This window comes from Macaca nemestrina, chromosome 8 (assembly GCF_043159975.1).
Source record: "Macaca nemestrina isolate mMacNem1 chromosome 8, mMacNem.hap1, whole genome shotgun sequence".
Classification (NCBI taxonomy): domain Eukaryota; kingdom Metazoa; phylum Chordata; class Mammalia; order Primates; family Cercopithecidae; genus Macaca; species Macaca nemestrina.
In genome coordinates this window covers 88,766,484-88,910,662 of record NC_092132.1, presented here as the reverse complement: position 1 = coordinate 88,910,662, position 144,179 = coordinate 88,766,484, and the positions used below count along the sequence as shown (strand labels likewise).

Below are 144,179 nucleotides of genomic sequence, written 5' to 3'. Positions count from 1 at the left end.
GCTGACAAATTCCAGGAGACTGTGTGAACAAATCTGAGATAAAAATTCCAGGGGAACCCAGTCCATGGAGGCCTCCACACTTTCATGAGTTTTACCTACAGGTGTTCAACAAGGTTCTCACAATGAATAATGGAAAAAATTTCCCTTGTGCTTCCAGCAGTGAGAGGGAAAAAAGAGCCATTTTGATATACACTGGAACATCGTGTTCTTAACAAGGTTTGCCCACAGGAGAACCTAGTTAACCAGAGTCTAATCTGCTCAAGTTTCATCAGAAAATAGTTGACCTGAGGGACTGGGAATACCCAACTCCAGCCCCCTCCAGCCATTGTGTTCCACTGAAGGGGAGGCTGGGGACTAAGAACATATGTAAAGTTCACAGAGGTACAGGCTCACTAAAGACTGAGACCTACTCATAGGACTGCAGAACATTCTCTTCCTGCCTTATCAACACATTACTAAAGGCATATTTATAACATTTCCGTTTACCCAGTACATCAAGTCTGGCTGTCAAGAAAAAATTACAAGACATACTAAAAAGCAAAAAAATAAATAAAGAAAAATCAATCAATCAATCAATCAATCCCCACAGTTTGAAGAGACAGAGCAAGCATCAGAACCAGGCTCAGATATGTCAGAGATGTTAGAATTACCAGATGGGGAATTTAAAACAACTGTGATTAAAACACTAAAGGATGAGGTAGACAGCATGCAAGAACAGATGGGCAATGTAAGCAAAGAAACAGAAATTCTAAGATCCTGGAAGAAATGCTAGAGATCAAAAACACTGTCACAGAAATGAGAAATGCCTCTGATGGGTTTATTGTTAGACTGGACATGGCTGAGGAAAGAATCTCTGGGCTTGGGGATATGTCAGTAGAAACTGCCAAAACTGAAAAGCAAAGATAAAAAAGACTGAAAAAACAAAAACCAGAATATCCAAGAACTGCAGGACAATTATAAAAGCAATAACACATATGTAATGAGAATTCCAAAAGGAGAAGAGAGAAACAGAAGAAATGTTTGAAACAATAGTAACTGAGAAATCCCCCAAATTTTGTCAGACGCTAACTCCTATCTATCAGGATATGTTGTCAGGAAGCCCAGACAACACAGCAGGATAAATGCCAAAAATCCTGTACCTGTGCATACCATTTTCAAACTACAGAAAATAAAACATAAGGAAAACATCCTGAAGGAAGTCAGAGAGGGGAAGAACACCTTACCGGTAGTGGAGTAAAAATAAGAACTACGGCCGGGCGCGGTGGCTCACGCCTGTAATCCCAGCACTTTGGGAGGCAGAGGCGGGCGGATCACGAGGTCAGGAGATCAAGACCATCTGGCTAACACGGTGAAACCTCGTCTCTACTTAAAAAATACAAAAAATTAGCCGAGCGTGGTGGCGGGCGCCTGTAGTCCCTGCTACTCGGGAGGCTGAGGCAGGAGAATCGCTTCAACCTGGCAGGCCGAGGTTGCCATGAGCTGAGATCATGCCACTGCACTCAAGCCTGGCGACAGAGCAAGGAGCAAGACTCCATCTCAAAAAAAAAAAAAAAAAAAAAAAAAAAGATAATAAGTACATCTGATTTCTCAGAAATTAAGCAAGAAGAGACAGGAGTAAAATATTGAAAGTATGAAGAGAAAAAAAAACCCCATCAAGCTAGAATTCTTTATTTTGTGAAATTGTCCTTCAAAAGTGAAAGAGAAATAATTTCTTAGACAAATAATTGAGAAATTGATTGCCAGTAAACCTGCCTTGCAAGAAATGTTAAATTCTTTAGAGAGAAGGAAAATAATAAAGGTCAAAAACTTTGATCTACATTAAAAATGGAAGCGTATCAGAGAAAGAACAAGTGAAGGTAAAATAAAAACTTGTATTTTGTTATTCTTGATTGATCTAATAGATAACACTTTGTTTAAAATAATAAAAGCAACAGTGTATTTGATTATGTATGCTTATGTGCAGATATATGTTTAGGTATGCTTATATGTAAGTGAAATAAATGGGAGCAATGATACAAGAAACAAGAGGAAGGAATTATAATTATTTTGTTATTGTAAGGTACTCATATTACCTGTGAAGTGGCATAATGTTACTTGAAATTGGACTTGGATTCCTTGTAAATGTATATTGTAAAATCTAGGGTAAACACTTTAAAAAGTTTAAAAAAAGGATAACTGATATACTACTAAGGGAGAGAAAATAGAATAATATAAAATACTCAAAACCACAAAAGTCAGAAAAAGAGTAGAAGACAAAAATAACAAAGGCAACAAATAGAAAATGATAACACATATGGTAGATAGGAATCCAACTGTATCAATAACTAGTTTAGATTTCAATGATCTAAATACACTAATTAAAAGATATTGTCAGAGTGGAACAAGAAACAAGTTTCAACCATGTGTTGTTCACAAAAAGTCTGTGTAAATATAAGGCACATATAGATTAACAGCAAACAACTGGTGAGAGCTGTGCTAAAACTAATCAAAAGAAAGCAAAAGTAGCTATATTAATTGCAACCAGAGAAGACTTCAGACCAGAAAAAGTTATCAGGGGTGAAGAGGACCATTACATAATGATAAAGGGATTACTTCTTCAAGAAGACATAAAAATACTTAATGTGTATGCACCTAACAACAGAGCATCAAAATACATAGGCAAAAATGGGTAGGACTGCAGGGAGAAATAGATGAATTCACTATTATATTTGGAGGCTTCAACACCCCTCTGTCAGCAATGGACAGATCCAGCAGGCGCAAAATTGGTAAGGACGAAGTTGAACCCAACAACACCATCAGACAATTGAATATAATAGATACCTACAGACTGTTTCATCCAACAACAGCAGAATATCCATCCTTTTCAAGCTAACACAAAACATTCACCAAGATAGACTGCATTCTGGGCCATAAAACACACCACAGCAAATTTACAAGAATATGAATCATACAATGCCTGCTCTTAAACCACAATGGAATTAAACAAGAAATCCATAATAGAAAGATAAATGAAAAACTCCAAAATACTTGGAGATGAAAAAACGCTTCTAAATAACATGTAGGTCAAGGAAGAAATCTCAAGAGAAATTTAAAAGTAACTTAAAATGAAAACACAACTTATCAAAATTTGTGGGATGAAGTAAAAGCAGTGCATAGAGGGAAATTTGTAGTATTGAATGCATGTGTTTGAAAAGAAGAAAAATCTAAAACCAATCACCTAAGCTTCCACCTTAGGAAACTGGAGGAAGAAGATCAAATTAAAGTAAGTAGAAGAAAAGAAATGATGAAAATTAAGATAGATTAGATTTGTTAGATTTCTCTGTCTTATTATCCTGTCTTCATGTTTTTAAGTCATTTTGGGTAGTCCTCCCTTATCCATGGTTTTTCTTTGTTTGGTTTTAGTTACTTGCAGTCAACTACAGTCTGAAATTATTAAATGGAAAATTCCAGAAATGAATAGTTCATAAGCTTTAAGTTGTGCACCATTCTGAGTAGTGTGATGAAATCTCATGCCACCTTCCTCTGTCCCATTGGGATGCCTATCATCCTTTTGTTCAGCATATTCACATTGTATAGTAAGTCCTCACTTAACAGTTGATAGTTTCTTAGAAACTGTGACTTTACACAAAACAACGTGTAATGAAATCAATTTTCTCATAGGCTAATTGACATAAACAAGAGCTAAGTTCCTAAGGTATATTCCTGGTCATAAAAACATCACCAAACTTCTAAATGAAACCCTAAACATTTCTAATATTGAAGATTAAAATAAATAAGAGCTATATATGCATTTTAGAATGATTAATTAAAAATGCCATTGAAATTTTTATAGGGATTGCATTGAATCTTTAGATCCTTTTGGGTGGTAGGGATATGTTAAAAATATTAATTATTGCAATTCATAAACATGGGATATCTTTCCATGTGTTTATGTTTTCCTCAATTTATTTCATCAAGGATTCATAGTTTTCAATGTACAGATCTCTTACCTCCTTGGTTAAATTTGTTTCTACGTAATTTTTATTCTATTGTTAAAACCAGTAAAAAAAGTATTTATCCAATTTTTGATGAATCAGTGAGTGACAACAGTCATAGTAGTGGGTTAAATCCAGGATGTTTGCAAGGTAAAAATTGTAAGGAACCCCTCCTACCATCATTCAGTTCAAAAACAAACAATAACAAATATGGTAGGTTTGATGAGCAAATTTGTACTTCATTGTTCCTTGTTGTGCATTTATATAATTGTCCTATATTTTATGAATTGTTATTTTATGATAATTTATATTCATTCATTCATTGTTCATTTCCAATCTGCTTTATTCCAATTTGGGGTTGTACATGGTTGGAGCTTGTTCCAGGAGCTCAAAACACAAGGCAGGAACCAACCCTGGACAGGATGTCATTTCATCGCAGGGCACACTCACACGCACCACCACCCTCACTCAGACTGAGACAATGTGGTCATGCCAGTTCACCTAATATGCACATCTTTGGAATGTAGGAGGAAGCTAGAGTACCCAGAGAAAACCTATACAGACATGGGAAGAATGTGCAGACTCCACACACAACAGTGACCCTGGCTAGGAATTGACTTCTTTTCTCATCAACATTACAACAAAATATTTGAGGGCCTGCTGGAAGTCCTAGCTAATGCAACAAGATAAGAAAATAGAAAGGCATATAGATTTGGAAGGAGTAAATAAAGCTATCTTTATTTCTATACAGATGACATCACCTGTATAGAAAATCTGAAATAATTAAAAAAAAAAAAAAACCTCCTAGAACTAATAAGCAATTATAGCTGGGTTGCAGGATGTTAGGTTAGTACACAAAAGTCAGTCACTTTTCCATATACCAACAATGGCAAGTGGAATTTGAAATTTAAAAACACCATACAATTTATACTGGGACCCCCCAGATTTATCAACATAGGTACAAAATCCATAGGAAAACTACAAAACTCTGATGAAAGAGATCAAAGAAAAACCTAAATAAATGGAGAGATATTCCATATTGATGGACAGGTAGACTCAATATTTTCAAGATGTCATTTCTTCCCAGTGTTCTATAGATTCAATGCAATCTAGTAAAAATCCCAACAAGTTATTTTATGTTTATTGACAAACTGAGTCTAAAATTTATGTGAATGGCAAAAAAGCCAGAATAGTCAGCACTTACTGAAGGAGAATAACAAACTTGGAGGATTGACACTACTTGACTTCAAGTCTTACTACAAAGCTTACTTATAAAAGTAGTGATCAAGACAGTATGGTATTAGCAAAAGAACAGACAAATAGGTTAATGGAACAGAATAGACAGCCAAGAAATATACCCACATAAATATAGCCCACTGAGTTTTGACAAAGAAGCAGAAGCACTACAACAGAGAAAGTCTTTTCAACAAATGGTGCTTGAACAACAGCACATCCATAAGCAAATAAATGAAACTAGACACAGATCTTACACCTTAAAAAAATTAACTCAAAATGGGTCACAGGTAGACCTGCATATAAAATGTACAAGGAGGACACACCAAAAACCCTGTTGGAACTAATGAATAAATTGAGTGAAATTACAAGATACAAAATCAACATGTAAAAATCAGCTGTGTTTCTATAAACTAATGATGGCTATCTGAAAAAGAAATCAAGCAACCAATTGCATTTATAATAGAATAAAAATTACTTAGGAATAAATTTAACCAAGGAGGTAAGAGATCTGTACATTGAAAACTATGAATCATTGATGAAATAAATTGAGAAAGTCATAAACACATGGAAAGATATCTCATGTTTATGAATTGGAATAATTAATGTTGTTAACATATCCCTACTACCCAAGAGGATCTAAAGATTCAGTGCAATCCCTATAAAAATTTCAATGGCATTTGTTTCCACAGAAATAGAAGACATAATCCTAAAATTTGTATGGAACCACAAAACATCCAAATAGCCAAAGTAATCTTGAGGAAAAAGAAGAAAGCTGAAGGGCTCACCTGATACCAAATATACTGCAAAGCTATCGTAATCAAAAGAGCATGAGATCAGCATAAAAATAAACATATAGACCAATGGTAAAGCAGAAGAGAATAGAGAGCCCAGAAATAAATCCATGGATTTATGGTCAATTGATCTCTGACAAAAATGCCAAAAACACACAATGGGGAAGACGCTCTCTTTAATCAATGGTGTTGAGAAAACTGGATATCCACAAGCAAATGGATGAAATTGGATCCCATCTCACACTGTGTAGAATGCTTCAGTGATCATGGGAGTGCTAATATCTCTTTGAGATCCTGATTTCAATTATTTGGATAAATACACAGACGTAGGATTGCTGGATCATATGGCAATTCTATTTTTAATTTTTTGAGTAACCTTCATACCCATCTTCATAGCGGCTGCACCATTTTACATTTCCACCAACAGTCACAAGGGTTCTAATTTTTCCACGTCCTTGCTAAAACTTAATTTCTTTTTTTTTTTTTAAACATAATGGCTATTTTAGCAGATGTGAGATAATATTTCATTGTAGTTATGATTGGCATTTCTCTGATGATTAATGATCATGAAAAGATATGAGAATCTTTTCATATACTTATTGACCATTTTTATGTATTCTCTGGAGAAAAGTCTATTCTAAACTTCTGACCATTTTAAAATAAGGTGTTTTAATCTATTGTTTAGATATATTTTGGATATTAACCTCTTATGAAATATATGACTTACAAATATTTTCTCTCATTTCATAGGTTACCTTGTCACTCTGTTGATTGTTTCCTTGGCTGTGCAGAAGCTTTTTAGATTGATGTGGTTCCACTCATTTATTTTTGCATTTGCTGCCTGTTTTTTGGTGTCATATCCAAGAAATTCTCACTAAAGTAATGAAGCATTTCCCCAATGCTTTCCTTCTAGTAGTGTTGTGGTTTCAGATCTTGTGGATAAATCTTTACCCCATTTTGAGTTGATTTTTGTGTAAGATAATGGTCCAATTTTCTTCTTTTTAATGTGTATATCCAGTTTTCCCAACACCATCTGTTGGAGAGACTATTTGTTCCCCATTGTGTCTTCTCTGCTCCTTTGTTAAAAATCAACTTACCATAGATGCATGGATTTCTTTGCTCTCTATTCTATTCCATTGACTAATGTATCTGTATTTATGTCAGTATTATACTGTGTTCTTTTTTTTTTTTTTTTTTTTGCCATTGTAGCTTTGTAATATATTTTGAAATCAGGAAATGTGAGACCTCAAGCTTTGTTCTTTTTTTCTTAAGATAGTTTTGGCTATGCAGGGTCCTTTGTGGTTCCATCTGAATTTTAGGATAATTTTTTTCTAATTTTAGTAAAAAGTGCCATTGGGATTTTGATAGAGATTGCATCAGGTCTGTAGATCACTTTGAGTAGTACAGACATTGTAACAATATTAAATCTTCCAATCCATTAACATAGAATGTCTTTCTATTTCTTTCTTCTTTAATTCCTTTCAACAATGTTTTGTAGTTTTCAGTGTGTTTTTTATTTCCTCGGTTAAGCTTATGCTTAAGCTTATTCTTTAATGATGCCATTCTAAATTGGATTATTTTATTAATTTCCTTTTCAGATGATTTATTAGTGTATAAAAACACACCTGATGTTTGTATGTTACTTTTATTCTGCAGTGTCACTAAATTTATTTATTAGTTCTAATAGTTTATTGGTGGAGCTTTTACAGTTTTCTCTATATAAGATCATGTCATCCACAAACTGCAATAATTTTACTTCTTTCTTTGAGATTTGAATGCCATTTATTTATTTTTCTTACTAAATTGTTCTGGCTAGGACTTTCATTACTACGTTAAATGGAGTGGCAAGAGTAGGCATCCTTTTCTTCTTCTTGATGTTACAGGAAAAGTTTTAGTTTCTCACCATCGAGTATAATGTTAGCTGTGGACTTTTCATATATGGCCTTTATTATGTTGACATAATTTCCTTCTCTTCCTTGTGTATTGATTTTTAATGGAAGGGTGTTGAATTTTGTCAAATGCTTTCTCTGCATCTACTGAGATCATTATTTGTGATATTTATTCTTTGCTCTGTTAATGTGGTGTATCACATTGATTGATTTTCATGTGATAAACCATCTTTATATCCCAGGAGTAACTCCCACTTGAGTCATGGTTAAGATCCTTTTAATGGTCTACTTGCTCATATATTGTTGAGAATATTTACATGTATATTTATTAGGGATATTGACCTGTAGTTTTCTCATAGTGTCTTTCTCTGGCATTTGTATCAGGGTAATGCTGGCCTCATATAATGAGTTTGGAAGTGTTCCTCACTTTAAAAATTTTTATGAGTGTTTGAGAAAGATTCACATTAATTCTTCTTTAAAGGTTTAGTAGAATTCACCAGTGAAATCATGTGGTCCTGGGATTTTTCTTTTTTGGGGGGTTTTTGGCTACTGATTCAATGACTTTGTTAATTATAAGTCTGTTTAGATTTTCTATTTTTTCATGGTTCAGTCTTGGTAGGTTGAATGTTTCCAGGAATTTATTCATTTCTTCTAGGTTATCCAATTTGTTGGTACATCATTGTTAATAGTAGTCTATTATGATCCTTTGTATTTGTCAGTTGTAATGGCTTCTCTTTTTTTCTGGTTTTCTTTGAATCTTTTCTCTTTTTTCTTAGTCTAGCTAAATGTTTGTCAATTTTGTTGATATTCTCAAAAAACCAATCCTTAGTTTTAATGATTTTTTTCTATTCTCTATTTAATTTATTTCTGCTGTAATCTACATTATTTCCTTCCTTCTGCTAAATTTGCACATGGTTGCTTTTTTTCTAATTTCTTTAGGTGTAGAGTTAGGTCTTTTATTTAAGATTTTTTTCTTTTTAAGTGTAGGAGTTTAACACTATAAACTTTCCTCTTAGTACTGCCTTTGCTACATCCCATAAGATTTGGTATGGTATGCCATATTTTGTTTTTGTCTCAAGATATTTTTAAATTTTCTTTTTAATTTTTTTCTTTGTCCTATTTGTTATGCAAAAGTATATTGTTTCATTTCTACGTTTTTGAATTTTCAAGTTTTCCTTCTGCTGTTGAGTTCTATTTTTATTCCATTGTGATCAGTAAAGATATTTGCTATAATTTCAATTTTCTTAAATTCATTCAGACATGTTTTGTGATCTAAAATGTGATCTATTGTGGATAATATTCTGTACATTCTTGAGAAGAATGTGTATTCTGCTGCTGTTGAGTGGAGTGTTCTGTATATGCCTGTTAGGTCCATTTGGTCTATAGTGTTGTTCACATTCTGTTTTCTTATCGATTTTCTTTCTAGATGTTCCATCCATTATTGAAAGTGAGCTATTGAAATTTCCTACTATTATTGTATTGCTACCTATTTATATTTCTTCTTTCTGTCTATTTCTTTCTTGAGTTTGATGAATGTTTCTCTTGTATCTTTAGATGCTCTGTTAATATTTGCATATATGTACGTGTGTATATCCATATGTATATGTATGCATAATTGTTATGTCTTCCTGGTGAATTGATTCTTTTATCATTATATAATGTCCTTCTTTTTTGTTAGTGACAATTTTTGACTTAAAGTCACTTTGTCTGATGTAAGTATGGCCATCCCTTCCCTCTTTTGGAAGTTGCCATTTGCATATCTTTTTCCATTCTTTCACTTTCAATCTATGTGTGTCCTTAAATCTAAAATAAGTCTTTTCTGGAAAGCATATAGTTGGATTGTCCCAGTAATTCTCTGCCTTTTGACTAGGGAGTTTGGTCCATTTGGCTTTAAAGAAATTATTAATAAGGATAGACTTACTATTGCCATTTTGTTAATAGTTTCCTGTCTGTCTTTGGCACTTTTGTCTCTCTTTTCCTCTCTTGCTGTCTTTATTTATTTATTTATTTTCGTTGACATTTTGTAGTGACATATTTTTAGTTTTTCTCATTTTCTTTTTTATATCTTCATAGGTATTTTCTTTGTGTTTATTATAGGTCCTACATAAAACATCTTATTAAGATGTTTTAAGCTGATAATAAATTCAATGATGTACAAAAACTCTACCCTTTTATTCTCTCCATCTTTGTTATTGGTGTCACAGATTATATATTTTTATATTGTGTGCCAAAATTAAAAAGTCATTTATATTCCACTGTTATAGTATTACAGTATTCCATATTTGTTTATATATTTACCTTTACCAGCAAGCTTTATATTTTCCTATGCTTTCATGTTTAGTATCTTTTATTTTCAACTTAAAGGACTAATTTTAGCATTTCTTATAAGGCCTGTCTAGTGATGAACTCTCTCAGTGATTGTTTATCTGGGAAAACCTTTATCTCTCCTTCATTTTTTTTTTCTTTATTTTAATAGAGACTGGGCCTCACTATGTTGCCCCAGCTGATCTTGAACTCCTGAGCTCAACCAATCTTCCTGCCTCGGCCTCCCAGAGTGCTAGGATTACAGGTGTGAACCACCGTGCCTGGACCCCTTTCCTTCATGTTTGAGAAACAGTTTACTAGATATAATATTTTTGGTTGACAGTTAAAAATATATATATATATATTGAGATGGAGTCTCCCTCTGTTGCCCAGGCTGGAGTGCAGTGGCGCGATCTCAGCTTACTGCAAGCTCTGCCTCTGGGGTTCACGCCATTCTCCTGCCTCAGCCTCCCGAGTAGCTGGGACTACAGGCGCCTGCCACCGTGCCACACTAATTTTTTTTTTGTATTTTTAGTAGAGACAGGGTTTCACCATGTTGGACAGGATGGTCTCGATCTCCTGACCTCATGATCTGCCCTCCTTGACCTCCCAAAGTGCTGGGATTACAGGCGTGAGCCACCGTGCCCAGCCGACAGTTAAAAAATATTTTAGCACTTTGAATACATCATCCCACTTCCTTCTAGTTTCACAGTTCTGCTGAGAAATCCACTGATAGTCTGTAGAGATTCCCTTAGTGAGTTGCTTTTCTCATGGTATTTTCAAAAAATCTCTCTCTCTTTTATTTATTTATTTTTTCAATTTCCTTATAATTTGTCTTGGTGTGGACTTCTTTATTAATGACGCTTTTTATGGTGCTGTGTTAAGCTGAAATTTCTGAGGCAAAATGACCTTTTTAAAAATTCCTGGATTATCATATTCTTGGCCTCTTTTCTTAAGCTATAATTAGGTTGCCTTAGTAGAGTGCTCAAATCATGAAAGAAAGGGAATATTCTTGTAATGATTGAAGGAAACAGGCTATTTATCTACGTGGATCCAGTGCTCCATATGAAAAGTTGCAATAATAGAATACTTTATAAGTATAGGTAGAAAGCTGCTTCATAAAACTGTGATAAGATATTCCTAGAAAAAATGACTTCTGGATAGCACACAAAAATCTAATGAATAGTTACTTCATTTAGGATATATTATGTAGTATTAATCTCCAATATGTCAGTAGGTATAGAGCAAATTAGGAGATGTAAGATGTATTTGGATCAGAACTCAGGGGCTCCATGGACGGGAGGATTTGAATAAGTGAGAAAGGCACAAGAGAGGATCCCAGGACAAGGCAGAGTGACATGAAGGAATCTGTTAGTGATGGGAGTTGTTGAGATGCAAGGGAGTGTGAAGGGGCATTGGCTTGATGTAGGAAGACTTTAGTGGGATGGCGTAGGAGGTAGTGTGGGTAAAATAGGAAGAAAGGAGATTACTCAGCCACTCTTAGTGAGAACATGCAGTGGGGAGGGAGGATGCTCTCTCAGGCCTGCAGGTATACAGATGTCTGGAAAATGTGCCAGAGGATTCTGAAAATGAAGCCTCCCTGGGATCTTTGGTCTTTGCTGGGAGAGAGTAGCTAATTACTTACTCTTTTCTCTCTTGACTTGCCAGTTTTTGTCTCTCTGTTGCTTCTTACTCCATAGATATCCTTACAAACATACAAACTTGCTTATTTTTCTTCTGATTTTTTACAAAAGCGCTTTTCAAATCTATAATGATTCCCCTAAAAACTTCTGTCTCAACTTCTATCCTAACTCTACACATCACAGTTAAGATGGTTGAAGAATGGTCTAAGTTTTTTGGTAGCTTTCCTTTATCTTCTATGATTTCCTTATTCCACTGAAAATTTGCTTTTATTCGTATCACTCCAGTGAAATTGTACTTGTTACAGTCAGCAATAACTTTCTAGATGAAAATCCAACAAACCTATTTCATTTATTATACCACTTATATCTTCAGTATTGGACACCAGTGTCCCCTCACTCTTTCCAGGTATTCTCCCTGACACTGTTCACTGTTACCTTTTTGGTTGTTCTTTTTATTCTTTCCTAGATTTTTCTTCCTATGTCTGTCCCTTAAATGGTTATATTCCATCTGGTTTTGTCCTGTGGTTCATCTCATCTCAAATTACACATTCTTTTGCGGAAAATTTATCCTCTCCAGGACTTTACCTTTGATGTAGTTTAGATATTTGTCTCCTCAAATCTCATGTTGAAATGTGATCCCTGATGTTGGAGATGGGGCTTAGTGGGAGATGTTTGGGTCATGAGGATTGATCCTTCAGTGAATGACCTCGTGCCTTTCTTGTAATCAGTGAGTTCTTCCTCTATAATTTCATATGAGAACTAATTGTTAAAAAAGAGCCTGGCATCACTTCCTCTCTGCCTCTTCCTCTCTCACCATGTGACACCATGATTCCCATTGCCTTTCACCATGAATAAAATCTTCCTGGGGCCTCACCAGAAGCCAAGAAGATGTTGGCAGCATGCGTCGTCTACAGCTTGCAGAACCATGTGCCAAATAAATCTTTTCTTTGTTAATAACCCAATCAAGTGTATTCCTTTATAAAAGCACAAAACAGATTAATACAGAATATTAGTACTGGGGAGGTGGGCATTGCTATAAAGATACCTAAAAATGTGAAAGCAACTTTGGAACTGGGTAATGGGGAGAGGTTGGGAGAGTTTGGAGAACTTGGAAGACAGGATGATGGGGGAAATTTTGGAACTTATTAGAGACTGGTTAAGTGGCTGTGAGCAAAATGCTGATAGAAATGTGGACAGTGAAGTCCAGGCTGACTAAGTCTCAGATGGAGGTGAAGAACTTGGGAAACTAGAGCAAAGGTGACCTAGAAAAGAACTTGGCTGCATTGTGTCCAGGTTGCTGGGCTTTGTTGAAGGCTTTGTGGAAGTTCATCATTCTGAGGCTGAACGTAAGAATGATGATCCAGGGTCTCTGGTGGAAGCAAAGCATTCAAGAAGTGTCATGACTGCTTCCAACAGCCTATGATCAGATGTGGGAGCAAAGGAAGGACCCATGGTTGGAAATTAAAATTAAAAGGGAAGCAGAGCATAAAAATTTGGAAAATTCACAACCTGGCCATCGGTAGAGAAGGAAAGAATGCTTTCACTATAGGAATCCAAAGGAGTGGAATCCAAAAGAGAGAAATCCAAGAAGGCTATGGAGCAACCACTTGCTAGAGAGAGTAACATGACTAAAAGGGAGCTAGGTACTGATATTCAAGATGATTGAATAAAAGCTAGAGGTCTAGGAGGACAGAATGGTTTCAGAGGCCAAGTCCAGGGTAATACTGCCCTGTGATGACTTGGGATGCTGCTCCAGCTATGGCCATAACTCAAAGGGCCCAGGTGCTGCTTGGGATGCCACTCAGCATAGTGCAAGCTATAAGCCTTGGCAGCCTCTGTGTGGTGCTAAGTCTGCAGGCACACAGAATGCAAGAGTGGCATCCCAAGATTTTCTGATTTGCAATTGCTAAAAGAAGAGGAGCTTTGTTTAAAAATGTGGGGTCATCAGAAAAGAATGTTAGCTCTGGCCCATGAATATGACTCCTTTCAGGCCCCTCAGGAACAAATTTAGAATAAAGAATGGTGGTCAGATTTCAGTCTTCAGTTCCCTCTTATCTGAGATCTATATGCCAGTACATCTGTTGGTGTGGATCTGGGTTTTTGAAAAACAACTGAGGGCCATATGTTTATGTGTTATCTTTAGTTTGTATAGGGGAACCAAATCTAGAATCCTGTGATTCTAGATTTCTTGGCTATTGTTTGAAGCTATTATTACCCTCTTGCTTATCAAGCTGCTTCTTTACTTCTCATGGCTAGCCAGGTGTCTGGAATTTCCCTTGTACTAATTAAAGATTTTCCTTTACTTCCATGCTTGGGAGGCCCCCAGACCCCCAAGGTGGCAGGAGAGTGGGGGTTGGGTTGCTGTTCTATCTCAGTTTTTGATCTCAGAGGCTCATAGGTGGGAGGATCTGCCCTTGAGTTTCAGATGAGACTTTGTACTTCGGACTTTTGAGTTGCTGCTAGAATGAGTTAAAATTTGGGGGTACTCTTGGTAAGGGATGATTATATTTTGTAATGTGAGAAGGACATGAGATTAGGAGGGCCAGGGACAGAATGATATAGTTTGGGTATTTCCCCCCTCCAAATTTCATGTTGAAATGTGGTCCCCCAGTATTGGAGGTGGGGCCTAGTGGGAGGTGTTTGGGTCATGAGGGGCAGATTCTTCATAAATGACTTGATGCTTTCCTTATGGTAATGAATGAGTTCTCACTCTATTAGTTCATGTGAAAATTGATTGTTAAAAAGAGCCTGGCATCCCCTCCTCTCTGCCTCTTCCTCTCTCTCCATATGACACGCTGGCTCCTTTTGCCTTCCATCATGAGTAAAAGCTTCCTGAGGCCTCAGCAGAAGGCAAGCTGATGCTGGTGCCATGCTTCTTGTACAGCTTGCAGAACCATGAGCCAAATAAATCTTTTTTCTTTAAATTACCCAGTCAGGGGTATTCCTTTATAGCAGTGCAAAACAGACTATTACAATCTCTCATCTATATGTCACTTGTTCATAAATCTCTACCTCTAGCTCAGGTTTCTCCATCTACATGGACATATCTCAGTGTATATGTGCTCCAGGTAATCCAAGCTTATCATATGTTAAACTACTTTAATCTTCTGTTTTTCAAATCTGTCCTCCTGTATATTCACTCTCAGTGAATGGGAGACATCTGGATTTTTTTTTAATTTTTAACTTTTGTCAGTCCAATCGGTGTGTAGTGACATCAATTGATTTTAATTTGCATTTTCCTGATGGCTAATCATGTTGAGCTTTTTTTTTCATGTGTTTTTTGGTTATTCATGTATTTTGTGATGCTTCTATTAACATATTTTACTTATTTTAAGCTGGACTCGGTGGCTCACACCTGTAATCCCAGCACTCTGGGAGGCCTAGGTGAGCGGATCACCTGAGGTCAGGAGTTCGAGACCAGCCTGGTCAACATGGTGATACTCCATCTCTATTAAAAATACAAAAATTAGCTGGCCATGGTGGCAGATGCCTGTAGTCTCAGCTACTAGGGAGGCTGAGGCAGGAAAATTGTTTGAACTCAGGAGGCGGAGGTTCCAGTGAACTGAGATCATGCCACTGCACTCCAGCCTGGGCAACAGAGCTAGACTCCGTCTCAAAAAAACAAAAACAAAAGCATATTTTACCTACTTTATTGGGTTGTTTATCTATGACTGAGTTGTAAGTGCTCTTTATATGTTCTGGCTGCAAGTTCTTTGTTATAAATACATACTGTGAATATTTTTTTCCACTGTCAGGCTTGCCTTTTTATTTTCTTAGCTATTTCTTTTGAAGAGCAGAATATTTTTATTTTGATGAAGTCCACAATTTATCATTTTTTTCTTTTATAGCTCATGCCTTTTGTGTCCCATCTAAGAAATCTTTGCCAACCCCATTGTTGCAAAAACAATGGTCTATAAGTTTTGGTCTATAAGTTTTATAGCTTTAGTTGTCATGTTTAAGTCTTTGATACATGTCTAGTTAATACTTGTGTCTGCTGTGAGATAAAGGTTAAAGTTCATTTTTCCCCCAAAATGAATACCCAGTGTTCTAGCACCACTTATTGAAAATAACATTGTTTTCCCATTTAATTACTTTGGCAACTTGGTAAAAATTCAACTGACCACATATGTGTGGATCTATGTCTAAATTCTTTGTGATTCTTTATTCCACTGATCAGTGTATCTATCTTTTTTCCAACAATCCATACTGTCTTCATTACTACATTATATTAAATCTTGAAATTAAATGGTGTAAATCCTCTAACTTTGTTCTTTTTTTAATAATTGCTTTGTCTATTATAGATTCTTTACATTTCTATTAATAACTAGAATTAGTGTGTCAATTTCTGGGGAAAAAAAAAGGCCTGCTGGGATTTTAATTGGACCTAATTTAAATTTAATGTAATTTTAATTTGATTTAAATCTGTGTATTAATTTCAGGATAATTGACATCTTCATTGCTGTATCTTCCAATTCATGAGCATGGTACATGTCTTCATTTGTTCAGGTCTTTTAAAAATTCTTTCAGCAATGTTTTGTAGTTTTAAGTATGTAGACATTGTGCAAAGTTTGTAAAGTTCAACCCTAAGTATTTTACACATTTTGCTCTTTTTCAAATAGTCTATTTTAGGAGTTTGTTTTTCAATAGTTTGTTGCTAGTTCTGTCGTGTTATTACTAAGAAGGGACAAACTCTCGTAGTACTAATGTTGTTCTACCTTGGATTAAAATTAATAGTGAATTTCTTCTGTGCTATCCCCTATATGTGATTTCCCATAGTCTCCTTTTTATTCTCCACATGCAGGCATAGGTACTGATATACAATAGGTGCTCAATAAATTTTTTTTGAATGAAAGTATCACTTTCAAAATCAAACTGATTTTGTTTTAGGTTTCAAAAGACCATTAAAAAGCACTCAGAATGTAAAAATCAGAGGATTCTCATAGCTTGAGCTACATCTGTAAAGCAGAGTGAAGTGATGTGACAATTATTTGACTGATTTTTAAAATATGGACATTTTTCTACACTTGATTGACAGTCAAATTATCCAGTGTTCATCTTAACAAAGTAAGTGTCAAATCACATCCTCATATATGTTATCTCAGCAGATAAGCCTAAGAACAGAGAAAAAAGATAGGTAACTCCTAATTTCAAAGCAACAGTGTTGTGCTCAGACGTACAGTGTAGGCAGCTGATGCAGCTCAGGGCCATGAGAGCATTCACAGAGTAGTGGAATCTCAGGGTCACAGCTAAAGGCAAACAGAAAAAGAGAGAATCCAAGAATCAGAGGGATAGTTGAATCAGATGAAAGCAGGTTCCTCTCTGATCTTGAGTTTCCATGGTAGTTGGACCAGATTATAGATTTATCTTACCTTATTTTATTTTTTTAAAACCACATTATCTAGAGAGAGAAGGAATTTATTACCTTGGTGTCTTAGTCTGTTTATGCTGTTATAACAAAATGCCTGACACTGGTAATTTATAAAGAACAGAAATTTACTTCTCACATTTCTGAAGGCTGGAAAGTTCAAGATCAAGACACTGACAGGTTTGGTGTCTGGTGAGGAACTGGACTCTCTGATTCCAAGATGCAGCATCCTCTGGAGGGTATAAATGCTGTGTCCTCACATGGCAGAGGGCTGGAAAGGGCAAAAGGAGCTAAAATCTGTGTAAAGAATCCCATTCATGAGAGAGGAATCCCCATGACCTAACCACCCCTTAAAGGCCACAACTCTTAATATTATTGCATTAGAGATTACCTTTTTTTTTTTTTTTTTTGAGATGGAGTTTCGCTCTTGTTGCGCAGGCTGGAGTGCAATGGCGCGATCTTGACTCACTGCAACCTCTGCCTCCCAGGTTCAAGTGATTGTCCTGCCTCAGCCTCCAGAGTAGCTGGGATTACAGGCATGTTGCCACCACATTTAAACACGAATTTTGGAGAGGACACAAACTTCAAACCATATCACTTGGCGAATATCATCATCTATTTTTGAGGCTTGAAACTGGAAGTCCCAAGCTACGTCCAGCCCCTACCTTCCCCCACAATGTATTCTATTTGGTCTATACAGTGTTTTAAAATTTTTTTTAAATCTATATTTTATGATACGAACTCACGAACACAAAGAAGGAAACAACAGATACTGAGGTCTACTTGAGGTGGGGAAGGTGGGAGGAGGGAGAGGAACAGAAAAGATAACTATTGGGTACTGAGCTTAATAAGTGGGTGACGTGATAATATATGTGCAGTAAACCCCAGTAACACGTGTTTATCTATGTAACAAGTCTTCACATGTACCCCCAAACCTAAAATAAAAATTTAAAAAATCTATAAACATTAATACTTAAACATTAATTACACTAATTTTAAAACCAGACTTTTTGTAGGAAAACCAAGATTTCTGGGTTGTCTTAGAAACAAGAAGTTGTGTAAGCCCTTGGCCTTGGTTCTGAGATGGCAGCAACTGGCTGGGACCGAGGAGTGGCTTCTCTTTTGCCTGTTTTCTCTAGTTTCTCATAGTCTCCACTGTCCTTACCCAGGCTGTCTTTACTAGTGTATTTTAGTCACTTGGCTCCTGGAGGCATATGACTTTGCAAGCTCTGATGTTTGGGGATGCAAACCAAGAACTTGCCTGTTATCCACGGCCTCTCCCTTTCCTTGATTCTTTGCCTCCCATCCCTCCTTCCCAGCACCACAATGATTCTACCTCTTTAATGTCTCCTGAACCTGTCTCACCTCCTCTCAGTCGTCATCCTCACTGCCTTGATGCAGGCCTTCAATCCTTCTCAGATGAATTACTGCAACAGGCTCACTATGTTCCATGCTGTGGTAACGTTTATGAGAAGAGAGAAGCAAGGAAGGACAGAAGACATAGGAAGGAAGAAGTTTTTCAGTCCAAAAGGCAATGGCAATATTTCTGGAGTAACACGGGACAAGAGTGCATTTCACTTAGAACCATCCTTTCATTCCTAGCACTTGGACCTAGGCTTGGAGAGTGGGTCATTACTGGATGGAAAATCAAAGGAAGGTTCTAAATGAGGCTTATACTTTATTTTTATCCTCTTTCTGGATTTCAGTGTTGGTTCTATTTTACCTGTTTATTCTTATCATGTTGTTTGTCACAGGAAAGTTTATAATTTAGGTAATAAAACCTTTCAAATCATTTAAATCAATGTGTGTGAAAAATGAGGGTCAGACCCATTAGCCCAAGACCTCTAATGACCGCCAGCTGGAGGTGCTGCCTGGTCAAAAGCATTTGCACTTGGAAAGTCTTCATTTGTAACGTCAGTGATAATTGTCTGTAGAATGTCTGAGCCAAGATGACCTATGAAGCCAGAAAGAGATCTCAAACGTATTAACTGGTTCACACGCTTGAAAACCGACAATTTGTCTTTGCCTTGTGAGAAGAAAACCCCCAGCTATTACTGTGCCCATCAACTTATGTAGAATGGGAAGGTCTAGCGCTACCTCCTTATAAACCCCAGCCAAAGAATTGAGGCCTCCGTCTGGTAAGGCTTCATGTGCTTGTCAAATAAAAATGAATTCAGGCCGAGCGTCGTGGCTCATGCCTGTAGTCCCAACATTGTGGGAGGCTGAGGCAGGAGGACTGCTTGAGCCCAGGAGTTCAGGCTGCAGTGAGCTGTGTTTGTACCGCTGAGCTCCAGGCTTGGTGAGAGAGTGAGACCCTGTCTCAGTTAAAAAATAAAAAAAAAAAAATTTAGAAGCTGAGAACATAAATGGGCTTGCCGTTCTGTGCATATGTGCAAATGTTTGTGTGTATCTGTGTGTGTGTGTGTCTGTGTGTGTGATGAGAACGCGGGATAAGATTATTTTCCTCCTATTTAGTTAATACTAGAAAAGTAAGAGAAAAATTGACTATGCCCCAATTCTTTTTCACCTTTTATCTGGAGTGTCTGCAATTGAAATACCTGAATAGGACATGCATGTATATAACCACAGCTTATAGCAGTGGCTTTCCCACAGGAGTGCATTGATGTTGACTGGGACACCTGTTAGATAATTGGGCAGCTTCTTCAGCCATGCCCAGGGGTTCTGATGCTGGAGACCTGGAGGGGGTCCAGGGTTATGCACTGTGACAGGTCCCCCATTTGGTTCTCATGCAGTTGAACCATCAGATAGTACTTAGGAAAGGATTGTCTGCAGGAAGAAAACACACAAATGCATGTGGCCTCAACTAATGGCTTAATCTCAGGACCTTAGATCATGTGGCTAAATTGATTGCCCTGAGTGTCACTTTAAAAGTCACACATACAGGCCGCACGCGGTGGCTCACACCTGTAATCCCAGCACTTTGGGAGGCCGAGGTGGGCGGATCACCTGAGGTCGGGAGTTTGAGACCAGCCTGACCAACATAAAGAAACCCTGTCTCCACTAAAAATACAGCGTTAGCCAGGCGTGGTGGTACATGCCTGTAATCCCAGCTACTCGGGAGGCTGAGGCAGGACAATTGCTTGAACCTGGGAGGCAGAGGTAGCAGTGAGCCGAGATCGCACCATTGCACTTCAGCCTGGGCAACAAGAGCGAAACTCCGTCACACACACACACACAAAAGTCACATATACAGATACACACACATCATACATGTACATTCCCCTAAATATACACACACCACTCACACATCTCATACCATACCCTCTACACCTCACATACCACACCCCAAATACACACCACACACCACACATGTACACACACATGCTAAACCACACACATATCACACCATACATAAAGGGACACACACCATATACCACACATGTACACACACATGCTAAACCACACACATATCACACCATACATAAAGGGACACACACCATACAAACACACCACACATACTCACCACATACACATGCCCCACACATGCACGTACCACACATGCACACACACCACACTCATGCACACACACCACACTCATGCACACACACGACACTCATGCACATCCTTCCCCCACTACACCACACATGTACCATTCCACACACACACCACACTACACATATACACATGTACGTGAGCATTCTTTTTCATTTAAAATACAGAGGAAACACTGCTCTCTATCAAGCAGTGGTATTTTAGAGAGCAGAGGTCTTTTCCTCCAAGTCTGCTCTTGAAGTTCTTTTTTTTTTTTTTTTTTTTTTTTGAGACGGAGTCTTGCTCTGTCGCCCAGGGTGGAATGCAGTGGCCGGATCTCAGCTCACTGCAAGCTCCGCCTCCCAGGTTTACGCCATTCTCCTGCCTCAGCCTCCTGAGTAGCTGGGACTACAGACGCCCGCCACTACGCCCGGCTAGTTTTTTGTATTTTTAGTAGAGACGGGGTTTCACCGTGTTAGCCAGGATGGTCTCGATCTCCTGACCTCGTGATCCGCCCGTCTCGGCCTCCCAAAGTGCTGGGATTACAGGCTTGAGCCACCGCGCCCGGCCTTAAAAAGAAAGTGCAAGTCCCAGGAATGAGCTCATCTCTCTGTCCTTCCCAGAAACCACTTACTCATTGCTGCAGACTTTACTGTTATTATAATGAAAAGACAAGACAGACTCTAAATATCAGCTTAAAAATGTTCTTTTTAAAAAAAAATTCCTTCATGTACACAATCTTTTACTTGTTTCATGTTTACTCTGTTTTGGGTTGAGAAATCTGAATGATGTGATATGTCGTGAGAATAGAAGTGAACAGGATGAAATCACGTGAACAGGACAATGAGGGGTGGTGGTGGAGCCCTCCGCTTTGGGGCTCTGAGGCTTTGGGTTGGAACCATCTGGTGCCTGGTCCTAGCTGTGCTACTTGTGGCCTTGGCTAAGGTAGTAACCTCTTCAAGCCTCCTCTACAAAGGGAGCATCATCGTAGTACCTCACTCAGGGAATTCTAAGGATTAAAATAGAAAGTGCTTACAATAGGGTGAGAAACAACTAAAGACTCTGCAAATGTTTGTTTCTATTAATAAGCAGAATTATGCCTGGACCTGCTTAAGCTCCCAGACTTTTTCTACACTGCCCTCAGTTATCAGTCTCCATTCTGACTACTTCTCAGTGACCAAGAGAGGAGAGAGCTGGGAGAATAAGGCTGTGGGGAGGATGAGGCAGAGGGGATATGGGAAGATGAAGAAGCATCATGGTGCAAGAGCATTGGGATCACTGAGTGTGGCCTGATCCTCTCTCCTTCCTACCACAGCACCTGATGATAGATCCCTGACAATTATGGTCTTTCTGGATGGGCCGGGTGGCCAATTTTATTCTTTGTAATCTTCAAAGGTGCAAACGAATTCAAGGGTATGACTTCTGCTTTACATCAAAATAAATTTCAGATGTCTCAAACATTGAGCATCTTCAAACAAAACTTGTTTTCTTTTCCTGCATTCAGGAGCCATAAAATCTAGCCAGGATAAGGCCTCACATCCAGTTCTTTATAGCAGATATTGTGAAATAGTGACCAGTGCTTGGAACTCGGCCCACACATGGCTCATATGGTATGCTTTAAAGTTTTGAATTGGCTTCCAGCATTTAACAATAAGAGATCTTACATAAAAATTGAGATTTTCGGCCAGGCGCAGTGGCTCATGCCTGTCATCCCAGCACTTTGGGAGGCCAAGGTGGGCAGATCACCTGAGGTCAGGAGTTCAAGACCAGCCTGACCAATATGGCAAAACCCCATCTCTACTAAAGATACAAAAAATTAGCTGGGCATGGCGATGCACACCTGTAATCCCAGCTACTCGGAATGCTGGGGCAGGAGAATCACTTGAACTGGGGAGGCAGAGGTTGCAGTGAGCCGAAATGATGCCACTGCACTCCAGCCTGGGTGACAGGTTGAGACTTGATCTCAAAAAAATAAAATAAAATAAAAAATAAAAAATTGGGATTTCAAGCTTATTTTGGGAATCAGAACTGGCTTCTGCCTGGGCGTCTGGATGCACAGATGGAGGCTGGATTGCAGGGGCCTTGGCTCCAGCAGCTCCTGCCCTCTGGCCCATGTGGCTTGCTGGACACATGCTAATCTACTTGGAGCCTTGCAGTCTATTGCTGGCTCTAAAAGCTATGAAGTGACTGATCTAGAAAGACCAGAAAATCTAGAGAAAGGACTCAATCTCTTTAGTCTCAGTTTACTCATTTATAAAATGAGCAAGGACCCTCGCAGTTCTAAAAATCTGCGTTTAGCTATGAACACTGCATTTAGCATGGGGCTGACATGTCAATGTCTAGTTTCACTATTAACCCTCATTTCCCTTCTGCTTCCCTGCTTTTGTCTGCGTGGACCAGACTACTACTCATAGCCCTGAGAGGTCCAGAGCCAGCAAGGAGAGGAGAAGCCACTGTTGAACCCCAATGGTAGTCTCCACTTCATGCTCACTTCATAGTATTTTGGTTGTAGTATTTGATACTAAGCTTCTTTTTTGTGCCTGGGAAAGAGAGGGCTCTCAGTAAATATCTATTGAGTCAGGAGATGAATTGGTAGCCAGGTTGGCTTTCCTACTTGCTGGGGCAAATCAGGGAATGAAGGGCTACTGTTGTCAAGGTTAGATTTTCTTCACACACCAAAAGCCCCCACAATTATTGCATAGCAGATACTTAACAAAGTGTAATGAACAAGCACAGATAAGATTGTTTCCCAGTAAGCTGAATTGTCAAATGAGTGAGAAAATGTAGTTTAAGACTGGGATTCTCTGAAAAAAAATACCTCTGCCCTCTCTAAAAGTTAAACTATAGTTTTGGTAGTTTGTGTGGTGCAAATGAAACTTTTTATATATGTAAGAAGCAATGGAGCCAGCTAGGATAGGAGAAGCCCCTGTGGAGAGACAGCTGTGGTGGAAGACTGACTCGAATTTTTAAGTATTATAAAGACAGCTGTGGTAGAAAATTGACATGAATTTGTAAGTATTATAAAGACTGCTGTGGTAGAACAGTGACATGAATTTTTAATTATTATAGCTTGTTCCTCTGTGAAATAAATGATGGACTCTAAGTGCATGGAAATGAGATACAAACCTGACCCTTAGACATCAGCCAATGGAATAGTGATAAATTTAAATGCCTCTTTTGCCCACTCATATTCATTGTCTTATGCAAATAATACTCATAGAAAACAGAATAATAAAACAAACACATACCCACTACCTAGATGCATATCCATAATGAATATTGGCATATTTTCCATATTCAAGGGAACAGATTGTTCAGATTGTAAAGCCTGTTTTGCTCTCTTCGTCCGTGTTACTTCCCCATCTCTGCCTTCAGAGTGAGCCAGCTTTTAGAACCGTGTAGGTCTTCTCATTCATATTTTTACATTTTGCTCCGTCCATTTGAGTTCATAAAATATACAGGATTGTGTTATGTGTTTTTAAAATCACATTTAATGATATCAGATTGTAAGTGTTCTAGGACATTATTATGTTTTTGAGATTTATCCACGTTAATACAATTATTTCTATTTGAGTCATTTAAATTGCTTTCTGGAATGATTAAGCCACAATTTGTGATTTATTACCTTATTATGAGCATTTAGGCAATTTTGTTTTATAAACAATGCTGTAGTAAATATCCCTAAAGAGTTGCTCAGGAAATACACCTACCTTGGGTGACCAGGGTGTTGATGTATGGGCACTTTCTGTCATCTAGGCTGGAAGTGCAGTGGTGAGATCATGGCTAACTGCGGGCTCAAATGCCTGGCCTCAAGTGATCCTCCTGCCCCAGCCTCCGGAGTAGTTGGGACTTCAGGTGTGAGCCATCATGCCCAAACACTTTATAATTGTATTTGTTATACAAATTGCTCTGTGAAGCACCTGTACCAACTTATGCTCTCAGCAGCAGTATTGAAAGTTCCATTTTTCACATCTTCTCCAAAACTTGCCAGAAATTAAAATTGTCACCCATATGATGGGTATGAAATGACACCTCATTGTTATTTTGCTTTGCACTAACCTTATAGCAAGCGAGATGAACTTTTTTTATGTATTTATTGATCATTTGGGCTTCTGTTTCTCTGAAGTATGCATATTCTCTGGCCATTTTCTATCCTAATCCTTTTAAAATTAAATATGTTGCAAATAAGTGCTCTTAGTCTGTTTGAGATTTTTATTAAATTAATTTTCAAATCATGAAATAAGTAAAATTTATTAATCCTTTTCTTATGGTTTTGGATTTTTGTGTCTGAAGAAATCCTGCCCACACCTTACACTGGTTAAGATGGCTACTATCAAAAAAACCTTCAAATAACGAGTGTTGGCAAGGATGTGGAGAAATTGGAATCCTGGTGCACTCTTGATGAGAATGCAGAATGGTGCAGCTGCTGTGGAAAATAGTATGGAGACTCATCAAAAATTCAACATAGGATTACCACATAATCCAGCAATTCACTTCCAAGTATATATCCAAAAGAATTGAAAACAAGATCTCAAGGAGAAATTTGCACACTTATGTTCATAACAGACATATCACGATTGTCAAGAGGTAGAAGCAACCCAAATGTCCTTCAGTGAATGACTAGATAAACAAAATGTGGCAGGTATATAAAATGAAATAATTTTCAGCCTTAAAAAGGAGGGACGCCTTTCACATGTTACAAGATGGATGAACTTTGAGAACATTACACTAAGTGAAATAAGACAATGACAAAAAGACAAATTCTGTATGATTCCACTTATATGAAGCATGTAAAGTAATCAGATTCATAGTGACAGAAATAAAATTGTGGTTGTCAGCAACTGGGGGGAGACAGAAATGGGGAGTTGTTATTTAATGGGTATAGGATTGCAGTTTTGCAAGATAAAAAGTTCTGGAGAGCTGCTGCACAACAATCTCGATATACTATATACAGTAGGACTCTACACTTAAAAATGGTTAAGATGGGCTGGGTGCTGAGGCTCATGCCTGTAATCCCAGCACTTTGCGAGGCTGAAATGGGAGGATCACTTGAGGCCAGGAGTTTGAGACCAGCTTGGGCTATATAGGGAGACCCGGTCTCTAAAAAAATAAAAATAAAAATAATTAGCTTGGCATAGTGGCCCATGCCTTTAATCCCAGCTATTCAGGAGCCTGAGGTAGGAGGATTGTTTGAGCCCAGGTGATAAGGTTTGGCTCTGTGTCCCCACCCAAATCTCATGTCGAATTGTAATTCCCAGTGTTGGTAGGTGATTGAATCATGGGAGTGGACTTCCCCCTTGCTGTTCTTGTGATAGAGTTCTCACTAGATCTGGTTGTTTGAAAGTATGTAGCACCTCCCCCTGCTCTCTCTCTCCTGCTGGCCATGTGAAGACTATGTCTGCTTCCCCTTTGCCTCCCACCGTGATTGTAAGTTTCCTGAGGTCTCCCCAGAAGCAGAAGCCTGTACAGCCTGCAGAACTGTGAAGTGATTAAACTTATTTTCTTTATAAATTACCCAGTCTCAGGTAAGTCTTTATAGCAGTGAGAACAGACTAATACACCAGGAATTAGAGGTGGCAGTGGGCTATGATCACACCACTGCACTCCAGCCTGGGCAACAGAGACCCTGTCTCTAAAAAAAGTAAATGAATAAATAAAAACAAAAAATAAAATAAATTGGTTTGGATGATGAATTTTATATATATTTTTTGCCACCACTACAAATTTTAAAAAAGAAATCGTGTTCAAATTGGAGATCATAAAGATGTTTATCTCTATTTTCTTATGGTAGTTTTAATTTTTGACTTGTGTACTTAGGGCTTTAATCTACCTAGAGTTCACTTTTGAATATGGTGTGTTTGTTACAATCCCATTTATTGCATAGTCCATCTTCCTTCAGTTACTTGTGGATCTGGTTTTGGTCTCTTTACTTCCTCATTAGTCTGTTATGTAGCTCTGGGCTGGAGTCATACCTCCTTAATTACTATAGCCTTATAACAAAGTCTTGTTATTTGATAGGGGAAGTCTGTCCTCATTGTTCTTCTCTTTCAAAAAAATTATCTTGACTATGTCTTCTATGAGAGTTTTAATAAGGGCTTATCAAGTTTAACATAAAAATCTTATTTGGATTTTGATTGTTATTCCATTTAACTGGGGTGCAGTGCAAAATTTGTGGTATTGAGTTTCTTATCCACGGGCATAATATATCTCTCAATTTATTTAAAATTTCTTTAATGTCTTTCCATAAAGTTTTGTAAATTTTTAAATATAGACCTTGGAACTCTTTTTTATATTGATTTCTATCTTTAATTGTTTTGCTGCTATTGTGAATGAAAGCCTTATTTATTATAATGATTTTACTGGTTGATTCAAATTTTTAAGAAAGCTATTGATTTTGGTATGCTGATTTTGTATAGAACAATATTTTTGGACTCTTCTGTTAGTGGTCATATTTGACGTATAAATTCTATTAAAAATTCCATATACTACGTGAGAACAATGAGAATTTGTTTTTATTTTCTAATCCTTATAACTTTATTTTCTTGTCTTGTACAATGTCAGTATATCCAATACATAGAAGTGGTGCATGTAAGTGGTGATAATAGCCCAATAAGTCTTATTCTTTCAAGGGAGACTTTTAACACTCCATGGCTTATTATCATGTTTACTGTAGGTTTTGGTGCTCTTTTTCAGGTTAAAGGAGTTCCCTTCCATTTCCTCATTAACCCACTTATGTCCAGTGTTCCATTATTGGAACACTAAGCATGTGGGAGTTATTTATATCCTACTACTCAAGGTCATCGCCAAGGTCTGATTTTTTCACTCATGCAAAAATTCAAAAAATTGCAACCTCCAGCATAAATGGGTTAATATTATTTTTCTAGTCATGATGGGGGTTTACGTATTCATAGGCTTTTTCTGAATTCCAAGTTCGATTGTATTGTTTTTATTTTTTAGTTTATTAATGAGAGGAATTTTACTACTAGGTCTTTTTAATATAAAGACCATTCAGTGTCACACACATATACACATACATACACACATATGTATCACACACAGTGCTAGGTTCAGTTTATTATTTTTCATAATTTTCATATCTATGTTTATAAGTAATATTAGTCCATTTTTCATTTCTATTTTTAATAAACAAATTGGCAGCTTTCTTTGAAACAACTTTTACAAGGTAGTGATTATTTGTTCTTTGTACATTTGGTAAAATTCTCATGTAAAACCTACTGGGCTTGGAATTTTGAGGGATACATTTGGCTACTGTTTAATTTTATTTAATAATTTAAAAGGTAACACAGAGATAGCAATTCACTTTTGTTTGTGAAAGGAAGAGCTTTTAGCCTTTTATCAGTGACAAAGGAAAAAACCAGGATGTCTAAAGAGAAAAAAAGAAGAAAAAGAAAGGAAAGGAGAGAAAGAAAAGAAGAAGAAGAAAGAAGAGAAAAAACTAGGCAGTTTGGGAACAGTGAATCTTGTTTTGTTATTTTTGGGATAAACACACTGAATAACTTGTAGCTAACACCACAAAACAAGGCCAAAACTTTGGGAGTTTAGTTGTCGAATATACTTGACAGGCTATCTCTGAATAAAGTCTGCATAATATCCTTCTGTTGGCACCTTCGCTTTAGTTAGGCAAGATCTGCACTGTTTTACTCAAAAAATTTTTCTTAGTTTCTACTTTTTCAGTCAAAAGAATTTCCCAAAGGAGCAAATTTGACTTTAAGAATGTTTAGTCCTGTGATGCAGAATCATCAGTTAGAAGTTTACTGGACATTAGACATGAGAGGAAGGAAAACACATAGAAGAAAAATCATAAAAGTTATGAAAAATATTTTGCAGGTATTTTTTATTCATTGTTTTTTTCTGAGACAGGGTCTGCTCTGTCACCTAGGCTGAAGGTGCAGTGGCGCCATCACAGCTCATTGCAGCCTTGTCCTCCTGGGTTCCAACAATCCTCCTACCTCTACCTCCCAACTAGTTGGGACTACAGGAGCATAGCACTACATCCAGCTAATTTTTAAATTTTTTGTAGAGATGTGGTCTTGCTATGTTACCCAGGCTGGTCTCAAACTCCTGGGCTCAAGCAACCCTCCCACGTTGGCCACCCAAAGTATTGGAATTACAGGCAAGAGCCACTGCACCTGGCCTGTATTCATTTTAAAAGCTACTTTCTGCCTAATAAGCAGAGTAAGTCTCAAGAATTAGTCTGATCAACTTCAGTTAACAAAGTGACCTTTTCATCTCTAATTGATTGTTTTTGTTTACCCATCTATTTAAAAAATCAATTATTACACACATTCCAGAGTGGCTGCTTAACAATCAAGGATAACTGTATTACCTATGGCTATTTTAGTTAACAATTCCATGATAATCTTTAAAATTTTGGTTATTTAAACAATTAAATTTTGTTATTTAAGCCATAAGCAAATTAGAAATTACACAGTCTACTTTAGTAACTAGTTTAACTAGAGTAGAAATTCTTTTACAAACAAGTAAAATCCAATGTCAATGTCTTAGGTCCCTCCCTAAAATTATCATGTCTGATTTCTCATAAGATCTAATTAGGAGGCTTCTTTAGAATATTTGGAAAGGTCAAATGAATGTATGCAAAATACATGTCTAAATTTAGTTTGTCTGATTTTGGAGGGAGACAATCATAGCTAGAATTAAAATATTATATAGTGATTATTGTATTGCTTTAGAAGAAAATAATTAAACTGAAGTTTCTCTCAGTATGCCCATGTCCCTTTCTTTTGTGGTATTCCTTGGATTCCTGTAAAGCTTTAAAAGTATTAGTGGCAGCAAGTAATCATTAGGCATGGTGCCATGCGCCTGTAGTCCCAACTACTTGGGAGTTGGAGGTGGGTGGATCATTTGAATCCAGGAGGTCAAGGCTGCAGTGAGCTGTGACAGTGCCACTGCACCTCCAGCCTGGGTGACAGAGCTGGACCCTGTCTCATACATGTATAAGGGTTAATACTTTGTAGGGTACTTTGAGGCCAGTTATCAAATTTAAAATTTAACACTTGACAGGTGTAGTGGTGGAGAAAAGATTTAAAGAGGACTATTATGAAAGAAAAGAAGAGAATGAGGAGATGCATAATATGATAAAAATACAAAGGTAAGTCTGATGGTCCATCAAAGATTTCAATCTGAAGGTTCCGGAAAGAAGCTCTCTACTCATGAAGACACCTTCTTAATCCATAGAATCTTGAAAGGAATCTGTCTACTTTAACATATGTCCTGCTTCTAGGGATCTTTTCGTGAGCCTCAGGGTCAGATCTTCATTTGTACTTGATGCCCAGGCTATGAAATTCAAAGAATATTTGCATTAGGACACATGTATCTAGAGATGTGTGTCCTGAAGCTTAAGGACAACATTTGTAATTAGGAGAACCTGAAGTAGTTCTTTCCAATGCGGCTTCAAGGCTCACTTTTGATACTCTTTTAACGTACTCAATCTTCCAGATGTACATCTTTCATGAGATATAGATCTGGTGGCTGTTATCATTAGTGGTATCATTAGTGCAGGAGGTGAAACTTGAGGACCTTAATATTTTTACTTTAAAATATCATAATCTTGGTTTGTTTTCCGAGGGCCTTAAGGAAGTTTCTGTTTATGGCTGAGTAGTATTCCATGGTGTATATTTTTAATCATTGGAGAGTATTGAATATATTCTGCACTTGGAAAGACAATGTTAACTTATTCATATTGTCTTTAACATATGTTAATGTTTTCTTTCCAAGTGGGGAACGTGTTAACATATTTTGTGTGTGTAAATGAGCTTTAGTGTTTTGGTAAGAAAAGAGTTTGAATTAAACCAGGACATTTATACATTATTGTTAATGCATATTTAAACTTTGAAGCAACTGAATGAAATTCACTTGTAAATGCACAAATGATTAATGGAGTAGGGTCCTAAGTCTTGCCCTACCTTTGTCACTTTTCCTTAAATATGGAAGTATTTGGTTACTCATTGCGTTTTTCGGGGAACATTTTTCACCCCAATGTTTTTGAAAAGTTTGATCCAATTTTCTCTGTCACATAGATTAGTTTTTGTTAGATAACAATGAGAGGTCAGAGTTTGGCTCTGGGTGACTTCATATGGTACATTTTTTGAGATAGTATTTTTTTTTTTTTTTTGAGATGGAATTTCTTTCATTCTTATCATCCAGGCTAGAGTGCAATGGTGCAATCTCAGCTCACTGCAACCTCCACCTCCCAGGTTCAAGCGATTCTTCTGCCTCAGCCTCCCAAGTAGCTGGGATTACAGGTGTGTGCCACTATGCCTGGCTAATATTTGTATTATTAGTAGAGATGGGGTTTCACCATGTTATCCACACTGGTCTCGAACTCCTGACCTCAGGTGATCCACCCACCTCAGTCTCTCAAAGTGCTGGGTTTGCAGGCATGAGTCACCACGCCCAGCCATATCTTTTCTTTTTTATATAAACAGCCAGTTATGTTTAAATATCTTTTTATTATTTAGAAATCAGAGCAAACAATGAATGGTTTTATAGTATTAATTTTGATTAAAACAGTAAAGACAGTTTAGCAAATAGGTGGAAAATGTTCTTTAGTTTTAAGAGTACATTTTTAGATATCCACTTCCCAGAAGATAAAGTAGATGTACTTTTTCCTATTCTTTCTGCTAAATACACCTAAAGACTCCAGACTATAAATAAAACAATATAAAAGAAGGATTCTTAGAGGTAGAGAGAAGAATGTAGGTTAGTTAGGGACCTTCAGATCTGAGAATAATGTGATGATGAGTTCCCTGGATTTTCTTTTTATTTCATAGATCTCAGACTTGGTGCCAAATAACTCAGCAACCCAGAAACACCAAATCACTCAGAGCCCCCCCACCACCCAAATCCCCAAGAAAAACTTCAACAAAATAATCTTGTTCTTTGTAGCCAAAAGACCAAGAAAGGGGTAGCTTTGGAAGAAGACTTTTTGACAATTATTATTCTACTCTATCCAAAAAACCACAGAAAAACTAGTCCTCACTCCACCCCAACACAAGCAAAGGCTGAGTGGAGAGCTTAGACTTCAACCTTCCTGAAGTTGCAATAAGGTACCCTTAAAAGCTGACACTGGTTTCACAGAAAGTTAAGTGGGGAGCCAAGACTTTCATCTTGTTGGCAGGTATCAAGAGTTCCCCACACCAAAGTGTCAGTAGAGATATTCTGTAGAAAGCCTAGACTTTCACCTCCATCCAGCAGTAAAGAGGCATTGCACTTTCTCACCGCTGTGGTAGTATCACAGGAAGCTGAGTAGAAAGTCAGTACTTTCAACATTGCCTAACAGTATTGGGGCCACCTCTAACATGTGTCAGTGAAGACCCTGTGGGGACCATGAACTCCTATGCCTGCCCAGCACTTATGAGGAGCTCCTCCCCTTAGGTGTCAGCTGAGACCAAATGGAGAATCTGGACTTCTTACTCCATCTAGCAGTAGCAAGGCAGTTCCTCCCCTTGCCCTGTTGGAGTAGTGTCAGAGAAAGTCAGCTAAAACAGAATTTAAGATCTGTCATCTCAAAACATAATATAAAAATGTCAGGTTTCAACAGAAAGTTACTTGTTTTCCCAAGAACCAGGAACATCTGAAACTAAATGAAAAAAAAAAATCAACAGATGCCAACATCAAGATGACAGATATTTTTAAATAATGTAAAAAATATTCTAAATAGCAATGATAAAAATAGCTTAATGAGAATTTACAGAAACAATGGAAACAAATAAGAAAAACAGAAAGCCTTCGCAAGTATGCTAGTTTGCTAGGGCTACCTACCATAGCAAAGTACCACAAATCAAGTGGCAATAGGTTTTAGAGTTCCAGAAGCTAGAGATCCAAGATCAAGGTATTATCATGGTTGATTTCTTCTGAGGGCTTTGAGGGAGGGTCTCTCTCTCCTAGCTTGGGGTGGCTTGCTGGCAGTCTTTGGTGTTCCTTGATTTGTAGGCAAATCACCGTGATATCTGCTTTCATGTTCACATGGTTTTCTCCCAATGTGCATGTCTGTGTCTATATTTTATCTTTTTATAAGAACACTGGCTATATTGGATTAGGGACCCAACCTACTCTAGTATGACCTTATCTTAATTAATTATATTTGCAACAACCCTGTTTCTAACTAAAGCATGTTCTGAGAGACTGGTGGTTAGGACTTTAACCTATGAATTTCTGAGAGACACAATTGTAACCCGTAACAGCAAGAAAACAGAAAGCTTCATCAAAGAAATAGAATATATAAAGAATAAACAAATATGAATGTTAGAACTGAAAAATATAATCATTAAAATAAAAGCTAAGTGGATAGACTCAACAGCAGGATGGAGGAACAGAGAAAAGAATCACTGAACTGGAAGATAAAATAATATAAACCACTCAATTTAAATAACAGAAAAATAGACTAAAAAGAAATGAACAGAGCCTCAGAGGGCTCTGTTTTGGGACTATAACAAAATACCTAACTGTCTGTCATTGGAGTCCCCGAAGGAGAGGTCAAAGAAGGTGGGGGCTGAACATTTTCTAAATTTGGCGTCAGATGTAATCCTAGATTCAAGAAGCTGAGTGAATCCAAAAGGAAGAGCTTTTAGCCTTTTATCAGTGACAAAGGAAAAAACCCAGGATAAATACATCAGTACCAAGACACATCATAATTAAACTTACAAAAACTAAAGACAAAGGTCTTAAAAGCAGAAACAGAGAAATGATACCTAACCATAAGAGAAAACAACAATACAATTACAGAGGATTTCTCATCAGAAATCATGAAGGCCAGAAGGAAGTGTCACAATATTTTCCAAAGGTTAAAAAAGATACCTGTCAGCCTAGAGTCCTATAGCTGGTGAATATATCATGAAATAAACGGGAAATTAGGACATTCTCAGATAAAGGAAAAGACAATTTGTTGCCAGAAGATCTATCCTGAAGAATGCTGAAGGAATTTCTTTAAATAAAAAGGAAATGATAAAAGAAGGAACTTTGGAACATCAGGAAGGAAGAAAGAATAATACAGGCAAAAATATAAATAAATACAATAGTAGGCTTTCTTTCTCTACTGGACTTCTAAATTATGTCTGACAGTTGAAGCAAAAGTTATAACATTGCCTGATGTGTTTCTAAATACATGTAGAGAAAATATTTAAGAAATATATTATAAATGGGGGATGATAAAGGAACACAAAAGGAGATAAGATTTTGATATTTCATTTAATAAAACCACATTATATCACATTTTTGTACACACACATATGTATGAATACACACATATATAAATATATATGTAAATACCTAAAACAGCTATTGAAAAAAGATATACAGAGATAGACTCCAAAAACACTGTAGATAAAATGGAATTCTAAAATATGTCTAAGTAGCCCACAGAAAAGCATTAAAAAATAAGAAAATAGAGAAAAATAGAAAACAAAATAAAACAGCACACATAAGCCCTAAAATATTTGAATAGCCCTATAACTGTTAAGGAAGTTTCACTCATAATTTTAAAACTCTCCCGCAAAAGAAAGCCCCAGACCCAGAAAGGCCTACTGGGAAATTTTCTAAGATGTTCAAAGAATTAACACCAGCTCCGTATGATCTCTTAACTACATTAAATGTAAATGATCTAAATATACCAACTAAAGGATAGAGATGGATAAAATGAATTAAAATCACAGTCCTTCTATATGCTATCTGCAAGAAGCTCAATTAAGATTCAATGATATAATCAAGTTGAAAGTAAAAGGAAGGAAATGGTTATATCATGCAAAAATTTTTAAAGGAAATCAAGATTAGCTCTGTTGATATCAGATGAAGTAGACTTTAGGGCAAAGAATGTTATCAAAGACATAGAGAGATGTTATATAATGAAAAAGAATCAACTGACCCAGCAGGTATAGCAATACTAAATGTATATACACCAAAAATCAGAGTTGCAAAATGTGTGAAGCAAAAACTGAAGGATCTAAAAGGAGAATTAGACAAATCCACAACTATAGTTGGAGACTATTGTTACAGTTGGAAATATCACTACAGACATTAAAATATCCAAAAATAATGAGATATTACTAGAGACTCTACACATAAATGTAACAACTTAGATGAAATGGACCTTTGAAAAACACAAATTACTAGAACTCATCCAATGTAAAACAAAATTTGAATAACCCTATAAGTGTTAAGGAAATTACCTCTATAATTGAAAAACTCCCCCAAAAAGAAATTTCCAGACCCAGATAAGTTCACTAGAAAATTCTCCAAAATGTTTAAGGAAGAATTAACACCAGGTTTATACAATCTCTCCCAGAAAATGAAAGAGAGAATACTGCTTAACTCATTTTATGAAGTTAGTGTTACACAAAAAACAGAAATAGACAGTACACACACACATAGACACACACCCACCCCAGAACCTACAGAGCCACAAATAAAAAGGCAAAAATCTTAAACTAACATTAACAAATAGAAGTCAACAATATATAAAAAGATCGTACACTGATAAGGGTTAGATATTTGTTCCCTCCAAACCTTATGTTGAACTATGAACTCCAATGCTGGAGATAGGGCCTAGTGGGAATTGTTTGGGCCATAGTGGGAGATTCCTCATAATGGCTTTGTGCCATGCCCTTGGTGATGAGTGAGTTCTCACTCTATCCATGCAAGAGTCAGTTGTTTACAAAAGCCTGGCACCTCTCTCTTGCTCTTCCTGTTGCCATGTGACACCTCCCCTTCACCTTCCTGGGGCCTTACCAGAAATCAAGCAGATGCTGGCACTATGCTTGTAGAGCCTGCAAAACCGTGAGCCAAATAAACCTGTTTTCCTTATAAGTTATGCAGTTGCAGGATTGATTGATTGATTGATTGATGTTGTTGGTGTTGCTGTTTTTGAGCCAGGGTCTCATTCTGTCACCATGGCTGGAGTACAGGGGCACGATCATGGCTCACTGCAGACTTGAACTCCTGGGCTCAAGTAATCCTCTCACCTCAGCCACAGAGTAGCTGGGACCACAGGGTGTAAGCCACAATACCTGGTCAGTTTTTTAATTTTTTGTAGAGATGGGGTCTCCTTATGTTGCCCAGGCCAGTCTTGAACTCCTGGGCCCAAGTGATCTGCCCATCACAACTTGCCGAAGTGCTGGGACTAAAGGCATGCGCCATCGCCCCTGGCCTCAGGTATCACTTTACAGCAATGCAAAACAGACACCATCACCAAGTGGTGTTTATTCCAGAGATGCAAATCTGGTTAATTATTCAAAAATCAATTAATATCACTGGACATGGTGGCACATGAATGTATTTCCAGCTACTTGGGAGACTGAGGCAAAAGGGTCACTTGAGCCTGGCAGTTTGAGGCCAGCCTTGGCAACACAGTGAGACCCTGTCTCTAAAAATAAATTTTAAAAAGTCAATCAACGTAATTCACCACATTAACAGACTGAAGATGAACAATCTCACCATCATATCAATTGACTCAGAAAAGTATCTGACAATATTCAACATCCATTAATGATAAAAATTTTCTGAAAACTAGGAGTAGAGAGGGACTTCCTCAATTTCATAGAGAGCATCTGCAGAAAATCTATATCTAACATTATACTTTCCCTTTAAGATTGGGCAAAGGCGAAGATGTCTACTTTTTTTTTTAATGTAGGTTTTTATTAAATGGTAAGCATCTGCGATAAGATCCCTGAGCAAAAGGCCAATGTATGTTTAAAATACCTTCTTTTTAAGATTTTCCAGGCTCTGAAATGCAGCATTTTTTAAAGTGCAGGTCACTGGTAGTACAACCGAAGATACCCACTCTTAGCACTCTTACTCAACATAATGTTGGAAGGTCTAGCAAATGCAATAAGGCAATACAAATTAGAAAGAAGGAAAATGATCCCTATTTGCAGATGACATGGAAAATCCCAAAGAATATACAAGAAACCCCCATGGTTATGGAAATATTTTGTATCTTGACTGCATGCTAATATCCTGATTGTGACATTGTACTATAGATTTGCAAAATGTTACCATTGGAGGAAACTGGATGAAGGTTACATGGACTCTTTCTTATTATTTCTTAGAAATGCACGTGAATCTATAATTGTCTGAAAATAAAAAGTTAATTTAAAAATATATCTTTAAAATAGGTGTTAAGGCTGGGTGCGGTAGCTCACACCTATGACCCTAGCACTTTGAGAGGCCAAGGAGGGCAGATTGCTCGAGCTCAGGAGTTTGAGACCAGCCTAGGCAATAAGGTGAAACCCCATCTCTAGAAAAAATACAAAAATTAGTTGGGCATGGTGGCGCATGCCTGTAATCCCAGCTACCTGGGAGGCTGAGGCAGGAGGATCACTTGAACCTGGGAGGCAAAGGTTGCAATGAGCAGAGATCACGCCACTGCACTGCAGCCTGGGTGACACAGGGAGACCCTGTCTCAGAAAAAAAAAAAAAAAAAGCCTTTAAATGACTGAGTTTGGTTTTCTTTGGATGTTAGATTGTCTGCAATAAGTAGCTCTTAATTTGTTTTAGAATTTTCAGTGGAGAGGCACATGAATAAGTTAGAAAACTCCTTTGTTTCCATAGCATGCTGAAATCATGGATAATTCCAAAAGCAAAATATATTAGCGGTATATTTACTTTTAAATATCTGTGGAGGTGCTATGTTCATATTGAGTTATCTCAGTAGAATTAGAGCAGAATATTTTACATGAAAATACTTATAAATTATATAAGCACAAAGAATATCTTATTCTCAAGCTCTGAATCATCTCTAAATATTATATTAGGATTTTCATCAGATTGAACATCAGTCAAAAGAGAAAGAAATACCTGAGTGTGAATAACTCTTAGATTGCAGCAAAGAGATTTTCTCTTATTAGCAAGAGAGAAAAAAGGAGCCTGACTTATGTTAGCAGAGTATTTAACAGGTATATAGGAAGAAGACAATAAAACAGGAGACACAGGCTGGGCGCGGTGGCTCATGCCTGTAATCCCAGCACTTTGGGAGGCTAAGGCAGGCGGATTATGAGGTCAAGAGATCGAGACCATCCTGACCAACATGGTGAAACCCTGTCTCTACGAAAAATACAAAAATTAGCTGGGCATGGTGGCACACTCCTATCGTCCCAGCTACTCGGGAGGGTGAGACAGGAGAATCGCTTGGAGGAGGCTGCAGTGAACTGAGATCGTGCCACTGCACTCCAGCCTGGTGACAGAGCCAGCGAGACTCCATCTCAAAAAACAAAACAAGGCCGGGCGCGGAGGCTCAGGCCTGTAATCCCAGCACTTTGGAAGGCCGAGGCGGGTGGATCATGAGTTCAGGAGATTGAGACCATCCTGGCTGACACGGTGAAACCCCGTCTCTACTAAAAATACAAAAAATTAGCCGGCGGCGGTGGCGGGCGCCTGTAGTCCCAGCTACTCGGGAGGCTGAGGCAGGAGAATGGCGTGAACCCGGGAGGTGGAGCTTGCAGTGAGCTGAGATGGCCCCACTGCACTCCATCCTGGGCGACGGAGCGAGACTCCGTCTCAAAAAACAAAACAAAACAAAAAACAGGAGACTCAGATAGCCTGTATCCATTGAGAAAATTATCATTACTGTGAATCTTTTTTCTCTAGTGGCTATTGGACTTTTCTGTAACTTGGTATTCTGCAGTTTGTTTTATTTGCTTGCTCAGGACTTAAGGTGCTTCTTTAATATGAAGAAATATATTTCTTTAATTTTGTGAAATTTTCCGTTATTATACTTTTGAATACTGCCACTTCCCACCCACCTTGTTCTTTACTTCTGGAACTTCGATTTACGTGTGTTGAGCCTCTAATTCCAGAGTATTTACACAGTCAGAAATATGACATATACTCATTTAACATGATTTCAGGTTCATCAAGGAATAATTTATACATAGTAAAGTGGCCTCTTTAGGTGCTCTGTTTGATGAGTTTTGACAAATGTATACACTCATGTGAGTGCTAAAGCAATGTAGGATATTCCTATACTCAAATAATTTCGCTAATGCACCTTTGTATTTAATCTCCTTCCCCCACTTCCAGTCCCTGGAAATCACTGATCTGATTTCTGTCCCTATAGTTTTACCTGTTCCAGAAGGTCATATAAATAAAATCCTAGAGGGTATAGCTGTTTATATTTGGCTTCTTTCACTCAGCATAATGCTTTTGAAATTCACCTAGATCATGGCATGTGTCTGTAGTTCATTCTTTTTATTGCTGAGTAGTGTTCCATAGCATGAGTGTATCACAGTTTGTTGATCCATACTAGTGGTGGACATTTCAGTTATTTCTGTTTTTGGCAATTTTGAATAAAGCTGCTATGAACATTTACCTATGGGTGCTTTTATATCTCCTGGGTAAGCACCTAGGAGTAGAGTTGCTGGGCTGATATGGTAACATCTTTGGTGTGGGATTGCTTATCGGTATTATAAGAAACAAACAGCTTTCCAGTCATTGTACCATTCCATTCTTACCAGCAACGTATGAGAGTTCTAGCTGCTGTGCATTCTTGCTAGCACTTCATACTGTTAGTTTTACATTTTAAAAAAGTTCTTTGGTAAAGTGTCTGTTCAAATCTCTTGTCAATTTCAAAATTGAGTTTTGTGCCTTTTTATTATTAAATTGAGTTCTTTGTAATTTAAATGCATGTCCTTTACTAGGTATATGTTTTGCAAATATTTTCTCCCCATTTGTGACTTCTCTTTTCATTTTCTTTATGGTATTTTCAAGAGCCTACTTTTTTATTTTAAATAAGTCTAATTTAGCAATTTTTTATTTTTTATTTTATATTTTAATTTTATTGTTTAATTTATATTTATATTTAATTTTAATTTTAATTAAAATATTTTAAATAGGTCTAATTTAGCAATTTTATTTTAGCAAATAAATTTAATTTAGCAAATAAATTTTATTTAATTTATATTTATATTTTATATTTTAGTTTTAATTAAAATATTTCAAATAAGTCTAATTTAGCAATTTTTTTCTTTTATGTTTTGTGCTTTTTGTTTCCTAAGACATCTTTGCCTAACCCAAACTGATGTTTAAACAGGCCAGGGGAGAGGTGTCAGTGTTCCTGGAACAACGATTATATTCATTCATTGGCCTGAGGCTTTCACGTAAGGAAGATAGTGTAATTTCAAAACTGCACTTGGTGCAGACCTACAGATGCCTTTGTCTCAACATCAAGGACTGGATATGTAACATTTCTTGCTGCTTCCCAAGGCTGGTGGTGGGCAGCCTCTGTGTATGTGTGTGTGTATGTGTGTGTGCGTGTGTGTGTGTATATGTGTGTGTGTGTGTATGTGTGTGTGTGTGTATGTCTGTGAAGGCATAGAGCTCCTTCTCCTTAGTGCAGGTTTGTAGCAACATTTTCTCTCTCTGCGTGGGTGTCAGAATCTTCATATCCGACCCTAAAGTCCCCACCCCCACTGCCCTGGTAGGATTAGCTTCCCTCTATTGTACAGACTTTTCTTTTCTTTCATTCTTAATACTTGACAACTGGACATTTTTCCGTATTTTAAGCTTGAAGATATACTTGGAAATACTTTTTATACTTATGTCATCCAGTATTTTATGTTTATAGCAGGTACGGGCCCTCTTTACAATAGGTGATCACCACATTGCCAGAAATTCTCTTCTTGAAGACTGTGTTTTCTGATTAAACCTGCCCTTACAATTTAGAATTTAGTGTCTGTGTGTGTGTGTGTGTGTGTGTTTACATTTATTTAGTTATGCTTCAAATGTTTTAAATCAAGTGCTGAATTGTTTTCCAAAAAAAATGGGAGATGGATCCTCCTTCTTGAAGCTCATAACTTTTATAAAATCCAAAGAAGTTCCTTTAAAAATTCCCCTCCCAGACAATTGCATCCCCCACCATCTATGTCTCTGTTATTCAATTTTCAGTTTCTCTTCCTGGTTACATAGTTTGTGCACTTTGGTTTTACTCATTAATTATACCTTTTTCTCCTTGACTTACCAGAATCGTTAAATGACCACAGGATTTTCCCTATTACTGCATATTCTAAAATCTTTTCCATCAAATAATAGTGTAAAATATCAGAATAACCTGCATAGTTGCTGCATTATGCATTTGGAGATTTGTAGAGAACAGGAAAATAATTTTTATTTGAGAACAGAAAAATAATTTTTTATTTCATGGATTTCTGGTTCTATTTTAAGTCTGGAGTGATATGTGGGAAGTATGAAACATGCCTCAACTCACAATGGTCTTACTACCTGATTGAAGAGGATAGGCTTTTAAAAGAAAAACTCTTACAATGCTGTAATATGAACAGCATGTAATGAAGTGCTGCAACATTGACTCATCAATGCACAGAGGTGGGGACAGCCATGGAAGGATGAGAGGTTGGGTGAGGCTCTCCGGGGCCCTCAGAGTCCTGAAGACACTGAAAGATTTGGAATGACAAAAAAAAGGAGATGCTGTTCTGACCAGGAAACAGCCTTATTAAGATACAGAGTCCACATGGAATATGAGGGCTCAGTAAAGGTACCCTCACGTTCCCCACTTCAGCCACAGAAAGTAAACAACTCCCAAGGAAACATTTTCTGCAAACAACCAGTACTTCTCTTGAGGGGGTCCACGAGGAGCACTTTTTACAGATGGGTGAATTAGCAACTATGTTTTGTTTGGTAAAACAGAAACTAACAGGCAAACATCCTGATATTAACTCAGGAACATCTGCAGCCACAACATTTTCATTTGTTCTTACATATTCTTAGACCAGATGAAGTCGATTTTTCCCTTACAAAGGAATTCAGAATGTATACTAAGGAAACTGTTCCCTTCTGGGATCCAATCTAGTCCTTGTTTGGGAAATAAAACGTGGAACATATCCAGGTGGCTGAAAGAGAAGAGACATCCTGACAATACTCATCAGGAGGCTCCCTGGATCCTTCCTTCTTCTAAGTCATTTTACCAGTCCTTGAAAATGTATTTTTTCTATCAAATAAGGTTACTTATATTCACATTCTTTAAGCAGTCCTAGTCTTAGTGAGAGAAGACATACATATACCATCCAAAGCATGCACCGCGGAACAAGAGATCAGCGTGCTTCCCCTCAAAAGGCTATTCCCATGGGCCTTTCCCGTGTCCCCTCTTGTCACCACCACTCATATCTCTGTATTTCACAGTGAAGCCAATGGGAGTTCCACATTATGCCTGGATTCTGTAAGGGTCTCATCATCCAAGGGCAAGAACAAATTGCTGGCAAACAGTCACACACATGTTTATAATCACTGACATTTGCACTGCTACAAAAAAAGAATGCATTCCTCCTACACATGTACATTGAAGATGGTTAGGAAAATCTGTTTTGAGTTAAGCTTCTTCTCTTTGATATGCATTTCCAATCACTAACCCAATGCTGCTTTAATTTTATTTGTAGGAAGCTGAACTGACACGAAGCAAAAGAAGTCCATTGTTTTGGACTGTGTTCCATACTTGGCTGTCCCAGAGGTTGATCTCACCACCATTCAGAGATCCAAGAAGAAGCCACTGGTTGGATTTAAGAAAACCCGGTAAGATGTTGCTACTATGTTATTTATTTTTTTGTATGTGTGTCTCTGCAGGTAGAAACTTAATTAGCCAATAAAACGTATTTTTGCATGACAATTGAAGTAAACTTTGTCTCAAATATGAGAAACTATGGCAGTCATACAGGAATTGTATGGCAAGCCTAAAGGACGGTCAACTTTAACAAATTTCCACAGGTAGGCCCAGATTTCCTATCTCTTTTCTAGTGCATCCTTCTTGCTCACAAGTACCTTACTCTTTTATTAACTCCTTCATTCAAGTCTCCAGCTCTTAATCAGCTCCTTCTCTCACCTTCCTCCCCTGAGCATCTCTTCTATCATATTTTCCCATCTAGACCACATATCTGCCACTGCTCCCCCTCATAACCACCATCTCACTAGCCAGGGTTGACTTAGCTCTATGCACAAGATAGCTCTGACTAACTCCTTCCTATAAGCTGAGACTACCATCCATCAGCATATCTTGGACTTGGTTTCCTAATTTTGTTCTTCCACTTTCCTTTATTGCTCTTTTAATTCTGTTCCAGTGGTTTGTCTGGTGGATTGTTCTTTATTGTGACCAATACAGGATGGAGACATTAACACAGGAATTAATTTATTTGGTGTTTGCTCCCAGTTTGTCCCCAGATAATTCTTCGGTATGGAGACAGGTTGGCATTTTTAGGGCACTGCCATCTGGGCCTCTGCCATCCATAAACAAGGGATGGAGGGGTGGATGGAAAAAAGAAAAATGACTATACTGATTTCTGAAAATTACTGAGATTGAGAAAACCAAGGTCTCACATAGCATAGTTGTGTTAGATCCCAACCCGGATAGTAAGTCTTCAGTATAGTTTCTCTGAAGTCATTTGGGTTTTAATAAGGTCAGAATAACCAGGACACTGAAGTTGGTACTACTGTCATCAATAAAGAATGGGCAGCATTTTTGGCTATCATCATTAGCAGGAGGACAGATTGATGGTATTTTTGTCCTAAAAGCTAAGAACCTTCCTACTTCTCACTCAGAATCTTTTCCTTAATTATATTTGCCTGAACCGTTTTGTAGCTATTGGTCCCTATATTCTGTATTAGAAACTAAATAAATCTATTTCAGTCTCTTAACTAAGATTTATAATAATACAAATTTATTTCTTAGTAGTCTATGCTTTGGTTCAGAGTGTGCTGTTAGGAAGAGGACCTATTTGGAGGGTTGTTCTCTACCCATCTTTTTGGGAAAGTAGTATGGAAGAATACTGAATCATTAATCAGAAAGGAGACACAATTTCTTTTTCTTCAACTTGACAACCCAATTCTCAACTGCAAGGCAAGAGAAAAAAGTAAGGCACATCTGCTCCATCCCCTGCTGTCTGTCCCTACCCTCTATTCTATAGGTTGAGATAAGAGAGGCTAGAAATAAGATGTTGATCTTCAATTATATTTTTCATTCATTCATTCATTCATTCATTCATTCATTCATTCATTCACTTCCCATGGGAAAGATTGATGCCAAGCAGATGAAACAAGGTGAAGAGGATGAATGGAAAAGAAAACATATAAAATATTTAGCTTCCCAAAGTAGGGGGTGAGGCACTGGTGGAGAAGAAACAGTGGGTGCTCAGCTTTGGACAGGTAAATGCCTGAAGCTAGTGTCTGCCTTGAGATAGTTTTGCTCTTTACCTCTCTAAGTACAAACAGCAGATGACTCAAGTTTGAGTAGAGAAGTGGGCAGAAGCGTTTGTTCTCTGCCTCCAGATGTCCCCAGTGATTATCCGGCAAGCCTCCCCACAGGGAGACAATTGACTGAGTGGTACATATTCCTTATATTCTCGCATTTCTAAAGATCCCAGTTTATTTATTTCTAGTAATTGGTTCTGTCATTGACTGAAAAACATGTATTATTAAAAAAAGTCTTTGTAGAAGACAGCCTATGCACTTCTTTGCTGTTGTGCTTTAGAAAGTAATGTGGTGTTTTCTAAAACATTACTGGTTCCACCCAAACACTTCTCCTTGGAGATACAATTAATTTAGGTTAGCACAACTGAACAAATGTCCATTGACTATTCATCTGTAATATACAAGAGGACTTCAAAAAGTTCATGGAAAATGGAATTAAAAGATAGAGGCCAGGCACGGTGACTTATGCCTGTAATCCCAGCAGTTTGGGAGGCCGAGGCAGGAGGATCACCTGAGGTCAGGAGTTCAAGACAAGCCTAATCAACATGGAGAAACCCCATCTCTACTAAAAAATACAAAATTAACTGGGCGTGGTGGCACATGCCTGTAATCCCAGCTCCTCAGGAGGCTGAGGCAGGAGAATCGCTTGAACCTGGGAGGTGGAGGTTGCAGTGAGCTGAGATTGTGCCATTGTACTCCAGCATTGGCAACAAGAGCGAAACTCCATCTCAAAAAAAAAAAAAAAAGATAGAAATAAAAAATATACACTTGATTTCTCAACATAAGCTCTATGTAGTTTAAGACACTTACGTAAGTGATTATACCAGCCATTTTAGTCCATTCCTAAAAAACTGATAGGCCTGGGAATTTAACCATGTCAATAGTTAAAAATAGTCTTTTTTTATTTTTTATTTTTATTTTTATTATACTTTAAGTTCTAGGGTACATGTGCATAACGTGCAGGTTTGTTACATATGTACACTTGTGCCATGTTGGTGTGCTGTACCCATCAACTCGTCAGCACCCATCAACTCGTCATTTACATCAGGTATAACTCCCAATGCAATCCCTCCCCGCTCCCCCCTCCCTGTGACAGGCCCCGGTGTGTAATGTTCCTCTTCCCGAGTCCAAGTGATCTCATTGTTCAGTTCCCACCTATGAGTGAGAACATGTGGTGTTTGGTTTTCTGTTCTTGCGATAGTTTGCTGAGAATGATGGTTTCCAGCTGCATCCATGTCCCTACAAAGGACACAAACTCATCCTTTTTGATGGCTGCATAGTATTCCATGGTGTATATGTGCCACATTTTCTTAATCCAGTCTGTCACTGATGGACATTTGGGTTGATTCCAAGTCTTTGCTATTGTGAATAGTGCCGCAATAAACATACATGTGCATGTGTCTATAGCAGCATGATTTATAATCCTTTGGGTATATACCCAGTAATGGGATGGCTGGGTCATATGGTACTTCTAGTTCTAGATCCTTGAGGAATCACCATACTGTTTTCCATAATGGTTGAACTAGTTTACAATCCCACCAACAGTGTAAAAGTGTTCCTATTTCTCCACATCCTCTCCAGCACCTGTTGTTTCCTGACTTTTTAATGATTGCCATTCTAACTGGTGTGAGATGGTATCTCATTGTGGTTTTGCTTTGCATTTCTCTGATGGCCAGTGATGATGGGCATTTTTTCATGTGTCTGTTGGCTGTATAAATGTCCTCTTTTGAGAAATGTCTGTTCATATCCTTTGCCCACTTTTTGATGGGGTTGTTTGTTTTTTTCTTGTAAATTTGTTTGAGTTCTACAAGGCTACAGTAACCAAAACAGCATAGTACTGTTATAGACCAATGGAACAGAACAGAGATATAGACCAATGGAACAGAACAGAGTCCTCAGAAATAATACCACACATCTACAGCCATCTGATCTTTCATAAACCTGAGAAAAACAAGAAATGGGGAAAGGATTCCCTATTTAATAAATGGTGCTGGAATAATTGGCTAGCCGTAAGTAGAAAGCTGAAACTGGATCCTTTCCTTACTCCTTATATGAAAATTAATTCAAGATGGATTAGAGACTTAAATGTTAGACCTAATACCATAACAACCCTAGAAGAAAACCTAGGTAATACCATTCAGGACATAGGCATGGGCAAGGACTTCATGTCTAAAACACCAAAAGCAACAGCAACAAAAGCCAAAATTGACAAATGGGATCTAATTAAACTAAAGAGCTTCTGCACAGCAAAAGAAACTACCATCAGAGTGAACAGGCAACCTACAGAATGGGAGAAAATGTTTGCAATCTACTTATCAGACAAAGGGCTAATATCCAGAACCTACCAAAATAGTATTTTTTTACATTATTAACTGAAGAAAAATAAGCACTCTTTAAAGACATTTTTAAGATTGGGAAACAAAAAGAAGTCAGAAAGAGCCAGTCAGGACTGTAAGGCAGATGCCTAATCATTTCCCATTGAAATTCTCATAAAATTGCCCTTGTTTGATGAGAGGAATGAGCAGGAGCATGTCAACATGGAGACGGATTCTTCATTGAAGCTTTTATGGGAATATGTCTGCTAAAGCATTGGCTGACTTTCTTAAAACACTTTCATGGTTAGCAGATGTTATCATTCTTTGGCCTTCCAGAAAGTCAACAAGCGAAATGCCTTGAGCATCCCCCAAAAAACTGTTGCTATGACCTCTTTGCTCTTGACCAATCCACTTTTGCTTTGACCGAACCACTGCTACTTCTTGGTAGCCATTGCTTGGATTGTGCTTTGTCTTCAGGATCATACTTCAAACATAGTAGAGCCATGTTTCATCTCCTGTGACAGTTGTTCAAAGAAATGCTTCAGGATCTTGATCCCACTTGTTTAAAACTTCCATTGAAAGCTCTGCTCTTGTCTGCAGCTGATCTGTCATGCAATGGTTTTGCACCCACAGAGTGGAACGTTTGTTCAATTTTAATTTTCAGCCAGAATTGTGTAAGATGAATCACTTGAGATATCTGTGGTGTTGGCTATTGTTTCTGTTGCTGATCATCTGTCCTCTTCAGTTTGGATATAAACAAGATGAATTTTTTCTTTCAAATCGATATGAATGGTCTGTTGCTGGGCGTTTCATTTTCAACATCATCTTGTCCCTTCTTAAAACGAACCAGCTATTTGTATACTGCTGATTTCTTTGTGTCATTGTCCCCATAAACTTTTTCTAAAGCATCAGTGACTTCACCATTCTTCCGCCCAAGCTTCACCATAAATTTGATGTTTGTTCTTCCTTCAAATTCAGCAGAATTCATGTTGCTCTGATAGGGATGCTTTTCAAACTGAGATCTTATTCTTCTTAGTGCCGCAAACTAGATCCTATTCATACATGTGTAACAAGTTAACACAAGTTTATTTCAGGGTAAACAAGTTTTGAAATCCATGCATAGTTTTTTCATAATATGCATTTCCATGAACTTTTTGAAGAACCTAAATGATATGTGTGTTGTTATAAGCAGTTAGCAAGAATTTTAACCTGCAAATAAATACATTGAGGAGTACATTTTCTATGCCAGAATAATTCTACTTCCTGTGTTTAGGAAATAACACAGTAAAAAATGTACTTTGATATATTTTCTATCTATTTTGAATAAACAAAGAATTGTGATTTAAGTTCCATGTGTTTTTTCTGAGGAGCTGTAACATGTTCTGGCAAGTGACAGTCTATAAAACATCTACTTAGATTTCACCTTTGTCTTTGAAATAACAGCCTGACCATGTTTCCAATGAACATGTCTGCAGTCAGTGCCAATTTTCCTTTGTACTATGTATCTTTTAATAAAAAGATAAAACACTAACTTTTTTTTAAATCACAAAACACCTCTACAAGGAAGTGTACTAAAACATCTATGCAAAGGAATAGATGTAATATCTATGACTAAGAGCTATGTGCAGATCACTAAAAATCAAACTGGAGACAAAGCCAGAAAAATGCCCAAAGCCATTTGGAATTTTCTTTCATCTTAAGCTACTTGTTGCATTCCTGTATGTGGTGGAATTTCCACCCAGTTGGTACCTTTCTATTCCCTATTTCAATAACAAAGTCCACATACAGGCATATCTTTACAGAATTGTTAAATTGTATGCATTTGCACTCTCTTCCTCTTCAAACCCAGACAGTACAATCTCAACTTTTGCATAGCATCATTAAAATATTCTATAATTAAACCTATAATGATAGGTACATAAGAACAGGGAGTAAAAATCATAGACATGGCCAGACATTGTGGCTCACAGCTATAAACTCAGTACTTTGGGAGGCTGAGGTGGGAGGATTACTTGAGGCCAGGAGTTCAAGACCAGCATACACAACATAGTGAGATCCCACTTCCATAAATTTTTTAAAAAATTTTCCAGGCATAGTGACATGTGCCTATGGTCCCAGCTACTCAGGAGATTGAAGCAGGAGGATGGCTTGAACCCAGGAGGTTGAGGCTGCAGTGAGCCAAAATTGTGCCACTGCATTCCAACCTGGGCAACATATTGATACTCTGTCTCTTAAAAAAAATCATAGGTACTTTCAAAAAAAATGTTAAATCAACTAAAAAAGTATCATGTAACTTTTACGAAAACTAACCTAACTCCTTGCAGGCAAGATGGTTGCAAAGATTTTCAGAAGAAGTCTGATTATGGGTCACAAAAGAAGTGTGTCTCACACATAATCCTGTTCTGGGTGGTTAAGGAGGAAGGAAGTGTACTTCATCAGTGGAAGTAATAGAGAATGGAAAAATTATACGGTGGATGGTGCCGTGTGGCTTTGTGAACTACTTTGCTGCATTTTCCCTTGAGCATGACAACATTTTTAATGTAACTGTGTCTTGCATCTTGCAGCACAAAACCCCTGAAAATGAATTTCTGATGGTTGAGAATGAGTCCCATGAGGAAATCAGGAAAATTTTAAAAAGTATTATATGAATAGCTCTTACAATGCATCTTTAAAAAAATAAAATGTGTTTTGAAAGCAAGGTTTGTTTGGGCTTATCTCGCCACAGGACTGTCTGGGTTTCTACCCCCAGTGGAAAAGCGACGCCGCTCTGGCTTCCCTCCTCCTTTTGTTCTGTGGCAATCATCCATCCAAGTCTGCAATGTGCCTACAGTTTCCAATCACACATTTCTTTCTTGCTGCCACTGTGGGGTTAAGGCATATGATAGCATTTGGAAGAAAATAAACATCCCTTGTAATAGGCCAATATAGCAAACCCTGGTGAGTGGGATCTATCAAAAGCAAACTTGGGTAATGATCAAGGGAGAAAATAAAGCCTTTATTCTTGGCTGCTGAGAGTGGTGACTTCCAGCTAGGCTGTTCTTTCATTTTATTGTTAGGGTGAGTTCAAGTACACCTAATGCCCTGAGGGAATCACACCGTTGAAAAACTCCATATTTGAAAGAAGAAGAAATTCTAAAGTTATAAACACATCTAACTTGGAACCATCAGGGTATTCCATATTTTAGGGCATTTTCTTTTCAAGTTTTCCTTCAGTTCACATAAAAGCCCTACTTCTTTGTTTTTCTTTGCCAAAGGATGGGGCCCTGGACAAGAGTTCTGGAAAAGCCTACGAGGCCTTGGGAGCTTCCCCTCCTGGTGCTGGCAGCTGGCGGATGCCTGTGATGCTATCTATGCCTGTCAGTTTAATCTCACAGCGCTGCCTAACAGGCACGACATTGTCCTGGAGTGCTTTTACTGGAACTGTTTTAATGACTGTGAATAATATTTTGAAAGACCCAACCCCTGATCTTCCATTAACAAACCTGGCTATTTTGCTTTTGAATGTCCAAAAGAGCCAATTATCCTGCAAATCTCTGATTCAAGTGTACCAGATTGAATTACAGAAGTGCGTATTTCAGGGAACTCCCCTTGCATTCCAAATCTGTCCAGTTGAGGTAGGGTTTTTTGATAGAAAAGATTTCCTTTTTTTTTTCAAATTGTGTCCCATTTCAGAATACTTACTTTACAATATCTCTCACCCTTGGTAACAGAGGGGCGGGGTTCATATGTTGACATCCAACCTCCTGAGAGGTGGTGAGAGACAAAATCTCCCCAGCCTCCTTAGCCAACTGTAATGATGAAAGACATACAACAAAATGATGTCTTGTTTAATGTGGGATTTTATGTGCCACTGGAACATAGGCAACATCTAATGTGAAATGGCTTCTGCTTCAAACAGAGGGCCAATATTTTGCCCTCTGTTTACTATGTTGCCCAGGGTTACCACAACCTTGCTAGAGTTCCAAGCACAGTGCTTATCAGCAGAGATGGATGCCATTGTAAGGAGCCTGGAAATCCCAGGTGTAGGTACTGAATAAACAAGAAAGGTATTGTAATAATCTCAGTTGTGAGGATGAGGGAAAGAAACAACCACTGAAGAATTTTGATAAGGGATTTTTCTAGCTTTCAAACCTTTCTCAGGAATATTTCAGCAGGGTGGGACTTAGGGCCACTTATTCAGCTTCATGATTGGCCATTTTCTGTCCATTCCTGCACCTTTTCTCCTCCTTCTCCTGTGGGTAGTTCTCTCCAGTTGTCTCTTCTTTTTACATATCCAGGACATGCTGATAACATTAATGCTTCTACAAAGATACAGGTTTTAACAGGGAAAGGAGGTGGGGTCTGGCATGTGGTAGATAATCAATGTTGGTTGGCTAAATAAAAGCCAAACTTCATCTCCATTGACTTTATTACTACTTAAACTGAACATTTAAAAAAAGAATTAGTCTTGGACGTGATGCAACATTATGTCTAAATCAAACTTTTTTATTACCTTGGATTTTACAACCTTCTTATCCTTCTGGTTAAGTGAGAGCAGGCAACTCCATCTGGCATGTAAAGAACCGGAAAAAAATTCTATGGATTTTTGTATCTGTTTATTTATCCTGGTACATGTTGTAGCTACTGGTAGAATATTTGGATTTTTGCCAGTTTGTTAGAAGAGTAGATTTTACTTTACATTTATTTTTTATGAACAAGATTGAGCATCTTGTTATATGTTTAAGTGTCATTTGTATTTATTTTTAAAATAATTTCTTGCTGTTACCTCTTGCCCATTTTTTTCTATCAGGTTGTTGGTCTTTTTCTTCTCCACTTTTAGAAGCCTTTGTAAATCAAGGATATTAGCTCTTTGTGTTTGTTACATATGGCAAATACACTTCTCTAGATTGTCATTTGTTTTGTACTTTGCTACTGTAAATGTGTTTTAATTTCATAGAGCTAAATTTATCACTATTTCTCCTTGTTGCCTCTGTTTTGAATCATGATTAGGAATACTTGTGCGTTTTCAGGTAATGAAGAAATTCATCTCTGTTTTCTTCTCATATTTGTGTGGTTTTATTTTTTACATTTCAGTCTCTAAACTATTTTGAATTTCCCTGGTGTCTATTATAAGAAATATATCCTATTTTATCACTTTTCATATTGCTATTGAGTGATCCCAATATTATTTGTTAAGAAGGCCATCCTTTCCCCACTGATTTGAAATTCTGCTTTTTTTTCATGTATTAAATTTCCACATACTACCATGTCTATTTCTGGATTTTCTGTTTTATGACAATAGTCTGTCTGTAAACCAATATTATGCTATTTTTAATTATATAGACTTTATCATTTATACAGTAACAATAATTTGTAATGTCATTTTATACACAGTACGAAAAGTTTGCCCCCCACAACCAACCCACCATGCTCCTTTCCCAGGGCTTTTGTAGTTATTATTGCTTGTTTGTTCTTCCAAATGAATTTGTTACCACTTTCTCTAGATCTAGAGATAAAAGACTGTTGATATTATACTGAGATGGCATTAAGTTTGTTAATCAACTTAGGGATGATTTACATCTTTACAGCAATGAGTTTTTTTTTTTGCCAAGGTATACTGCTTGTCTTTCCGTTTTCCACTGAGTAAGCTCTGTAGTTTTTAGGAGTGTTTTATTATTTTCCTCTTATAGGCTTTATATACTTTTTTTCTTTTTCTTTTTCTTTTTTTTTTGAGACGGATTCTCGCTCTGTCGCTCAGGCTGGAGTGCAGTGGCGCGATCTTGGCTCACAGAAAAGCTCCGCCTCCCAGGTTCATGCCATTCTCCTGCCTCAGCCTCTCAAGTAGCTGGGACTACAGGCGCCCGCCACCGTGCCACTATTTTTTTGTATTTTTAGTAGAGACGGGGTTTCACCCTGTTATCCAGGATGATCTTGATATCCTGACCTCGTGATCCGCCCACCTGAGCCTCCCAAAGTGCTGGGATTACAGGTGTGAGCCACCATGCCTGACCGGCTTTATGTATTTCTTAATCTTCATGTTAAAGTTATGCCCAATGTTTTCTTTTCTAAGTGTAAATAGAATCTTTCCCATTATATTTTAATTTCCCATTAGTTTTCTTTTCTTTTCTTTTCTTTTTTTTTTCTTTTTGAGACGGAGTCTCACGCTGTTGCCCAGGCTGGAGTGCAGTGGCGCGATCTCGGCTCACTGCAAGCTCCGCCTCCCGGGTTCCCGCCATTCTCCTGCCTCAGCCTCCTGAGTAGCTGGGACTACAGGCGCCCGCCACCGCGCCTGGCTAATTTTTTGTATTTTTAGTAGAGACGGGGTTTCACTGTGGTCTCGATCTCCTGACCTTGTGATCCGCCCGCCTCGGCCTCCCAAAGTGCTGGGATTACAGGCTTGAGCCACCGTGTCCGGCCTTCCCATTAGTTTTCAATTGATTTTTGTTTTACATGTGAGAGCTATTTTTGAAAGTATACATTTAAACTACTATAATAAGTTATCTTATTGTTAATAATGGTTTTCCACTAATTTATTTTTTAGGGGGACATTACAGATGTATAATTTTATCACATGCAAATACCTCTTTTTAATTCTTAGACTACTAATTGCTTCTCTTGTCTTATTACATTGGCCAAAATCATCAACATGATATTAAATAGTAGCTCTAGTGCGTTTTAGAAAGCTATTCACAAAGAATAAAGTTGATTGTTTCAGGAAGCTTTTCCTCTTTTTCTCGCATTTCCCTCTTCCTTCCTAGAAAGAAAGAATATGACAATGAGATGCAGAGTAGAGTTCCCAACATTAAGCATAAGATAGACAAAGGGAGTCTAGGAATCTGGATAATAATGTGTTGTTTAGCTGCCAACATTTGGATGCTTCATTTATGTAGATGCTTCCAAGATAATTGCTCAATTAATTATCAAGACTCTACATGTTCACAGAGATATTTGACCTGAGTTATTTCCTTTGCCAGCATAAATAATGAAGGATGAGTAAAAGACTTAACTTGGATAAGAAAACTTTCTCATACATTCTGCTTAAGCCAGAAAGCCATTTCCTTGAAGTTTCTTAGCATTCTAGGGCTTATATGGTGCCAGGTTGAATGCTAAGTGTTTTATCTCATTGGTTCCACACAACACACCAAATTGAGGACTGGAGGTGTTATGTAACTGGCTCAAAGTTATAAAACTCATAAGAGGCAGAGGAAATTGAAACCGAGGATTGTTGAACTCTAGACTGCCTCCCATGTAGCCCAAGTACTCCAAACTGGGCGCCCTGGTTTGGATATGAACTTGCACTGCCAGTGAGGATCTTTCAATGAGGTCTTCTGGGGTATGTAGGTTTCATGGCTGCTCCTGAAGAAATTACTGATTATCTCTAAGTGATCACTGGCATTGGCATTATTAAATGTCCAATCACATTTAAGAAGCTGTGTGGCTATGTGGCTTTGTCACATCTGTTGACCACAGAAAATGACTCAGTCTATTATCCTGACAAATTGCATTTCAATCCCTTGAGAAAGATACTCAAATTGGAAAATCATCTGCACTTTTTCTTCCCTGCTACATCTCTGGCTTTACTGCAATCATTTCTTAAAACTTCCAACAGAACAGCAACAACTCTCACAATTGGCATGTTTTAAAGCTTCTCTTTCTGCTTCTATCTGAATTATTTAGGAAAGCTTTAGAAAATGAAAAAACTAAGACTCAAGAGCAAGCTTCTGTCTCTTTTAGAGGATGAGCTTCACATGGCTATTTTATTATTTTCCATATTAGAAGCAAAGTTTTAAAAACTATTCTTTATGCTTTTATGAAAATGTTATGTGATTTTTAAAAGTATTATGCATAAAGACAATACAAAAATTAAAAGGAAATCCTTTTTTTTTTCATTAGTAAGTATTCAGTAATGTGTCAAATCTTGATATACCTAATTTGTCTTCCTTCAACTTTACTTTTGGATTTCCTGATTCCAGTTTTTCAGAAGTTGACAGACATCATGTTATTGTCACTAATTCCTCCCACTCAGCTCTCAGAGGTTCATTGTTCTGAGGGAGAAATTATCATCTTCCCTTTTCCCTCCACTGGCTCAGTTTAAGAAAGTGAGGCAGATTATGGGTCTTCTGTTTTGTGCTTCAGCACAGGCTGGCATTTGATTCTGTAGTATCCCAAGACCTTTACTAGAAAGTTCCAACTCTTCATCTTTTTCTCCTGCTCTTCAGTCTTCAGAGCCTCTTTGTGGTTCAAGGGGTGTGGGTAAAAGGGAGAGTTTGCTGGACACCACTGGGAGGAAGCCTATGACCTGACCCTTAGGTACTGGGGAATACCTGTTCTAAGACAGTTAAGTGAGACTTTTCAAAAGTGATGGATAGGATCTGGCTTCATCCGCAGAGAAGACCAGCAGAACCACTTGGATATTGGGACATTAGGCATACTCATCTAGAGCTCCTCCAACCCCCCTTTTTGAGTTCAGGGCATAACTTCTTCCATGGACCACTCAGTCAGTGACATTTTCATGGCTAGTTTGGTGTAGCTAGTTTGTGGGTTCTCTAACACTGATTGCTCAGCCCACTTCTGATAATTGTGGCCTGAGAAAAATTTAAGAATTTAAAGGAGTAATGTTGGCATTTCTGAAAACCTTTTGTTTCTAGTGGTCTAAGCCTGGAATTAAAGCCTAGGAGCCCAGTGGCATCCGCGTACAAGAATCAGCTTTGCAAGCCGAATGTCTCCAGCTGTTGTGGAGCCTCTTGCTCCTACAACTTAGTGGAGCGTCTTTTAAGTAAAAAAAAAATACAAACATTTCTCTTTCTTTCTTTCTCTTTCTTTCCCTTCCTCCCTCCCTCCCGCCTTCTCTCTCTCTCCCTCCCTCCCTCCCTCCCTCCCTCCCTCCCTCCCTCTCTCTCTCTCTCTCTCTTTCCTTTCTTTCTTTCTTTCTTTCTTTCTTTCTTTCTTTCTTTCTTTCTTTCTTTCTTTCTTTCTTTCTTTCTTTCTTTCTTTCTTTCTTTCTTTCTTTCTTTCTTTCTTTCTTTTTTTCTTCTCTCTTTCTTTTTTAAACAGCATCTCAGTCTGTCACCGAGGCTGGAGTGCAGTGGTACAATCATAGCTCTCAGCCTTGCACTCCTGGGCACAAGTAATCCTCCCATCTCAGCTTCCCAAAGTGCTGAGATTACAGGCATAAACCACCATGCCTGACCATTTTTCCTTATTTTATGAAATATAGAATCATGTGAACAAATTGCTAAGATCTTGGAAGGAGTCTTGAAGGTTAAGCATGGTTAGCTTCCAGTCAAATCTGCCTCATCTCTGAGCAGCTCAATTGACTCTCTTCCCCTGTGGACTTCTGTGGCCTTGTGACTGTCCTAGCAACTCATCTTAACTTTCCTGTCACACCATTGTTTCTTCATTCATAACTATTTCTCAATCATACACACTTATTTTGATGTGTATTTCTCTGTAGCCCACCCTCTCTCTACCTAACAAGAGTGATCTGACAAATTATTTTCTGGAACAGCTCAATTTCTGTTGTCCTGATAGTTATTAATAGAACCCCTTTTCACTATCAGAACTGCTATAGTTTAGATGATAAGGTTTGTCACTTATTTATTGCTTTTAGTGACTTTATTAATACACTGTCATTGCTCATATGAAATTGTCTAGTTTCTGGACATATTTATATTTCTTCCTAACTTAGTTTTGGCTCTCCACTGTCCTTCCCAGGTTTAGTTAATATCTGAGTTGGAATCAGTCAGGATCCTGGGATTGGATGGATGTTTTATGAATGATTGATGTTTGCAGCAATTTTAGCAAAGTATTCAGCCTTATTTGTGAAGCCATCAGTACAGAACAAATGTTCATGACGTCGCAGTTATCCCATCTCAAGTAACCAAACACTACCCTGAACCCCCAAATTGCTCCTCCTCATAATCCATCCCATGTAATATCACATAAACTTGTCTAAGCCAGACACTTCCACTTACTGTAACAGAAGATGAAGTTCAGAAAGAGAGATTTTGCTTGGCGCTATGGTTCATGCCTGTAATCTCAGCACTGTGGGAGGCCAAGGCTGGTGGATTGCTTGCGCTCTGGAGTTCAAGACCAGACTGGGCAACATGGCAAAACCCATGTCTCTACTAGTCTCTACTAAAAATACAAAAAAATTATCTAGGTGTGGTGAAGCCCACTTGTAGTCCCAGCTACTTAGAAGGCTCAGGTGGGAGGATTGATTGAGCCTGGGAAGTCGGGGCTGCAGTGAGCTGAGATAGTGCCACTGCAGTCCAGCCTGGGCAACAGAGTGAGACCCTGTCTCAAAAAACAAAAACAAAAAACAGAAAGAAAATTCTAAATGACATATTTTTTTGGAAATGAGTGTCCATGGTCTATTTATATGACATGTACCTTGACAAAATAGTTTTTATAAATATGGTGTTAGGTCTGTTAGGTGTGTGATGGAACAAGCAGTAAAGAGATCATAAAAGTTTCATGAAACTGCTTGTGCTCAGCAAGCTTGTTTCATGTGTGACTCTTGTATAGAGCAAATAAGAAGTGGCTGAGATCCTCGGGCTCCCTAGACAAGGGGAAATAGATGTTGATGGTTGAAGTCAGTCCTTGGAGTCAGATCTGGGTTTGAATCTGTTCTCTGCTTCTTATAAACTGACTGGGCTTGAGTTATTTAACGTCTCTGAGCCTTGGTTTTCTCATCTGTGAAACTGGCATAATGATGCCACCTGTCTCACAGGTTTATTTTAAAAATTAAATGAGACACTATTTGTGTGCACTAAGCATGCTGCTAAGGCCTAACGGTCAGCATCATCTTCATCATCTGTGTGACTCTGTTGTAGTCTATTGACATTTTTGGCATCATTTTGAAAGAGGTAGAATTGTTGTGGGAAAGCATTGAGGGTAAACTTTAGAAATAGCACTTGTTAGCAGGAAAATGTGGAACCCAGAAGCAGGAATCCAGGTTCTCTTACTGATTGGCTTTGCAACCACAGGCAGGTTGCTTCTCTGTGTTTTAGGTTTCTCAGTTACCAGTGGCAGGTGCGGGTGTGAGGAACACCAATGCCCTCAGAGGTCACGTGAACCAAATGAAATCATACGTATTAAATTATTTTTTTCAAATACAAAGTACTACGTTTACATATTATAGGTTTGTGGTTATAAAGATTAAAGACCAGGGGCCGGGCGCGGTGGCTCAAGCCTGTAATCCCAGCACTTTGGGAGGCCGAGGCGGACGGATCACGAGGTCAGGAGATCGAGACCATCCTGGCTAACCTGGTGAAACCCCGTCTCTACTAAAAAATACAAAAAACTAGCCGGGCGAGGTGGCGGGCGCCTGTAGTCCCAGCTACTGGGGAGGCTGAGGTAGGAGAATTGCGTGAACCCGGGAGGCGGAGCTTGCAGTGAGCTGAGATCCCGCCACTGCACTCCAGCCTGGGCGGCAGAGCGAGACTCCGTCTCAAAAAAAAAAAAAAAAAAAAAAGATTAAAGACCAGGCCAGGTGTTGTGGCTCATGCCTGTAATCCCAGAACTTTGGGAGGCCAAGGTGGGTGGATCACCTGAGGTCAAGAATTTGAGACAGGCTGACCAATATGGTGAAACCCCATCTCAACTAAAAATACAAAAATTAGCCTGGTGTGGTGGCTGACATCTGTAATCGTAGCTACTCGGGAGGCTGAGACAGGAGAATTGCTTGAACCCGGGAGGCAGAGGTTGTGGTAAACTGAGATCATGCCGCTGCACTCCAGCCTGGCCAACAAAAAGATTAAAGGCCAGACAAGCTTTGGTGAGGATATGTACCTGCTGGGGCTTTATTGGTGAGGCGACTTAAACACCATTACTCACATCTGGTTGTGTTCCACTTGTGTCTAATTCTGGCTGACTTGGCCATATCATTATAAAAGACCAATGCATCAAAGGAGAACACTTAATTAATTATTTTATAGAGCCAGGGTCTTGCCATGTTGCCCAGGCTGGTCTCAAACTCCTGGTCTCAAGCAATCTTCCCATCTCAGCTTGCTGAGTAGGTGGGATTACAGGTGCAAGCCACAGTGCCTGGTCATGAACATTTATTTTAAAAGCACCTTATGCTTACTTGACCTTTCAGTGCTTCCAGTGTTGGGGTCATGGGACTGGGCTCCAGCCCGTGTACCCCCATCTAGATGTAGGACTTTGGGGAGGTCAGCTGACCTCTGTAGACACCTGTCCTCATTTCTTCTTTGGGGAGTTGAGAATAGATCTTTCAAAGCAATTCACAGACCGCCTGCCTCCCGTGACTACTATAGTCTGAGCAGCCACTCTCTCTTGCCTGGAGTATTGCAAATTGCAAGTCCTAATTGATTTGTGTAATTTGCTGCTTTGCCAACCACTTCCTCCATGTCTGTTCTCACATCACAGATCAGATTTTTCCAATGGACACCTTCAGTGTCTTCCTCTGCTCTTGGAATAAAAGACAAGCCCCTTCCCCTTCCCTAGGCCTCCAAACCTGTCCTAGTCTGGGTGTCCTGCCTCTTCAGACCCTCTGCCCACCTCACCTCACCTGGGCACCCCCCAACTTCTAGCTCCACTAACTTCTTTCTGCCTCAGTGCTGTTACTGCCCCTTTGTCTGGTCAGCCCCTACTCACCCTCCTGCCCCCAGCTCAAGTGCAATTTCCTCACAAAAGCCTCCTGAGGCCTCCCTGGTCTGAGCAGGCCCCCATTCCTGACTCTCCCAGGGCAGAACCTTTCCTTCCTAGCTCATGTCAGCATTGCAGTTTTATATTCGCTCATATGCTCATTCGCTTCCTCCTTGCCTCTCGCGCTGAACATCGCCACTTGAGGACAGACACCAGGTTTATCTTCATTCACTATGGATCCTCAGGTACCTGGCATGTAGGAGGTGCTGGATAAATATTTTTTGAGTGCATACCAAGATGAATGAAATAAACATGAACTATAAGGTAATTTTAAACATTTCACATATTGTGATTCTGTGCTCTTTTATCCACCAACTCAGGGCTGTTCAGTGTGATTCTTACATGGGACGTCCCAATAAAGCTCTATTATTTCAGGCCGGGCGCGGTGGCTCACGCCTGTAATCCCAGCACTTTGGGAGGCCAAGGTGGATGGATCACAAGGTCAGGAGATCGAGACCATCCTGGCTAACACGGTGAAACCCTGTCTCTACTAAAAATACAAAAAATTAGCTGGGTGTGGTGGCGGGCACCTGTAGTCCCAGCTACTCGGCAGGCTGAGGCAGGAGAACGGCGTGAACCCTAGGGGCAGAACTTGCAGTGAGCTGAGATTGTGCCACTGCACTCCAGCCCGGGCAACAGAGCGAGACTCCATCTCAGAAAAAAAAAAAAAAAAAAAAGCTCTATTATTTCTAGACATCTAACTTCTCAGAGTCCAATACTAGGGATTTAGTAAATTAAGTGGACACAGGTGTTCTGGAATTCTTTCAAGGATGTGAATTATGAGCCAATAAGGCAAGAGAATCAGAATTCCAGAAGAACCCAGTGGGACTGATGATGACCAAGCCTTCTCCATGGACTTTCTTGGCCAAATTTGGCCAAATTTCCTGCCAGAACAGTGCTGAAGTTAGGACCACACAGAGAGCCCGGCTGTTAGTCAGCACTTGGGTTGTCGGTGCCTGCGATGCCCAGTCATCTTTATCCAGTCTAGGCCATGTTGACCCTCTCTTGCTCCTTCACTCTTCTGGGCAGGCGCTGTGATTCACCCTTGAAAAGTCATGCAACCCTCTGGTGTGCACAAGCCCCAGTCCACTTATTAAGTTTGTGAATTCCAGGGGCAGTGGCTTGCCTGGTGGATGCCCCTCTCCCCATCTCTCCTGGGCTTTGGCACTCATTCTTTCCCAGGAGACCTGTCTTTCAAGTCCCCAGAGTGACTCAGGGTGACTTCATGCTGGATTTCATTTTCATGTATTCAGTTCAAATACGTTCTTTTAAAAGCTCTACTTTTCATTGACAGTAAGAAAACTGCCCTGGTTTGTAAGTCTGACACAGGGCCCGGAAACTTCAAGTTTTAAAAGGATCACAGGTGATTTTGATACAGATACTCGTGGACAAAGCTTTACACTATTCTAGAAGCAGCAGTACCCGCAGCCCAGGCATTCATGTTTCTTTTGAGCCAGCCTCAGGGATGAGTGAGTGTGGTGGAGGGAGCTAATGGGTGATAAATTGGTGGAATAGGTCCCTAGCCAAGGGCAAACCCAATTTTTTTTTCTTCTGATTTCCAGAGACAGTTCAGCTTCACTTGTTTGTCATATAACACTGTCTCTACCCTGCCTGCTGGTTGGAGCACAGTTGAGCATGTGAGGGTGTGCGGAGCTCCGATTATGGGCACTGGAATTGATGGGGACACATCAGCCTTCACGGACAGCCAGGGCGGGTGAGAGCAGGCCAGACAGCGCCCACGGTCACACAAGTGTAGCAAGAGAACAGTCAGCTTGTTAGGGAAGCAGTGAGTGAAGTGTTATGAGATATTTATGTCTAGGAAGAGTGTGCTGGTTACCAAATTAATCCAGGCATTCTTAAATGTTTTTCTCACTATACCATTATACTTGCTTATTATAGGGAATTAAGAAATATTTTAAAATAGGAAGAGTAATATAAAATTCCTCTGTAAACCAACTACTTAGAAATAACTAGCAAAATTTTATGTATATTCTTCCAGTATGAAATATATATTAAATACATATTATTACAAATATCTGTTATATTATTTATATATAAATATAGATTAATTACATATTTATATGCTAAAATATGTTATGTATTTAATATTGACAATACACAAAATATCACTACTTACATATACATGTGCACATTTATATATAGACAGAAACACACACAAATTTTGTTTTAAACTTAAAATAATAAAGTTTATATTTTGCTTTTTTTCACCTGCCATTACATTGTGATGTTTTCCCCATGAGATTCAATAGTCTTCAAATACATGTCTTTTCTTTTTGTGGGGTTGATGGAGTCTCACTCTGTCACCCAGGCTGGAGTGCAGTGGCGTGATCTGGCTCACTGCAAGCTCTGTCTCCTGGGTTCGTGCCATTCTCCTGCCTCAGCCTCCCGAGTAGCTGGGACTACAGGCATCCACCACTGTGCCTGGTTAATTTTTTTTTTTTTAATATTTTTAGTAGAGACGGGGTTTCACCGTGTTAGCCAGGATGGTCTTGATCTCCTGACCTTGTGATCCGCCCGCCTCGGCCTTCCAAAGTGCTGGGATTATAGGCATGAGCCATCGTGCCCGGCCAAATACATGCTTTTTAATAGCTGTATGATATATGATGTCATGATGAAAATGAATTATTACTTGATTTTAGCCATTTATATTGTTTCTAAATATTCATTATTATAAAAAATGCTTCAATGAGTGATCTTGAACTTAGATTTTAGTCTATTTCTTTGATAATATTAAATTGCCATTCCTTTAATAAGTCAAAAACTGGGATGATTGTGTCCTAATTTAGTGTCTTGCTGAAACTGAGTCAAGAAACATTTCCAAAGTGAACTAGTGGAATTGCTTTCCAAATATCTGATGTCAGAGGAAGGAAAGGAGGCTGGGAGAGCCCCTTCCCACTGCACTATCCCCTCCCATCACAGACAAAAGACTCTCCTCTCTCTGTCTACTGTGCATCTGCACAACCAGTGGAGCCCTCGTTAGTTCTGGCATTTGTGGGCAGGGAAAGCACTGTAACTACTTTAGCAGCTATTTCACTAAACGTTGTCTGTGTGGCATTCATGTATCTCAGAGGGTGTAGCCTGGCTCACAGAGTATCTGATTCCATGTAGCACAGCTTTGCTATGCTGGAGCCAGGGTGGAGAATTGTACCACAGTGTTAAGAAGACAGCCCACAGAACCTTGGCAGGCAGAACATCATGCTTTGAAAAAGTTAAAGATTGATGATAATTAGTTAATGAGATGTCAGGCTCACTAAAGAGAGGAAATCATTAATTAGTACTTAATCTGTTTTTAGATATACTAGACTAGAGTCTTACAATTTCCAGCATCATCAGCTTTAAACCATGACATGAATGCAAAGTGTAATGTCTACCACCAGACTTTTTGTAATTATTAAAATATGCTTTGGTACACTGAAACAAACATTAGTTTTAATTCAATTTTAATTGTGGGGAATGAGAATTTGGAGCATTGACTTAGAGTTTCTAAGGAAAGAGAAATTTCAAAGTGATGTGTTTAGATTCACTCTCCTTCATCCACTGTAGAGGGGCTGGTTGCCCAAGCATTGCCCCTTGGCAGCTTCTCACAGGGAGGTGATGTCATGCCTGCCTCCGAAGGCCCATTTGGAGGAGATCCTTGAGATGGCCTGGGATCCACCCCATGCTCACCCCAGTTCTGTACTTTTTTTCTGCCTTCATCCCTGAGGCCATTCCTGCCTTCTCTCGGTCAGCTCTGCCCTTCACCTGTGTCGCTGGGGTATCCCTTGATCCACACACACAGCCCTGGCGAGGACCCACCCCCACTTGCACTGTGCTCTTGGGTTGTGGGGGTCACCATCAGGTGCTTCTGTCTGCTTGGGGCTGGCCCCGAGCTCTGCTCACCTCCTGTGCAAGCTTGAGTTAGATAGACTAAGATTCTCTAAGCCTCCATTTCTTCATCTACAAAATGAGGCTAATAACAGGAACAATGCCATCAGGTTTTGAAGATGAAATGAGGTGACAGACATCTGGCACACAGCCAGGGTTCATTGAGTGTTCGCTCTTAGAGATATGATCATAGTGTGAAGTCAGTTAGTTGAGAGCTCTTTAAAGTCAGGGAATTGGCTTTGAGCTTTCTGTTTCATCTCTGCAGGACTCAGCATGGGGTAGAACATCTGTGGATGCTGAATACTTGTCATTTGACTCTATTTCCTGGAGGTTAATGATTTTCTATTAGCACAGCCTGGCTTTTTTGACTGTGACCTGGGTGTTTCTGCCCAGGTAACAATGAGGCTGCAGCCGCTTTCTTATTTTACACACCATCAGTGGTGCATTCATAAATGGTTTCCAACCAGTTCAAAAAATAAAAAAACACTGATTTGTGGATTTCGTTAGCGTAAATAGTTTCATTATGGCCAACTTTGAGCTACCGTCGTGACAGGAACTGGCTTGCAAAAGCCCTCAAAGGTTTTGCAGTTGACACTCTTAGCTGCTCGACCTATATACTGCAACTGGACTCATCTAAAAGTAGAAACCAGGGGACTTCAGTGGTGCCTAACACTGACATCAGAATTCACAAGGGTGAGCTGGTGTTCTGAGTGACTTTTAGCTTTCATGAGACCTCGAGTCAAATCCGAATTCACATCTGGCATTCATCCTACACATTACAGGGCAGCCTTGTGGACAGTGTTGTTCGTCTTCCTAACGATCCTGGGTGTCTCAATGAGAAATGTCAAAATTCGTCTGCTTTACAGAGTATTTCATCGAAAGGAGAACACTTGTTTGGCATATGATGCGTAAAATGGGTCTAATTAGCCACGGATCTAATAGCAAAGCATTCTTTGAATTGAGGTTTGAGCCTGCAGAATACTTCTTCTTTCTAAGCCATCATTCATCATTAAATGCATAAGGACAGTGCAGGCCATGTCCCTTGCAGTATTCCCAAAGGCCTGCTGCATACAGCCACATGGGTCATACAGAGCACAGCTCCAGAGATGCCGCTCACGTCAGCTCCGATAAGAATGATGCCTGTGGAGCTGTGCAATGCTGCTGCTCTTTCTATTTTTATTTACATGTATTCCCTACTCAAAGAAGTTGACAACCAAATAACTAGAAAACGAGAAATGTCAGAAGTGTCTAGCACACATTTCTAGGGCAGTTTCTCAGAAAAAGGGTCAGCCCTGTTTAGCCTATGGCAGACGAATTGCCTTTATCCAATACAGAAAAGACTGAGTGGTCACCACATATAACAACTCTGCTAGGTGCAACTATAACATTAAGATGCCCTAAGTAGGCTGAGTGCAGTGACTCACACCTGTAATCCCAGCACTTTGGGAGGCCAAGGCTAGTGGATCACTTGAGGTCGGGAGTTCAAGACCAGTCTGGCCAATATGTACATACCCTGTCTCTACAAAAAATACAAAAATTAGCCGGGTGTGGTAGCACGCACCTATAATCCCATCTACTCGGGAGGCTGAGGCAGGAGAATTGCTGGAATCCGGGAGGCAGAGGTTGCAGTGAGCCGAGATTGTGCCACTACACTCCAGCCTGGGTGACAGAACGAGGTTCCATCTGTAAAACAAAACAAAGCAAAACAAAAAACAAACAAAAAAATGTAAAATGAAATGCCCTAAGTGCCCAGCAAAAAAAAATTTGTAGCTGCCTATCACCCTGTCCATTTTTGAGTTAAATTGTATACCTCTGTGTATTCTATCGTGCACCCTTCTGGGTACAATAGAGGTAACAAAAAGGTACAGAGCACAGGCCACCCTCCAAGAGCTTCCTACCTTTTCAAGACACCCACATGTGTGCATATGCATCCTGTGGGAATAATACAGTAAGCATACCACTCTGCAGTGACATGCTGACTTGGTTTAAAGCCCGAACATATAAGAAGACATCTGTTTAGATGAATGTGGTCCATTTTAATCTAGTTGCTCTTGGAATCTGAATAATTATTTCAATGTTGCTGCTATTGTCCAAATTATATTTGCATTTTCTTGTTTGGAATTGCCTGCAGAGTCCATGACATGTCCTTGTGAATATCCACAGTTAATGCAGGTTTTTCAAGGGTAGATTTAGGGCAAATTCTTTGATAAATGTATAGGTTTATAAGCTGGCTATGAAGATACAGCAAATATTATAGGTTGGCTTATTCAACTTGCATCTCAATCTTCCAGCCCCTTGTCTTCCCTTGTCTTAGAGACTGGGAAGCCAAATATTCAATCTCCCAGCTTTTGTGTGTAGCTTAAGGTAGGTAGCAGGGCAAGCAGTCCTTGCCAATAATATGTAGGTAGAAGTTCCTGGGAAAGGTTCTCTTCTCTAATTAAAAGGCAAAGCCTTGGAGAAGGAAGGTTTTGGCCATTTGGTTGTCCTCCATGCCTCTATATGGGATATAGGGGGAGTATCAGGTGGATTACAACCATGAGGACACTGTGAAGACAAAAGCCACTTCCTCAGGGTGCTTGGTCAGAACAATCGGAGGACCTGGGCTCGGCAACGCCATGGAACTGCCATCCATCCTGGTCCCAGACTGAACATCACTGGATATCCTGTTACACAAACAAAATATGCCTTTGACTTATTAAGCATCTGATCATCCAGTTGTCTGTGATTTATAACCAAACGCACTCCTAACAGAGTACTGAAGACAATTTCATAACGAGAAGTCTAAACATATCTTGAACCACTGCAGAATTATGAAAGAAGTACTGCTTTTCACCCGAGCAAGGTTAGGATGGCTGGGTTTTGATATATGGAGGCAAGGGACAGAACACTGCCGTTTACTGAAGGTCTTCTTTGTGCCAGGCACATTTCAAATGTCATTTCCTTTAATGTCGTTGAGATCAGAGTTGGTACCATTCCCCGCCACTAAAAGGAGGAGCTGGAGTTCACACGGGAGTCTGGATGGCTCCCAGGACTGGCATGTGCTCCCAGGTCTGGCGCGATCTCCACTGACTGCAACTTCTGCCTCCCGTGTTCAAGTGATTCTCCTGTCTCAGCCTCCTGAGTAGCTGGGATTACAGGTGCACACCACCACGCCCAGCTAATTTTTGTATTTTTAGTAGAGACAGGGTTTCACCTTGTTGGCCAGGCTGGTCTCGAACTCTTGACCTCAGGTGATCTACCTGCCTCAGCCTCCCGAAGTGCTAGGATTACAGGCGTGAGCCACTGCACCTGGTCTCCATTTTCTTTTTCTGCAAACATGTTCTCTGTTAAGTCCAGACAGTGAACCCTGAGTTTAGCCATCTGGGGATAAGTTGACATTTTGCATAACTTAGATTTTCGGGGTCTCTTCTTATCACTTTCCATCTTTGCAGCCAAAACCAGGTTGCCATTTAGGAATGGCTCTTTGCAGTTTTTATTTGAATGAAAATTTTCCTTTGATTTCATGTAGTTCTCCACATCTTTAACATATCAGAATTTAAAATAAACTACAGATTGCTCAGTTCAATAGATACAATGTTTTTATGTATGATAATACATAAGTCAACATATACATAAGGTTTTAGACTTAACTAAAATATTGATTAGATGAAATAGAAATAAATTAATACAAATCTCTGCCCAAGTTATGTCAGAATAATTAGTATACTATACTTATACATTATTACATATAAGGCCCACATATGATGTTTTATATGTAATCCTAGTATGAGTCACCATTTTGGAAATAAATCATCTTTATGAACCAAGATATACATATTTTTAAACATACAAAGCCAAATTCTTGCCTGTCTGCAAGTTGAAACACGTGTGCAATTAATGGTGCTTCACAAAACTGAAAAAGATCTCTCAAATATTTATGAAAGATTGTTAAATTTTTAGCATTTTTAGCAACACAGTTCCAGACCTAAAGCGATCCGAGGCTTCTCTATTTTGCTAGTATCTGAGACATGTTAAAGCTCTATTTAGCGCTAAAAGTGTTGACTATTTGCTCTCTAGAGCCACCCCATCTGCTCTGGAGCTTGCGGACGGTGGGCAAGGCTGCACCCTGGGGGCTCGTCCTTGCTGGGAGCTTCTCTGTAGCTTAGCAGGAGGCTGCCCCTTGTTCCAAAGCAACACAGGCCTCTCTTTGCTTAACCTAAAGAGACATGAGGTGCCAGGAGCCACAAGGCAGGGCAGTTTTACTGTGGTGGTTCTGTGTTAGTGACAATACTGAGTCAGTGTGTCGCTTTCCAACAGGCATTTTAAATTTCCTTCGGATATTGTGATCACTCTCCCAGCAGGTCCCTCATTCCTATCCCTTCAGCTCCCATTTCTCTTTACTCTCATTGTTCATGTAATAAAGCAATGGGAAATTTCCTGAAATGACTTTTATTTTTATAACCTTACTCTGTGGTGTGTCTGTGGACAAAGACTACTCTAAAGGAGTCGAAGCTCATTACCAGTAACGTTTTCGAGGACTTTAAAACCAACTTTTCTGAGCTGAGCTGTCTGAGAGTTCCTCATGATACCGGTGACCACATTTTTCTTATCATTTTCTTATGAAGTTATTTTGAAAATTTTCCCATCCAAATGGACCAGTGGGTGGACAGGGGACACAATTACTAATAAACTATGTCATCATTTACAATATAAAATGGGAGAACTTCAACCAGGTTTTGGCAGCTAGCTGGTAACACTCCCGGTAACGTAAAAAAGGTATCTTGCTGTTAAAAAAATAAGTTTTGAAATAGTCAACTCATGATGGAAATCTTAAGTTATTTAAACATTTTCCAAAGGACACAGTCATCCCAAGAGCAATAGAATTGAAATAGGAACATTGTTCATTTATGTTGGGTTAAAAATACTTTGCATATTCAATGTTAATTTTAGCTTTAGCTTTTGCTCAGAAGTTCTGCAAATACCTGAAGGGATTTCAGCTTGCTCACCACCTCTCCTACACACCCCTGTCAAATGGCATGGACTGCTATTGTTATCAGTTTTAGTAGTCGCGTTATTTTCCATGTGAAGTCAGAGTTTAGAAGTGCTGCTCTTTTACCACTTTGGATGATTCCTACACTTCCTGGGAGGGAAGGATGACAATAGTCATATTGAATTGGTGTTCCATTTGGTCTCCTTTTCTTTAAAATTTTGTCACTGAAAGTGCAGAATATCTGAAACAGAATGAAATCTTACTGGAAAATACAGTCTGTTAGTGGGTGCTGGTGATACAACTTACTCCAAAGGAACAAGTTCAAATTCTGAAGTTCTGACCTTGGTGAGGGTGAGATAAGTTGCCTTGCTGTAGCATGCATTGATGTCTGAGAATGCCTTAGGAGGAAATAATAATGCACATGGTGATTGTTAAAAGTACTATCTGCTCCATAGAAACCTGGCATCTTTTGCAAAGTCTGTGATACTTTGAAACATAAAAGGCTGGGAGTGTCATCAGCTAGGAAGGATGAATGCAGCTGCTGTTGACTGGAATAAACAGAAGGTCCAGGTGGGAGCCGATTCTCCAAGGAGCTCACTTCTTTGGTTCTCAATGGGATAGTGGAAATAAGCTTCAGGCATTAAGAAGTCTGAAGTGGGTTAAGGTTCCAGTTCTTTTCTTGAGGAGTCCTCTGTCTTCCTGGTCCCAAATGCAGACCACTTTATGAAAGGCCTTTACCAGGCAGCTTTTCAGCTTCTGGAGAAACATTTCCTGCCAACTGGGCTCCACCTGCAGAGACGAGACACAGCTTGGGCAGGAGCATGGACCTCCAGTATCTGAAACTGAGCACAGAAGACCTACCTTCTTGGTAAAATGCATGAAATATTCTTTTACAGTGATGACTGCAACTTTAGTAGAGCCCATAAGTTTATTGAGTGCCTGCATACTCTGTGCCATGCCCTGCTCCAGGCCCTGAGCGTGTTAACAGTAAGACTGAGCCAACTTGCGTCCTGGACGAGCTGACATTTTACGGAGGGAGACAAACAATATGCTAAGAAACAAGAGAAAAATAAGATAAAGACAGAGATGATAATAGATTCAGATTAGAGTAATAGAAGACACTAACAGGATTCCAGGAGACAAGAACTTGTTTCAGAAACAATATAGGTAAGGTGATTCAGGAAGGCCTTTCTGAAGACGTAGTAGATCTCATTGCAAATGATGAGAAGAATCTAGCAATGGGAAGAATCAAAGGACAAGCATTCCTGGCAGAGAAAACAGCAGCTGCAAAGATGCTGAAGCCCTTTGCACTCTAAGAATAACATGATTTGGGTCACCATTGAAGAGACTGTAAATCTTTTAGCTACCTTACTTTATTTTTAGAGGCTTGTTTTTGTGAGAAATAATTGTTCCCAGCCCCACTTGATTTTGACATTAGGTTAAGTAGAAGGACTGATTTTCCAGTATTAAGTCCTGCACTGGATAAAGAGAATGCAAAGTTTTCTGTTGCGTAGTTGTTTATTTTTGTTTTTTCTCTTGGAGCTGCTTTTAATTAGAAACAAAACATGGCTTTAGTGTTAACATCTGATTAATGTAAAGATATATGTGTGCATGCTTTTTCTTGTTTCTCCTCTGTTCTACCCAAGCTCATGAATATAGGTTTATTTTTAAAGTCGTTGTGAAACTAAATGTGCATGTCACTAGAAATCACACACTTCTGAAGGGTTATAATCCTTCTCTCCTAAAAGTCTATCAGTTGAATCTGTTTTATTATAGAGAAGCCATCTACTTTGTTGTTTTCAATAAGTTCTGAATAATTTTCAAAATAAGATGGCATTTTACTCTTTCTGATAAAGAGAGCAAAGACACTGCTTTGCATTTCAAAGTATGACAGCATTATTACTCAGACAGCCTTCATTCTTTTCTGAAGTAACAGTTCTTTTCCTTTTTCCTAAACTGTTGTAACTGAAATGTGAAGTTACTTTCATAATAACATGGTTAAAAATATTAAAACTTTCAAAAATATTACCTAATATGATAAAGGAAAATTTATGCTCATATTTAAATTAGAACAATGAGTCTGTGCTAAACTTATTATAGAGTTTTATTACTTATAGTAGATGGATATATATAATTTTAGAAATAACGCAGAATTTACTTTTCAGAGCATTGCCATTTTGAGCTGTGCTTACTAAATAGCAAAGAGGTGGAAGTACATGAGTAAATGGTTGTGGGTGGTGGGCCAAGTAGTTTATCTTCAAAATGTTACTCTGTCACAAGTGGCTTATCTGTTTTGCAGCCACAGGATCTAAACCACTCTGCATGAGCAAAAGAAAATGCACAGAAAGAGACATTCTTCAAAAGCAGTTTGTTTCATGTTGTTTCAGCTCAGGGTGACAAATACTGGAGCATCGAAATGGAACTAGCCAAGTATAGGAAGAGCTGCTGCAAAGAGCAAAGAGTGGATGCATTTTCCCCTCTTATCCCTAGATCTGGGAGATACGGCTTTCCTTTGAAGTTTTTCTGTACTGTGGAATTGCAGCAATTTCCTTGTGATTCTGTTCCCAAGCCTGGGCTTGTAGAAGATGGAGGCAGAAGGCAGGAAAGTTAGATGCAGAAAGGCGAAGCAGAGCCTTCGGGATTGTGGAAAGTCAGGACCATCTTCCTGCAGCAACACGTCATGCAGAGATTGATTTACCGTAACTTTCTTCATGGGAATCGGCAGCTCCTCATACACTCGGCAACTCATTACACAAATATTCCGAAACCCCTTCTGCTGAGCTTCAAATGGCCTGATGGCTTTCAGAGCTCCCTACCTATACACACTGGATCACCATTTTTCTCCTCCTGTCCACCCTCCTTGGCCTAACCCTTCGTGTGGCTCTCTGGTCATGTCCTTAGTCCTCTTTTCGATTTCTATCAGGACTTCTATGAAATCTGCGTGGCTTCCATTTTCTATCATGTCCCAGACCCTGATATTCAGCTGCCTCCTGATTGCTTCCTCTAAGAACTATAGACATCAAAGCTAATTTGGGTTAACCCAAAATTTAGCTTAATCCCCTCAAGCATAAAATTTATCTGCCTTCTCTGTTCCCAATCATGTTGTATGCCTGCAGCCACCCATTTTTCATAAGAGTTAGTTTTGACTACAACTTCTTAGTAGTCCATTGGTCACCAGGCACTATTGCTTATGTGGCATATATATCCTAAACCTGTGAAATCATCACAGTTCCATTGCTGTCCTTCCTGCCTCCAATCCCTCAGTACTGTAGTTGTTTCCTGCAGTCCCCAATACACACACACAGAGCCAGGAGATTTTCCCTCTAAAAGACAGATGTGCTTCCTTCATCCTAACAAAGTCTTCAGCAGAGCCTCCAACCTCTCCCCCTAAGGGTGTATAGGATGAAGTCCAAACTCCACATGTTACAGAACCCTTCACATCCAACCCCACTTACTTCTTGCCTAAATTCGAGGCAATAAATACTATTGCATACCTGATGTATGCAAGGTACTGAGAAAATAAAGATGGGTAAGACACTCCTAGGAAACTTGCAGTCTGAAGGGGTAGAGAGAAGAACTGGTGACTTAAAAATAATGAGTGAAGTGCTGGGAAGAAGACACCCATCCACCCACTTTTTATACTCCGGGTACACTGGACATCTCCCTGCTTCCAAAGCAGGCTGAGCCTCACATTGCATTTTCTGATTTTCCTCCCTGAAATTTCCATTCACCGTTTCCTGCATGCCATTCCTGCTCCACCTTTCAGATCCTAGGGGACTTTGTTTCCTCTGTGAAGTTTTTCCTTACTTCTGCAGATAGCTGCTTGCTCCTTGTTTTAAAGTTGCTAATGCATGGGATCATGCTGCTGTCACCTTGCTCACTGAAAGGCTGGACTGCCTTTTCTATGTCTGTATTCTTTGCCCTCCTCTCATTCTTTGGTACTTCGTAGGTGCCCAGTTTCTGTTCATTGAATAAATGAATCCCTCACTTGGCTCAAGTTAAAATCAAGCATCTTACCTGGAGTGATAAACATTCCAGCTCCCTGGAGCTCCTCAGTCATAAGTATATTGAGGTAGCAGGTTACCTAGATGAAGTCTTAGAAAGCAACACCAATTATCTCCCACTCCTTCTCTGCTTTCCTTCCTTTTGTCATTCTTCTAGTAGAGAGAAGAGGACCTAGAAAAGACTACCATTTGGGAGACTGGGAATGGTGACTGGGAGGCTACAGGAGGGCTGCCTGAAGAATGTGCTGGAATGAGGGAAAAAGATTGTATGACAGGGTTTGGGCTGTCCCATCCTCCAGGACTCATTCGAAAGCACTGTTCAGTCACTAGCGTTTTTCTACTTAATTGATGGGGAACAGCTTTCCACAGGATTTCACTTTTGCAACATGATTGGTAATGGCTACACAGTGTTCTTTAGATGACATCTTAAAATTTAATTAACTTTAGATGATGGCTTATAATTTAATTAACTTCCCCTATTATTGGGAAGTCAGACTGTTGTCTCTTTTGCACATCTAAAAAAAGGAGCACCTCCCAGGTCTGGCTCCCTCCTGAGGACAGAGATCTGGCTGTGCCCTTGTCTTTTGCATGGAAATTTACATGTTGCTAGGCTGTTTTGCACCCCCAGCCTGTCCTCTGGGGATAGGAACAAGCCTGCTCACTGGCCTGGATATTCTGTCGTAAGAGTCATTTTTTTGGCTTTGTAACACATGAGTATTTCAAAAGCCACTCTTGTGGCCTTCTATTACACTATGGAAAATTGAGGGTCCACGTTTGCCTTGAATGCAGTCCTCCATGCCCTGTTGGGGATGTCCCTCTCATTTATCTTTGCTGGAGATCCCTGACTTACACCCTGACTTATAATCTGGAACCACGCAGAGATTTTCAATGACAATGTGGGCAAACAGAATTTGTCTGCACTTGGGTGATTTTGAATGAGGTTTATATAATAATTAAAGCCAGGTATGATTGTTCTAGCTCATTTTCCACTTGAACTGGGAGTGGTGCAATTAAATCCTGACTAACGATCCAAAGCTAGCATCAGACCCTACAGTGAAGGGTTCAGTCTTCCATAAGACAGCCCTTACCTCAGAGGCCAGCAGCAAGTTCCAGCCCCTCCCGGGCCTCCCACACCTCTGACTGATGAGCCCTTCAGTTTGGATAATTCACAGGAATGCCTCACAGAACTCAGAAAAGCATTATACTTACTCTTACAGTTTGTTTGTTTGTTTGTTTGTTTTTTGAGACTGAGGCTCTCTCTGTCGCCAGGCTGGAGTGCAGTGGGACGATCTCCTCTCACTGCAGCTCCGCCTCCTGGGCTCAAGTGATTTTCCTGCCCCAGCCTCCCAAGTAGCTGGGACTACAGGCACATGACACAAGACCGAGCTAATTTTTGTAGTTTTAGTAGAGATGGGGTTTCACCATGTTGGCCAGGATGGTCTCCATCTCTTGACCTTGTGATTCACTTGCCTCGGCCTCCCAAAGTGCTGGGATTACAGGCGTGAGCTACTGTGCCTGGCCTCTTACAGTTTTATTATAAGGGTGTAAACCAAAAAGTGTCCGAGACAAAAATCAATCAGTATAGAGGTTATTTTGCTAAGGCTAAAGATGCACCCAGGAAAAAGAAACACATATCACAATAGGATCTGTGGCCTGTGCCTTTTCCAAAGAGGGTTTTGAGGACTTCAATATTTAAACGGGAAAGATCGGGTAGGAGGGGAAAGATGAAAGAAACTAGAAAGGGGAAGATAGGCAATGAGGCCAGTGGCTACATTCTTGTGAGGTTTTGATTAATGCTCACCGAATCCACATTTTATCTGTCCAAAGAGAGACGTGGGGGAAAGTTAGTTATGCAAGCATCTTGCCCTCGGTAGATCTATATTTAAATCAGGTGAAGTAAGTATGTGGAATCACAGCTCTCTGAGGACAAAAGGTGGCAGTTTTTGTTTGTTTCATTTGAGTTCTCGAGCTTAACTTTTTTCTTTGGCATATCAAGTGTGGAGTCCAAAGATTTTATTTTATTTTTTTACAAGGGATAAGCACAGAGCCAGAGGCAGAACTTCCATGCTCTCTCCTCAGAGAATTGCCCTCCTTGCACATCAGCAGTTCACCAACCAAGAGGCTCCTCTCAGCCTTGATGCACAGAGTTTTTATTGGGGTTTTATTAAACCATTGGCCACATGATTGAACTCAGTCTCCAGCTCTTCTTCCCAAAGGTTAGGTGGCTGAAAGTCCCAGCTCTGTAATACACACGTGGTCTCTCTGGGACCAGCTCTCCCTCCTGAAGCTATCCAGGGTCACCACTAGTCACCTCCTTAGCATAACAAAGATACTCCCATCACTCAGGCAATTCCAAGGAGTTTTAAAGCTCTGTGTTAAGAACTGAGGGAAATGACCAGATAAGCATATATATATATGTATAAATAAAATGAGACAGGGTCTTGCCCTGTCACCCAGACCAGAGTGCAGTGACACGTTCATAGCTCACTGCAGCTCCAAACTCATGGGCTCAAGTGATCCTCCTGCCTCAACCTCCTCAGTAGTTGAGACTATAGGTGCACACCACTATGCCTGGCTAATTTCTGTATTGTTTGTAGATACAGGCTCTTACTATATTGCCCAGGCTGGTCTTGAACTCCTAACCTCAAGCAATTCTCCTGCCTCAGCCTCCAGTCCTCTCTATTAGTCTGTTCTCACACTGCTATGCTATAAAGATACTACCTGAGATTGGGTAATTTATAGAGAGGTGGTTTTTTTTGTTTTGTTTTGTTTTGTTTTTTGAGATGGAGTCTGGCTCTGTGGCCCAGGCTGGAGTGCAGTGGCGCGATCTCAGCTCACTGCAAGCTCCGCCTCCCAGGTTCACGCCATTCTCCTGCCTCAGCCTCCTGAGTAGCTGGGACTACAAGCGCCCACCACTGCGCCCGGCTAACTTTTTGTATTTTTTAGTTGAGATGGGGTTTCACCATGTTAGCCAGGATGGTCTCGAACTCCTGACCTCGTGATCCGCCTGTCTCAGCCTCTCAAGAGAGGAGGTTTAATTGACTCACAGTTCCGCATGGTTGGAAAGGTCTGAGGAAACTTACAATCATGGTGGAATGTGAAGGGGAAAGAAGGTATATCTTCTCATGGTGGCAGGAGAGAGAGAGAGAGAGAGAGGGAGAGAGAAAGCAGGGGAAACAGCCACTTTTAAAACCATCAGATCTTATGAGAACCTCCTCACTATCACAAGAACAGCGTGGGGGAACCCGCCCCCATGATCCAATCACCTCCCACCAGGTCCCTTCCTTGATATGTAGGGATTACAACTCGAGATGAGATTTGGGTGGGGACACAGAGCCAAACCATATCAGGTTGTGTTTCTGAGCAGGGGGTGTAATTCCAAATAATGAGGTGGCTTTCTGAAGCTTGTTCTCTTTCCACTGTACCTCCCACATTTTCTCTAGTTTTTCACTACTTTGAATACCTAGTTGAAGCATATTTTTACAGTTAAGATTTTTCAAAATTATGTTTGTTTTTGTCTTTTCTAAGGGCTGATTTGGCAGTCTTCTTGAAAGGAAGTAATGCTTATTGTAGTCAGAAGAAAGAGTGAGGCAACTCAGGGTCTGAAAAAAGAGACACGAAGAAAGCTGAGGACCAATTCATTCCAAGGTTCACTGTGGAAATGGGGCCCAACCCCTAAAAGGTGTGTCCAGATATTGGTCTTTTATTTCTCTAGGTCAGTTAACTACTGCTGCTGCTGCTACTACTACTATTGCTAGTATGCATTCTCCCTCAAATATCTTCAGAATTTTTTTTTTTTTTTGAGACAGAGTTTCACTCATGTCTCCCAGGCTGGAGTGCAGTGGCGCAATCTCAGCTCACTGCAGCCTCCACCTCCCAAGTTCAAATGATTCTCCTGCCTTAGCCTCCCGAGTAGCTGGGATTACAGGTGCCTGCCACCACGCCCAGCTAATTTTTGCATTTTTAGTATAAACAGGATTTCACCATGTTGGCCAGGCTGGTCTCAAACTCCTGACCTCGTGATCCCCTCGTCTTGACCTCCCAAAGTGCTGGGATTACAGGCGTGAGCCACCACACCGGGCCATATCTTCAGATCTTACTGTTGATGTCCCAGCAAGATTTCCTACTAGAAAGTGTGATTGCCCATTTGGGTTTTCATCCAAATCAGCCTGATGTGGGTTGGACCCTGTACATCAGCTGCTATTCAGTCTCTGACACATTTCTGGGCAAATCAAGCTAGGAAACCACACACTGGTGTGCAGAGGGACAACGACCACCACATCAGCCATTCACAGCATGACTGTGGGTTTCCTGCTGTACTAAAACTGAGATGAAGGCAAGGGAGTATGGACTGACGTCTGGGAAAGTACAGAATTGATAACTGTCACACTATATGCATGTGATTGTGTCAGACATCAAAGGCAGCTGATCTTTGCCTAAAGAAGAAAGGATAGAAAGGAACAACCATATACCATTCTGAAAACATTTCTTTTTTTTTTTTTTTTTTTTTTTTTTTTTGAGATGGAGTCTCGCTCTGTCGCCCAGGCTGGAGTGCAGTGGCCGGATCTCGGCTCACTGCAAGCTCCGCCTCCCGGGTTTATGCCATTCTCCTGCCTCAGCCTCCCGAGTAGCTGGGACTACAGACGCTCGCCACCTCGCCCGGCTATTTTTTTGTATTTTTTTACTAGAGACGGGGTTTCACCGGATTAGCCAGGATGGTCTTGATCTCCTGACCTCGTGATCAGCCCGTCTCGGCCTCCCAAAGTGCTGGGATTACACGCTTGAGCCACCGCGCCCGGCCTGAAAACATTTCTTAATTAGAGAAAATGATTATTACTTTTTTTCCAGAGTTGTGCTGTATTTCCCAAGCTATATGTTTTTCATCTTACCATTGCACAAGTAAAACTGAGGAAGCTGTGAATTTATTGTTGACTTAGGAATTCAAATAATCCATGTGAAAAGAGAAGCAAGCCTGAACAAAGGAGCTGCAGGTAGAAAAGAAAAATGTAGCTTAAAAATTCAAGGAATGAACATTGAACTCTCTGTGTATAATTAAAAATTACACCACTTAGAATACAATTGCAAAAACAAATTGCACGTAAATCTTTTCTGTCCAATTATGTGATTTAATGCAGTGGCTTACAAAAAATCACTGCTCATTTTTATCTGTGTGTCAAACATTAAGCCCCTAGCGGTATTTTTCAGGGTCCATTTTTACTGTTGCAGAGAAATAATTAAGGTTATTATAATTAACTTTCCCATGACTGAAAAACTCTGAGTAATGTGAGCACCTGCTGATACATGAGTCACAGAATTATATAGTGTCTTTAAAAATACTGTCAATTTAAAGTAATTTGATAATTAATGGTAAATAAAAAGTGCCTAGGAAAAATATTTCTGGAACCATTGTGGTCAAAAGTGCAACTTAGAAATTGCTAACCTTTTGCTCATAGCTTTGTTTTAAGGCTATTCATGATTCAAAGAGGCTAATTCATACTAATGCTGGTAGGCATGTAAATTTCAATGTCTATATAATATTTAAAGCAACAGTACCTAGCTCCAAATGCTGGAATCTTGGAGAGCCAAATGCAGCTTATATTTCATGATTGCCATTCAGCTAAAAATGTACTACTGAAATCAGATATTCTAAGAATTGGCAGGTGTCGTTTCTACACAATGCCTGTCATTCTCTTTGGTGAAAGACACATCTGGTGATGTACTAAATTTTAAACCAGGCTGAGTCTATTGCTTGCTTTATCAAAATAACCGTTAAGTTTTAAAATCTGATTTGTCTTGGAGACAAGATGCTGAAGTCTAGGCTTTATTTGGAGTCAAAATTTCCAGTCACATCAATGGAGAAAAGACCACACTAGTTGTAACTAGCCTCATCATTTGATGTGTATATTGTCTTATGAAGGAGTTGGAGGCCTATTGATTGAAAATGAGATGCTATTGAAAAGAGTTACTAAGAAATAGCAGATCTGAGTTCTGGTTTCAGCTTTGTGATTCAGCTGTTGAGAGATAGTTGGGCATAAGTTGGCATTGTTTAAACCTCATTTCCTCATCCTTAGAGAACATTTCTTGCATAATGACTAAATTTGGGTGGCATTTTATTATTCTGAAAAGTGGTACAGGTTGGAATAAAATTTCTGTGTTTTTCATTTAAAATAGTAATTTTGGTACCGAAGTGCTGGGAAGGAAAGAGTATGGTCCTTTTAAATGGTACAGAAGCTGGGAAGGGAAGTGCTGGGTAGAGGAGGGTGTGGTCCCTGGCTAAGCCTCCACCCCCACGTACCTAGGTGAGGATAGGCATTTCCTGCCCAAATGTTGCATTGCCCAAGACCATCCTGACCTGCCACGCCCATCCTGTGCCTATAAACACCGCTCCCCCGCCGCCGCCCCAGTAGGCAGATGCACAGGCAGCTGGACTTCCAGAGGAACACATCCGTGAAGGAAGACACAGGCAGCTGAACGTCGAGAGGAATGCACCAACAGGCACCGGCACGCCAGCAGGCCACCGACTAGCAGAAGTAGAACGACATGGAGTTTCGCTGGGGCGGTCGGAGGAGAGCCTGGGCCACCAAGGACCCGACTCTAGGGGAAAATCATCTCCCTTCTGGCTCACCCATCTGCTGAGAACTATTTCCACTCAATGAAACCTTGCACTCATTCTCCAAGGCCACGTGTGATCCGATTTTTCTGGTATACCAACACAAGAACCCAGGGATACAGAAAGCCCTCTGTCCTTGTAATAAGGTAGAGGATGTAACTGAGCTGACTAACACAAGCTGTCTATCCACAGCTAAACTAAAAGAGCATCCTGTAACACATGCCCACTGGGGCTTCAGGAGCTGTACACATTCACCCCTAGACACTGCTGTGGGGTTGGAGCCCCACAGCCTGCCCATCTGTATGTCCTTAGAGGTTTGAGCAATGAAGAAGTGAGCCACACCCCCATCCCATGCCATCTGAGGGGGAAAAGGGAATTTTCCCATTTCAGTATCAGTCTTATAAACATCTTACAGGAATACTGTTATGCCCAGACTGTTTGTTCCCCAAAGAAGACCACCAGAGTCCAGAGTCAAAGCCAAGCGGCAAGGATCTTTATTACAAGTTCGAACCTGGTCCCTCCTTTACACAGTATACAAGAGGGCCCCGATCAATGCGAGCGTTTGCTTTTTATAGCCCGAAAGTTGCAGGGGAACAAAGAAATTCTTTTGGCTCCCGCGCTTTCAGTAACCTTGAACGGCTGTCTCCTTATCGGAGACTTTCCAGGTGGTGTTTGTACTGGGCTCAGGGAGTTTCGAGCCCGGGGGCTGAGGAATGTGCCCAGCTCCTTTCATTCCCCCCTTCTTTTCAGGTATCTTTAGAGCCAGTCTTGGGTCTTATAAGTCTGATTCTGTTTCAGCGTTTACAGGTTGGTATTGGGCTCTGAGGACCATGAGTTGTATGGTGTCAAATCTCTCCCTAACAAATTGTAAAATTCTGTTAACAACACAAGGTCCTACGGTAAGCAGAAATAGTAGACTTAGCAGGGGTCCAAGGAAGGGGGCTAACAGAGAAAACATAGAGGAATTCCACCATTGGTCTGCAGCTGAAGCAAACTGCCGTGTTTTTACTTCAGTGCTTAACTTGCGTAACTGTTGGACTCGGTCCTCTACAAGTCCTGATTCATTTATGTAGAAACAACAGTCTTCTTTTAGAAATATACATGTACCACCTTTTTTTGCAGTGAGTAGGTCTAGGGCCCTCCGGTTCTGCAAGGTTACCTGAGCTAGGGACGTGAGCTGTCGCTGAAGGGAGGCAAGGGACTCCGCCGACTCCTCCATAGCAACGGCAAATTGTTGGTACAACTTGTTATTTTCTATGAGGGTGTGACCTAGGGCTCCCCCCGCCAGTCTGGCCGCAATGAAGGATGCGGTGAGGGAGATTCCTGCAATGAGGGGGAGAAATATGGCTCGTGCAGGTCTTGGTCTAGGGTCTGGGTGAATAACAGCACTAGTCCAGTTACCGGTATACCCTAGGAACTCGCCAGCCGTTAGTAGAGTCAACCGGGGAACTAATGTAACAGGGAGACACAGTAGGTTATTAACAGAAGGACTAGGTAGGTTTTTAGATAAGGTTCCATTACACCAGAAGAATATGCCTGATGGAGCCCTTAAGGTGATATTAGGGGGCGTTGCAGTGATGCTGCAGAGGCTGGAATTGGTTCCTGAGAAACAGTAGGGAAACTTCTCCTGACTGGGGTTTAGGTATAGGGGCACGTTTAGGATAGGAGCATATGAGAGGTTTTGGAGGTTGTTGGCTTGGGCAAAGGTAGAGGATCCCCATGACAGAGGGACAGCGGTTAGCAGTGGACGCCCTAGAGTGGCACACAGAAAGCAGCCAGACAGGCTGTGAAGTCCTGTAAGGTTAGCAAGTTCTAGTCCTTCTTGTAATAACTTTAACCAGGAGAAAGGACGTAAGTCTTGTGTTAGTCTGTTTTCTTGTCGTTGTATATTCCCGTGGACCAGGGGCAGTACTTGCACTAGGCCTCGCCACAGATAGAGGTGACTGCTAGGCCATGTGGAGGAGGGGGAGTAGTATACAGCCCCATGTTGAGGCGTGGTCCAGCGGGAGTTCCAGGGGTCTCTAACTATTTATGTATATGAGAAGTCTCTATCCCATCTACGATGGAAGGGCCACTTAGGGTCTGTTTTCTCTCTCCCCAATAACGGGGTCTATGGATGTTACAATAGTTATAAGGACAGCCAGCATTTTGGTGCCACCAATAGTGTTTACAATTGTATTTAGTCTGATCAAACTCAAAGCATATTGTTGGTGTCATAGGTTTGGCTATTTGGAAACCAGTAAAATTTAGTAGAATTGGGCTGTTGCACCCTGAGGAGGGGCAATCAGCACTGACCAATAATTTCCCGGGCTTATGAGGTTGTCCGGGGTGGGTTCGGTTTTCATAAAGCCAGAATCTCCAGACAAAGGGATTATGAGCTGGTTTTGTGATTTCTCCAGCGGCCACTAGGGCGACTAACGTTAGGGTTAGACTACCTAACTGCATGTTTGCAGTGAGCTATGCTGCCGGTGCAGGGTGAGTTTTAAGGGGTTGTTTCTAGCTCTGTCCACAGTCCACGTGTCTGGTGCCTCAGCCACCGCCGTGATTGGTCCCAGGAGGTCGGAGGTTGGGTCCACTGGCTTGACGTGGGTGTAGTGGATCCACGACGCGATGCCTTCTACCTTTAGGGCGGTGGGTGTGGTTAGGAGTACCTGGAGTGGTCCTTTCCACCTGGGTTCTAGGGTCTCTTGTCGGTGTTGCTTGACCAGGACCCAGTCTCCCGGCTGGTATGGATGGGGTGTCAGCGGGGGACCGGTCTCATATAGTTCCTTCAGCTTGGGCCAGATTTCTTGATGAATTTTCTGCAAGGCTTGTAGGGAAAAAAATAAGAGTTCAGAGACATTTTTCTGTTTCAGGCTTGAGCAGATCATCTTTTAGGCCGGGAACTAAGGGTGGGGGTCTGCCATACATAATTTCATAAGGAGTAAGGCCCAGTCTGTAAGGGGTATTACGGGCCCAGAACAGAGCGTAGGGGAGAAGGACCACCCAATTAGCGCCAGTCTCTATAGTTAATTTAGTTAAGGTCTCTTTTAAGGTCCGATTCATTCTCTCTACCTGTCCTGAACTCTGGGGCCTGTAAGCCCAATGTAATTTCCAATTTGCCCCAAGGATGGAAGCCAAATCCTGACTTACCTTAGCGACGAAGGCCGGCCCATTATCTGACCCTATCTGGATGGGGAAGCCATACCTGGGGAGGATATCTTCCAGGATTTTCTTTGCTACAACCTGAGCAGTTTCTTTCTTGGTGGGGAATGCTTCAGTCCACCCTGAAAAAGTATCTACAAAGACAAGTAAGTACCGATACCTGTATTTTCCTGGCTTTATCTCAGTAAAATCTACTTCCCAGTAGATACTGGGCCTGGTTCCCCTGAGCCTTGTTCCCGTTGCAGCCTGGGATTGGGGGTAGGTGTTGTTAAGCTGGCAGACTTTGCAACTTGTCACGATGTTGCTGGCCATCTTGGCTGTATGTCTGAATTTGAGCTTAGAGCGTCTGATCAGGTCTATCATCCGCCGAGCACCCAGGTGGGTGGTTCGGTGGATGTGTTTTAACACTTGTTTTCCTAATTTTTCTGGTAGGATGGTTTGGTCATTAGTATCAGTCCACCACCCATTCTGGATCTGTTTCAGGGGAAGCTTGTCAATCCACTGGAGATCTTGTTCTGAATAATCAGGGAAATATGGCAAGTCCCGGGGGCCCGGGTCAGGGAGCTGGAGTGCACGGAGTTGGCTGGGAGCCTTCGCCACCTTTCTTGCAGTTTGGTCCGCCAGAAAGTTGCCTTGAGCAGTTGGAGTAGTTAGTTTCTGATGCCCTGGGCAATGCACAATGGCTAACTTTTCTGGCCTCCATAGGGCTGTTAGCAGGGCTAGGATTTCTTGCTTGTTTTTTTATCTCTTTTCCTTCAGCCGTCAGTAACCCCCGCTCCCTGTAAATGGCCCCATGTATATGCGCTGTTGCAAAAGCATATCGGCTGTCTGTATATATCGTCAGCTTTTTCCCCGCCCCTAAGGTAAGAGCTTGGGTGAGCGCTATCAGTTCGGCCTTCTGGGCCGATGTCCCCGGGGGCAGGGGTTCCACCCAGATTACCTCAGTCTCTGAAGTCACTGCCGCTCCAGCGTACCTCTGGCCCTGATGCATGAAGCTGCTCCCATCAGTGAACCAGACGAGGTCGGCGTCAGGAAGTGGGCGGTCCTGCAGGTCTTCTCGAACTCCGTGCACCTGAGCTAGTATCTCAGTGCAGTCGTGGAGTGGGGCATCCAGGTCCGGGTTGGGCAGCAGCGAGGCAGGGTTTAAGGTCGTTGGGGGCAGGAAAGTTATCCCAGGTCTTCATGGAGGGCCTCATCGAACAGGGTAGGAGAGTTTTTGAATCCTTGCGGCAGTCTGGTCCATGTCAGTTGGCCACTTATGCCCCTATCAGGGTCATTCCACTCGAAGGCGAAGAGCTTTTGGCTCTGAGGGGCTAAAGGCAAACTGAAGAAAGCATCTTTTAAATCTAAAACAGTGTACCATTGATGTTTAGGGTTTAGGGTACTCAGGAGGGTATATGGGTTAGGCACAGTTGGATGTATGTCCACAACCCTCTTATTGATTTTTTTTAAGTCTTGTACAGGTCTGTATTCTCCACTATTAGGTTTTCGTACTGGCAACAACGGAGTATTCCAGGGTGAGTGGCATGAGCGAGGGACCCCTTGGTCAAGGAGCCGGCGGATATGCGGGGCAATTCCTTTCTTGGCCTCTAGGGGCATCGGGTATTGGCGTACCCGCACGGGGTCTGCCCCAGGTTTAAGTTCAACAAATAAAGCAGGACGGTGTTTTGCTAGTCCTAAGCCCCCCGTTTCCACCCAAGCTTCTGGATATGGCTGGAGCCAGGTTGCTATGTCCTGGTCAGGGGCCGTTTGCTCCTGGTGGAGCCGGTACTCATCTCCTAGGGTTATAGTCAGGATGGACACGGGTTGATTGTGGGAGTTTGTCACGACGGGCCCCTCAGGGAGGAAATGGATCTGTGCTCCCATTTTAGTTAGCAGGTCTCTCCCTAATAGGGGACAGGGGCTCTCAGGGATGACCAGGAAAGAATGGGTTACATTCTTGGCTCCGAGGTTTACTGTTCTTTGTGTTATCCATGGGTATTTCTTAACTCCTGTGGCCCCTTGTACCCACGAGGACCTGGAGGATAATTTTCCATTAGTTTTAACTAAGACTGAGTGCTGTGCCCCCGTATCGACCAAGAACTGGACCGGGAACCCCTCCACTTGTGAAGTTACCCTAGGTTCGGGGAGGGGATCCGAACCCTGTCTTCCCTAGTCTTCATCTTGAGTGACTAGTACGGGTGTAGACCCTGGGGGGTCCCTGTCCTCGTTGTTTCTTTTTGGGGCAGTCTCTTACCCAGTGGCCAGCCTCCTTGCAGTAGGCACATTGGTCTTTTCTCAGATTATTATGCCTGGGGGGCCGCCTGGGTTGGGTGTACTCTGGCTGTAGATGCTCTTTCTGTACCACTGCTGCCAGGACCTTGGTCATTTTTTTCAGTGGCCTTAAATTGCCTTTCCTCTGGAGTATCTCTGTTATTGTAAACCCGCTGGGCTATCTGAAGGAGGTCCTGAATCCGCTTTCCTCCTAAGTCTTCTAATTTTTGGAGTTTTCTTTTAATATCTGGGGCTGCCTGATTTATGAAAGACATTACAACAGCTGCCTGACTTCCTGAAGCCTCTGGATCTATGGGGGTGTACTGTCTAAAAGCTTCCATTACTCTTTCTAAGTAGGTGGCTGGGCTCTCTGTCTTTTCTTGCAGAATAGAATATACTTTAGCCAAATTAGTGGGCTTGCGAGCAGCTGCCCGGAGACCTGCCATTAGAGTCTGGCGATAAAGGCGTAGCCGTCCCCTACCTTCTGCCATGTTGTAGTCCCACGCCGGCCTGGTCAGAGGAAAGGTCGCATTTATGAGGTCGGGGTTGGCAGTCAGTTGACCGTCGTCCCCCGGGACCAGCTTTCTAGCTTCTACCTGTATTTTCTCTTGCTCCTCCGTGGTAAACAAGATTCAGAGGAGCTGCTGACAATCATCCCAAGTGGGCTGGTGGGTGAACATGACACTATCCAGTAAAGCCAGTATATCTTTGGGGTTGTCTGGAAACCGAGCACTCTGAGTCTTCCAGTTATACAGATCACTGGTGGAGAATGGCCAGTACTGGAGCCTGGGGATTCCTGTGTCATCTGGGGGTCCTATTTCCTGAAGGGGTAAAGCCACCGTGGAGTCAGGCGGCTGGGGGGGGCTAGTCCGCGAAGTGCACCCTCGCATCCACCCTGCCGGCCCTTCAAAGTTATTTTCCCTATCAGCGGGCCGGTGAGTGCCGGCTGCCTCCCCTCCGCCTGCTCTCTCCTGCTATTTCATTCGCGCGCGCTCTCTTTCTCTCTGTCATCCTGTGTCCTTTCTCCTTCACACTCAGTCTCTTTTTCTTTCTGTCTCTCTCTGTGACTCTCCACGTCTGCCGTTTCCTCCCCTTTCTCTTTCCAATTTCCCTTCTCACTTTCTCCCTCTCCCCAGTCTCACTTTCTGTGTCTCTTCCTGTAAAGGAATGTGGGTTAGAATCCCTATAGAGGAAATCTGATCTGACTTATTAATGATAGCTAGTCGCAGGCGCGCCTCGGCAGCACGGGGACCGGGGCCGGAAGCGCGGCACCGGAAGCCGGGAGCCCGGGGACCGGGGCCGGGAGCGCGGCGCCGGAAGCCGGGAGCCCGGGGACCGGGGCCGGGAGCGCGGCGCCGGAAGCCGGGGACCGGGGCCAGAAGCGCGGCGCCGGAAGCCGGGAGCCCGGGGACCGGGGCCGGGAGCGCGGCGCCGGAAGCCGGGGACCGGGGCCGGGAGCACGGCGCCAGAAGCCGGGAGCCCGGGGACCGGGGCAATTCAGACCGCAAGCGCGCACCCGGGGACCGGGGCAATTCAGACCGCAAGCGCGCACCCGGGGACCGGGGCAATTCAGACCGCAAGCGTGCACCCAGGAACCGGGGTCAGAGTCAGCTGTTGCCCGGATCGCGAACGCACTCCGGCAACTCAAATCGCAATTTAAATCAGAAGAGAGCCAGGGGACGTCTCCCACCGGTCTCCACTGGCCGTCCTATAGCGCGTCCGCCAGGACTATGCCAGCCTCAGTTTCAGACCTCGCGAGTCACAGATTCAGATTCAGAACAGACACACAGACACAGACAGACAAACGGAGACGAGCCAGCTCACCTATCAGTAGATCGATCTTAGCAGATCCGTTGACCAGGGGTCTGGTGGGCTTGGGGAATCCCGGACGAGCCCCCAGATGTTATGCCCAGACTGTTTGTTCCCCAAAGAAGACCACCAGAGTCCAGAGTCAAAGCCAAGCGGCAAGGATCTTTACTACAAGTTCGATCCTGGTCCCTCCTTTACACAGTATACAAGAGGGCCCCGATCAATGCGAGCGTTTGCTTTTTATAGCCCGAAAGTTGCAGGGGAACAAAGAAATTCTTTTGGCTCCCGCGCTTTCAGTAACCTTGAACGGCTGTCTCCTTATCGGAGACTTTCCAGGTGGTGTTTGTACTGGGCTCAGGGAGTTTGAGAGATATATGGCAGTATGTGGTGGGATGGGAGGATGGGATGTGTTTGTACTAGGCTCAGGGAGTTTCGAGCCCGGGGGCTGAGGAATGTGCCCAGCTCCTTTCAATACAATGTACGGTTCCGTGTTGTAGGAGTAAAATATTTACAGATGACTCTGAGGTACAGAGCCATAAATGTGGAATGAGTTATGTTAGAAGGAAACAGACTCCCCATTGTGGGAGGTGCGGGATTGCCAGAGGCTCCGGGAGTGAGCATCCAGATGCTGGATGTGTTGAAGAGGCTCAAGTACCAGATTGGGAGTCAAACAGCCTGACTTGTAAGAGTTCTAAAAGGCTTGAGGGTCTATGATGGCATCTTTGAAAACTGTACAATGTTGTACAAACTAAGGTATCACTGTGAAGAAAGATGAAGACTAAAATGAAATCTTCTTTTAAAAGAGCTCACCCACTACAAGTTTGAATAAATAAATTTACCCTTCTTGTAACCCTGGAGTAAAATATTTTAGCTGGGCCAGACGCAGTGGCTCAGGCCTGTAATTCCAGCACTTTGGGAGGCTGAGGTGGGTGGATCACGAGGTCAGGAGACCATGCTGGCCAACATGGTGAAACCCCATCTCTACTAAAAATACAAAAATTAGCTGGGTGTGGTGACGTGCGCCTGTAATCCCAGCTACTCAAGAGGCTGAGGCAGGAAATAGCTTGAACCCAGGAGGCGGAGATCACGCCATTGCCTCCAGCCTGGGTAACAAGAGCGAAACTCGGTCTCAAAAAAAAATACATAATATAATATTTGATATAATATAATATTTAATGTATATAATATAACATAATATATATATTATTTAACATACAATATAATATGTAATATTGTATAATATATAATATATAACATACATGTAGATATTTCATATATACATATATACACTTGTGTTTGGGAAGTGTCAATGCAACTTTCACTATTTATTACTTAATAGAGTTGATTTAAGATAGTAAGCACAGTCATTTAAATGCTTCCTTTTTTTTTTTTTTGAGACGAAGTCTGGCTACGTCACCCAAGTTGGAGTGTGTGGCACCGTCTTGGCTCACTGCAAGCTCCGCCTCCCGGGTTCACGCCATTCTCCTGCCTCAGCCTCCCAAGTAGCTGGGACTACAGGCGCCCGCCACCGTACCCGGCCAATTTTTTTTTTTTTTGATATTTTTAGTAGAGGTGGGGTTTCACCGTGTTAGCCAAGATGGTCTGGGTCTCCTGACCTTGTGGTCCGCCTGCCTCGGGCTCCCAAAGTATTGGGATTACAGGCATGAGCCACCGCGTCTGGCTGAATGCCTCCTTACACTTCAGATGCCTTCTCATACGCTCTTCATTCTTATTCTTTGGCGTCTTTTGGACATTTTGGTCATTTGGAGACACCTGAACAGTTATATATCTGTCTTCTAAAAAGCCAAGGCAAATCTCCACCTGACAGTCTTTGAAGATATGGTATTAGTCAAGCTGTTCTCTTTGGACTATTTAACAAGCAAAAACCTTAATTCCCTGCTGTAATTCAAATTAAGGTATTGTTTCTTGAAAACCTGGGGAAATAAATGAAATTTTGGAACAGTTTATATTTTTTCAAAATAAAGATATGACAAAGGGTATATATTTTACAAGCCACAAGTAGAACTTCATTTATTTACAGTTTATGCCTGAGGGGTTGGATGAGACTATGTTCATATGTAGAGTTTATGCTAGAATATGGGGAAGGATTGCTTACCAATCCGTGTCATAAGGGGACACTAATTTAGTTTGAATAACAGCTAGAGAAGAGAAAAAACCTAAGGCCGATATTTAGATCTCTTAAAATGTTTGTTGCAAACCCAGTGCCTCTCAGATGCCCGCTCTGTGCCAGATACTGTGCCAGTATTATGGAGCTTTGAAATGATTCCACTTTTGTAGTTTGCTATGTGAGTGACATGTTTTGCTGTGAGGAGAACTTGGAGGGTTTTCCTGCTGTCTTGAGAATGTGACATCATACATTATGAGACCGCACATGTTAGCTGCTGAAATTCAAATACATAGAAACTCCAGAGTTTCACAGATACTCCAAAAGCTTAGGCTGCACTCCACTAGCCACTTCTCTGACAAAACAAAGTTAGCCAGCGTCCAGGTGCCTTCTAGTAGTCACATATCTCTGCTGCCATCTCTTGGATGCCATCTCTTCTGAGAACTGCTTGTGTAAAGATACACCTCAATCTTTGATTAGACTCTCCTTTCCACAGAGGCCTGCTTCCATCCCACTTGAGCAATTTGACTTTAATAATTTTGAAGCTCACTCACTATGTGGTAAATGGACGTTATCTAATCGAGGGTATTCCCTGTGAAATGTGCTCATGTGTAAGCATTGTGACCCAAAAGAAAAAATACCTCTTTGTATGGCAATAAACTGAGTGATTTGCGATATCATACCATGATAATTTCTTTAACCATACAGAACAGCCAGGCACTTTACATGCATTATATTATTTGGTACTTATGATAATAGTTATCATTCCCATACTGGAAGGACATCTCATGGAAAACTGACATTTTTTACAAACTCTACAAGTAGTAAGACAGTTGGGAGAAAAGTCCTGGGAGTTATCACTTGGTTCACTATAACAGAAGGACAAGGTGGTCTGGATGTACCATTTTGGTCCCACGGGGCTGGCTGGGCTGGTGTGGCTGCCTGGACCACTACTGTGCCCTCCATCAGTGACAATGAGCCCTGGACAGAGAAGGACTGGTGGGTCAAGAACATTCAGGGCATTTGTCCCTTGCTCAATGCTCCAATGTAACCCACCATCAGTAGAAAGGTTGAAAAAGTACACTTCCGGCTGAACGCAGTGGTGCACGCCTGTAATCCCAGGACTTTGGGAGGCTGAGGCAGGTGGATCACCTGAGGTCAGGAGTTTGAGGCCAGGTTGGCCAACATGGTGAAACCCTGTCTCTACTAACAATATAAAAAATTAGCCAGGCGTGGTGGGGGGTACCTGTAATCCCAGCTACTTGGGAGGCTAAGGCAGGTGAATCACTTGAAACTGGGAGGTGGAGGTTGGGGTTGCAGTGAGCCGAGATTGTGCCATTGCACTCCAGTCTGGGCAACAGAGAGAGACTCAGTTGAAAAAAAAAAAAACACATACACACACACACACACACACAAAAGTACACTTCCAAAAAGGGAACTTCCTTGTGACATAAATAATCTCTGTCACCATCAGCCTCCCAATAAGCTCAATTATGACATAGGATGGAAAGTGGGGCGAGGTGATCTTTCCCTCCCCTGCTTCTATCTCAACATTTCATGACTGCATGAGCTGCAGAACGAGCAGGTGTTAATTATCTAAGAAGAACAAAGAGAACAAAGTGCCCCACTGGCTTGTTGAGAAATGCTCAGTTACTTTCTGAGACAGCCTCAGCTTGGCTCAAACCTAATCATTTGCTAAGCCAAAGAGGCTCAGGAATAGTTGAAAGTCAAAGTCAGGAAATAGTATCATGCAACCTCACCGAGACAAAATAGAAAGGAACAGAGCTTCCTGTATAATATACACTTGGAAAAACACAGTAACTAGACTAATAGATTAATTGCTTCCTCTCAATAATTTTTTAATTTAATTTTTTATTGTTAGTTTTCAATACAACACACACATACTGTGGATCTAGAAACAAATGACTATTGCGTGGCAGGGCAGCAATGGAGGGATGGCGGGTTGCAGGCCTGCTAGGGAACCATCTAGTGTTGACTCAAGAATAGGGCTCCATGGGGCAAGCCCAGGAGCAGAAAGTGATCATGAGGAACTGGAGAGGATAGTGGAATTCAGCTCTGCGATGTCAGGAAAATAAGTCCAATGCCCAGGGCCTGAGTCACAGGTGTGAGGTATGAGGGACAAGGTATAGGCCAGGAATTTGGAGTCAAGAAGAGACCAAGCAAAAAGCTGACCAAAAGCACACGGTAAGTTATTCCTGAGTCAGCCCCAACTTACGGAAGCCCTTGCACATATTAGGCACGAAGGAAATATTTGTCGGATGAATGAAGGGATGCTTGAAGAATGAGGGTCTGTAAGGTTTGCCTTTCAAGGCTCATGGGACCTGATGATAGGATGCATTGGTCAGGATCCAAGTGTGAGTGGGAGCAGAGCGGGCAGCAAAGTGACAGATCTGATTCCACATACAGATGGGTCAACAAGGCAGGAATCCAAGTAACTGAAAGAAACAATTATCTGTAAATTGAATGCCAGGAAAGTGTGGAGAGAGGTGGAGGATGAGGGAGATTTCATGGCATAATTTGGGGAAGAATATCCCGAGGTGGAGAGAAAGTAAAGAGTGAAAATAGGACACTAGCATAAGGCATCAGAATAGCCAGGGCATGCAGTGTATGGGGCCTGTGAGCCAAGAAGCCAGGAAAGCTGTCTGAGCCTGAATGGGGAGAGCTCAAATTCCGGCTGAGAACTTCAGACAGGGGACATGCCCATCACTGCATCATCTCATCACAATAGATGTGAGACCGGGGAAAGAAAGAGTGAGTTCTCTGAAGGGTTAGGCCTGTGTTGTGGTGTAGCAGGACATTCACGTAGTCCATAATTCTCTCTGAATTATGGAAATATCATGGCATTACCAAAAAGGGAAAAAAGCGAAATTATGGCACAAAAATTTTACAACATGTGTCTATTTTCCATCTTACGGACAATAAAATAGGAAACAGGACAGCATTGTAAGTGCAGTTGACCCTTAAACAACTTGGGAGTCAGGGGTGCCGAACTCCTGCACAATCAAAAATCCACATATAACTTTTGACTTTCCCCAAACTTAACTACTAGTAGCTTACTGTTGACCATAAGCCTTACCAATAACATAAAACGTTGACTAACACATATTTCGTATATCTTATGTGTTAAATACTGTATTCTTACAATAAAGTACGCTACAGAAAAGGTGTTATTATTAAGAAAATTGTAAGGAAGAGAAAATATATTTACTGTTCATTAAGTGGAAGTGGACCACCATAAAAGTCTTCATCCTCATCATCTCATATTGAGTAGGCTGAGGAGGAAGAGAAAGAGGAGGGTTGGTCTTGCTGTTTCAGGGGTGGCAAAGTTGGAGGAAATCCACCCATAAGTGGATCTTCGAAGTTTAAAACTGTTTAAGGGCCAGCCATCAATGCAATGTGAACAACAGATCTAGTGCTCTGCTAAACTCTTGAGAGTGTGACATGGAAGGAAACTACCACATACAACTAGTGATGGGATTTTCCCCCACCTTAAACGTTTTTGGAACAAGGAAGATGTAAATTTTTTAAAAGGAGTAGTTTAAAAACCTTCTAGGTGTCGCATTTACAATGCAATTCATTGTTATAAAATACTGATAACAATTGTATATCTAACATACTTTACCAAGAGAAATACTTTACAGGGGTTTACATGGCACGTTTATCTCCTCCACTCTATAAAGCACAATCTTGTTTAAGTGAAGAATTTTGTATCTTCATTTGGAGGATTTCTTGTGATTAGAAAATCCTTTTTGCTAGAATCATGGTGGTTGAAAAATTGTGCTTAGTGTTCTGATTTTCCAAGTTTCCTTTGCACAGGCAAAAGATGTAGAGAGGAGGAGAAGAGGAAAACAGAAAGAGGAAATTTTTGTCCAAATAATGACAATGGAAAGGTGAACATTTAGCTAACTGAAACCAACCCAATAGTCTCATAGATAGTTTCTTGCATAAACACAGAACTTGACCCTTCTGGTCTTAAAGCTTAAACCTTACATTTGTTTTATCTGAGTTCCTTCCTCAGGAAATGACCTTCAGGTCTCTCAAAAAAAGTGACAAAGAATTGAAACTCACCAGATCATCACATTCAGACAATGAGATGGAAGACCCCTCATTCATCCTGGTTGCTTCTCTGGCCCTCCCTAATTCCTGTTTTCTTACACATTGTTACATTTCTTCCCTACTATAGAAACCCCTAGGTGTAGGTTTAGTAGGTCAGGGAGATGGGTTTGAGACTGGGCTCCCATTGCCTTGGCTGCAGCACTGGATTAAAGACTTCTTTCTTGGCAATAATTGTCTCAGCGCTTGGCTTTCTGCTGTGTGGCAAGCCGGAGGACCTAGGCCAAACCCCTGGTGTTCTGGTAACATAACCAGAAGCCTTTGCTTTGGTGGGTACACGTGGTTATTTTCCAGCAGAAAAATAGCCAAGTGAGAAATAGGTGTTGTCTCAGAGAGGTCTATGAGGTGGGGAGCAGGAAGGGTCTGGCGGGATGGGGCTGGTGTGCGAGGCACATTCCTGAGGATTCTTTATTGGGAGAGATTTCTGCCTTAGCAAGAAACACCCTAGAAGCTTCTTGCCTGGGGCAGATGGTTGATTCTGTATGCAGTCTTCTAAATGGTGTGGGGTTTGCCAAACATGGTGCTTAGAATCTGGACTATCCCTTGTATTTCTGTCTTTCTTTACCCCAACCTCTTGCTCGGTGGCCTCTTTCATTTGCTTCTTGAAATGTGTGGTCTCCGGTTCCCAGATTGCTGTTTTACTCTTCCTTGCGACTCTGCTTTGATGTACCATGGTGCCTGGCACATAGCACACCGTTATTAAGAACTTGTTGAATAAATGGCCCAATATGGCATTGATGCTTTCTTTGAAGTGCCTGTCTTCGTTTGTTCAGACTGCTGTAAAAAAATTACCATAGACTGGGTGGCTCACACAACAGAAATTTATTTAACACGGTCTGGAGTCTGGGAAGTCTGAGATCAGGGTGCCAGCATGGTCGGATTCTGCTGGGGGCCCTCTTCCTGGTTTGTAGACAATTTCAGACCTCACATGGGGAGAGCGAGAGGAAACAAACACTCTGCTGCCTTTTCTTGTAAGGCACTAATGTCATTCATGAGGGCTTCACTTTAGTGACCTTATCACCTCCCAAAGGCCTAACTCCAAATACCATCACACTAGGGGCTCGGGCTTTAACATATGTATTTAGAGGGGATAATCCACAGCAGTGCTGAATAGTCTAGGGATCCCAGGCTCTTCAAAATCTCTCTGGTTTGCATCTGTTCTTGCCCAGTGAACCCTGCTGTGTATGTACCTTGTTTTGGTCAGATATTCCTTGTTTTTGTTTGTTTTGTTTTTTCTTTTATCTATAGTGAACCACAGGAGATTTGGGGGCTGATTATATCTGACTGCTGGTAGCCCAGTACATGTGATTTCTGGTCCTCACTTTTCACTAGACCTGGGACCTAGGATGAGTCATTTCAACTTGCAGTATTTCAGCTTTCTCATCTACAAAATAGAAAGGTCCTAAATGTTTTATATGATTCTGGAGCTTCTAGTTCCAACATTTTGTCACTACAAGAATTTCCGCTAAATCATTCCTTTCTTATTATAGTCATTGATTACTTAAATTCAGTGATGTTGAGATGGATGGCTGTGTTTCCTTTTTCTTTAACAATGACCACAACTGTATGTCATTATTATTATTAAGTAGAAAGCTTGAGGGGAGGAAGTATCCTTAGAATATTTTGGATTCTTCTCTTACCTGTAAGCTGGCTTTCTCATTTTGCTCCAACAGTCCTTATGATTCTGGGAAAGAGGACAGGGCAGAAGCCCCTTTGGAAGGGAGGAGCATGACCCTGGGGAAGTGGCTCTGTCTGGCTTGTGGATTGTGGGAGAGAATAAGGTAGCAGCCAAACCCCGTCTGCTGCATTAACCTCACTCTGAGCGCAGACTTTTGAAAGAGGGGGTGGCATTGAATGGGATGGAAGCAAAGCTAAAAGTGAACAGGCCCTTTCCCTTCACCCAGTGGGCCTAGACTGACACCATCTTGCATGGGGTCCTGCCAGAAACATCCTACAGCCACATCAGAATAAATGGTATGGCAGGTGGGTGTATGTAGACAGATGAGGCTCAGAATTTATTGACCATGAGTCTGTTTTGACCTTGAGTATCTTGGAAGGTGTCTTGGAGTTCCCATGTAGCAGAGGAGAGATGGAGGGGCTGAGGTCAGAACCACTAGGTGAGGGTAAGCACCCAGGGGCCTTGCCATAGGGAGCATGGTGACCCTATCCACCAGGGCTGCAGAATAGATGAGAGAGCCAAAGCAAGGCCATGCCAGCAGCTGAGAAAGATGCCAGGCCTGACAGAGACAACATGGACCTTGAGATGCCAGGTGCAGGGTTCAGGAGCAGAGGTGAGCTGGGCCTGGCAGAGAGGACTCCATTGCTGCAGGGGCCAGCAGGGGCCCAGACAGCAGGGCCTACACTGACTGCCCACAGACCTGTGACCTGTGTCTCCCTCGCCCACCTGGGGACATGGTAACTCCATGTGTATCCCACCCACTGGGTGCCCTTGTGGCGGGACAGGCCAAAGAAGGAGCATACACTTGACATGACAGCTGCAGTGAGGAAGGAGGCAGTCGGAAGACTTACGACACTGCTTTCCTGTGAATGGACATGTTGAAAAGGCCTTTTCCCTTCCCTTGCTGTCCAGTGGAGCTGATGGGGTGGGAGACTAAGGAAGGAAAGATCAATAGTAGAAAATATGCAACACAGATGTGCTTTGCTCACTTGAGTGGAAGTGAGCACAATTTCAATCCAGCCACGGCAGCGCCGTTAGAGGAGGCTGCCTGCCTTGCGTTTCCCACCTGGAAGGGAGCTCCTGCCTGCTCTCTCCACATCATTTCTCCGGCTGGTGGTCTGGGCCCCAAGATGACCTGGAAGGGAGAATATTGCCTCGTCTCCCCTGGGGCCAACAGTGCACCGAATGGATGGGCTTGGTGAAGGAGGCTATGAGCACTTGAGGCTAATACTGTGGCCTCTGTCCCGTGTCTGATAAGGCCCTCCGTGTGCAGGAGTTGTTTTCTGTTAAGGAGTTACACGTGAAATAAGAGAAGGAAGTAGTCCATGAATGCCATTTTCCATTTTGGACATACAGACGGTCCCTCAAATTCGCACTTCGATTTTCCTGAATGGAAATGGCAAAGAGTGACAGGTCCATTATCAATCTACTAAAAAACTGACCTGGTGATCATGGGAGTCTTTCATGATGAATTTGATTCTATAGTCTCTTAGAATTGAGGTGAATTTGTTTTTTTAAAAAATCCCAGAATATAATTCATAAAAATGGTAAATGTCTTCTCATTCCCCTTCATAAGTGTGATGCCAGGAAAGGACATTTGCAATCTCAGGCTGGGGAAAGACACTGTCATGGGAGAGGGAGAATGCTGGGCCGGAACGGGATGGGGAGGAGGAGGGAGGGCAATGGTGTTAGTAAAATTCCCCTGCATGGGAATAATGTACTTGGCACAGCCTGGTGTTCTCATAATAAAAAGAATAACTATCATTCTGCTTTCCCCATGAGGCAAAACAGATGCTGTCTCTATGACGAAGTGCTCACTCTTGAGTGGAACAGCCATTTCCACAGCCAAATGTCTCAACAGCAAACTGAAATTCCCGGGCCAGATTCCCCACTCTGTGCAGCACACCCCTGAAGCAGGTGGAGATTGTGCTCACCTCACAGTGGCAGCTGGAATGTGAGCGTGCTTGGAGGGTGGTGGTTGCGGAGGGAGGGAGGAAGGGAGAGAAAGAAGGAGACTGAGAGAGAGAAAGAGAGAAAAACAGAGAAGGAGGGGGAGAGAGAGAGAGAGAGGGAGACACAGCAGGAGAAGGGGGGGCAGCCAGAGAAGCAAGTGCTATAGCGTGCACCTGCGCGCATGCACACACACACACACACACACGCAGAGAGAGAAAGGCAGAGAGAGAGACAGAGAGGGAGCCTCCGAGACAGAGGGGCAGGGAGAGAGGGAGAGACAGCAGAGAGGTGGGGCAGAGAAGCACACACACAGAGGCAGAGAGAGAGAAAGAGGGAGAGAGATAGAGAGAGAGAGGCAGACACAGACACAGAGAGAGAGGGAGAGACAGTGCAGGGGGGAACAGAGAAGCACAAACATGCACACAGAGGCAGAGAGAAAGACAGACAGAGAGGAAGAGACGGGAGGAGAGAGAGAGGGAGAAGCAGAGGGAAAGAGAGGCAGAGACAGGGGAGAAAGAGAGGGAGAGGCAGAGGGAGAGAGAGGGAGGGAGAGGGAGAAAGCGGGGAGAGGCAAGGAGAGAGGGAGAGGAGAGAGAGAGGGAGAGACAGTGGCGGGGCAGAGAACCACAGACATACACAAAGGCAGAGAGAGATGGGGGTAGGGTGGGGGAGAGTGGTGGAGAGTCAGGGAGAGAGAGAATTGGTCTCCCCATCCTGCCCTCACTGACCTCCTGCCAGGGTGCATGGGACAAGCAAGGGAGCCACCATAGTGAGAGTAGAGAACTCTCCTAATATTCTCGATTGAGAACAAAAAAGAGGTCCTGTATTTGTGGAAGGATGACTTGGATACAAAGAAGGAAGCGGCCACCTCTGCAGAGGTCTCAGGGCTGTATGCGACCTGGGCAATTACCTGCCCGCCAGACACACTGAGGCCCGCAGTGGACATGCAGGGGAGAGGGAAAGGGGGTCCAACCTGGGGAGCCCACGTGCTAGTCAGGGAAGGGGTGACATCGAATTGTGCTTTCGAGCTCACAAAGCCCTTTATTGAGCTCCACTGCATTTGTTCTTCACACGCACCCTGCGTGATGTTGCCAGGGTTTTAGCGTCTCCTAGCTTACCCAGTTAACCCGACTTGGAAGTGGCAGAGACGGACTCAACTGAAGCCTGCTAACTCTCATTTGAGCCCCTTTCTACCACATGCTGCCTCTTATGGCACAGACCCCAGCACACCCAGGTGGAGATCTGCTGGAGTTTATGAGCCTGGGTACCCTGGGAAAATATGTGGATGGGATTGGGTGAATGGAGGTGCAAGTAGTTCCTCTGTCTGGGCAGCAGTCACTACTTGGACACCACAAACACTTCCCTGCAGCTGAGCACCAGGCCCTTTAGAGCATAACATTTCCGGGGAAAATGGGAAAACTTGCAAAATGCAGTCTGTTGTTTCTGCGGGTCCATGAGAATGTTTGTCTGCTTCCTTCTTTTTGTGCGTTTATGCACAAGCAGAGGCAAATCTGAAGTGATGCTTGCAGCAAGGCCTTCTCTACAATGGCGAGGAGGCGCTCCAACTCCCTTTCCCCTCCCCTTGCTTTCTGAGGCCCCTGTTTTACTTGTCATGAAGGTGGATTCGAGGCACTCAGATGTAGGTAGGGCACAAACAAGCTGCTAAGAGAGCTGACATCCACGTGATGACGACCCCTTCCTTCTCCATGGCAATGTAAGTGCTTCCAGTGATTCTATGCATTATGATCATTTTTCGATTTAAAGGAGATTTCCATCTACCTTTCCTGGTCCATTTCTTCTTCCAAGGAGAACAAATATCAGAAAAATAAAAAGAAATCAAACAGCACAAGTATTTAACGCGAGTCTGGCTGCTCCTGGCCAATCCGCCCACCTTTTAAAGGACAGAGGTGAGGGGCCAAATCTTCCTTGGATAAATGCCTCTGCTAGAGTCACAGACTGGCTCAGCGATCTTAGCACTTAGCCTTTCAGTTACCCAGTTTCCACATCTGTGCAATGTGGACACAAATATACCTATCCTGTGGGGTGGTAAGGAGGATTAAACCAAACATGCACATCCCAGGTGGAACACAGTGCCAGGCACACAGTGCACACTCAGGTATGGTTTGCTGGATCCTCAGCTGCAGCACATGTGTTCCAGACCCGTTTGCTACCACAGGTGTACTTGTGTCACGGGAAAAGGGAAAGGCAAAAGCCACGTGCTTGAGGCACATGAGCTCCACGAAGCTCAGAAACTTTCTCTGGGGACAGAGGGAGGTGAATTTGCTAGGGGCCCCGCCTCACGCCTCCTCCTATCCTCACGGTAACAAATGCTTCAAATAGCATCACCTGTCAGAGTGTGTTCAGTTTCTAGATTGTCAGGCAAAACCTCAATTAAAAAGAGAAAAAAAACCACCAGGAAACTTAGTTTAGATCATGTCACATGGCCAAGAATATGTCAGTTCTGGAGGAAACTTGTTTGTCAGAAGGTAAGATATTCATGGCACCCCACAGAGCCGAATTTCCAGGGTGGCAATATTTTGTTCAGGGGTTAGTTTCTCTTCTAATGAAGGCTGTCACACTGCAATGCTCTGGAGGATGTGCAGACTGGAGGAGCCCAGCCCTGTGCATGACACCCTCCAACAACAAGGAGATTGCATCTTACAACTGTCAGGAAAATAGATTTGCTGCTGAGCACTTGTCTTGGTGCAGTTTATTAGACTGCATCGGTCGTCTTAGGCTGCTTTGTCCTCAACACAAGACTTCAGACGAGGAAGGGCATGTGAGATGAAAACACAAAGGGAGAATACACAAAAGGTAGAGGCTCATCTTCACCAAGAAAGGATAGGTGGGTTGCCTAGGTGATGATGGGGAGCACAGAAAAGGTGCCCATGCAGTCCCTGGTGTCCTGGGGACACAACAGTGCGGGTTCTCCTTTTGAAAGTGGTTTTGAGGTGACTACCGTGTGCTGCCATTTCCATTCTTGTCCTGTAAGAGAGGCAGGAGTGTGTCAATGGGATTGTCTCTGTGCCCAGTGGGACTCAGTGACAGCAGCCAGCTGAGGTAGCAAATGCAACAGCGTGGCGGATCTGACTGCAAAGTCTTTGCCAGGCTCAGGCTTGCTTGGGCCATTGAAGGATTCTGCGTGTTTTCTCCTCTGGCCTCCGATGTGTTAAGTATTCCTCCAGTATGCCCACCCTCTGACGCCAGAGATTGGAGGTCATCAGGCTGTCAGCTGGCAGAGTGGAAGTCCCTTCTGACCTTGAAAAGCCAGCAAACTGCTATCCACAGTCTGAGAAGTAGCCACCCTCACATGTTGCCCATGCCTTGATGAAATACCTACCCAACTTTGAGGCCTTCCCCATGTGCCTTTAACCCTCCCGTACCAGGGATTTTCAAGTAGCTGTTTCTTTTCTTTGGAAATTTTCTCTTTCTCTGTCTAGACACATTCTTCAAAGTCTAGACAGAGACCCAACTCCTCCAGGAAGCCTGTGTGCATGATGTCAGTCTCTGATAGTTTTTCCTTCTTCTCATTACCTGCATTTTCTGTACAAATTTACCACAGACTTGCCTGTGTCATGGTTACCTTAGAAATAATGTTGATCTTGTTTTACATTTTCTTTCATTTCTAAAAGGCAAGCATTGTACTTAATACTTCTTTGAATGTCTGCAGACCAGCACATAAAAAGAGCTCAATGTTGCTTTTTAAAATGGCCTTTCTGTGATTTTGGGAGAACCTGGTTTACACCGTGGACTATCAGGGGTGTGTGTGTGTGTGTGTGTGTGTGTGTGTGTGTGTGTGTGTGTGTGTTGATGGACAGCCATCCTGCTGGAGGTCTCAGGAAGTGGGAGTAGGCAACTGTGAGATTAGACAAATCTGGAATATCCACAGCATTGTCCCCTTTAATACATACCAAATGTGAACTGCAGTGGCCAAGAGTGACTTGTTTCAAAGGCTCCTTTCTTTCCCCTGCCAGCCCATGAGTATTAGGAAAGGAGAGTTGCCTAATTGATCTCTGCAGCCGCAGGACCCAGCCCAACCCTGCCCTCAGTAAGTACTCATACATTTGTAGGAAACATTGTTCTCTCCTCTCCCCATCATCCCAGGTTGGCCCATGCTAATAAAAAAGAAGTCCCTCCCTTCCTTTCCTTGCCCCGCACTCATCATCCCCAAGGGAGGGGAGCATGGGGTCGGATGTGAAAGTGCGGGAAGGAGCTGGAACTGGATGGCTCCTATCATTGGGGTGGTCTCTTTCCCAGAACAGCCTATCCAGGGCCATACACTTCCTTCTTCCCTCCCTATGGAGAGGTCTGCAGTGGTCTGTCTGTCAGCCCGTGGGAAAGGGCAATTGGAGGGGAGGATGTAAATGCTCTATTATGTCCCCAGACGCAAAATGTTTCCAGTTCTGCTTCACTCACAACAAACCTGATGTTTTTGTCTCTTTCTGGATTCTTTCTGAACTCTGAGCAGGAAGAGGAGCCGTCATTAACTATCACTACCACATCTCACTAAAGGGAAATATCTGGAAATAACATATCTTGAAAAATGAATGCTGGGCCTGCCTTACTGTCTGTATGTGTCACTCTTGGAGGCCAGTCTCTCACTTCGCCTCCAGGCAAGGGTTCAGTGTTGGTGTGAACCATGGCAGGACTGATGCCTCTGGATTTCAGAAAGAAGAAGAAAGCAACAGACTTTTCTGAGCATTTCTTTTTGCCCTGAGCTGGCCTCTACTATCTGGGAGACCGTATATTTGCAAGAGGTTCTGTGTAATGGCTTTGAGGATTTGGGGGAAAGTGGGTGAGGAGAAGCCTAATGTGAACTCAGATATGCAGGTCTCCTAAGGTATGGAAGGAGAGTTTACGTATTCAACATGCCTTTTCTTTTCTTCATACTTTGATGGTATGAAGTGTGAAGTGGGTAGCTAATTCCCAGAGATCACACACAACTCCTCTGAGAGCTTGCCTTTCATATGCAAAACAACCAATCCACAGCCTACTCCCACCACCTTCTCTATGGGGTTTCACACTCTGGGCCAGTGTTCCCTTCCCTAATCACCTGAGGACAGGGACCAGACAGCTAAGGACAGCCCCTAAGGCCTGAGAGCCCTGAAATGATTCAAACCAGCCAGTCCTAAGCCTGCGTGTCCTGCCTTGCCTGTGTTCCCCATAGAAACCACAGTAAAGGCTCTTACTCGTGCTTTACTCCCGCACCCACCTTCAGACTGACCCTGACGCTTCCCTCTATGCACTGCCCCCATGTAGTGCACCCCGTCCTCTTGGGACCTGTGAGTAATGAACTATCTCTTCAGTGGCACTTGTCTCCTGATCTGTTGGCCTTTCCAGATCTCAATGATAAAAAAGCTTATATTTTAAAAGTTTAGAATTACTGAACTTGAAAGAGAGTTATGAATAGAAGAATAATAATATCTCCCTCTCTTATTGGAAACTCACTTTGTGCCAGTCGTTGCTGTAAGTTTATTCACTGCATTACTTCATTCAGTCTTCACACGTTCTCCTGCCCACTGATGTATTTTTCAAATCAGGAAAGTGACTGGGATCAGAGGAGATAAATAAACCTTCCAAGGTGACACATCCAGGGAGCGGACAAGCAGACTCAGAAGACAGCACACATTTGCTGAAAGGAAAGAAAATGGTGGAAATGGCTGTGGGCTGGCTTCAAAGTGAAGGATTTTGTGTTTGTGAGAACTGGAAATCACTGTTGCCTGCATGAAGTTGCAGCAGATAAGCCATCTGGTCTTTGCACATGAAAGACCTCTATCCCTGGTTATTTATTTATTTTTTAATTAATTAATTAATTAATTTTCAGACAGAGTCTCATTTTGTTGCCAGGCTAGAGTTCAGTGGGATGATCTTAGCTCACTGCAACCTCTGCCTTCCTGATTCAAGCGATTCTCCTGCCTCAGCTTCCAGAGTAGTTGGGACTACAGGGGTGCACCACCACGCACAGCTAATTTTTTGGTATTTTTAGTAGAGACGGGGTTTCATCATGCTGGCCAGGCTGGTCTGGATCTCCTGACCTCGTGATTCACCCACCTCGGCCTCCCGAAGTGCTGGGATTACGGGTGTGAGTCACTGCACCTGGCCCTGGCCCTGGTTTTTTAATAACTGGTGATGAAAACTGATGGGTTGGCTGGACACCCATGAAGAGTCTTCTGCTTATCAGTTGAAGACAGGGCCAGGCCTCACAAATCCCTGCCGCTCACAGGCTCCTGTTCTCACGCTCTAGGTAGCTCAGAGACCGCTGGAAGTCTGAATCACATCAAGCCATTGCCTGAGCCACAGTTCCTCATGGCCTCACTGGGCTTCTGTTGCTTAAAGGCCCCAGGGAGTGATTTGTGGAAACCATAAATCCATTTTACAGTTGAACATCAACTGTAATGCCTTCTACTCAAAGGAAGCCAAGAATTAAATTTCAGAAAAAGTGAACGCCGCAAACTCCGGCTGTTTACATCACATCAAAAGACGCTGAAAATTCAAGTTCAGTTGCTGCCCATCTTCCCGTGTTTTTCAATTTTGCTGTAAGAGAGATTCACAAAGGTGGTGTTTCTTTCTTTCTTTTCTTTTTCTTTTTTTTTTTTTTTTTTTTTGCCAGATTCTTTGTAACTTAAAACTGATTGACATTGGTCAATGTGTGTGGTGTAGACAGTCCAGGAATTTCAAGTCCATGTGGGCAAGGCACCATATTTCAAAAGACAACCTAGAGGGGAAGTGTTAGTGCCTCGAAATTCAGTGTGAGTTGAGCATCAGAATCACCTGGCAGGCTCTATGAATGTGACCTCAACTAATGGCCCTTTGACACTACCTGCTGGAGCCGGCCAGGTTTGCCCATCTCACTTATTAAACACTTGCTCCTTCAGAAAATCCTACTTTAGCTTTTGTTTAGCTGGGAAGTTCAAAGACAGATCTTTCCTTCCAAAAAACATATTCGAGGCCGGCAGGGTCTGGACAAGAGGATGCTTTAAATAGCTCTTACTATTTTCCCCCATTAACTGGGCCACCCCACCAAGGATGTACATCTTTAAATTCTTCCAGAGAATTCAGATGTCAGATGTGTTCCAGCAGAACACAAAGAATGAATGATTACTACCGGTGTGTTATGGAGGAGGAATCAGCACTCTGGGCGACAGCGCACGGATTTTCTATTTTTGTATTTTGTTTGTTTGTTTGTTTCCAGTCAGAGTCTTGCTCTGTTGCCCAGGCTGGAGTGCAGTGGTGCAATCTCGGCTCACTGCAACCTTCTCCCAGGTTCAAGCAGTTCTGCTTCAGCTTCCCAAGTAGCTGGGATTATAGGTGCGTGCCACCACACCCAACTAATTTTTGTATTTTTAGTAGAGCCAGAGTTTCACCATGTTGGCCAGGCTGGTCTTGAACTCCTGACCTCGTGATCCACCCGCCTTGGCCTCCCAAAGTGCTGGGATTACAGGTATGAGCCACCACACCCTGCCAGATCAACTGTTTTTGGAGTTGGTCATCATTTGGTTAAGGTGTACAATTTTGCCATTTTGGTAGATTGAAAATGGTCAAATTTTAGCAGTTTCATACAGTTCAACCCCATTCTACACATTTTTCCCATCTTACTGTTATCTGGAGTGAGGGTGACCCACCAACCTGGTTTGTTTAGGGCTGGTCCACTTATGGCATTGAAATCCCACATCCAGGGAGGCCTCTCTGTCTTAGGCAGACTGGAGTGGTGGGTCACAGCTGGGAGACCAGGTTCAAACTCCTCAGCTTCGGGTATGGGGCACCCCATCTTGCCTGAGTCCTCTGCTCCATTAAGGTGTCATTGATAAGGGCAAACATAATTATAGTCACCAAGTGCCATTGTACGTGACCTCATTACTCCTCAGAACAGTCCTCTGAGGCTTACAGAAGTTAGGTAGCCTCTGCAAGACCTCACCTATATTGGGGCTGAAGCTGTCCAGCATTCTGCTGTGTGCCAGACACTCTGCTGGGCCCTTTATAAGAAGACAGGCTAGGCTTTTGAAACTGAAAATGGAAAAATGTTAAACAACTAGTCGTTGGATAGCATTCCTTTGAAAATGTGGTACTCCCTCCTGGATTTGAGGACACAGAAGTAGTTTGGTGACACTGCACCCCCTGTGAAGCCTTGGAGGCAGGGCGTGGCTCCCCGACTGTGCAGTGTGTGGAGAGCGGTCAGGTAAGGCCAGTGCCTGATAGAACAGTCAGGAATCCCACACCTGACTGTTCTGTTTGGACACGTGGATTAATTTTTGGATTTTCTCCCTGTGGATTATTGCTCTTATGAACAGCTTTTAAAAATGGGGATTATTGGTACCTAATATACTGAAAAATAAAACCAGAGCACTAGACAGTTCTTTCAAAGACAGCTGTTGGCCTCCCGACTTGATCAACTGTATTCCTCAAATGGGGGTGCTGTGGTTTCCCCAAGGAGATGAGAAACCACAGCACAAACAAAGAACATCTTGGTGGAGAGCTGATTATATTTGAAGATCTGGGGAGTTTTTCTCCATTGAAAAACAAAATAAAACAGACTCACATAAGAGGAAGGTTGGAAAAATCTTATGAATTTCTAATGTAAAATACGCAGAATTAATGCTTTTGAAGTTACTTCAGCTCTACTCCTAAGCTCTCAGGTCACAGAGTTAAATTTTGAAGTGTACAGAACCGGACTTCAGTAATAAACCATGGAGCGCTGAGCTTACACGTCATTCAATTATCCTCTGAACTTGATTTTTTTTCTTTTGTCATGTAGGTCACCAATAATGTGGAATCCATTTCGTGGAGACAAGCTACTTTTAATCAAAAATTGTAAGACATGGTGAGTACTCAAGCATATGACTATAATTTTCTGAATAGACTTTAGATACCAGATTTTAAAAGCATTTCAAAATGTCTACATCGTAGCAGAAGCTTGGATTAAGCTATTTTATATTTCATAGTCACTGTGGTTTGGTCTCTAAAATTATGTACATTGTCATTGAATAAAATTCTTCTTAAACAACTAGAACACTTGGTTGATTTTAAATGACTAATTATTGTTATATTATGTGAGAGCACATAAGGTATGTTCTGCTTTACAAGTAAAGCCTGGCAACGTTTCCCATGGTTTGCAATTCAAATTGGATGGCTCTGAGTCATTTAAAAGCAGGTGAGCAGCAGATATAAAACAGTTTTTTGAAAGGGGCTATTTGTTTCTCCTATCTTGGCTTTGCTGAAAAGAATTATTTAAGGCTGACAGAGGAATGAGGATGAAGCAGGAGTTGGGCTCAGTTTTGTTCACTAGTTCAGTTAGCCTAGTCATTAGCTTAGCATTTTGAAGCTTCAGTGTTAGAATCTATAGCCGTTCCCCTAAGAACAAAGTAAAATGTGATTTCCAAGTCCAAAATAATGAAAAAGTTTTAATGATATTGAACAGGCTATGTGGAGGAGAGCAGAGGAAATCAGCAAGCTCCTGCCTCCTCACGGCTGTCTTGGGGAGAATGTTAAGTGGATTGATGTTTTTATACATATTAGACTGTTTTGATGAGATGGCCTTGCCAAGTAGGTGTTTGTTTTGTTTCTTTTCTTCCTTCTGTGTAAAGATATTAATTCCTTGAGCCATCCTCTAGTTCCTATGGTTTTGTCATTGTTCTCTTAGGAAAGAGAAAGGTAACAGGAAATATGCACTCTTTACCCTTTCTTTGTTCTCAGGGGGCATTGTGATGTTACCTTGAGTTCTGTATTGAGTTTTCAGTGACAGTGTTATGAGACGTGTGAGTAAGCATTTAACAATGACCAAGAAGTAGTCAGATTCAAACCCAGCAATACAGAATTCTCATTTTAATTTCAAGTTATGGATATTTGTCTTTGATTTTTATGGATTTTGCCATTTTTAAACAAACAAGATTTCAATGTTTATCTTCTCTGTAAGAGATGGGAAGGCCTATGAACATTTTAGCAACCCAAAAGATGATTCCTTAGTTTTTTCCTCAGGGGAATGTTTTATTTATAGGTAATCAAAGGAAATGTTTGTTTCCACGGCGAAGTGTAGATAAAATATAAAATCGGTTTTTCACTATCAACTAGGGATCACTAGGCAATATGTTAGTACAGAGATGTAAATGTGAAAAGGAAAAATGTGAAGCAGTATTATTTTTAAATATAAGTTTGCCACTTCTCTAACTCCCCCGCCCTAAAAAAGAGATTCGAGTTGTCCAAGATAGCTGTAAACTTGAGTTCCTATTACTTTGCATATATATTCAGGGAATGAGATGAAATTAACAAAGGAGGAGAGAAAGCAACTCCGGACCCGAAGCACAACTGCTGTTGTGTTGATGCGGAAAATGACTGACTCATAGACTTTCCGCAGAAGCTGCCATGATTCTTTGAGTTGTGTTAAGAAAAGACTCTGGAGCTCTGGAGAGTCTGGCTTTGAATCTAGGCTTGACCATTTATGGATTATGTGAATTTGAGCACGTTACTTAACATCTAGGCTCCGTTACCTTGTCTATAAAGTGGGCATCAACAATATACCTTGAAGTTTTTTAAAAAATAGAACCAAATAAGTTAATATTTGTGTAACTCATGCTGAAGTTTCTGACAAAATAAAAATTCTTAAGTGTTTACCTTTTTAATTACTCTAACAAATATTTACCACTAATATTTGACATGTAATTAAAATTTTCAAAAATTTAATTTTTTTCCTGGTGTTAAAATAAAATTATCATGACAGTAATAAAAGGATAACAGGTAAGGATTATCCTTTAGTTAACTTTGGTTAATTTTAAGTGGTGTTAGTGTGATATGACTTTAGCATTACTCATTATTAGTTATTCTAAGCATCAGTTAGGAGAGAGAAATCATCCAGAAATTTGAACAGGAAAAGCTGAACATAAAGAATTATTAACTGTAACAGGGGATTGGAGTAAGGAGAGTTTGGCTAATAAGAACTAGAGGGTTCTAAGGAATATTGGCATAGCAGCTGGAAGGAGCTGCCACTCCCCCAGGCCCGAGATGAGCACCTGAGGAAGGGCTGGGCTGAGGGCCAGACCTCACTGGAAGGGCACAACCCTGTGTCACTGGATGGCAGACAGGTGACTGTGGTGAGGCACTGGCAGGACTTGCTGGAAATCCACCCTCTGGAACTCACTGGAGATATTCCTTCTAAGGTGACAAGGGAAGCTGTTTGTGGGAATGTATTTCCCCGGAGGCACTGAGCCTTTGCCCCCAGTGCCCAAGAGAGACTGCAGGAGGTGGCTGTTGGGTGCCAGGCACCCCGGCTGCCCTGCCCTACAGGAGCCTGGGAGTATGGGTGAGCTGCCTGCCCTGCAGGAACCTGTCTAGAGCAGGAAGCAAAACACTCCTGCAGCATCTCACCAGTGGCCTTTACTGACAAAATGTAACATCCTAACAGCAAAGCGAAAATATTCAAGTGGCTCAGAACCATTTTCACAGAGCAAGCAAAAAGGGTGAATTTGGAGCTGAGCATCAATAAGTGGCTAACTCTGCTAGCAGGAGAAACACTTTTCCAAAAATTTATGTGAAATATATATGGTAAAACTTATGAAAAGAGAGAATGGAAGGATACAAAGTACCCGAGAGCTTACCCCTGCTTACCCTGGTCAGTTACAGAGAACCTGAACTGCCTTGTTTTTGTCTTTTAGTGCATTTGTTTTTCTTGTAGTGAACTTGGAATGTAAAGCTTGAATTGACAGACTCTACAAGAAGCAACATTATGAAATTTGGGTTTATGGTTATAAAAACATTATGAAAAACATTATTCATCGTGCTACATAGAGTTTTCAAATGAGTACCCTGAAGAATTCTCTCTGGTTGCAGTTCTGATGAGCGATAGATCTTGTTTCTCTTAAGACATGAAACACAGCAGAGCAGTAGCTATCCCGAAGTTGAGCTCATCAGACACTAGTCAACACTGGATATTGACTTGTGCAACTGATGAGATTAGAAGGCAGTTTAAATAAGAAATTAATCAAAGGTGAAGATTAAAAAATAACAGGAAACATACATGAGATTAATACAAACATTGATAATGTAAATGTACTTCCCAGGGTAGGATATAAAATTTTCCCTAAACTTTCTTTCCAGCAGCCTTATGAATTAATTGGTACTTGATTGATTGATTGACAACTCCAGTTATTAACTAAATTGAATCAGCTGGGAAACACTGCCTGGATTACTTCCTCAGAATTATTTCCGCACAGGGACTATATGATTGAATGTAATCAAATAGACTCAAGAAGGAATTAAATTCTTTAAAGTCACTTAGGCTTTTAATTTTTTCCCTCCTTTTTTCTTGTTGTTTAATAATTGAATACTCATTTTAAAAATGTGTTATTGATATATTTAAGGAATTAAATGTCATGAACTAATACCACCTGTAACAAGAGGAAGAAATTGTTATTGAAAGAAGGGAAATAAAAAGAACAAGTTCTGCCAGACTACTTTTGTGCCTGTTTATTTGATTAATCCTGGTAAGGGAGACATATATGTCTTACAATCATTGTATATACATTGAATTTATATGCATATTCCTTTAAAAGGCTATCTCATATTTCTGTGTCTCTACTTTCTGTTTAAGATCCATCTAGTTTCTCCTGGACAGGAACTTAAAACAGAAACATCTTGCAAAACTGGCTTGAGTGGGTGATGCTAAGTATACAAATAGCAGGGAGTGCTGTCTAACTAACAAGAAAGTTTAGTTTGCCAGAATTCTATTCATATCAAAGAATCTCAGAAATAGTTAGAAAGTCTGTTTTGGTAGCTGCTTACTACCTTTACGATCATAAGTAGTTTCAGGTTCTATGGTTGCTGCTTTTGCAGTAGCATTTGTGCTTCTTATTTGATCTTTTTGAAGATTTTTGTCAGGTGTTAAATAGATTGATTTAATCTTAAAAAACTTAATAGCATAACCCAATAAATCTTTTCCTAGATGCTAGTTAGTGGCCCATTCCCACTTCCCGTTATGCAGGTGGTCTTGATAAGGTTGCCCCATTCAATTAATTTGTGCTTAGTAGGGGGGACACTTGAGAGCAGTTGGGACCAGTGTCTGTCAGATAAATAAATATGAATTCCTAATTAGGCAGAGTGAGAATGCCCAGAATGGTTTATCATCATAACCATTCCCAAAACAGGGTTGAGGTCTTATGGGGAGGCCTTACTCCGTTGTTTGTGATCAACCCCAGTTGGCACACAAGCCCTCAGAGTCTGCAATGATGCCTTCTCAAAGTACATTCAAGTACTTGCACTTAAATCAACAGAGTAAAAAAAATGTCAATTTTAAAAGAGATTATTATTTAAATGGTCTGTTAGAAAAACTACAGCAACATTGCTCCTCTCAAAGAAGAATGCTAAAAGGATAATTAGACATCAGCAGAATACCAACACATTACTGGGAAAAAGAAAGGGCACAGGAACTTCTAAAATTTACTGAAATAAAAATCAGCACAGGGACCTAGACCTTCATTAGAACCGAGTGATGAGATGAACTACTAACGTTGATGAACAGCAGTATAAATGTTATACGGGTTCAGAATATTCCTTGGGATTACTCAGGGAGTCAAAAATTGACACATTTTACATTTTCTTTTGTATTTAAAATAGCCAATAAAATTCATTTTGCTAACATATACTTAAATCAATATGCATGTTGCAAGAAGCCAAGTTCAAGGGCACAATTTAGCATAAATCATGTGTTAGTTGTTGCTACTGTTAACAGTCATCTCTTTTTTCCTGGGGTCAGAGCCAATTAAGAGACATATAGAAGCCTGGGAACGATCAAAATACCGGCTTTATGACTTATCAAAGCCAGATGGAAGAATAGGGTTTTATATGTGGGCTAAAGGGGATACTAATTTCTCCCCTGTGAACTGAAGTGAGTTCCGGACACTGCACGGGGTTGCACCTGCTTGGGAACTGGAGGAGAGCAAGGAGGGTGGGGTGCTGCCCCCTAGCGGTGGGCCCCGGTGCACACAGGCGACAACAGCCACAGACCCACCGCCCTCCTGCTTCATCTCCTTTGGTAATTCATGAGACAGTTTCCTGGGAAGTCCCATGTTTAATTTTCATCGTGATTGACTCTGAAACAGTATTCTCTGTGTAGCCATGAGGAAATGAGAATTTGTTTCTTATAGTTCTCCACTGAACTACTTTATCATTTCTGATTGAACCAATTCCTTATTTTCCCCTCGTAACTAACACCCACTCGCCTCCAGGTTAGAGTTTTCCTTACTTGGCAAAATCAGATACTAAATAAAATATGATAAAAATAAATCAAAACTCTTGCTTATCCTTACAGAGTTGCACAATTTCTATCTTGAATATGACAGGCCACAGTCTCAGGATTTTCTTGCTCTGATTCAAATACAAAGTGAGTAGCTGGTTTATGGCCCAGCAGGAGCCAAGGGCGACCCACCTACCTCCTAATCTAGAGCTCTTCCCACTTCGCAGCACTTGCTGCATAAGACCTTAAGATTCAGAGTCTCACAGAGCAGTTGCGAGTGCACTGTGGAGGCAGGTGGCTATGAGTTTGGATTTCAGCTCTGCTCTGACTAGCCCTCTGACTTTGAGAGAGGTTATGACCTTCCTGGGCCTCCAGTGCTTCATGGGCAAAATGCAGACCACAGCATTTCTGTTGCAATATTGCTGTATTTAAATGAGATTATGTGTTTGAAATGCATCTTGCTGTGCTTGGGGTAGCTTAGCACTAATAAGTGCTGGCATGACCCCTTGTTAAGCTGCACTTACCCACAGTATGAATAAAAATAGTTTAATTTTACACAAGTTGTAAATGAAAAGAGAATGAGTGTGTAAACCATTTGAAAAGATAACTTCAGTTACATGGCTTCTTCCTAGAAACCAGTCGTCGGCAGAAGCGATCTATCAACACCTTCTTTCTTTTCTCATTTCTGGTTTGGTTTCTGGCTGCTCTGCCTCATTTTTCCCTTTTGTGACTGCCTTGTGTCCCTGTGAGACGACTGGGGCTCCAATCTTGTCTCCCTCTGTCCAACCACAGCTACCTTTCTTCGTCCTCACAGCCTGATGTCATGATAAGGGGAGTAACTTACCCCTTCCACATGTAACAGAAAGTAACACTTCAGCAACACCCAACTCTGGATTAATAACTCAGTTTCTTTTGGTTCTGGAACAGTTCAAAGCTCTCTTTTTTCTTCTTTTAAAAATGTAATTGACAAACACTATGTAGTACTTGCTACGTGCCAGACACTGTTCTAAGCACTTTACAAGTATTAACTCATTTTATCTTCCTATATCTAATCCAATTTTATATAAAACAGAAACTAAAGCAGAGAAGGCCTTAGTAACTTACCTGAAATTACCCAGCTAGTGCTTGGTGGAAGCAGGATTTCAGGCTGAGGAGTCTGGCCCCGGTCTCTGTGCTTTTAACAGCTCAGCCCAGCTGCTTCTCCGCCACCCTTGCGACATCATCTTCCATCTCACACTGCCAAGGGCGGGAATGCCAGACTTATTAGAAAAGCCTTGAAAAACTTAAGAATGTAAGTATTAAAAAGTTCAGCATCTCAAATATTTATCATTTATTTGTAGTGAGAACACTTAAAATATTTTCTTTGAGATGTTTTGGAATACATAGTACATTAACTATAGTCATCATGTTTTGCAATAAACTACCAGAACTGATTCCTCCCATCTAACTGAAACTTTGCACTCTTTGACAACCATCTCCCCTTTCCCCGACCTCCCCACCATAAACATATGCAACTTTTATTTGCCAATTAAAAATAAAATAAAAACAAAAAGAGGTGCAACAAACAGTTGTGCTTTCATCGTCCAAAGCACTAAGGGTAATGCTGGTCCAAGAGAATGACAGATTTTTGAGGGCGGTTTTGTTGTTTTATTTTGTTGGTAGCACAGAGGAGATGGGAGAGTTCTGAGTATAGAAAATGAGAGAGGAACTGGAACAGGGGACAGGAAATTTGCAAAATGTCAGAGCTGAAGTTGTAGAGCAAAAGAGGGATCATTGGTGGGGCTTATGGGATCGTTGTGGAGTTTACCATTGTCATCCTGAGCAAAGCCCAGGACTGAGAACAAGCAGGGAGAGGGAGGGAAGAGCCTCCGATAAGCAGTGCTGGGGCCAGAGGGAAGCCTGCTGCCGTCTCTCAACTGGGATTAGCTGCCCCATGCCTCTTGGGCTTTTTGCGTTTCTGAATTTGTGGGTGGTTGTGCCTCAGAGATGTACTGTTGGGGGCAACTGAAACACACTAAAAGTGAAATGTCGCCTCAGTTATGAGTGATCCTGATGAAGACGGTAACCAGGAAGTGTCTGAAGCCCGAGGCCACCACTCTAGAAACACCAAATGTATCGCTGAGCTCCAGAATAAAAATGATATGTGCTAACTGTAGGCGAGGGCCACATAAGCAAGGCAAAGTATTACCAAGAGGCACAATTTAAAAAAAATTATATATTTTTATTTAAAATTTTTAAGAATACAGTACATTGTTGTTAGTTATATTGCCATGTTGTATAATAGACCTCTTGGATTCATTACTCCTGTCTAACAGATATTTTGTATTCTTTGACCAACATCCCCCTAACCCTCCCATCCCTGTCTTGTAACCACCATGCTATTCTCTGCTTCTTGGAGTTAGACTTTCTTAGATTCCACACATAAGTCAGGTCATGCAGTATTTGTGTTTCTGTCCTGGCTGATTTCAGTTGACGTAATGCCCTCCAGGTTCATCCGTGTTGTCGCAAGTGACAGGATTTCCCTCTTTTTAAGGTTAAGTAATAATCCATGGTGTATATATGCCACATTTTCTTTATTCATTCATCTGTTGAGAGATACTTAGGTTGATTTCATATTTTAGCTATTGTGAATAATACTGCATTGAACATAGGAGTGTGGATGTCTCTTTGATACGCTGATTTTAATTTGTTTTGGATAGACACCCAGTAAAGGGAATGCTGGATCACATGGTAGCTCTATTTTTATTTTTTTTTAGTAACTTCCGTATTGTTTTCCATGCTGGTTGTACTAATCTACATTTCTACCAACTGTATACAAGGGTTCCCTTTTCACCACATCCTCACCAACACTTGTTATCATTCATTTTTTTGATACAACCATTCTAACAGGTGTGAGATCGTATCTCATTGTGGTTTTAACGTACATTTCTCTGACAATTCCTGATGTTAAGCATTTCTCATGTACTCATTGACCATTTGTATCTCTTATGTTGAGAAATGTCTTTTCTCATCCTTTGCCCACTTAAAAATCAGGTTGTTTTCTTGCTATTGAGTCTTTTGTGTTTCTTGCATATTTTCAATGTTAACCCTTTATCTGATACATGGTTTTCAAATATTTTTTCCCATTCTATAGGTTGTTTCTTAATTATGTTGATTGTTTCCTTTGCTTTGCTGAATCTTTTTAGTTTGATGTGATCCTGTTGGTCTATTTTTGCTTTTTTATTGCCTGTGCTTTCTTGGTCATTCCCAAAAATCATTGCCCAGACCAATATCATAGAGCTTTGCCCTTCTGATTTCTTCTAGGCAGTTTTACAGATTCTGGTCTTAGGTTTAAGTCTTTAATCCATTTTGATTTGAGGTTTGTGTATGATGGAAGATAAGGATCCAGTTTTATTCCTTTGCGTGTGGGTATGCAGTTTTCCCGTTGTCATTTGTTGAAGAGGTTCTCCTTTCTCCATTTAGTATTCTTGGGACCTTCGTAGGAACAAAGTGACACAATTCTTAGAAGTAGTGTTAGTACACTAAAACCCAAACTGGGCAGTCCTATGGGTTTCTGGCACCTCTAGTTATTGTCTGTGGGACCCTGAGCAGGTTCATTAAGCTCTCTGCGCATTCATTCCCTCAACAGAAAAATGCAGAAAATGCCTAAATGGTTAGCAATCATTACCAACAGGTTAGAGATGGCGTTTGTTGAGTGTCTTGTTCAACACCTGGCAGATAGTAAGTGCTTAAGTATTTTCCGAATGAGTAGTGGGAATTCAAAACTGCTAGTTTTTCACTAGGGGGGGAAAAAAAAACCCTTAACGATTCCAAAGACGCTGTTTATATTAAAAGCTTGTGAAAGCACAGGAGAGTAGAGCATGGAATATGAGACCACACAGTTTCATCATCCAGAATTCAGGGTCATTACAGATTTGTCAGAGGTGTTTCATTTTCTGAATAAAAGAAAACAAATAATTATTCTTTTAAATATTATATTTGTATCAAGAAAATGTACAGGAAGTGTAGAGTTTCATTCTCTGGGCAGGCCGTATCAGCTGAGGCGTCAGAAAGAGACAACACAGCCTTCATTTGCTTCCGTTGCTTTGTGGCAAGTCTAAGGATATTTCAGGGTGAAACAAATATGGACACAAAGGATCTGAGCTCCTTTTCCGGAAGCATTTTGTCTGAGGACAGACCCAAACAGGGATGGCTCATTGATACAGTTTGGATCTCTGTCCTCTAAATCTCATGTTGAAATGTAATCTCCAATGCTGAAGGTGGGACCTGGAGGGAGCCGTTCGGATCATGGGCGCAGATCTCTCGTGGCTTGGTGCTGTCTTCCTGAGGAGGAATTCTTGCGAGATCTGGTTGTTTAAAAGTGCGTGGCATCTGCCCCCTCACTCTCTTGCTCCTGCTCTGGCCATGTAATGTGCCTGCTCCCTCTTTGCCTTCTGCTGTGATTTTACTTCCCAAGGCCTCCCCAGGAACTGAGCAGATGCTAGTATCGTGCTTCCTGTACAGCCTACAGAACCATGAGCCAATTAAACCCCTTTTCTTTGTAAATTACCCAGTCTCAGGTATTTCTTTATAGCAATGCAAAAACAACTTAATACACCCAAGTGAACCACAGTCCATGTGATATTTGAGGACTGTGGAGAATGTGACTGCTCGAGGAAAGCACGAGGGACAACTCTGCTCATCTCTAAGGAGAACCCCCTGTAACTGACGGCACAGAGCTCAGTGAAGGCAGCGCTATGGGCAGTTACCAAATGAATGATTAGCAGGAAACTAGAAGAGGAAAAGCTGATTGCTGGGAGTCAGCACCAGTTGTCTTAGAAAAAAAAATCTTTCCAGACCAGGTGCGGTGACTCATGCCTGTAATCCCAGCACTATGGGAGGCTGAGGCAGGTGAATCACCTGAGGTCAGGAGTTTGAGACCAGCCTGGCCAACATAATGAAACCCCATCTCTATTAAAAATATAAAAATTAGCCGGGCGTGTTGGTGCACGCCTATAATCTCAGCTACTTAGGAGGCGGAGGCAAGAGAATCACTTGAACCCAGGAGGTGGAGGTTGCAGTGAGTGGAGATCGTGCCATTGCACTCCAGCCTGGGCAACAAGAGCAAAACTCCATCCAATTTTTTTTTTTGAAAAAAAAAAAATTCCAGTATAAACGTGTGTGTGTGTGTGTGTGTTATATATATGTGTGTGTGTGTATATATGTGTGTGTGTGTATATATATATATGATTGTGATTTGGTACAGCAGGGAAATAGTATAGCTGTATTTAAGTAAGAACTTGGTAAGTCCTTTTTGATGATACGGTTAGGTAGACTCATAAATAGGTTGTTGAAAAATTCTTGTGTAGAATCTGAATAATGGTGATGATCTCATAGAAAATAGGTGTTCCTGGTATCCTCAGTGCTAGTGAACTGGTCGCATTTAATGATGAATTAGCCTCTGCAGAGACAACTTAAAGGTTATTCGTGGGCTTGCAACATTAACATTTAGACACTTCTCTACAATTTCATGTTTCTTCTTGGAGAACTTGTTGATTTAATTTAACAAACGTCATTCACTAATGGTAAAGGTCATTACATGAAAGGAAAATGATAAATCTCTAACATTCACTAATGAAGCCTTTATGGTAAATATCACACACTTAGAATTATCTTAAAAATAAGAATAAAGCTTGTTTGGCCTTTTATTAAAGCTCCAACTATCAAGGCTAATATTTTATCTATCTTTTGTATTTTGATTTCTATTCTACTTCACTGCATGCCCTGTTCAATGTATTAACTTGCTGAAAATGGAATTATAGGTGTCTTTAGGGATAAATATATAATTTTTGACTGATTGAAGGCATTTGCTAATAGTGAAGTCTTCATCATTTAGCAGTGAAGTCTTCCTTTGTTTGAACAGTGTGAGACCTCAGGGGTTGAATTGTAATTGATTCAGGCTAATCATGTTAACCCCATTTGTTTTGCCAGTGTTTTTTCCAGGGCTATGCATGTGACCCAGTTCTGGCCAAGGAACCCAAATGGGAACTCTGTGGGGGATTCTGGGAAAGATTTTTCTCCTTGACAGAAGAGAGAATGGGGCAAAGAGAAAGCTCTTTTTGCCTTCTTTCCTCCCTCCCTTTGGACAACTGCTGTGTGAGCATATGATGGCTATAAAGAAACGAGCCCTGCTGGGTGCAGTGGCTCATGCCTGTAATCCCAACACTTTGGGAGGTTGAGGTGGGCCGGTCACAAGGTCAGGATATTGAGACCATCCTGGCCAACATGTGAAATCCCGCCTCTACTAAAAATACGAAAATTAGCTGGGCGTGGTGACAGACGCCTGTAGTCCCAGCTCTTGGGAGGCTGAGGCAGGAGAATTGCTTGAACCTGGCAGGTGGAGGTTGCAGTGAGCCGAGACTGCACCACTGCACTCCAACCTGGGTGACAGAGTGAGACTCCGTTAAAAAAAAAAAGAAAAGAAAAGCCCAAGGACAAAAGCTCACACACTATGGATCATGAGGAAGGGTGAAAAGTGTGGAGTCCTTGGTGGCATTGTTGGTGTGCCTGCCCAACCCTAGTGCTGTCTGCCTCTGAATCCATATTAAGTAAATGGTGTGTTAAGCCCTGTTGTGTGCCATTATTTGCCGAGGAACAGATCCTAACTGATGCACAGGTGCTACGGTTTTAATGTCCCCGCCAAAACTCATGTTGAAGTGTAATTGCCATTATAACAGTGTTGAAAGGTAGGGCCTTTAAGAATTGAAAAGGTCATGAGGGGCTGTGTTTCTGTGAATGGATTAACGCCGTTATTGTGAGGCTGGGTTCCTGATAAAAATGAAGTTCCAGCCCCCAATCTCTCTCTGACTGGTGCACTCTCTCCTCGGGCTCTCTCACCATGTGATGCCTTCTGTCATGGTATGATGCAGCTAGAAGGCCTTCACCAGATGCAGCCCTTTGAACCTGTACTTCCTGGCCTCCTGAACCGTGAGACAAATAAATGTATTTTCTTTATAAATTACTGAGTCTGAGGTATTTTGTTACAGCAGCAGAAAATAGACTAAAATAACAGGTATCCCTAACTTTTGGTAGGCCCCAGAACAATTTCTTATAGTTGCTGTTGTATAAGTTCATGTTAAAAACCTGTAAGTTCTGAGACAGTGCATCAGCTCTCCCAGAAGTCAATGCAGCCTGCAGGTGTTCCATGGAGAAAGAAAAAGCACAGGTTAGCCATTGAAAGATTGTTTTGTTTGTTTACTTATTGTTTTTGCTTGCACAAGCTATGAAAATTAAATTAATTTGAAAATCCCCTTTTGAATGGATGATTTAGAGATAATATTTCAACATAAAAAAGATATATGTGTACTGAAAGAGTAAAATGAAAAATAAATGAGATCTGACATCCTTTTTTAGTGCATTTTTTACATTTATTCTCCATGCCATTTGATTTATTAAGGCTTTTTGGCTGTGAGCTTATCATATTGCAATCTTCCCCAGGCAAAAGCAATTTGAAAGTGGCTGTGGCTGAAGGCACATTATGATGGCAGAAAATCAAATAGAACACTGACTTCCATTTAAGATTGTCAGCTTGATGAATAGAGTGATGTTGACTTAAAGCAGACAGGACCTGATAGAGACGGTCTATTCCCAACAGGTGGAAGGCATGTGGAATGATGATTAAATAAAACATACTTGGTCACTCTATCTTAGAAACTATGTATTTCACAACTTTTGAACACACAGAAATAAACAAACTAATACCTAGAAGCTTTCAAGCCAAATCCTCTTGAAATAATGTCCATTTTTATTAATTTTGTGATCATGTACATATTTTCTCCTTTCTTCTTTGATGGAAATTTTGATTCATTGCAAAATTTTTTACCTAATTTATTATTCAAAAATAGTATGCCTTTTTTGTTAATGATTTTATTTTCAGATTTGGGATGCAATCCTAATCTTGTGTGATTAACCTTGTACTTCGTGATTTTTCAGATACTATATTTGTGGATTTTCATAGTTCACGTCTTCTTATACAATTGGAGAATTTGTGGAAGCTAGTTATAAGTAGTAAGCATGACTCAAGTTTAAGGTATGAGCCCTGCAGATTTACCAGGCGAACAACACTGGAAAAATATAGGAGTCAAATATTTAAACTATTAATATTCACAGTTTCTAATGTATTTATTTAAACATTTTCTTTCTCCCTCCTGCCCCTGTTTCTCTTACCTCTCTTCCTTTACACAAAAAAATTTTTATTGAATTCTTAGTGTATGTCAAACTGGAGATAGAGGAATAAGAAACACTTGCCACCTTCAAAACTCTCACTTTCTTGTGGAGGAAGAAACAGATAAGTGTAGGTATATGCAAAATGACACTCGCGATAGACTTAGTAAGCATGCTAGCAGAAGTTTGAAGAGCTTCACAAGATCTTGGAGGAGGAAATTTGCTTAAGGAAGTCAGAAAACATAGATGAAAATGATGATTACATGGTTTCATTTATTTATACCAAGGAAGGATACATACTTGGCATCTATTTAAACATTTGAGAGGAAGATAAAGATGAATGAAGACTAACTTCTGACAGACTAAGTTCACTGGAGAAAACAATCAATGGGTTAAATATGTTTTCTTTGTATTGAAGTCTCTTGTTTCCAGGCAAGAAACGGAAGAAAGGGTGTGGGCAATGTGGGGATTATGTAAATTGGACACTTGAGGGCACAGAGGAACAGCTTATACGAAGGAACATACATAAAGTGAGTAACACACACCTGGTACCATGGAAGAGGCCATGAAGAGGGATGAAATATGAGTAAAGACTACAGCTTGTGGTATGAAACCATGGTTTAAATACTGCTTTCAAAAATTTTTATGTTTTAAAGTTTTTATTGTGGACAATCTCAAATAGGTGCAAAAGTAGAGAGAATAGTATAAGGTCTAATAGTATTAATATAACACTATTAATATAATAATAGAATAACTCTGTTCGCATTATGTGCTTATCATCTGACTTCACCCAGTCTGATTTGATGCATACTCCCCTTCCTCCACCACAGGATTATTTTGAATTCCAGACATCATAGAATTACTTGCAGCTATAAAAGTCTTTGTATTTATCTTTATAAGTTAATTCTTTTTTTTCTAAAAACATAAGCGTGCAAACATCATCTTATCTGAAGTATTAATAATGATTTCTAAATATTATCAGATTATCCAGTTAGTGTTCAAATTGTCACATGCATTTTTTTTTTTTCCAGTTGCTTAGTTTGAATCAGGATCTGATATAGTTTGGCTGTGTCCCCACCCAAATCTCATCTTGAATTGCAGCTTCCATAATTCCCACATGTCATGAGAGAGACCCTGTAGGAGGTAATTGAATCATGGGGGTGGGTCTTTCCCATGCTGTTCTCTTGGTAGTGAACAAGTCTTATGAGACCTGATGGTTCCATAAAGGGGTGTCCCCCCGCACAAGCTCTCTTGCCTGCCACTATGTAAGATGTGCCTTTGGTCCTCCTTTGCCTTCCACAACCATTGTGAGGCCTCCCCAGCCATGTGGAACTGTGAGTCCATTAAACCTCTTTTTCTTTTTCTTTATAAATTATTGCCCAGTCTTGGGTATGTCTTTATTAGCAGTGTCAGAACAGACTAATACAGGATCCAAACAAGGTTCACTAATTGTATTTGGTGAATATGTAGCTTTAATCCATTTTCATCTACAGGTGTCCACATCCTGACATTTTTGGCTCCCTGCAATTCATTTATGAAAGATAATAGGTTGTCATGTAGCGTTCGCCACATTTTGGACTTTGATGATTAGTACGATGAGTGTAAAATCATGCTAATATACAATTAACGTGCTCTTCTAGATTGTAGATAGATCTAGATGCCTCATCAGATTCAATTCAATATTTTTGGCATTGATACTTTCCAGGTGGTGGTGTGTATTTCTGTGAGGAGGCACACAATGTCATATTTGGTAATGTTAAGATCGATCAATGAGTTCCTAGGTTATCAGCCTGATTCATCCACTGTGATCTTACCTATCAACTTTTCATCTTACGGTTTTAGTAACTAAAACTCATTATTGCCTAAGCCCATTATTTCATTGGAGGCTGATAATGGCAATATTCCAATCCAGGGTAGATAGTAAATCCTACCAAGATGTGAATCTGAATGGCTGAATTCATGGTCCAGAGTGCAGCTAGTGAACAAGTCTGTGTGGCCTGAAAAACTGGGATTTTTCTTTTTTAAATGTTATGTCATATATGCTTCTTTTATTTTAACTAAAATCAACTTGTTTTCCTTATTTGTGACGTTTCCCTTGTGGCATCATGAAGTTACAGTCCCTCATATTATTTTTAAATGTTCTTGAATTATAGTGGAGAAAAATAAATGTAAAAGCAATTTTCCAAGAATTTTCTCTTTACTCTAGACATGTATAGAATTTAAAAATGAGTGGAATTATAAGTTGAAGAAAAGTACACATTTCAATACCCTTCATAGATTCAGTATCTCCTTTGCATAGTCCATTAGTAGCATTTGAAGCATCATTCCGTGTCTGAGTTTCTGCCAGTGAGTTGTGCTGCTGTTGTAAGATGACTCGGTAGTGTTCCTCCATTCATTCCTGCCAGTTCCTGCTTAAGTATTATTTGTTCATTATATTTGTGTACTTTTTAAATTTTTAATTAATGTACTTATTTTTGGAAGGAAATACCACTGAGGAGCATGACAATAGTATCTCATGTGGCAATATTAGAATACCGGAGCCGATAACATTCCAAGCATCCCTCTGTGAATGCACTGGTGAAAACAGCCATCCCACAGTGATATGTCATTGAACGCTGCCTTGTTACCCTACCTTGAGCCTTCCTAGATGGCCATATATAATAGATTTCAATAATATGTGCAAACTGGTGTTCAACATTTGTAGTCACAAAGGGAGCACATTCAGAGTGGCTCATGCTGCTTTTTAATGCTCTGCTGTCACTGTCTTGAAATTCTTTTGAGCTTTGTAAATGAAGTCCAGTGGGAAGAGGAGGAAGCACGTGAGCAGAGGAGATCACGGCAATAGGTGTCCGGTTCCTTGCTAGGCAATTAGTACATAGCATTTGAGTTGCCTTATGAGTCCAGAATTCCCATGGGTCCATGACAGGTAAGATTTCAGAGAAACTTAGAGTGAGGACAGTGTAAGCTGGGGCATTGACTCTCCCCAAAGGCCAGTCTCTATTCGAACCAGGACTTCCTTTGAATGCAGAAAGAAGGAAATGGTTTTCTAAGACCAACAGACCGTATGATATCCTTTTTTTATTGGTGTTACTTCTTTGTATTAGCCATCACTTATGCTGACAAGGATGACATGGGGCGATGATCTTGTTCCTTTCACCTTCAATCCTTCCTTACTTATCTGTAGCCTAAAGTAGAGGGTTGGTAGAGTATATACATACCAAGAGGTGAAATGAAAACAGTTGAGTTAACTTTGTGTACTTTCCTTTGTTTTGGTAAGAATAAAATGCACCTGCATGCACGAGCTACAAAATAAGAATTGTGTAATTCTGGTGATTCTGCATCCAAGTAAACTGTTCTTATATTTGCATTTAAAACAATATGAAAATGCATAATAAAATTTGTCCTTATAATTTAATGTTTTAATTTTCTTTACTTAGAGCAACATTAAATAGCAAATAAAAAACATCTTCAGAAGCCAAGTCAGAGACCATAAAGTAAAGGAAAAAATTTTATATTTTGGTACTTTCAGTGGCACTTTGGGGGCTGCATTTTGAACAAGGGGTTCCCACATTTTTATTTTTCACTAGGCCCTGCAGATTCTATCACCAGTCCTGTCTGTAAGAAACTACCAAGGTCTGTGATACGTTTTCCCCTTGATGTCACACTTAAGTAGTTTTCTCTTTTCTCCTAGTTATTTTGACATTTTGTGTAGTTCTAGAAACACTGACTTAGTGAATGACGTCTCTCATATTTAGTCTGTGCAATGGACTGAATGTGTATGTCACCCAGCAAATTCATATGTTGGAGCTCTAACCTGCAAGGTGATGGTATTAGGAGGCGGGGTTTTTGGAAGGTGATTAGGTCGTGAGAGTGGAGTCCTCATGGATGTGATTAAAGCTATTCTGAAAGGAATCCCGGAGAGCTGTCTTTCTCTTTCTACCATAGGAGGACACAGTGAGAAGACAGTGAACTGCAACCCAGAAGAGTGCCCTCACCAGTACCCAGCTCTGCTGGCACCATAGTCTCAGACTCCCAGCTTTCAGAACTGTAGGAAATAAATGTATGTGGTTTCCAAGCAACCCAGCCTATATGCTTTGTTATAGCAGCCAGAACTGACTACAACTGGTAAAAGGGTGCTTCTAACCATACAAATTTTAAGCTGTTTCAAGCTCTCTGCAAGCTACACAAAGGCCAAGGTCCAGTCAGGATGTTTAATTGGATGGGATATTCTTACGAATTAATTACCCAACTGTCTTATTTTTATATTTAAAATATTGTATCCAAATAAGAACACAGATCCAGGTTTTTATTTACAGGCAAGGGAAAAGTGCAAGCAATTCCCTAGGCTAGTCCATGTCAAAGCAAAACAAAACAAAACAAACAAACAAACAAACAAAAAGCTCCTCTTGCACCTAACGTGGTCAGTTCTTGCAATGCTCCCTTCTGATAGTGGAATTTATGGTTAAAATTAGATTTCCCATTGATCAAATTATGCTTTAGCATTTCTTGGAGAGTAGCAAAAAATATGTTTCTCAGTTAGGCTATAAACAAAAATCTTTCCTTAACTTAATTCTTAACAATTAACTTAATTTTTAGTTAAAAATTGTGGTAAAATTTTTTAAGTTAATTTTTAAAGAGAAGCAAACCCTCAGGAGAAACAAATTCTCTAACACCTTGATTTAGGACTTCTAGCCGCCAGAACTGTGAGAAAATAAATTCCTGTTGCTTAAGCTACCCAGTTGTGGTATGTTGTTATAACTCTAGCAAACCAGTAATTTCACTTCTTTTGAGTATTTACCCGGAAATGAAATTACTGTATCATGAGGTAATCCTCCATTTAATTTTTAAAGAAATTGCTGCACCATTTTCTATAGCAGCTGCAGCATTTTACATTCCCACTAGTAATGCAGAGGGATCCAATGTCTCCACATTCTTGTCAATACTTGTGATTTTCTGTTTTCTTAAGTTTTAAATTTTGGATGATAGCATCCTAATGGGTGTGAAATAATATCTCATTGTGGTTTGATTTGTATTTCCCTAATGGCTAGTGATGTTAACATCTTTTTGTGTGCTTACTGGTCATTTGTATACCTTCTTTGGAGAAATGTCTATTTCCTTTGCTTATTTTTAAATTATGTTTTGCTCTTGTTGAGTTGTAGGAGTTCTTTATGTATTCTGGATATCAATCTCTTATCAGATGCACAATCTGCAAATGATTTCTTCCATTATGTGAGTTGCATTTTCACTCTGTTGGTAGTGTCCTTTGATGCACAAATTTTGAAATTTAACTTACCTATTTTTTTCTTTTTTATTGCCTGTGCTTTGGGTGTCATTTCAAAAAAAAAATCTTTGCTAAATCAAGTGGCCTTTTATCCATTTTGAGTTAATTTTCGTATATGATATAAGGTAAACATCCAACCTCATCTTTTGGCATGTGGTTTCTCAGTGTTTTTATGGAAAGGTTATTATCTTAATTCTGAATTTTTGCTCCTTCTTATGGATCACTATGTCTTTATCTCTATAACTATTCTTTATCTTTCATTTCTTTGTTTTTGTTTCCTTTACAGGTAATATCACTAATTACTGGTTACGTTTACTAGTCTAATGCACTGATCACTGTTAAACAATTTGTTTCTCTTCTATTTACGTAACATATTTTAAGACTGCTTCTCTTTTATGCTTACAATTTTCTTCTTGTTTTTTCTTTTCATTTTTATGACTCCTGTTGCACCTGTCGCTGTATTGCTTAGGTCTGGAAATAGCAGATAGGTTCATACATTTATTCATCAAATATACATAGATAGAAGTTGCAAATCAAGAGAGCAAAGCAATCTGGACAAGAAATCTAAAGAACACTCTTAGAGCCAGACTGTGTGCCAGTGACTAGTAGTTTTCTTCTTAGAACATCTTCCTTGTAGATGATGCTAAAGTTCAGGATGTTTGCCCCAAGCTCTTCAGAATGGGCTGCCCTTGCCTCCTCTCTTCTCACTTTATAAGCTCTTCGTGATCAAGCTTATTTAGTCTGTGAGCTCAACCATAACCTTGACTTGGTGGCTCTCAAGGCTTCATTTCCAGCAAACACTCCCTCTGAGCTCCAGCTATTTCTTACATATCTCCATGCAGCTTTCCCATGCTGAACTCAGTCACTTCCCTTTTGTATTCTCCTCTCAAATAATGACTCCATGATCCATTACCAATCCAAGCCAGAGACCTTAGAGACTTCACGGACTCCCTGTCTTCCATTTCTCAACCATCTGCAAGTCTACTGATGCCAGATCCCACATACTTCTTTTGCCTGTCCTTGTCCTCTATCTCCCATGTCCCTTGATATAGTTGCACTACAAGATCCTCTTCTTCATTACTCACTGGCTGCCTCACTTCTCTCTGTGATCACATATTGCCCTCAGCATGATTTTTATAATGTCCACATCTTCTGAATAAGGTCATGAGACTCCCATCCTCATCACACTTCAGTTCATTTTTTGGTTCATCTGTTTACTAATTTTTAAAAATTATTTTAGAAGTTGTAATCTAAAGTGTATTACATTGCATGTTTAGTATTTGTGATCCAGGTTCTCCGTAGCTGCCAAACCTCGTCTGTGGCCTAAGACAATCTTTCTCCTCTATTTCACTCTTCCTTTATCACCCTTTCTCACATTCACGCTTTATATTTAAACCAAATACAACCACTTGTATTTAAACAAGTACCTACGCTCCACCCTTTTGAATGTGTGGTTCCTTCGGCAGGCAGAATTCCTTCGTCACCCAACCACTAGAAAATCCCTACACGTTACGCAAGCTGCAACTCCTATGCTTCCTTCTTCGCATTATCTTCTTTGAACCTCAGACAGGCCTCAATGCTCCCATCCCCTCTCTTCTCACTGCACTTGGTAGGCACATCTGTTTAAACAATGGCATAATCAATTTGTAATGGTTTCTTTATTGATTGGTTCTCTCTGAGGGCAGGGATCACGGCTTGTTCTCTTTGTATCCCAGTGCCTAGCACACTTCTTGGCAAGTGATAGACCTTTTATGAGACTATGCCAGTGCCTGCCTTCCTACTAGCTTCATATTTCAGTCTTCCATTTTCATTTACTAATTTTTTTTCTTGACCTCTTTGGTCTTGTTACAGGCCTCATTTCTTCTGTAGTAATTAAACATGATGGCACCAGCCACAGAAACAGCATCCAGTCTATACATGGTAATGTTGTACACAAAGCAATGGAGTGTCAGAGGTGCACATACTTTCTCATGTGGAAGAGCACAAGGCACACCAGGATTGGAACTCACTGAAAGAAACTCCCAAGTTGTTGTGTGATAAGAGCAGATGTGACATTTCCTTGATCTGCAGTTTTCCATAAAAGCTGTGAATTTCTTAAGAGCTCTTACTATCTGCATTTCTGATGCCCTAGACCAAAGCCTAGAAAAATAATTGTTTTCACAATTATGAATGTCAATCACAGCTGGGCACGGTGGCTCACAGCTGTAATCCCAGCACCTTGGGAAGCAGAGGCAGGTGGATTACCTGAGGTCAAGAGATTGAGACCAGCCTGGCCAACATGGTGAAACTCCATCTCTACTAAAAGTACAAAAATTAGCTGGATGTGGTGGCGGGCACCCGTAATTCCAGCTACTCAGTAGACTGAGGCAGGCGAATCGCTTGAACCTGGGAGGCAGAGGTCTCAATGAGCCGAAATTGCACCACTGCACTCCAACCTGGGTGAAAAGAGCAAAACTCTGTCTCAAAACACACAAACAAACAAACAAACAAAAAACCTGTGGATCACTTTTTTCACTGTTAGGAAAATCAATTGTAGATCTTAGCCTTGAATCTTTTAATCTGGAGGTAAGTGTATTGGGGTAGGAGTAAGTCTCAGCCTAATTAATTTCACTAAGTAACTAATTAACTAGGCAAATATTAAGTTCCAGGCACTGGAAGGTGCTAGGAGTAAAATGGAAAGCAAAGCAGACACAAGGCTGCTTCACTAGTGAGGAAAGCTAACTTCAATTAGTGGTCACCTAATCAAGTGTAATAAACTGAAGCAGGTGCTACAAGGGAAGAAATGTTATCTCTGAGATGGAATAACACAAGAACATGCTCTAGGCTACAGGCAAGGCCACAATTAATTTTCTTTTGTTGTTCAACAAGTTCCCTCCAGCTTAGGCACGACCCATGACAGTCAGGTGGTTGCAAGGCAATTCTGAGAGACTTCACAGATGAAGGGCAAGGTCCCCCACAAGACCTCCCTTGCTTGAGACGACGGCCACAACTGCAGGGGCTCCGAGGCCACCTGCACTTTGGACCCACTGGCCATAAACCAGAGATTTTCCACTATCACCTTTGATAATTTGCCAGAAATGACTCAGAATTCAAGAAAATACTATACTTATGATTACAATTTTATTACAGCACAAAACAATACAAATTAAGACCAGCTTTAAAAAAATGAGATGCATAGGGTGAGGCCTGGAAAGGTCCCAAATGGGAAGCCACTGGTGACCTCTCTGTGGAGTCAGGCACATTCTCCTGTCACATCCATGCGTGATAATACGCATAGAGTACTGTTGATCAGAGAAGCTCACCTAAGCTTCAATGTCTAGAGTTTTTACTGGGTTTTCATTACATGAGTATGACGAGTAGAATCACTGGCGATGAGGATGAACTCAGTCTCCAGCCTTCCTCCCCTCCCTGGAGGGCAGGCTGCTAGCATGTGGCTCCAAGTCCTAAACCTCTAATCACATAGTTGGTCTTGCCCCATCCTGAGTCACCTTTTAGCATAAACTCAGATGTGGTCTGAGGGACCCACTATGAGTAACAGAGACGTTCCTATCACGTGGGAAATTCTAAGGGTTTAAAGTTTCCCTCCCAGGGATTGACGACAAAGGCCAGACAAATCCAGATAAAGCAGCTCTGTGTCTGCTTTGCTTTTCATTTTACTCCCAGACCCTCCCAGTGCCTGGAACTCCATATTTGCCTAGTTAGTTAATTACCAAATGAAATTCGCTGGACTGAGACTTACCCCACTTATATCAGTATTAAAAGACCCTTGGTTAACATCCAAACCATCCAAATCATCTTCTAAAGTGGCTGTACCATTTTGCATTCCCACCAGCCATGAATGAGGATTTCTCTTGCTCCACATCCTTCCTAGCCTTTGGTGCTGTAAGTGTTCTAGATTTTGGCCATTCTAATATGTGTGTTAAATAAAATTTATAGGAGGCCATTGGTTTGGACTGAGCTCTTGAACTAGGCCCAACGGACCAAACCAAAATGGAGTTATTCATGCTGAAGTTCCATGCCACCAAGCCAACACTAAGATCTTTATCTAACCTTCTGAAAAATCGAGAGAGAGAATAGCCAAATCCCAAACTGGCTAGTTTTAGCTGGCATGATAAGGACATCCTCTCTGCTTTAATCTTCATAAGAAAAGCAACTTCAAATGACTAATCTACTTTTTGTTTTTCTGTTTCTGTTTTCCTTACGCTTTTCCTGCCTATAAAGCCAACCTCCTCTACTAAGCTTATCAGAGCACTCATTCTAGTTGATGACATGAAGTGTCTGATTCTAGGTTCACAAATAAAGCTGATTAAACCTTTAGACTAAGTGTGTTGTAATTTGTCTTTAGACAGGTGTGTAGTGGCATCTCATGGTTGTTTTAATTTTTACTTCCCTGAAGACATATGATGTGGAACATCTTTTCATATGTTTATTTGCCCCCCAACCTCTGGCAAACACCATTCTACTCTGTGTCTCTAAGCTTGACTATTTTAAATTCCACATATAAATATCATACAATATCTGTCTTTCAGTCTTTGTATATTTTGGGTAATAGTCTTCTCATCCGATGTGCCTTTTTAAATATTTTCTCCCAGTTTGTCGCTTGTCTTCTAACTCTCTTGAAATTGTCTTTTGCAAAGCAGAAGTTTTTAATTTTAATGAAGTCCAACTTATCAATTCTTTCTCTCACCAATTGTGCCTTTGGTGTCGTATCTGAAAAGTTATCTCTATATCTAAGGTCAGCTAAGAGGTATAGTTTTGTGTTGTTTTTTTCTTTGTTTGTTTTTTTGAGACAGAGTCTCACTCTGTTGCTCAGGCTGGAGTGCAGTGGCGCGATCTCCGATCACTGCAAGCTCCGCCTCCCAGGTTCATGCCATTCTCCTGCCTCAGCCTCCTGAGTAACTGGGACTATAGGCACCCGCCACCACGCCCGGCTAATTTTTTGTATTTTTAGTAGAAACGGGGTTTCACCATGTTAGCCAGGATGGTCTTGATCTCCTGACCTTGTGATCTGCCCGCCTCGGCCTCCCAAAGTGCTAGGATTACAGGTGTGAGCCACCGCACCCGGCCAGAATTTTATGTTTTACATCTAGGTCTGTGATTCACTTTGAATTAATTTTTGGAAAGGATGTAAAGTTTTTTGTCTAGTTTTTTTTTTTTTTTTTTGCATGTAGATGTCCAGTTGTCCCAATACCACTTGTTGAAGAGGCTGTCTTTGTTTTATTGTATTGCCTTTACTCCTTTCTCAAAGAGCAGTTGACTATATTTATGTATATCTATTTCTGAGCTTTCTATTTTTTCCATTGACCTTTTTGTCTATTAGTTCACCAATACCACACTATCTTGACTACTGTAGCTTTATAGTATGTCTTGAAGTCATACTATAGGTATGTAAGTACCTAGGTAAGTACCAAGGTTATGTCAGTCCTCTGACTTTGTTCTTTTTCTTCAATATTGAATTGGCTATTCTGGGTCTTTTTTCTTTTTCACATAAACTTTAGAACAACTTTGTTAATGTCCACAAAGTAATTTGTTAAGATCTTGATTGAGATTGCATTGAATCTATAGATCAAGTTGGAAAAAACTGACAACTTGACAATATTGAGTCTTCCTATCCATGAACATGGATTATCTCTTTATTTATTTAGTTCTTTTTTTTTCTTTCATCAACATTTCACAGCTTTCTTCATATAGATCTCGAACATATTTTGTTAGCTTGACACCTAAGTATTTCACTTTTGAGAGTGATAATGTAAATGATATTGGGTTTTTAGTTTCAAATTTTACTTGTTCATTGCTGGCATATAGGAAAGGAATGCATAGTTTTTTTTAGAGTATTTCAGAGAGTATGTAGAGCAACAGGAACAGGAAGCAGGGGACAGAGCCCTGGGCAGCATAAACATTCAAGGGAATAGAAGTAGGAAATCTTGTAAAAGAGAAGAGAAAGAGTAGACAGAAATGTGGGAGAGGGGAATGGTGAGCAGAAGAGCACAAATCTCTCTCTCTGTCTCTTTCACACACACGCACAGACACAGACACACACACACACACACACACACACACACACATATTTCAAGAAGGAAGCTAAATGTCCACCAACAAGGCCTGGACCAAATAAATTATACTTCACACTACATGACCATTAAGAAAGCATCTATTCATGAAGTGGTATAGGAAGAAAGCTGATAGAATTCTCGAGTAAGAAAATAATTTGAGGAAATAACATTGTCACTATTCAAACCATTGTTTTGAACATTTTTGTTATGGGTTAAGTTTGGTAAAAATTAATAAATATGAAAATAACTAATGTAAAGGTCTACACTTAGGTCTAAAAGGGAAAGATATGTCTGTATAGAATCATATGTTCAAAATATTTAGCTGACTAAAGACAAAAAATTTTATGCATGGAAGTCAACACCCTGCCTTTCCTATCTGCAATGAACAGAGCATAATGGCCTAAACTCTATTACCATTCCACTGTAGTCACATCCTCTTGACATTTTAATCAACCCTGTTTTTGCTGCTCCCTTGACTTCGAATGCTTTTCCCTAGAGAAATTCGTGCCTCGCTTCCTCACTTCACTCTGGTGTTTGCCCAAATAACCTCTCAGTGGTGTCTTCTTTGACCACTCTTTCAGAATACCTCCCCTTACACCTTCACTTTCTGTCCTTTCATCAGCTCTAGTTTCTTTTGTCAGCTTAAGATCACAATAGCTGTAAATTTAGAGAGGAGAGCTTTATTTCTTATAAATGGTTGCTGCCTGAAGGTTGGGAAGCATAGCTGCCAGCAGAATCTGAAACTAGGTATTTCAAAGGAGGAAGGGTGAAACAGGAGTTTATACTGAAGGAGTTGGCTAAGTACACATATTTAACAGTTTATGGAAGGAGCGTTGAATATTCATAAAGGAGGGACACTTGCACACACATAAGCAACAGTGAATGTTACATATGTCCCATGTTTACTTTGGTGTGGAGACTTAACATTTAACTGCATTAACATTGGGATCTATACATCAAAAGGTGAAAAAGAGACAAAGGCATTCTGTGCACAGCCTGTGTAAACTGGCCAGAACCACTCCAGGGTCAGTGGTCTTTTATCAGGAGGAAATGCTGTCAGTTGTTGTGTCAAAACCACAAAAAGTCTACAACATCAGGTAGGTGTTTGAAATCGGCAGTGGAGCAAGTCTTTCTTAAAAGGACTGGTTTCTATATCTCCCTGAGGAAATAAAGTTCACTGGATGTTAGCGAAGGAGGGGGTATACCGAGGTGTCTCCAGCCTCCTGTCCTGTCATGGCCAGGAACTCAAGTTTTTAAACTTTCTCTGGGGCCTCCTTGGCTAAGAGGGGATCCGTTCAGTTGAGTGGGGGAGGTCTTGGGATTTTATTTTTATTTCTTACTTTCATGGCACTATCCCTGCCTGACATTGCCATATGTTCATTTGTGTATCTGTTGTCCGTCTCTGTTTCTAGAATGTAACATCACGAGGGGCCATTTGGTCTGTCTCCCTCGAATCCACTGACCTGCCTCCAAAGGGCTTCACTCCAGACTTTTTACTGACTTTGCCTGGAAAGGCGTAAACACCAATAGAGGGCTACAGCAGACCGAGGCGTTCCCTAGCATCGTCAGTCTTGATCTCTTCTGTACAACCACACCCTCTCTCTTTTATCACATTCACCACATTATTACCAAGTTGTAATGAGGGAGAACAAATGTTATTATCTGAACAGCTGGCACCAGAATGTCTTTGTTTGTTACACTGCTTGGGGTAGAGGGTGAGACTTCAAGAACAGGGCCAAGCAGCAAAAGGATTTTGCTAAGAACAAGACTTGAAGGAAGATTTGTTCCATTTTGGGTGTGGTGGTGGTGGGTGATTGGAGTGGGAAGAATGAGGAGGAGAAAGAAGGGGCCAGAGGGAAATGGTGAGGGAGAGTCAGTAAGATACCAGAGTCAGGGTGACCAGATGACACTTCAGGAACAGTTCTCTCCTCATGATAGCTTTGTTTGCCCAAAAATATTTTGTGAGAATAGATTTTATTATATGTGTAACAGAAACAGGAAACCAAAAGGCAAAATATGACATAATGTTATGAGCAGCTAGAAATTTGTGGAAATCTTGGCTGGTGTTTGAAACATCACATGCTGAGGAATTTGGGAGTTTAAGACAAGATCTCAGGATCATCCCGAGCAGGCAGGGAGGGCCCACTGACACCTGGGTTATAAAATGTAGCTTAATAATGGATTTTGCAGGTGGAACAGAGGTACCTGATACTCTTGGCTCCTTTTTTTTAAAAAACCACTTTGTCTCTTATCTCCCAGCAAATCGTTATACTTTTCAGTTTGAAACACGAAACATTCAAGTTTCAGTAGTGCCTTGTGAATTGGTTAATGTCATAGAATCCAGCACCAGACACTGGGTTCGAATCCCAGCTCACCATCCCTTAGCTGTACAATCTTGGGTGTGTTACTTAACCTCTCTGTGCCTCATTTGCCCAATCTGTAATATGGGAATACTATTTCTTAAGGTTGCTGGGAATGTTCATGTGTAGACATAATTTGTACTATGTAAGTGTTTTCTTCTATTCTTATAATCATTATTTGGATAGATCAGAGAGAGGTTGAGATTTCAAACATAAAGTGGCTAGCCCATGAAAACTGAATGTAGTGACCAAATTGGAAAAGAACTGTGGTCTCTTGAATTTTCTGCCTGTCCTCTAAAAAGTACAGGTTCTTCTTTCTCGAGAAAGAAGATGCTCAATTATTTCAAATTTGCCTGAAATCTAAGGCTAAAGGACTTAAAAAGAAAAGGAACATTCTTCCTGCTGGCTCTCATATCCGTCTAGGAGAAGGTTCCAGGATGAACTTGAATTCCCCCACCCAGAAGACTCCTGTGGGAGATGCACACACGCCCATGCTGGGCAACCTCTGGAAAATGTGTGCCAGGCTTGGTCACAGTGATCTCACAGGACGGAGTCCTGGTCAAGATGTTCCATGTTTGCACTTGCAACCTTGGACATAGCAAGAGATTGCAGAGGCTTCATGAACTCTGAAACCTTGCTTGTGGATTGCAAGAAAAGCTGTGAGTTTTCTAGAAGTTATTTGCCCTGAGGACTAAATTCTGATTTTTTTTTTTTTTATCTTGCCCAAATTTCTTGAGTGTCATGCCCTACAAATCATAAATTCTCACCATATGGGCCAGGCATGGTGGCTCATACCTGTAATCCCAGCACTTTGGGAGGCCGAGGCAGGTGGATCACGAGGTCAAGAGATTGAGACCATCCTGGCTAACACGATGAAACCCCGTCTGTACTAACAACACAAAAAATCAGCGGGGCATGGTGGTAGGCACCTGTAGTCCCAGCTACTCGGGAGGCTGAGGCAGGAGAATGGCGTGAATGTGGGAGGTGGAGCTTACAGTGAGCTTAGATCGCGCCACTGCACTCCAGCCTGGGCGATAGAGCAAGACTCCGTCTCAAAATAAATAAATAGATAGATAGATAGATAGATAGATAGATAGATAGATAGATAGATTCTTACCATATGGGTTTTATTTAACTCTATATATCATGACTTACTTTCCAACCTGACTCTGGCATAACATTAAGAGACAAGGAAGCAAATAAAAACATTTTACCTCAAAACATACTTCTTTACCATATTTTGAAATGGCCCTGCAAAGCTATTCTTTGTGGGGGAAAATTTGCATCTGTAAAGAATCTCTGTTAACATAGCTAGATCTTTTTCTTCCAGACCCTCCCAATCCTAAAGAGATTAATTAAGATCTGAATAGGAAACATTTGTCATCTGTTGTCTCTAAGGGCAGCCACCATAAGACTTCAAAAGAACTTTGGTCTCCACAGTCTTTATTTCAACCTGAACATTCCCTTTCTATCAATCTCAGGTCTTTAGACACACTCAACCAATTGTCAACCAGAAAATGTTTAAATTCACCTATAGCCTGTAAGCTCCCCGCTTTGTGTTGTCCCACCTTTCTGGACCAAACCAACATATTTCTTGAATGTTTTTGGTTGATGTCTCATGACTCTCTAAAATGTATAAAACCAAGCTGCGCCCTGACCTCCTTGGGCACATGTTCTCAGGACCTCCTGAGGGCTGTGTCACAGGTCATGGTCACTCATATTTGGCTCAGAATAAATCTCTTCAAATATTTCACAAAGTTCGACTCTTTTTGTCAACAGGCCAGAAGAGGATATCAGCTACACAGAGAAAGAGACCAACACTGCTGGCCCTTCCAGTTCTGGTTGGACCGTGTGGAGCACACAGCCTTGTTGACAGCCTCCTGAGGCCAGTCTCTCCTCCCCCTCACAGAGAGGAGCTGGGTGCACAGCCAGACACTAGAGCCCCCAGGAGGCTTTTGAGCAGGCAACAGGCGGGCTGTCCTCAGAGATGCTGGAAAGACAAACTTTTGTTAGTCAGAAGGTTACGTGTCCCAGGGAGAAGGCTCACATGTTGACCTACAAAAGTAGAGAGGAGGCTGGCAGGATGTCTGGGCTGTGTGGCCAGGGTATGGCTAGATGGGACATGGAAAAATACAGACTGATCCTTTAACATTCAAAGAGGAGCAAACTGCCCCAGTACTGCCCATTTAGACCAGACATAAGAAGATGTGCCATTCTGCTGCCAGGACTGAGTGGAGGTTTCATCAGGAATAGGAAATGGAAGGGAAAGGTAGAGGGTGCTTGATCAACCAAAGAATTCACACCAAGATCCAGCCAAGGGTAGCTGGATGGGGCTTTTCCTGTGCTGCCGGAGCTGTGGTGATTATGCTGTGGACACACTGGTGCATGTGTATGCTTCCTTTATAAGTAATAGAACTGTGGAAACAATTTTAGAGGGAATGGCTCAGTATGAAGGCAGCAGCTGGTGTTCTCAGGGTTCTGGTTACCCTCATACCTTTTAGGCTTAATTGTTATACTGAATTCAGGGCTCCTTTCTTTCTGTGAACTGTAAGGACAATCTCATTCTTAGGAAAGAGGGCCTGGAAACTGCAGCTCATTCTGGCTTCTTCCTCCCTCTTCGTCTGGCCCAGGAAGGCTGAGGGGCGGCACTGTGAGAGGCCTCCTTGTCAGAGCCCCCGTATGTGATGATCCGAGGGAGTTTCCTCTTTCCTGCCTGATTTGGTTTGGATTTGTGTCACTGCCCAAACCTCATGTTGAATTGTAATCTCCAGTGTTGGAGGAGGAGCCTGGTGGGAGCTGATTGAATCATGTGGGCGGATTTCCCTTTTGCTGTTCTTGTGATAGTGAGGGAGTTCTCAGGAGATCTGGTTGTTTGAAGTGGGTAGCACCTCCACCTTTGCTCTCTTCCTCCTGCTCCAGACATGTAGGATGTGCCTGCTTCCCCTTCACCTTCTGTCATGATTGTAAGTTTCCCAAGGGCTCCCCAGCCGTGCTTCCTGTACAGCCTGCAGAACTGTGAGTCGATTAAACCTCTTTTCTTGATAAATTACCTGGTCTTAGGTAGTTCTTTATGGCAATGTGAGAGCACACGTATACATTGTCTTTCAAGTCCCCAGAAAAGACCTGAAGATCTTTCAATGATTGTCTGTATGACATTTGGAAGCAGGGCCAGCTTCTTGGCACATGCATGTCTTCAGATCTGCACTGTGACCTCCATGACCTCTAATTAGGCACCCTGTGTGACCTTGTTGGGGTGCCCTTATGTGGCAGCCCAGGTCTCACTAACACAGGCCTCTATAACAACTGTTTCAGTACTAACCCGGTGTTTAAGTTAAATATTAAAAACTGACAGAGCCAGTGTCTTTATACGAAGTCTGGAATGTAACAAAAGCCCACCAAGAGTTTTGCCTAGGCCTTTTCTGGGCCTTAAAGTATGACAAAATAATGAAGTAATTCTTAACAGGATCCATTTAGGATTAAACCAGTTTTATTGGGAGGTCTGAAGAAACTCCCCAGGCCTCCACAAACAAGTTTATTGGGGGTCCGAAGGAGCTCCTCAAACCTCTGTGATTTAGCGGGAGACAAGATAAGGGTAATCACCCCAGCACCTGGACCCATTTAGATTAAGTAAATTTACTGAGGCTCCAGAGGAAGGTCTTCAGGACTCAGATCTTAGTTACAGATTAGAAGAAGTTAATCGCTTATGTTTTTAGATGAGTGCACGCTTATACATAGACATATAGCTTAGAAAGTATATAAACTCTGGAAAACTTTGTACTTTTGAGTTGGTCTGGCAATAACTTCCAGGCCTTCTCCCTGTAACCGGTAGCAGAAATAAAACTCTCCTCCCTGCCAGGTTCATCTGCATTTCATTATTGGGCCATGAGAAATAGCACCCCGACCCTCAGTTTGGTCTGGGAACACTTGAACCTCCACCTCCAGTTGTCAGGTAAGATCAGTTCCCAAGGATCTCCTGGGGACTGCTTGTCTGTCGGGATCTTTTGCCTTTTCTGTCATGGAGGCATGCAAGTGAAACAGAAATCAGTTCTTGTTCCCAAGAAACTCACAAAGGAAATGGGCTAAATATATACAATAAAAGGCATATGAACCCATCAATTCTTTGCTGATTTAAACGTTTCTAATTGTTCGTTGTTTCTCCCAACTAATGAATGTCTGATTTTTTCAGAGTGTTTCTTTATTCAATTCTAAAAGAGGTAATCACTCAAAAGTAATGGACAGACTTTAACCAGTTTATAGAATATATAAAGTGAGTTCATGTAATAATAGACATTTTTGCTTCATAATTGCCAAAGAAAACAGGTATTTAAAGCCATTTAGTTGTGTGAATATAGTCTGTTAAATTTTCACCACTGAAAGTTTCCAGTTTATTAAAATGTTCTAAAGAATACCTAAATGCAGTAGCTTCCTACCTGAATAGTTTGTCTTTTTTGAGATAGTTTAGTTTTTTATCTTGACAAAATTTTCATACAAAATTATGCTTGTTCTCTACTTAGTAGTCACAGTCACAGAATTCTCCCCAAGGATTTTTACAACTTTCTCAAATATCTTGTATCAAATCGAATGAACTATCATTAAAAAAAAAAATGTTTGAATTGATTAAATAATCAGCACAGAGGTTCCAGGCTTATCCCTTGTTTGTGCAGAGGGAGACTTCATGCTTGGCAGAAGTACATGGCTGGGGAGAGGTATGATTTGTGGGGTGCTCTAAAGCCCCCACTTAGGTTCCTTTATATTTTCGTAGATAAACTTTATTATTTTGCGGAAAGATACCAAAGCTTTAAGGCTGTTGTTAATTACGCATTCCCCAGGGTTGACGGTGGGGGGACATGATCAGCCCTTACCAGCCTCTGATACCTCAGTAGGAATTAAGATCATATTTGAACTGAAAGCAACTAGGAGATTATTTACCTCTTATTCTTCACTTCACAGATGAGGAAACTGAAACGCAGAGGACATACATCATTTGTCCACAGGGGTGATCACACCCAGTAATTAGCAACAGAGCTGGGACATCACAGTCGCATTTCCATTTCTGGGTGCGTGCGCTAGGTTTCCACTTACGGGCACTTTCTCCTGGGGCCCCACTGGCTGCGTTCAGCTCTGTGGGGGTCAGCTGGTGGCTTGGTGTCGGGCCTTCCTGGGACGCTAATGGGGCACCTTGATAGGAGAGGGCAGGGACATTCCCTGGGTGCACATGTGTGCATGCTTGTTTGGGGGGTTGGGAGATGAAACCATGTGTGAGGGGAGGCCCAGAGGCAGCATGAAGCCCCTGGAAGCTGAGGGCGGAAGTGGTGCGAATCAGCATACAATGCGTTGCTGCAGAAAGTCTGCTCAGAGAGAGCCCCTGGGAGGAAGGGAGCACAGGCCAGCATTTGCATTGGAGTTCACCTTCTAAGTTTTCGTCGACAAGTTATGGAATGCCTGCTTTGTTCACAGTTCTGAAGGCAAGTTCTTATTTACACCAGATTTCCAGGGGTCTTTAGGGACCGTCAACATGCTTTTCTCTGTTTCTCAACTCACAAGTGAATAGGGAGCAAAGTGCTTCGATGTGAAGAAATCACTACAGCCCTCAGGATGAGCAATTATCCCTTCTCCCCAGTGAAAATAGCCCCTTGGAGAAAGCCCTTGGAGCCCAGGGCACCAGAGATCCGGTTTGTTTATTTCCTTTATTGGTGGTATTTGCTAAATTCCTGTCCCTAATGAGCTAATAGACCTTGGATGCACATGAAGGCCATTTATTTTGTTTGGTAAGTTTACATATTTAAAAGAAAACAAATCCCTTAGAGCACTGAAGAACAAAGTCATGCAGCTGCTTAAAGTCTTTTAATTGTGACAGAAACAACTCTTTTATTTTAAATCAGCAAAATAAAGTTAAGTGGAAAACTAAAAGCTCATGCCTGACAACCATATTTCCCAAACAGATTGAATCTGTTTTGGGTCTCAGAGACTATTTTACCAGTGTTTTTAATTCATAGCCTTAGAAAATCCTGACCCAAGTAATTTCTTTTTCAGACACATCAGATTTATACCATTTGGGTTTTAAAAAACAATGAGAGGCTTCTAAAGTTAAAAATTATTACTTAGGGATGACAAACAAAAGCTTGAGTTCCTTACTGAAGGACACCAAGAAATACGTTTAATCAGATAAGAAAATTTATTTTAACAATCTAAATTCTAGCTTTATTCCCAAGTTAGCTTACATAAACTGTCTTCTGTGGAAAATATGAAAGTTTGGTGAGATTAAATTGATACAAAATTAATTGCACTCAAACTTTATTTGGGTTGTTAACAGATTTGATATTAAGCAAAAAGAAATTAAAGTTTATTTTCTCATGACTCTAGAAAAATTTGTTTGAAGTTTCACATTAGATCTTATGAGGTACATTTAATTATTTTAAGTTCTCAATTTTATAATCAGAAATATGTCAATTAGATTTCTCTGAAGTTGCTCCATGATAACTTGGAGAGTTATCACATTTATAAGTCATAAATCTAAATGGGTCTTAGATTTCAGGGTAAGTAATATCTCAAAAGGAAAAAAAAAATAAATTCAAGAATATTTCCAGGAGTCAACCTGCTGAAAAGAAAGCAGTGCTCTGAGTTTGATAGCTGGATATTGAGGTTCTCTGATCTTTGCTGTCCCTTTTATATTCCACAACCTGTTTATACCCTGCCAGCTAAAGCAATTGCTTTAGAAGAAAAAAATCAGACCATTCTCTATAAATGATTTGAAAAGCTGTTTTTCAAACAAAAAGAAATAGAAAATTGCTCTTTTTAAAAACCTAACTTCTAAAATACTGAAACACACACACACACAAAGAAAATACTTGATCTCAGAATGTTTATATTTCTACGTTTTCATTTCTCTTCTACTTAACGAGTAGATTACCACCCCAAATTACTTTATTCTCCATTTAGTGAGGCTTCTGCCTTATTCCAGAAAGCAGCCAACATTTTGGCTGCACCTGGTTAAATTTGTTTTCTTTCATATTTTGCAGGAGCACAAGACTCAATGCTAAGGGCACTTCAATAATTTCAAACATTTTTTCCCGCTTAAGTTTATGACATCTTAATTACCATAAGGCACAATTCATCCCAGTTAAAATGATCTATTATTCAATGTGGCTGAATTTTTTATATTACTCCAAATGACAACAGTGACATAGTGCATGGCTGTAAACTCAGGTATGACTGTGGTAGCACAAGGGGTATTTTGTTTATATCTACTGTGTACTTACAGAACAGGCAGGCTGTAAATTGAGCTCACTGCTGATTTACTGGGCTCACAGATTTATTACTTATACATTCAATACATTCCATAAAGAGTTCTCAAACACCTGTTATGTGTCAAGCATCTTGTTCTGCATTGCAGTCAGCTTGATGGAAAAACACAAACACTCCCTTGAGGAACAGCCTGAAGATGGGGCTTCAGTGTGTGCTTCTGTGGGGGCACCCGGGGAAATGAGGAATCCTCACCTAACTCAGAAGGGGAGCCCTCTGTTACTCGTTTTAAGATCAGATGTGGTACTGGTGAATACCGCACACGTATCACTCATCCTATGGTTGTAGAGCTACTGAACAAAATCAGAATTTAATTTTACTTTGCTGAGAGCCACAGACAAGCCTGGAAGCAGTAGTACTGGAGGACCAACATGGGAAAGGGTGTTTCTGTGGGTAGCAAGGAAGAGATTCTCTCAGGAGATTCAAAGGAAGCGACAGAGCGCCAACCTCTCATCCTTCTCTGGAGTCCAGATGGACATCGGCGATAACGGGAGCCAGTACAGAAGCTCTCCGGGGATGGCAGGGGAGCAATGTCTGGTCCTGTTGATCCCTGCTGAAAGGAAGACTTCCTCCTAGGTGGTGGGGCTTCCGCTCCTCAGGAGTCATACAAAGTCTGGGCTGCCTCTTTTCTTGTCAGGCTACCAACCGTTGATGACTATTGTCTAAATCTGTCACTTTCTCAGAAACTGTAAAATGGCAAAATTCTATTTTTTTGTCTAGTTTTCATTTATTAGCTAGAATACTTCTATAGAGAGAAACTTCCCCTTATCCATTCTTAGGTTAACCTGAGTATAGAAAAGACGGGATGAATGTTTAGTAGTTTTCAAAATAATGAGTGGTTTCTATCTGTATTCCAAACACAGTGCACATTTAATACATGTGAATGTATAGGTTTAATTTAATTACATTTAATGTTTTATTACATTGCAGTTATTATCCTCATTGCTACTCAAATCAACCTATTTATATCTAGCAGGTGCCTTTGAAACAACCCTAGGAGTGTGATAGCTTCCATGTTTGCTGTTATGGCTATGTAGTAAAAATTTTAGACTTTGCAGGTCATGAAGTCTCTGTTGCAATTACCATTAGATGATATGTCAATAAAGGAGTGTGGCTGTGTTTATTTAAAAAAGACAGCCCCACGGGCCACTGTTTGTGGACTCCTGTTCTAAAATAATCACAATCTGTGTACTAAGATAAAAATACTTAGCAAATGCACATCATTAAGTATATTTAATTCTTGCTCTATCTTGTGATCCTACCAAAATGTATTTCTATTTTGTCAGAAAAGGAAAAGAGGCAACCATGGAGAAGAGGTAGAGTGAATGGTAGGGGCTATGGCATTGCTTTGATAAAATAATAATGCTTCTTAATTGCGATTAAAAACATATCTCTATACATACTCACAGATGTATACAAATATAAATCTTTGCATGTGTACAAGCAAATGTATGTATGTACACATGTATGCAGATGTATCAGGTTGCTTAGTTTCGTAGTTTTGTAACTGAAGGGCAATATTTAATCAGACATCTTAAAAACCCACTGTCAAGGCTTTCTTGGGGGTGCTTGGTATTGCTGTTTGTAGATTCCCAGAATCTCAGGGTTAGATGGATTCTCAGCTTAAATAGTATAACCCTTCCTAGTGGGTGACTTCCTTTATGAATCAACCAGTAACCAGCCATTCAAAAGCCATTTGAATGCCTCTAGTGATAAGAGGCTCACTTCCTCTGGAAGCTGACCATTCTTAAATGATTCTTTAAATGATTTTCTTGGTAGTAAGCCCACATCTGTACCTTTTTGAATCACTTCTGTAAGGAAGTCATTTTCAGCCAACTGGTTTCATCAACTTTGTCTTTTACATGCTTTCCTATGGCCTGCATCTCTTTGTAGAATTTGTCACCTCTGTGTGTGGGGATTAGTTACTCCCTTCTGTGCTAGACTGTAAACTTCAAGAGGACAAGGATACATCTGTTTTTACTCACTTTGTATACCAAACATCTAGCACATAGCAGAGTCTCAAACATTTGTTAAGTGAAAAAATTCATTGTTGTTTTTCCTTCTATAGTTATATAAAATAAGTGCAACCCTTTAAAATATCTACTGGCAGTACCATACTCTTCTTAAATATTATTTTTCCTAAGGCAAATTTCTAAAGCCTCCTCAATAATTCCTTTCGTTGGAAAGCTTTTGATTTATTTGTTGTAGTAGTTGTTTTCCTTTGAACAACTTCCAGTGGGGCACTCAAATTTGATCAATACCCCAGATGTACCTTGACCAGATCAGGTTTAGAATGGGACCATCATGTCTTTATTGTAGAGACTGAAAGGACCATTAGCATTTGATAAGAACATTGTACAGATGATTTATGTGATGCATTAAAAATATTTTGTCCTACTTGTATATTTCTGAGTGTACACTGAATTTGATGGCAGTTAACACTATCATGATGCTTGATTTATTCAAATCCACTGTTCCCAGTTGCTATCTTCCTTCCTCAATTATATTGCTTTATTTAAATGTCCTGCTTATTTATTTTATATTGGGAGCTGATGTGTGTGATCTCTGAGTAGTATAACTGAACATAAATACATTACTACTCTTTAAACAATTTTAAAACTGAGATAGTTCCTCTATACATACCACTGGTCAGCCTTCTTCCCAAATTATTTAAGTCTTCCCTGACGTCAGAAAAATAGCACACCATTTAAGTTGGTTAGGAGTTGATCTTTGCATAGCATACTCTTTTAGGATCTTATTTTCAACATATCTTGGTTTCTAAATACCTACAAACCTGTAGTTTCCAAGCTCCTCCTTGTTTCACATGTTTTCTGGAGGGAACAGCAGCAGCTGATCAGTTTCCATGTCCCTGATATGTGCCCCTCTCCACTCCAGCAAAGCTACCCTTTCCATGGGATTTGCAGTAGTAATTGAATATCTGGATCAGGCATCTTCTGTCATGAATTCCTTCCTTGGAATACATTCAGCAACTGTCTAACCTCATCTCTCTTACAAACAACATAGGCCTGAAACATTGTGATCTCTCTTATTAATTAAAGGCACAAGGAGTTTGGGACCTGCTACTCTGGGGGATTCCAGACCATCAAGGGCTCTGGCAAATAGCTGACCCAGGCAGAAATGCTGGCCAGCCTCTTCCCTTCTAGGGCGTGGAGTCATCTGATTTTCATTCATTTAAGGAGGACAGAATGCACTGAATTATAGATTTCCTCTCTGCCTTTATCATAATATTTCACAGGCACCACAGTTGTGGGTGTAAACTTGGATGATAAAATGCAAACAATGTAGGATTTTTTGTTCAACTTTGGATACAAAGATAAGTTTAGTGTCCCTATTCTCTTTTCTACCTTCTTCTGGTCAACCTCAGATACTGCTATAATGCCTGCTATGTTTTTGTTCATTGGAGTCTCAAATCTTCCTTTCCTAAGCTTTAGGTATAGGATTTTCATTGCCAGTTGGGCATCTCCATCTAGATTTTATATTAATGTTTCCTCAAACTGAATGTATATAAAATCAAAGTCATCAGCTTTTTCTCCAAATTCTTTCAAAATCTTGTCTTTCTCTTAATACTAATAACAGCTATTTAGTTCCTCAGACTCAACACCTTGGAGTCATCTTTGCCACCTTTTTGTTAGTCTTATGTGTGCGTAAAGCCTGCACTGCTGGAAAGCCTCTTACTTGCTCCTCCACCTCAAACCTTCAGTCCGTTCTATGTACTTGAATCTTTCAAAAGCGTGACCACTAGACTGGAGGTCTTACAAGGGTAGGGGCTGTTATTTTCTGGTTCATGGTTATTTTCCTAACACAGAAAACCATGTCTGGGGCACTCACAAAATTTCTTGAATGACTTAGAAACTTCACAAGTTCTCATATGTTATTGCATGATGAAGAACTCCCAGCTTGGTATTTGATATGGTTAGGCTTTGTGTCTCTACCCAAATCTTATCTTGAATTGTAATCTCCAGGTGTAGAGGGAGAGAACTGGTGGGAGGTGATTGGATTATGGGGGTGGTTCCCCCATGCTGTTCTTGTGATAGTGAATTTTCTTGAGATCTGATGGTTTTATAAAAGGTAGATTTTCCTGTGTACACACATCTCTCACCTGCCGCCCCATAAGACATGTCTGCTTCCCCTTCCACCATGATTGTAAGTTTCCTGAGGCCTCCCCAGCCATGTGGAACCGTGAGTCCATTAAACTTCTCTTCTTTATAAATTACCCAGTGTCGGGCAATTCTTTATAGCAGAACTGCCTGCATCAATACAGTATTGCAAGTGTTCCATGACTCAGCACCCTTTTACTATTCAAAATCAAAGCAGTTCCCCAGAATTCATCCCAAAAGGATGAATACAATTACTACACAGCTTACTGTGCTGAGAAGCAACTGTAACTAGGATTTGTTGTTGTTGTTGTTAACAAAGAGGTCTGCCACAAAAGACAATGGTTTTCCTAGTCCTTTGCTCAGACATAATCATGGGCATAGAAAAGGAAAAGAAAGAATATCTTGATATCATTGGGACCACTTATGATTAGGGCACACTTTTAATTTGAAACTAATCCAGGATGTGGTAAAACTGTCAAACTTTTCTCATGGTTTTGAAACAGTGGAAATGCTGTAATTTTGAATAATTTAATGGGTCAGACTTAACAATTAATAGGAAAAAAATCATGGCCAATTTTAAGGTCTACTCATTTACATACAGTTAAACTCCACAAGTATTTGTTTAGTAAGTGATTCCTGGCTATTCTTTTTCATAGAAGGGGTGGTCTCCTTAAAACTGCATTTTTTTTTTTTTTTTTTTGGAGTATGATATAGAATGATGGGAAGGGAGGGTGAGATGTCAAAAGGAACAGTATAAAGGAGGTACCTGGGCTCAGCTGTTGGCTAATTAGTTGAGCTTTTGAATAGCAGGAAACAGCAGTAGAAAATCAAACAATTTAGCCCAAAGAGCTGGTTTTGGAAATGGGCAGAAAAAGCAGTTTCACTTGCTGTGTGGGCAGCGGTGTCACGGAGGCCACTGTTTCACAAAGTGTCAGCTTGTGAATGCCTAGAATTTTAGATGTACAGTACACTCATTTGACTTAAAATTTCATTTCCTATTTTTGTAGAATGACCCTTAGGTGGTAAAATGTTGCATATTTGCAGTCATTTATACCTTTAGAACCGATTTCACTTGCCATCATTTCCTCAGAGACGGGAAAGTTAAGGGGCACACGGGTGGCTCATAGGAGCATTCACAGGGCACGCAAAAATTGGGGAAATGGTGAAAGAAGAAGATAACACTCAAACTTCACAATTTTGACAAGGG

The 144,179-nt window shown here is 40.8% G+C and overlaps 2 long non-coding RNA genes across 3 annotated transcripts; one reads left to right on the top strand and one right to left on the bottom strand.

Annotated features, from left to right (window-relative positions):
* Positions 1-50,184: 50,184 nt before the first annotated feature.
* On the top strand, positions 50,185-107,894 carry LOC105482268 (uncharacterized). Of its 2 annotated transcripts, none has more exons than XR_987513.2 (4): positions 50,185-50,272; positions 75,261-75,414; positions 104,191-104,256; positions 107,526-107,894. It is a non-coding gene; the product is annotated as an uncharacterized lncRNA (long non-coding RNA). The 2 variants fall into 2 exon arrangements; XR_987512.2 differs by having other exon boundaries at positions 107,523-107,894.
* LOC105482269 (uncharacterized) lies at positions 96,529-110,855 on the bottom strand. Its single transcript, XR_987514.3, has 3 exons — positions 110,761-110,855; positions 100,887-101,070; positions 96,529-98,423 (listed from the first exon to the last, which is right to left on the bottom strand). It is a non-coding gene; the product is annotated as an uncharacterized lncRNA (long non-coding RNA).
* Positions 110,856-144,179: the final 33,324 nt, after the last annotated feature.